The sequence below is a fragment of the Mixophyes fleayi genome, chromosome 4 (assembly GCF_038048845.1).
Source record: "Mixophyes fleayi isolate aMixFle1 chromosome 4, aMixFle1.hap1, whole genome shotgun sequence".
Taxonomy (NCBI): domain Eukaryota; kingdom Metazoa; phylum Chordata; class Amphibia; order Anura; family Limnodynastidae; genus Mixophyes; species Mixophyes fleayi.
In genome coordinates, this window is record NC_134405.1 from 271,701,351 (window position 1) to 271,845,529 (window position 144,179).

The following is a 144,179-nucleotide window of genomic DNA, read 5'->3' on the forward strand; positions in this document are numbered from 1 at the left end:
ACCAACAGAAGAGGACGAGAAGAAGAAAGACTGAAGGCAAGAAGACAAAAGAAGAGATGGAAAGAACCTTATAGAAAGGTAAGTAAATAACACTAAAAAAAACAACTAATTAATTTTGTATGTTTCATCTGGACAAATGTACATGAAAAACAGAACGAAAAATGTGTTATCGACTTCAGTTTAACACCTACCAATCATTATTTATGAGACTATTACTAATCTATGGACAATAATGCTGATAAAGGAAAATGTTTGCAGCGATGAATGTTGTTTTTTTTAGAAAATAAGAAATTACAGGATATTTTCCTGTGTGGCTTAAATCTCCATAGTGGCACTAACTGTAAACGGATGAAATATGGGCAGCTTTCCTCTAGTCAGGATCTACAGCAGAGATGTTATATTTAAGACTGTGTACACCTTTGGACCACCTGCCTCTTTTGTCACTCATAAAATATAATAGTAGAAATGTTACACTCTCTGCCATGTTTAGAAGTAGTAGTGTAGTAGACAGCCAACAAGCTAAAGATTACTTTTGCAAATGGACCTAAAATAATTTTATCCAAATCTCCTAAACTTCTAAAATTGTATATCGGTAGTCATGCCTCTAGCCACAATTGAGAAATCTACCGCTTCCCATTACACTGTGTTTTAAAAGGGGTTCTCTCCGTTGTTTCCTCCTCTCATTATTAATTTATGCCCTTTAATGAATGTGAAGGACAAAGAGAGGGGAACCAGAGGCGCTGGTTGTGGTATAAAGTTGTGGTATAAGGCCCAGGACACCTAGGATTTATGGAAGAGTCATAATAGTCTCCAAGGTCATGAATTCATCTTGATAAGTTAGACATACACTTTTGATGACCTCTGATAAATCTGGGGACCATGGGACCGTCCAGGAAGTGGCAATATGGCGGGTATCTCTGCTCAAAATATGTATAACAAGCTTGCATTGGTGTTTAACAATGTCCAGAGCAGAAGGAACTAGGAAAATACATTTTGGATTAAGTGGAAACAGGATCGACATTATGCTAAATATCAGTTTCTTATTTCCATCCATAGAGGCTGAATCATGGCGCAGCAAGAAGGTCCATGCTGTTTGCAATGGCTCCTACATATATTGGACTATAAGAGAGCATGTTGCAAAGCTTTACTGTCAGGATTCACTAGAATGAGTGGGATCCTTCTGTTCTAACTGAGATTGGTGGTACTACACCCACAGGTGTGGAATCTAAAAAAGTTGAAGGTTTTCAGCAGAGGTCCCGCAAGGGAATTTGGGTTTTTGCAGCTTCCACCCTGCAGGTAGCGGCCCTCTAGGGTAGTTCCCAGTGAGCAGTGATAGAGAACCGGATATAGAGACAAAGGTAGGCACAGTTAGCTACTAATGGGTAGGAGTGCTGAGCGATGCTCAGAGATAGTTCATATAGAGATAGGAAAGGTGGTCTGCAGGAGTTACCACTAAGTAAGTGGAGCCAATAAGCGATAGTCTGTGGTAGCACACTTAGAGAGAAGACAGCAGAGATTTCCAGTAGTTACCACTAACAAGTGGAGCAGGTAAAAGGTGATTTGCAGAAGCACAATTGGAGAGATGGTAGCGATGATCTGCAGTAGTTACCACTAAAGAGTGGAGCAGATAATAGTTGATTTGCAGCAGCACGCTTGGAGAGATGATAGCGACGATCTGCAGTAGTTATCACTAACGAGTGGAGCAGGTAATAGGTTATTTGCAGCAGAGTGCATGAGCTGCTGGGAGGAGCCTTATAAATGAGAGGCAACCAATGGATGAGCGGAGCAGGTGAGCACAGGTGAGATGATCACCCGTGCATGCACAGAACCGTTTGCCGACCAGACAGCCGGGGAAGAAAGCAGAGAATGAGGAATGAATAGATGCTCAGGTTACAGGGTGGCAGCCGAGGGCGTGTGGCGTGTGACATTTACTGGGACATAGTACCGGTAAAACAACACACAAGTCCAGTACAATGTACCTAGCTATGTCCAGCATATTATGGTGAAACAATATATACTTATGTTACAGTGCTATACTTGTGGCAAAAAAAATCACTACCTAGTGTCTACTATATGGCAAAATATTGAAATACTGTGCATACATTATGTCACGCACTATGTCACGTACCTAGACCAAAATGTATTTATCAGAGTGAAGTGGAGCATGGTGGCACTCAGGGCACTCCCCTCTGCCTACTATGCCCACTTGTCTGCTGGTACAAAAAAAAAGAAACATGTATGCAGTGTGGCGCCCTCCTCTCCCTCCCCTCCCTCCCCTCTGCTCCGTTCACACTGAATTTCGGGCTTGACATCATCACGTCCCGACACTCAGAGAGAGGAGTAGCACACCAACAGAAAAGGACGAGAAGAAGAAAAGACTGAAGATAAGAAGACAGAAGAACAGCAGGCATCAAGGTCATAGAAAGGAAAGTAAATAACGGAGAGGTCACAGTGGTGATGGAGGAGAGGACACAATGTGATAAGGGTGCACAGTGTGATGATGAAGTGCACAGTGGGATCAAAAGGGGGCACAGTGTGATGAAGGAAGGGGCACAGCCAAACTAATTATACAAAATAGTTAAATTATTATTCATATAGCAATTCATTTTTACTGTTTAATGTATTTATTTCTATTACTCTCTTTATTACAGTGTATTATATGATTTGTATTAAAATAAAAAGCATTATTGAAGAAACAAATAATTTATAAAAGAGAAGGGTGCAAATTTATTTTTTACAGGGGGCGCCCGACATACTAGCACTGGCCCTGCATATATAAAAAGTAAAGTTGGCTCTTTGCCGTATCTATGGGTATTTTTTGGCTCTTAGGCTCCAACTGGTAGGCCATCCCTGCTCTAAACCTAGTACCCTGTATTTCCAGGGCATGTCTTTTTCTATCATGTACCACCGTTGAGCACCAGCTTTTCGATCACTAATAACCTCTCCACACTGTATTTTCTCTCACAATTACCCAATGCCAACCAGCATTTCTCCCTCATATCACCACTGTGCACCAGCTCATGTCATCCCTGTGCACCATCTTTTCTAATGCATACAATGCTCTGCAAACAAGCTTCTCTTTCACATAAATTGTGATGATGATGACATGTGACCCTCTGCCCACCAGAATTCCACCAGAATTTCTTTCATATGTCCCCACCAAGTGCACCAACTTTCTTGTCATGTTACCCCCTGCACCTCTGCCCACATGATTTACTCACACATGCCCCATCCCATTAACCCTTTTTCTTACCTTTTTCCCCACCAGTGACTTCCAGCTGCACATGAACAGGAAGATTTGCAGCAGCCTCCTGAATTGCGTACCATATGACTGCTGCAGCCACATGAACTGGTGATGTCACAGTTACATCTGAAGGTACCTTAGCTGAAGGGGATCTAGCCTCTACCATTACATTAGTTTGTATGCCTGCAAGTTCAGATCTCACACACATAGCATGGATCTGATCAACAAGCCACTGCCAGGACAAATGTGGCATACCTATATCCTATCCCCTGTTCTTATCACATTGTGTGCAGCACTGAGCTGTGTTACATTGTCAGTAGATCAGTGATCTGCCTTCCTTACAAGTTAGTCAATAAACCATTACTCCAAGCACTTATGTTGTACTCCCATTCCCCATGATAATGCTGCCACATATGGAAGTCAATAAGATTGGCATATTTGTGAATGTGGTCAGTAGATGACTACAGGTACCTATCTGTATGTTCTCCCCATTTTTGCATGGGATCCTGTGGATGTTTCAGTGTCATGGATATATTAGATCATATATTAGCACTGAATGTCTTACCTACTGGTATTGGCGCTGCTAAGCTTGGAGGCACGGAGCCTAACATGCCTCCGGTCTTTGCCAGGGCTGCAAGAGGCGTGCAGGTCGCGCCCCTCCCAGAGTGCTACCAGCGAGGTGTTAGGTGAATTAATGTTGCCGTGCAGTCCGAGGTCAAACTGTGCGGGCAATACAGGTACCGAAGGAGCAAACAAGAGCAGAATCAGAAATTGAGGGGTCAATACCAGAAGATCAGAATAACCAGAGGGAGCTCTAAAAGGAGAGGCAGGCAGAACCGGGTCAGAATCCAGGAAAACAGGCAGAAGGCTAGTAAGCTGACAAGGGTGCTGGAGCATAGGAATGACCTAGATACTCTGGCACCCTAATGACATCAGAGTCTGGTTTAAATAGAATAAAGAGCTCTCTCATTTTTGGCAGTTGAAACAGCAGTCAGTACAGCGGACAGGAAGAGGCTGCTAAAGCCTCCGTTGCCTAGCTTGAGGATGCGCGAGTTGTGGCAGAGAAGACAGCGGCCCATGGCACCTACTGTGCATGTGGGGATGGTGCCTAACAGTCAGTATCCTTTTGTCGCATACCACAGCAACATTGGTTCAAACCCGGGCATACATAGTTATATCGTGTTTGCTCTCAAAGCCTATTTAATTTATATTTAATAATAAAATATAACCTTTTAAAACAACAAAATAACAAACATATAGCTAGATAGATAGATAGAAATAGATAGATTTAGATATATATAGATGCAAAAATAGATGTAAGTGGATGCACTCAAATATCTACCAAATTAAGTAACAAAAAGGTGCTGTGCATAGTCTATATAGTAAATTGCTTATCCTCAATTGTTCAAATAAAATGAACAGACCAGCACCAGCAAGCAAGAGTACAAAAATACAAAAGATAATAATCAAAGAAGAAAAATACATTACAAAGCATTTCCTGCCCAATGATCGTTTCAGTTCCCTTTACTGTCATCAGGGGCAATGGTTAGACACTACTACTATCCTTTTATACCATTCTGAGGAACCCAGAATCAGCTGTCCTAATTCGGTGGTAGTCATTTTAACAACTTACCACACACGGACACTACATACCCCGACCTAGGGCCTGATTCATTAAGGATCTTAAATGAAGAGGTATCTTATTTCAGTCTCCTGGACAAAACCATGTTACAATGGAAGGGGTGCAAACTAGATTTCTGTTTTGCAAATAAGTTAAATACTGACAGTTTTTTCATGTAGCACACAAATATCAACTTTACATTTCAGTGTACAAATAAGCTATCAAGTATTTGTGTGCTACATGAAAAAACTGTCAGTATTTAACTTATTTGCAAAACATAAATCTAGTTTGCACCCCTTCCATTGTAACATGGTTTTGTCCAGGAGACTGAAATAAGATACCTCTTCATTTAAGATCCTTAATGAATCAGGCCCCAAGTTATTCCGAAACTGCCATCCGCGACATGTTGATGTTGGCGACTGTTCAAAAAGCTATCATCTAACAATTTCTACACATTCAGTGTCCGGCGCACAGAATGACGTCATTTGTGAAGGCAACACTGTTTCTGGTGGTCTTAAGGGGGTGCTGTAAGTAGGAGTCTGCTGGAGAATGTGCAAGGATTAGTAAAATGCATTCTCCAGCAGACTCCTACTTAGAGCGTCCCCTTAAGACCACCAGTAATAGTGTCGCCATCACAAATTATGTCATTCTGTGTGCCGGACTCTGAATGTGCATAAATTGTTAGAAGACAGCTTTTTGAACAGTCGCCAACATCAACATGTCGCGGATGGCAGCTTCGGAATAACTAGGTCGGGGTAAGTAGTGTCCGTGTGTTACACACCGTTATTTAGTACCCCAACCTCCTATTTATATGCTTGTATGTTAGAACATTGACTAAAACACACTATAAACTGCATTATATTTTAATGCAAGTATCAAAAAGCAAATTGTAAACATATCAAACACAAAATCAACATAATGATAATAATATAGCAATACAAATAGTATAAACATAATCAGCTCACTGTACTGCTATTTAAAAAGACCTCCCCCAATCAAGAAATCTTTAGGAACTAGCAGATAATAATAGTAAATATCAGGAGACATCAGGTTCGAAAAGTGTCCTTATTAATGTTAAAAGGTATCAAATTAGTACATATTAAGTCCAGAATCTCCATTTGTTAGCTGCTGCTTGAAGGGAGATATTCATCATAGTGTGTATACAAGCACAGGCACTGGGCACGTCAGAGCTGTCAGACACAGGTGCAGCCATGATTAGGAGCACCACCAACTCTGTTATGCAGTCAAATTAAAACGTCCATTGTATGGTAGCAGTGGTGATCTAAAGAATAAAAAGGCACAGGAAAAAAAGGATATTATAGCAATCATAAATTATAAATCATCCCCATTAGACCCATATGTGTAATATATACGCGTACCAGATGTGAGACGATATAGAATTCATCAATCATATTATGCTGGACGTGTCAGTATAACATATCTTCTATCATTTCCAGCCATATGTAAACATAGAAGAAGTGAAAAAAAAACAAAGAATAGTGTAATACAATCAAAACACCAGTAAATACTCTATAGAACTCCACTGTGTATCAGCGTACCAAAGAGCAACAATAGATCAGCTTATCTGTAGTAAGTCCTTTTCAGACTCATCGCTTGTTGGTCCAGCGATTCGTCTTATGTAGACTTCACCCTCCTGATGAACTCTACATAAGACGAAAAGCATTGAGGACATCTATTAGGACTTACATCTCTATTGTGACCTCCATACCAGTGTTTACTGTACCTGAGACTTTGAACTTCTTAATGGCAACCATTCACAGACAACTATTGGAGTCCAGTAAGGAGAGATACAGATATGCTCATTGCTTTTTTTTAAATGTAAGTATAGATTGTATATGTCTAATACACAAGGTGTTTTATTAAATACTATGCTATATCGGATTGCTCCCTTTCTCCTTTTGTTTTTGAATGTAAGCTGGAAAAACCTGGACCAACAAGCGCTGAGTCTACCGCAAACCATGTCCCCGCCCCTCCCACAGTCCCATGCCCCCTCTCCTGCACCACAAGAAAGCTTTCTTCTTCTCCACCCCACAGTATTTTCCCAGAATCCCCTGCCCTCTGGCTCTTTAGTACATCAGAGCGTCTCACATCTCAGGCCAGCCTCCTCCAAAAATTTAAGAGCACCCCTCACCCCCCTCATGTCTATTAATACATGGTCACCAGCTAAAGCTAATCCACCCCCTGTTGGTGATTATTCATCTTCTTGACCCTTTCCAACAATGGCCTTCATTCCATCCCCATCCACAGCAGCATATTCCATCAATATGCAGTCTTAATACAGCCCCAGTGGTTCGCCCCTTACCCCCACCCAGGGGTCACCCTCATCATATTCCTAACTACCCCCCATAATACAGCTCATGGGAACTCCCTGGGGCACAGCTCATACTTTCTTCTACCTTTTTCTCCCCTGATCATTTGCTGGTGGTCCTCCCTGGTGGTCCGAGTTTCCTATTAGACATCATTTCAATGCCACCCTCCACAACAGAAGGGGCACAATCCATTACCCTCCCTCTTAGTACCTTGCCTTTTGGTGCTGCTGCTAAATTTTCTGCTTTTGTCAGCACCACACGCACCATACATCAGATTCAACAGGTCCTTCGTCTGCAAGGCCTCCGATTTTGAGTATGTCCCAGACATCGGGTCCAGTAGTTTCAGCTCCTCGATTAACTTTAGAGAATCCTGCCATTGAGGAAGCTATTGTGTCCACATTGGGTGAGCGAAAAAACTATTTTTCTTCACCTGTATACATACACAGCCCACCAAAAGACAACACTAGTGAAGGTTCGCCAGAGGATGAGCATGGGCTGTGGAAACTAATGCGAATACTCCATGAACACTTTAGCGGGTCAAAAACTCAGAATAAAAATAGCCAGCTGTCCAATCAGTCAACAGGCAGGAATGCAGGCTTTGTTAAATGTTCCAACACAGCCTTGCTTAGTGGTCTTCTCCCCAGTGATCATGATAGGATAAAGAAGGATTTCTATATTAACCTATTTGCATTGACAGAAGAGACAAGGAAGGATTTAGCGGCAGGTAAAGAAAAGGGAGGAATAGGTGAGGACGATTATAAATCCTTTCTCCTATGGGTATCAAGATTCTCCTCATTTGCGGTCACATACATAGAGTCACACCCAGAGGCGGTTTCTGTGTCTAGCTGTACCTCCAATTCATAACGGACATTTTCTTGAAGGACGGCTGGTCATATTGGCGCACACAACCCCAAAAGTCAGCAGCTCTAAGTTTCCGACACAGGGGAGGCAGAGTACTCCCCAAGACATGAGGAACAGATGTTTTGCCTACAATAGCGGGGGTGTACACCTAAGGGCCGAACTGCCACTACAAACACGTCTGCTCACAATGTCACGGTCTGCACTCGGTGAAGGATTGTTCACATCCCAATACCAGTGGTAACAAGGGCCACGGATGCCCCCCTTATACTTTTTAAAGTCTGCTCCCCTATTCATGTAGAAGAGCTGAATCGTTGGTTTAGGCTCTCTCCAAATGTGCAATTAGTGTCTTTTTTACGGGATGCCTTTCAGTTTCAATCTCCCTGTTAGCAGAAAGGTTCAGGCTCGCGCTGTACAGAATTTACATTCAGCACTCAAATTACCGGACGTTGTAGCTGAAAAATTGATCAAAGAAGTTAATTAAGGATGAATATTAAGTCCATTTCCCCTTCCTCCCATACCAGGGTTAGTGATTTCACCAGTAGGGGTAGTCCCTAAAAAACCCTAAAAAAGTGGCTAGGAAATATAGATTTATTCATAATTTGTCCCACCCATTCGGTAGTTCTGTAAATGACTCCATTGATCCCAGACATAACTCTATTCTCATATCAATCGTTTGATTTCAATATAGTGAAAGCTTTTGGGGGGCATATTGATTGCTAAATTGGACTTTGGATCGCTTTCCCTCTAGTTCCTCTGCATTCAGAGTCTTATTGATTCATTGGGTTTCGTCTGCCTGACGGGTATTACGTGGACATTTGTCTACCCAAGTTGTTCAGTCCGATGTTAATTTTAGAGAAGTTCAGCTACTTCCTGCACTGGTTCATATAGGCAGGAACGGGTCATGGAGGTATAGCTCATTACCTCAATGACTTCTTGTTCATAGGCTCCAGTGATTCTTCCATAAGTCAAGATGTTCTTAAGTCAGCTCAAAATCTTTTCGCTGTCCTGGGAGTCCAAATAGTACAGAATAAGACTGAAGGACCAACGACCTGTCTCTATTAGGCATCAAAATAGATTGCGTTGCTGGCAGTTCTCTCCTTCCTGTTGATAAGATAGTTAAACTCTGCACCTTGATAAATACAGCCCTGTCATCCCACAAGCTTCCCTTCTGTTGGTTACAGGCCTTGTTGGGTGGATCCAATTTTGCATGTCGAGTAATCCCCATGGGTCGAGTGTTCTGCAGGAAACTTCAGTTAACCACCGCAGCTCATACACGTCCACATAGCAGGGTACACTTATCAGACGAGATAAAAGGAGATTTAGCACTTTGGTCCACTTTCCTTGATTCTTTTAATGGCATCTGCATTTGGCCTTCAAGTCCCGTATTCAGTAAAATCCTGGATATGCATACAGATGCGTCGGGGTCCTGTGGTTTCAGCGCGTATTTTCAAGGGGCTTTGTGTGCGTCATGTTGACCCGAGTCCTGGTTCAATTCGTGTTTTTGTCAACAACTTGTTAGTCCTCGAGCTTTTTCCCACCATGATAGCAATAGATCTTTGGTCTCCCCTCCTTCAGGGCGGCGATATATGCTGGTGTGATAACTTAGGAGTGGTTCAGTGCATCAATAAACAGAGTGCATCCCCCCCACAAGCAATCCAGCAGCTTCGGCATCAAGTTCTTCAATGTTTAGAATATAATTTTCTCTTAAGGCCCTGCATGTACCAGGAGTGAACAAAGAAATTGCAGATTCCCTTTTACGACGTCAGTGGAGACGCTTCCGTGAACTTGCCCTTAAGGCACAAATCGCCAGTACTCTATGTCCGCCTTATGTTTGGCAGATCATCGATCCAGCATTTAAGGACTGGCAGAGTCTTCAATAGCCCCTCACACCAGGGGATCATATAAGTCAGCATGGCAGCAATGGGTCACCTTCTTGGAGGTCAGAAGGAGTGTGGAAATCAGTAACAGCGACGACCTGCTGGCGTTCATTTGGTCAAAATTTTAAAGAAGGTATCACTAATTCATCTGTAGCAGTCTTGTTAGCTAATATATCATTTATGGCTCTCCTGTTAGGTAAAAAAGATTTAACAAAATAACTTTTATTGATTAAAAAAGCACTTAGGGGGTGGAGTAAGTTGCAACCCTGTGAGGCGGACTTCAGATGTCCAGTGTCTTTAGCTATTTTGCGGCAGCTAATTCTATCGCTTCCACATATTGCGTATGATGAATATGAGACCCTGTTATTTGGCACCACATTCTCTCTAGCCTACTTTGGTGCCTTCTGCATCAGTGAGCTATTTGCATTACATAAAGTAAAACACAACTTTAAACAATGGTAAACAATAAAAATGAACAGCTAAACAAATACCAAGGTATCATCAGGCTTTAATAGAACTCCCACAGCAAAATAATCCCTTAACTGCCATACAGTTTACTGTTAATAACTGAGCTGGGCCAAATTGAAAAAGTCCTTTGGTCAAGTTGTAGCTTTAAAAGTAGTCCTGATGCAATTACTGGGGCAAGGAAGGTCCACCATTTTGATGAGAGAGGGGCGTTGCCCCAGTCAAGTAGCAAAAATCAATTCAATGAACCACTTCTATGCACAGTTCTCAAGGTACTATATAAGTCTCTGTAAAACTGCTTCTGCCCAAATTGAAGTTAGAATAGAAAAACCAACAGTGGTACACCAGCATGTTGAGCATATCTTAAATCCAGCCAAGCTGTATTTCCTATATTGGCATTAGGGATGTTAAGTTCTGGGCAAGTTGAGGATATCCTCACGCCAAGCTGCAGATTCCTATTCTATCATCATCATCATCAGTTATTTATATAGTGCCACTAATTCTACTGCACTGTACAGAGAACTCAATCACATCAGTCCTTGCCTCATTAGAGCTTACAGTCTAAATTCCCTAACATACACACACAGAGAGACAGACTAGGGTCAATTTTGATAGCAGCCAATTAACCTCCCAATATGTTTTTTGGAATGTGGGAGAAAACCGGAGCACCTGGAGGAAACCCACGCAAACACAGGGAGAACATACAAACTCATTGAACTCATGACCCCTGCTGTGAGGCAGAAGTGCTAGCCACTAGGCCACTGTACTGCCCTATATTATTGAAAATGGGCTCAAGCAAAGCTATATAATGATCAAGGTTATGCTCTCATTGACTAATGTTAATGACCTCTTAATAGTATAATGTATTTATATTAGCCCTTTGTAAAAAAAAATGTTTATTGGTTATAAGGTGTAGCAAAAACTATCACATAAGACATAAAAGGGATGCAAACGGTATTACAATAATAACAAAAAATAATGATAGCAATAATAATACTGTAAATAGTTTTTATTGAGGGAGAGATACCCTTGGTTATTGCAGCTCTTGTAAACCTTGGAGCACTCCCCCCCAAAATATCAAGCCAATGTATTGAAATTTACCGGCCAAGCTGTAGCCAAAGTTTATGGTCCTGATACAGATACCTGGGTAATGAAACACTTGGGTCTGTTGGATCTTTTGGGTCCGCCTTGTTCGTTGGTGGGGGGAGCTGTAAGAAAAAAATAAATGAATAAGACATACTCATGCGACAGCTGCGCCGGGTCCCTCATCTCTGCTCCATTCACACTGACTGTCGGGCATGACGTCATCAAGTCACGCCCGTCAGTCAGTGAGGAGCACCGCAGCCAGGACCAAGTATGAAGAAAGAAGAGAGAAGAGAAGACAGAAAAGAGAAGAAAGAAGCTGACATAAGGTAAGTAAAGAAACGGAGAGGCAAGGGGGGAAACAGAAAGGAGCAGTACTATAAAGAAGGGTGATAGAGGCACAGAGTAAAGATAATAGGGAGAGAGGCACAGAGGAAAGATAATGGGGGAGAGAGGCACAGAGGAAAGATAATGGGGGAGAGAGGCGCAGAGGAAAGATAATGGGGGAGAGAGGCTCGAGGAAAGATAATGGGGGAGAGAGGTGCTGAGGAAAGATAATGGGGGAGAGAGGCGCAGAGGAAAGATAATGGGGGAGAGAGGCGCAGAGGAAAGATAATGGGGGAGAGAGGCGCAGAGGAAAGATAATGGGGGGGAGAGGCGCAGAGGAAAGATAATGGGGGAGAGAGGCGCAGAGGAAAGAAAATTGGGGAGAGAGGCACAGAGGAAAGAAAATGGGGGAGAGAGGCGCATAGGAAAGAAAATGGGGGAGAGAGGCGCAGAGGAAAGAAAATGGGGGAGAGAGGCGCAGAGGAAAGAAAATGGGGGAGAGAGACGCAGAGGAAAGAAAATGGGGAGAGAGGCACAGAGGAAAAAAAAGGGGGAAAACCAGCACGAAGGGCGCAGTGTGAGCATAAGGGGGCACAGTGTAGTTGTGATGAAGGGGCACAGTATTGTGTGTGTGATGGCACAGGGGGCTTGTTGCAATGTATTGTGTGTGAGGTAGGTGGCGGCTAATTAATGGGCGCTATTTTGTTTGTAGGGTGATGGTGAGGCAATTTAATAGTGGGGACTATTAATTTAATATGGGGTGGTTTGGGGGCTATAGAATATGTGGGTGAGTTTGGGGAGAATGAGGTCTATTTATTAAATGTGACTATGAATTATTTAATGGCAGTGATGGCTGCGGGAAATAGGTATTGCTGTTTGAAGTTTGGGAATAGGTTTATTTATTAAATGTGAATACAATTATTTTAATGTTGGGGCTGGAGGAAGGCCTAATTATTAATCGTGGGTGCTATTGATTTAAAGCCAGGGCTGGCTGTAATTTTCTAAATGTAGCCATTTTTTTTTCCAAATAAGTCCTTCAACATTCCAGGATTCAGACAAGCCGCAACTAAAGAAACCAGCAGCCACAAGTGGAGAAAGTGAGGAGAACAGGTAGGAGAGAGCAGCACAGTGTGTGAAATGTTGTGATTCTAGTAGGGACAATGGCAATTTTTGTTGAGTGTTGTGCCCAATGTAAGGTGCAGGCCAAGACTGAACTCTTTGTGTACATACTGCATTCTTTGTATACTACACTGTGGTGCTAGATGTCCTGAAAGTCAGGAGTGCTTGGACATATGTGACGCTCCGGCGAATTTAGAGCCTAGTGATTTTGATGTTAGCCACGCCACAATGGTGCATTTACCACGCCCCCAAATGCCTGGCCACACCCACTAAAGATTTTGCATGCTAAACTATAAGGGGGGCCCCATGAATTTGTTGTACCGGGGCCCTGAATTCCTCTTGGCAGCCCTGATTAAGTGATATATATATTTTGGGGTAACCAGTTCCTAGGGGCCAAATCAATTGTGCTGAGAATAACGTAGCGTTAACAGTGTTACCGTTAATACGGTAAAACTGCACATAATTACCCTTAATATGGTAATTTCAATGGTGGAATTTTACTCGCAGCTCCCTGAGCTGCGAGATGAAATCCAGGCTAAAATTACCGTATTAATGGTAGTACTGTTAACGCCACGTTATTCTCGGCACAATTGAATTGGCCCCTTGAAACGCCAATGAGCGTATCGCTGTCCAGCTTTGTCAAGGCAAGCCGTTTCAAGGGGGTGAGCGGGGTTTTTAAATCCTTTCCAACCAATCATGAACCATATTGGTGATTAGGATCAGGTAAGCATAAGAATCGTTACTATTTCAACATCCTTAGTGTTAATAGACAGGTATGCGTCCCAATTCAAATGTATTCAAATGCATTCTAATAATTCCTATGGTTTAAGAAAAAAAGAAGAAAAGGAAAACCAGTTGTTTAAAACTTTATTATGTTTATTATTAAACTGTGTTACTTTAATACTTATTGATTAGAGTTAATACATGTTTATTATTATTTCCTCGGATCCTCGAGCAATCCAGCTCATCCGGACATATGGTAAGTATCCCTTTGAATTTGCTTTTCAGATTTGTTATCTTTCTTCTGTATATGATGAACAATATAATATTTATCTTTCAAGTGTACTGAGTAATATTCCACAACATTTTTTATTATTAAGGTACATTATCCAAATACTAATTATTAATATTCCACAGCATTTTTTATTATTAAAGTACATTATCCAAAATACTATTTATTGATGTTGTTGATTAATTTCAAATTTGTTAGAGGATATAGTAAAAACAGAAAAAAAGAGAAAAATAGAATTTTTTAGGGAGAATTATGTCAGAAAAAAGTTTTTCTTTATATTTTGTCCCAGTAATTAATCATCAGTCTGTCCTTTGAATTGTTATGACCTGAATTAATAAATTTTCCCATAAATGTCAATATGTATAAATATAGCAACAAGAGATTTTCTCGATCATATATATTGATGTGATTAGAAAATCCTCTTAATCGTATGTCCTATTGAAAACAGTAATAATAATATTAGGTGATTAAGACATTCTTGTAGGGACTAGTGATGGTAATTTTTAGCATATGTATAATTATAATGATAAGGTTGTGTTAAAGATAAAAACTATGGATAGAGTGATTGTATAAAAAAGGGAAAATGATATAAACGTGTTAAGAAGAAAAAGAAACATAAGTGTGAATATTTTATAAATACGTGAAAAATGAGAAGAATAATAAATATGATAACAAATTCTAATTAATATAGAGTGCTGGTGAAAAGAAATATTGACCAGCAAAATCTGTGTGCGTGATGTTAATGAAAATTATGATATTTGAAATATCAAGTGATAATGAAAAATGATATATAAACATTGAGTGTAGGTGTAAAAAAAGGAAGTAAATATACTGTTATAAAAAAGAAAGTACAGTGATAAAAAAGGTGAAAACAAAATACCGTGTAACGCTTCGGTCCCACAAATAGTACCTGTCTCGTTACCCACATTTCATTCATCTGGAAACTACCATGTTCCAGTGTCAGACAAACTTCATTAATTCAGCTACATTCAGTTCTGCACAAGTGCAAGTCTATTGCACTTCTGGAACTCCTGGAAATAGTTTGGGGTGTACTCAGCACCAGGCTATAAACCCCTTATGTGTCAATTGGTATATTTAATACCCAATATAACTCGGGGAGGTGCTCCAGTACTGTTTTGGAACATTAATACAAGAAAGAGGAAAGAAGGAATAGTACTGAAAGGAGCACTCTTTTATACAGATAATTAGATTATTATCGATTTTGTACGTTAAAATGAACAACCTTTATTAGGAAATTTAAAATGAATAAGCGAAATATTAAAATACGAGATTTGGTACAGATTGACCTGAATATTACATCAGTTAAAAGGTAGAGAACTACCACGTTGGCCTGATGCTATGTGTAATCCCTCTTTTTACTAATAGAGTGTAGTCATGAAATATAGTCACTAGGATTGATTATAAAAGGGGCTGTGGTGAACCTATTAATTAAATCCACCAGGAGGCAGGCTTGAGTCCGCCTCCTGAATAGAATTAGCTAGTCCACATATAACATTGTTACCACTCTCTAATCGTTATCACTGTTATAAGAAATGAGATACTGGTAAATCTTATGACTCGTGAGTCTGAAAAGTGTTCCCTGTCAGGGTATCACCAATCACTGATCATTGAGATAAAGCTGGTATACTATAAGTATAGTCTCTGGAGGTCCACTGATTATTATGCTCACCAGTTAATAGACCCCCTTAGTTCCTGACTAACTATATAGAGTGTTATGATTCACCCTGATTGATTCTGTCTGCTTTATCATAGCGTTGGAATACCTAGCTCAATACATCGTATACTAATGTCAGTGAATCGTGGACTGCTAAACCCTAAATCTCATTTCATGGATGTGAGAGAATATGATAATATATATCACCGCTGCTATTAGTTATTAAATAGTGAGGACATAGCAAACAGGCTCAGCGTGAACGCCAACGCGCGTTTCCCTTATGAGCTTTAACGAGGCAACCAGACTGACGGTTCCAATAGGCTTTATAAAGGGAAGAGCCCACCTACATTATGACGCTCGTGTATCAGCTTAGACTGGGAACTATGCATTCCCCGATATTTGCATGCGCTGATAGGTTATTGAACATCACATGACTCCGTCATGTGTTCGATGATGTAGTTTGTTGATATTATTGTTTCAAAAGGGGAGGCCTGTCATAAATCGAGCAGTGTAATTGGTCCCCTGCTGCATCGATGATAACAGAATTTTAGTGGTGTTCTGACATATTTTCATGGTAAGTATATATCTTTCACCTCACCAACAATATATAGAAAATAAATGCGCAGTAGTAAATAGAATGGGATTAATCATTCGTTAGTGCGCCACCTTCATATTGTTTCATTGAAAATAAAATTATTAATTCTGCGTTTTCCTATTAATTAAGATGACCTGATAATATTATATTGAAAATATAGGATTTCTGAGCGCTATTGAAACATCAGGTGTATATAATGGATGATATAGATCATAGCTCCCTTCTACAAAATTCACATGTTTTAACATATTTTATGGTAAAAATATATACCTTCCACCGCGGCAACCTTATATGAAAAGTAAATGCATATTAGTAACTGGAGGAATATTTGTCATTCATTAGTATGCCATTTTCATGTCATTTCAATAGGAATGTAATTAATAATTCTACGTTCACCCAATAATTATTAAGATGATTTAATGGTATTATAAATGTAGAAATTCTGACCAATATTATGCATCAGATGTATAAAATATTTACTATGGATCATGACTCCCTCTAAATAATTAGGGTAAATTGCATAATATATTATGGCAGTATCTGGTTGTGTATTCAATATATACAACTATATTCATTAATATGTACCTGAGCCCCTGTTATTAATGATCTTCGTTAGTATTAAACAACATTAATATTGGTCTTCAAAAGTTTTTTATATAACATGTATTGGCCTAAGACTAGGTGCTGACTCTTAATATCATTATGTAGTGTCTATTAGTGAATCTGTGAATCATCATTATACTGTGAGTTGTGTATTTGGATTATAGTTTACTGATTATAAAGGGAAATCATCTGTTATTCAGGTAACTTGATCCTAATTATTTTCTAGTGATGATGTAACAATAGTGATGGTAATGTAAGTGACTATAACTTTATTGAATAACTAAGACGTGATGTGATATTAATTAGTTAGGGTAAGCTCACAACGCTTACTTGTAAGTGAATATACATAAAATCTAAAATAACCATTGTGTTGGGTATTTTTTATAGTGTATCAATGACACTAATTGTCAGTCTAACTCCTAGTCGGCTAGGGTTCAATTAAGAGTTTTATACATTAATATTTAATATTGTGTATGTGTTAAACATAGAATCCCCTCCCCTTAGACCTAACGTAATTTGTTCCATCGCGTATGCTTTAAGATGTTTGGGATCATTATCATGATGGATTAAGAAATGCTTTGCCACTGTAGTCAGTGGTTTCATATTTGTTCTATCCCTGATAGCATTGCATATAATCCCAGCGTGTTCCAAGATTCTTTTCTTAAGCGGTCTGCTGGTCATTCCTATATAGTTGAGTTGGCAGGGGCAAGTTAAGCAATATATTGTATTAGGAGTGTTACAATTGAGAAACTGATCTATAACCCATTTTTGTTGGAATTTGTCTACATATTCCTTTGTTGGAATTGCATATTGACATGCTTTACAAATTCCACATCGGAAAAAGCCTTTAGGCCTAGTTGACAATTGTTTACAGGGTGACTGAAGTGAGCTATGCACTAGTTGATCCTTAAGATTTTTGGAACGTCTCCACGTGATTTGTACCCTGTCTTGTAGGGTTTGACTAAGGTCCTCATCTGTCATGAGGACATGCCAATGACTCTGAAAAATAGATAAAATATCCTTCCATTCTGTACAGTAGGTACCTATCATTCTGATGTCATCATTTTTATTTTTCTTCTTGTTGTTGGGAGAAGGATATAACAGAGATTCTCTGTTTCTCATCTTAACACCCTGTTCTGCTTGTCTAATGATATTTTTACTATAACCACGATCAAGGAATCTCTGTTTCACTTCTTTAGCTCGTTTTGTGAATGTTGTTTCATCCGAGCAGTTCCTTTTCACTCTTAATAGTTCCCCCTTTGGAACCCCTTTAATGACCGGGGGGAAATGTGAACTTGTAAAGTGAAGAAGACTGTTCGTGGCGATACGATACTCTGGACGTCCTAGTTAAATTAAATAATGTGTCAGTTAACAACTCTACGAAGTTGGCATCCCTGGATGTGGAATCTCTATATAGCAACATACCTCATCATCAAGGCATTAATGCTGTACCATACTTTCTCAATATGGAAAAAACAGAGTAGTATCAATGATTTCCTCATACAACTATTACAATTCATTTTGACCAAAAATTACTTTATATTTAAAGATAAATTCTTCCTACAAATACGCGGGACAGCTATGGGGACGGCATGCGCCCCCACGTACGCCAACCTCTTCCTAGGATGGTGGGAGAGGGAATATGTATTCAACTCTCAACATGAAAAATATACGAACCACATAAGCCTGTGGTTACGGTATATAGATGATGTGTTAGTACTATGGGATGATCAGGACTCATTATTCCATGAATTTGTAACAATATTAAACACCAATGACATAAACCTTAAGTTAACCTCTGAAATTAACGAAACCACGATTAATTTTCTGGATCTGACATTCACAAAAAGATGGAAGACTAAACACAGATATATATCGTAAAAAGACGGCCACGAACAGTCTTCTTCACTTTACAAGTTCACATTTCCCCCCGGTCATTAAAGGGGTTCCAAAGGGGGAACTTTTAAGAGTGAAAAGGAACTGCTCGGATGAAACAACATTCACAAAACGAGCTAAAGAAGTGAAACAGAGATTCCTTGATCGTGGTTATAGTAAAAATATCATTAGACAAGCAGAACAGGGTGTTAAGATGAGAAACAGAGAATCTCTGTTATATCCTTCTCCCAACAACAAGAAGAAAAATAAAAATGATGACATCAGAATGATAGGTACCTACTGTACAGAATGGAAGGATATTTTATCTATTTTTCAGAGTCATTGGCATGTCCTCATGACAGATGAGGACCTTAGTCAAACCCTACAAGACAGGGTACAAATCACGTGGAGACGTTCCAAAAATCTTAAGGATCAACTAGTGCATAGCTTACTTCAGTCACCCTGTAAACAATTGTCAACTAGGCCTAAAGGCTTTTTCCGATGTGGAATTTGTAAAGCATGTCAATATGCAATTCCAACAAAGGAATATGTAGACAAATTCCAACAAAAATGGGTTATAGATCAGTTTCTCAATTGTAACACTCCTAATACAATATATTGCTTATCTTGCCCCTGCTAACTCAACTATATAGGAATGACCAGCAGACCGCTTAAGAAAAGAATCTTGGAACACGCTGGGAATATACGCAATGCTATCAGGGATAGAACAAATATGAAACCACTGACTACAGTGGCAAAGCATTTCTTAATCCATCATGATAATGATCCCAAACATCTTAACGCATACGCGATGGAACAAATTACGTTAGGTCTAAGGGGAGGGGATATTAAAACTGAGCTTCTGAAACATGAGACCAAAAAAATCTTTTTAATGGGAAGTCTCACCCCTAATGGCCTTAATGATAACAGTAACTATATGGTGTTTTCTTAAATTATTAGGAGCAATTTTGGTCTTAATCAGATCAGTTTAGACCTATATATATCACTGACCACACGACAATATAGAATTCTATGTTTAACACATACACAATATTAAATATTAATGTATAAAACTCTTAATTGAACCCTAGCCGACTAGGAGTTAGATTGACAATTAGTGTCATTGATACACTATAAAAAATACCCAACACAATGGTTATTTTAGATTTTATGTATATTCACTTATAAGTAAGCGTTGTGAGCTTACCCTAACTAATTAATATCACATCACGTCTTAGTTATTCAATAAAGTTATAGTCACTTACATTACCATCACTATTGTTACATCATCATTAGAAAATAATTAGGATCAAGTTACCTGAATAACAGATGATTTCCCTTTATAATCAGTAAACTATAATCCAAATACACAACTCACAGTATAATGATGATTCACAGATTCACTAATAGACACTACATAATGATATTAAGAGTCAGCACCTAGTCTTAGGCCAATACATGTTATATAAAAAACTTTTGAAGACCAATATTAATGTTGTTTAATACTAACGAAGATCATTAATAACAGGGGCTCACTAACGAATGATTAATCCCATTCTATTTACTACTGCGCATTTATTTTCTATATATTGTTGGTGAGGTGAAAGATATATACTTACCATGAAAATATGTCAGAACACCACTAAAATTCTGTTATCATCGATGCAGCAGGGGACCACTTACACTGCTCGATTTATGACAGGCCTCCCCTTTTGAAACAATAATATCAACAAACTACATCATCGAACACATGACGGAGTCATGTGATGTTCAATAACCTATCAATGCATGCAAACATCGGGGAATGCATAGTTCCCAGTCTAAGCTGATACACGAGCGTCATAATGTAGGCGGGCTCTTCCCTTTTATAAAGCCTATTGGAACTGTCAGTCTGGTTGCCTCGTTAAAGCTCATAAGCGAAACGCGCGTTGGCGTTCACGCTGAGCCTGTTTGCTATGTCCTCACTATTTAATAACTAATAGCAGCGGTGATATATATTATCATATTCTCTCACATCCATGAAATGAGATTTAGGCTTTAGCAGTCCACGATTCACTGACATTAGTATGCGATGTATTGAGCTAGGTATTCCAACGCTATGATAAAGCAGACAGAATCAATCAGGGTGAATCATAACACTCTATATAGTTATTCAGGAACTAAGGGGGTCTATTAACTGGTGAGCATAATAATCAGTGGACCTCCAGAGACTATACTTATAGTATACCAGCTTTATCTCAATGATCAGTGATTGGTGATACCCTGACAGGGAACACTTTTCAGACTCATGAGTCATAAGATTTACCAGTATCTCATTTCTTATAACAGTGATAACGATTAGAGAGTGGTAACAATGTTATATGTGGACTAGCTAATTCTATTCAGGAGGCGGACTCAAGCCTGCCTCCTGGTGGATTTAATTAATAGGTTCACCACAGCCCCTTTTATAATCAATCCTAGTGACTATATTTCATGACTACACTCTATTAGTAAAAAGAGGGATTACACATAGCATCAGGCCAACGTAGTAGTTCTCTACCTTTTAACTGATGTAATATTCAGGTCAATCTGTACCAAATCTCGTATTTTAATATTTCGCTTATTCATTTTAAATTTACTAATAAAGGTTGTTCATTTTAACGTACAAAATCTATAATAATCTAATTATCTGTATAAAAGAGTGCTCCTTTCAGTACTATTCCTTCTTTCCTCCTTCTTGTATTAAACTTCTGGAACTCCCTCCTCTTGTCTTTGGCTGAGCATTCCTGGAGCACTATTTAAACCTCCTGGATTCACCTGTCTGATGCCTGTTCTTCAAGCTCACTTCCTGTAGCCTGTGGTTCTGGTTCCTGTTCTCCTTGTGGTTCTCCGCTATTCCTGCCTGATCTCTGTTCGTGGCCTGTGCTGAACCATCGCTGCTTACCATCTCCAGTGTACTTCATCGTGACAGCTCCGGTTCTCTCATCGCTACCAATCAGAGCCGCTACTACACCTGTGACTCATCAGCTGTTATTCCGAGTTGCCTCCGCTATTCCAGCCTGCTCTCTGTTTGTGGCCTGTGGTGAACCATAGCTACTCCAGTACCTATCTTACCATCTCCAGTGTACTTCATTATGACAGCTCCAATTCTCTCATCGCTACCACTCTGAGCCGCTATTCCTATTGTGACTCATCAGCTGTTATTCCGAGTTGCCTGCGCTATTCCAGCCTGCTCTCTGTTCATGGCCTGTGCTGAACCATCGCTGCTCCAGTACCTATCTTACCATCTCCAGTGTACTTCATTATGACAGCTCCAATTCTCTCATCGCTACCACTCTGAGCCGCTATTCCTATTGTGACTCATCAGCTGTTAATATGAGTTACCTCCGTTACTTCAGTCTGCTATCAGTCTCTGGCTGTATTGAACTATTGCTGTTCCAGTACTACTATTGCCATCTTCAGTGTACTTCATCGTGACAGCTCCAGTTCCCTCATCGCTACCACTCTGAGCTGTTATTCCTATTGTGACTCATCAGCAGTTAATACGAGTTGCCTCCGCTATTCAAGCCTGCTCTCTGTTTGTGGCCTGTGCTGAACCATCGCTGCTCCAGGACCTATCTTACCATCTCCAGTGCACTTCATCGTGACAGCTCCGGTTCCCTCATCGCTACCACTCTGAGCCGCTACGCTATTTCTATTGTGACTCATCAGCTGTTAATACGAGTTACCTCCGTTACTTCTGTTTGCTCTCAGTCTCCTGTTGTATTGAACTATTGTTGTTCCAGTACTGCTACTACCATCTCCAGTGTACTTAATTGTAACAGCCTCAGTTCTCTCATCGCTACCACTCAGAGCCGCTGCTACTATTGTGACTCATCAGCTGTTACTACAAGTTACCTCCGCTACTTCAGTCTGCTCTCAGTCTTCGGCTGTGTTGAACTATTGCTGCACCAGTACTGATATCACCATCTCAACTGTACTTCATCGTGACAGCTCCAGTTCTCTCACCTCCACCAAGATTTAACTTCAAGGATTTTCTAAAAAACATATGTGATTAATTGTTCAATTATAGAAATTAAGAGAAATGATTATTATTATTATTATTATTAAAGGCCTTTCGGAATGACAGAAATCATCATAAAGATAATTTTGGATTCCTTCTTTAGCAATTCCTTTTTCATATCTCCTTCTCTAATACCCATCTCTATTTTTTGTAATCCAAAAGCTTGCAAGTATTTAGGTTTTCCACAATGTTCTTTTAGGAAAATGGTTAGCTACTGTGGTGAGTACCTTGAATTTTCTGTGATTTTCTTCAGCATTGCTGATGCTGCCTGCATGTTCAACAACTCTCTGTTTCAGAGGCCAACTTGTTAATGCCTGCATATGTTATTCGACATGGACAAGTAAGACAGTATATTACTCCATGAGTATTGCAATTAATGAAGGATGTGGTTTTGTGTACTTTTCCATATCGATCTTCAAAACATTTCATTGATTTGATGTAATTGCAAGCCTTACATCTACCACATTGGTGGCATTCTGTCTTTTTTTGGTTAGTTTGCTTAGAAATAAAGTTGCTTTAACCAATTTGTCACCTACATTACATGATCTTCTCCAAGTCACTGGGATCCTTTTATCAGTAATCTCTGATAAATTTGAGTTAAGTTTCAAAATTTTTTTGTATTTTTTAAGATATGATCTACTTGTTTTCATTGTGTATTAAAAAGTACCTATAAATCTTATCTCTTGTTGCTGTTTATCATTAGAATACTTCTTGGGATATAGAGAAAGTTCTCTATTTGTATGTTTGGCTGATTGGTCTGACTTGTTCATTATTTTCTTACTGTAACCTCTTTTGGTTAAACTATCTTTCAGTTCATGGACTCTCATTTCATAGGTTTCTTCAGTAGAACAATTATGTCTTGTCCTCCAAATTTTGCACTTGGGAACACATTTAATTGTGAGAGGGAAGTAGGAACTACTAGCATGTAGTACACTTGTTTGTCGCACTCTTTTTTTTATGCATGTCAGTACATAATTCTCTATTGGGTGATATGGAAATAGTCAGTTCCAAAAAGGTCACTCTTGTGGAGTCAATTTTAAATAATAGTTTTAGATATAAATTATTATCATTAAGAATCTTAAGAAACTCCTCAAGAAGACTTTTTTCACCCTCCCAGATGATGAAGAGGTCGTCAATGTACCTTAGCCAAATTAGAATATTATTAGTATTCTTTTCATTCCGTGTTGAGAAAATGAATTTGTGCTCCCACCATCCGAGATATAAATTTGCGTATGTTGGTGCGCAGGCTGTCCTCATTGCCATCCCTCTTGTTTGCAGTAAGTATTTTTCAGCAAACAGAAAATAATTTTTGGTGAGGACAAATTCTAATAGTCGTATTAGGAAATCATTATGTTCAACATTGGTACCCTTGTTTAGAAAATATCTTACTGATTCCACACCTATGTTATGATGGATGCTGGTGTATAGGGACTCAAAGTCGCAAGTACACAGCCATGAGTTGTCTCCTAATTCAATGTTTTCTATTTTATTCAGTACATCCATAGTATCCGGGGTATATGATGGTAAAGTGGTAAAATAACTTCTCAGATGTTCATCTATATATATGCTCGCTTTCTTGGTAATGCTACCAATACCTGTCGCTATAGGTCTACCCAGCAGATCGTGTTCACTCCTGTGTATATTAGGCAAAATATATAGTGTAGGGATTCTGGGGTGTTCAATCCAAAGAAAATCTAAGTCCGTCTGATTCCTTGACTGTATGATTCCTGAATTAGTCTTTGATACTGTTTAAGGAAATTAGCAGTGTGATTAATAATTAGTCTTCTGTAACAATAATATAATTTAATTGCCTGTAAACTTCTTTTAAATATTTTTCAGTAGACCACAGCATTATGTTTCCTCCTTTATCGGAGAGTTTTAATAATGAAATTATCCCAACTTTGTATTTCTTTAGGAGCCTTATTTTCCTGAATAGTAACATTATGAGTGTGGGCACAGTGAGTTTGTTTTTGAAGAGTGTCCAATTCTTTTGATATCATATCAACGTAGGTTTTAATTTGTGAGCATCTTGCAATATTGGGAAAGATAGTTGATTTCTTCTGTATTTTGGATGATCTGAGGTTAGACTGATTCCTCCTAACTTGATTAATACCTTCAGATTCAAGTTCCTCCAAAATATTGATTACTTCTATTTCTTCTATGTTCAAAGAAAAATACCTATGTTGGAAAGCAGGAACACCAATTGCAATTTGTTCTTTTTCTTGATTTTTGAAAAATTTGTGTAAAAGTAACTTCCGGGTATGTAAATGGAGATCTTTTTCTAATCCAAAAAGGTCTAATCTTTGTGATGGCAAAAAGGATAAACATCTGGAAAGTATTTGCAAGGGCAAACAAAGTATTGGCATGCATAAAAAGGGGCATAGATGCAAGGGAAGACAGTGTAATTTTGCCACTGTATAAATCGTTGGTAAGACCTCATCTTGAATATGCAGTACAGTTCTGGGCACCACTCTATAAAAAAGATAATTTGGAACTAGAAAGGGTTCAGAGAAGGGCGACAAAATTGATAAAGGGTATGGAGTCATTAAGTTATGAGGAAAGGTTAGCCAGTTTAGGCATGTTTACTTTAGAAAAGAGGCGTCTAAGGGGAGATATGATTACTATGTACAAATACATTAGGGGTCAATACAGAGAGCTTTCATGGGAACTTTTTACCCCAAGGACCATACACAGGACACGTGGTCATCCCCTAAGGTTAGAGGAGAGGAAATTTCACAACCAGCAAAGGAAGGGGTTCTTTACAGTAAGGGCAGTCAAGATATGGAATTCATTGCCAGGGAAGGTTGTGATGGCAGATTCAATAGATATGTTTAAGAAAGGGTTAGACAAATTTTTAGCGGAAAGGTGTATCCAGGGATACGACCGTTAATTTAAAATAAAGGATAGTAGTGGATATAGGGTAAAAATTGGATTGCAATATTGAGTCTGGGGGGATTTTCCAAATTGAAACAGATTGGCGCTTGCTTACTCTGGATTAATTTCAAATATAAGTGCAGGATCGCAGGAGATCCAAAATAGGTTGAACTTGATGGACTGGTGTCTTTTTTCAACCTCATCAAATATGTTACTATATTACTATGTTACTATGAATAGTAAAGATTTTGATATCAGTTAAATTGATAACTCTTAAGGCGGAGTCTGATAATTCATTTAATGTCTAATTTTCCGACATTGTGTTAGTGGGTTGACCTCCCATTCTCTTATGTCTCTTTTTTTAAGACTTCTGCCCACTCCTTCTCATATTTTTGAAGTAAAATGTAGTTACTTTTCTAAAGTTCAGTCTCTCCCTAAAAAAACACGTTCAAATTGTGTGGTTCTTCTTCTGGGTGAGTGGCTGAAGTTGTCACTGTCTGATGTCTCAATTTCCAAAGAGGTATGGGAGACATATGTCCTACTTTCTTTTTGTTTGTTTTTGTAAGAATTCCATTTGAAGATCTCATTTAGAGCAAAATCTCTCTTGCCTCTGGCAAATTTATGCTTTTTTTTGTCAATGATGAATTTTTCCATTTCATCTATTTCCTAGGAAATAGAAATAGGAAAATAGATGAAATGGAAAAATTCATCATATTCTGGAAATGTTTTTTTAGATGTATGCAGCATGATGTAAATATAGAGTTGATGTGGGGAGCAAAGGATAGCTGAGAGTCAAGATTTACACCTAGGCATCGAGCTTGCAGGTTAGGATTTATGGTCATGTTGTCCACAGAAATAGTAAAGTCAGGCAGGAAGCTTCTATTGTTGGGTGGGAATATTATTCATTCTGTTTTGAAAGAAGAGTTTAAGTTGACGAGAGGACATCCAAGATGAAATTCCAGAAAGACAGTCAGTAGCGCAAGAAAACACAGATGGTAAGAGATCAGGAGAGGATAGATATATTTGTGTATCATCTGCATAGAGATGATACTGAAATCCAAAAGAGCTTATAAGTTTTCCAAGAGAAACGGTGTAGATAGAAAATAGCAGAGGTCCTAGGAGTGAGCCTTTTGGTACTCCTACTGATAAAGGAAGTGGAGCTGAGGTTGTTCTAGAGAAATTAACATTGAAAGAGTGTTCAGGTAGGATGAGACCCAGGATAGGACAGTGCCTTGAAGACCTACGAATTGTTGTGTTTGTATGAGGAGAGTGTGGTCAACATTTTCAAATGCAGCAGGGAGATCCAGGAGCATTAGAAGGGAGTACTGGCCTTTAGTTTTAGCTGTGATCAGATCATTGACAACCTTGATCAGCACAGTTTCTGTGGAGTTTTGAGAGCGAAAGCCTAATTGAAGAGGATCTAATAAGCTGTTTACAGAAAGGAAACGTGTGAGGCAAGTGTAGGCAATTCTCTCAAGAAGTTTGGAGGGGCATGGGAGGTGAGAGAGGGGGCAATAATTTGAGAGAGAGAGTTTGGGTCAAAATTTAGTTTTTTTTAGAATAGGAGTAATCACTGCGTGCTTGAATAGTGATGGAAAGATACCAGTAGAGCGAGATAGATTTACAGATTTTATTTAGAGGTGGAATGAGCACACGAGACAAGGACCTACCATTTTGTGAAGGTATGAGATCAGGAGGACAGAAGGTAGTGTAGAAAGATAAGAACAGAATAGAAACTTAATTTTTGAGATGAAATGAAGAGGGGGTGTCAGAGGATGCTGGGAAGAAATTGAGCTGATTGCTAGTCGAGGGAGATGGTACAATTTCAAGTCTGATCTTATCAATCTTGTTCTTGAAATAAGAAGCAAGATCGAGAAGAGATTTAAATGTGGTAAAAAATAGAAGCCTGAGCATAGATGAGAGATTGAAAGTATGCTTGTTTAGCAGTGTACAGAGCATTTCAATAGGAGTGGTAGATAGCAGTATATGCGCTGAAATAATTAGAGGTACAAGTTTTACGCCAGTGACTTTCAGCTTTACAAGAAAGTTTTTGTATATTTTATGTTACTTTAGTGTGCCACAGTTGACAATGAAGAGTATGAAGAGTCGCAGGAGCCACTGTTTAGGCCTCCACCCCTACGGCCACCCATACGGCCACCCTACTATTCTAGAATCTGATCCCCCTGCCTTTGTCCCTCCTGACCCAAAGGAAGCTGTTTTGGTTGGTTTGATTTAGGTGGTGCAGCCACCTAAATTAGGTGTGGTAGAGAAGGCAGTTGTTATGGATTTACTCTTCCTAGTCACTACTTCTAGTGTTGTTGTTTCAGTGGTTAATGAGGTATTCCCAGAAGATGAGGGTGAGTAGAAAGTCCTCCTTGATGATGGGGTAATACCTGTAGGTGGGGCTTCTTGGACAAGGACTACGGTAAGCAAGCAAAGAAAAAGTGATCTGGGTCCTACTTTATAACTCAAAATGGTAATTTCCAAGCGATTAGATTTGCCACCATTAATGTGGCGCCTATGTTGTCTGAGCATGCTCATTATGTGGCATTCAATTTTTTTAACACGCTTGAGGTTGACTTTTTATTTTTGCAGGAGACTAGGGTGGGATGGCTCGCGGATCTCCATAAAGCGAAGAGGGAGTGGAGGCGTGGCCCCTCATTCTGATCTCTTGTGGCTGAGCCGTAAGGTGGATTGGAGGTCCTTTTTACTGACATGATAGATCTCCAGCGAGTTATAGAACTACAAGTAGGTAGGTGTATGATCCTGGATGTCAACCTGAGGGGGTACAAACTGAAATTAATTAATATTTATGGTCCCCAGAATAGGTGGGACAGGCTGTATCTTTTTACAGCCTGGATGATTTTAACACTGTTACAGGCCCAAAGATAGGGGAGGCTCAAAGACTGTTCTGGGCTATGATTCCAATATTTTAGTTAGTATGGTTAGACAGGCGGGTCTGGTGGATGTGCACGTTCATCACTTCCCAGACCTCACGGTTTTAACTTTTTTTAGAGGTAGTTGTAGGTCTAGGATAGATAGAGTTTTCGTTAAGCAGAGTTCGACGACTTTGACGCCAGTGCTGAGGCCTGTGGAGTTCTCAGATCACATTTGCCTGTGTGTATCCTTGAATGCCTCAGAAATCCCTCAGATGGGTAGGGGCCTTTGGCGCTTGAATCCCGAGCTCCTTGAAAAAGAGGCGATCAGTCAGTCTTTTAGTGACATCTTTGTATCTCAAGAGTCACTTCTGGAGGCTGGATGGAGTAGGTCTGAGTGATGGGAGGTTTGAAAGAAGAGGACTAGGAGATTCTTTCTAGCGAGAAAGAACTTGGAAAAGAAACCTGGATTCTTGATCCCTGAGCAGGGAGACAGTGTCGAGATCTCCCGGTTGAAAGCTCAGATAAAGGAGATATAGTATGAACGGTTTGCTTACTTAGTTCTAGAGAGGGATTACAGGAAGTACCACTCACCTGATCCTTACCAGAGTTATAGGAAGTCGGTCAATGCTAAGGAGGTGAGGGGCTTGCGCGATGCTGGGGGTGCTCTTAGGAAGGATAAGAAGGGCATTCTCGGTGTTGTGCTGTCCTTTTACTCCACTCTTTTGTCTGAGAAGCCACTTATTAGAGAGAGGATGGATCAGTGTCTGAGGGAGACACCTGGACTGCAAGACTCTAGCAGTTCACTTAATGTGCTGGGTGATAAGATATTGTCAGACGAGGTCAGAGTGGCCATAGACAGCTTGTCTATGAAGAAAGCACCAGGACCAGATGGCTTGACCTCCGAGTTCTTTAAGACCTTTAAGGACCTTCTGACCCCCCCGGCTTGTGGAGGTGTTTAATGAGAACATGAATAGAGGCATTTTTCCTCCCTCCATGAGGCTGTCTGCCCTTATTTTGTTATCCAAAGGGAAGGACCCATCGTATATTGAGAATTAGCTTCCCATCTGGCCAGATTCTTTCTCTGTCTTTTCACTGTACCGTGAAGGGCTGTAGCAAATTTAGTGCTATCCTTGTGATCCGGGAAGCAATTGAACGCTGCCGTGCTGAGATGTCGGGGAAATACTTGCTAGCGCTGGAACACTCGAAGGCTTTTGACCAGGTAAATCATGAGTACCTGTGGGTTCACCTTCTGAGGTATGGGCTCCCAGTGCAGGTGGTTAATTTTCTTCAGACGATCTACAAACAGGCCGAGAGCTTTCCTTTTGTGAATGGTTGGGTGGCTCCGAATCGGGTGTAAGGCAAAGTTGCCCCCTGAGCTCGCTTTTGTATGTGTTTGCCATTGACCCCTTCACCTGGAGGCTAGATGGTGGCACTGCAGAGGGGGTGCGACTGGGCCTGGGTCGTCCGTTGAGAGTCGTGGCCTACACCAATGACATCACTGTTGTCTTGTTGAGTCCCATGGAGGCATTGGAGGTGGCAACTCTAATCCGTGGATACTTCAAGGCTAGTCGTTTGGGGGTAAACCAGGAGAAGAGCAAGGTTTTCTGGATGGGGTAGAAAGGCCAGCAGTGTGACCTTCTGGATACCTTCCTCCAGGCTTGCCAAGAGATCATATTAGTTGCCTTAAGCCCATTTTTAGCTTATTTTGTGGGGGCCCAAACAAACCAAGCACTTCAGCCACAAATCCGACACTCCTTATTGCTGAAGTACTTTATTTGTTAAAGTGTGCATGTCCTTTTAACCATCCAAAATAAGGGTGTGTGGGAGGGCCCAAGGACAATTCCATCTAAACCACTTTTCTTTTGTGAGACTGCTGTGTTGCATTGCTTTCTACATGTGCTACAAAGTACCAAGTGTTTTTGCCGTTGCTCTATCGATTATATTGCAGCAGCTACAAGAACAATTTAATTTATCCTGCCACCAACTGAAGTAAGAGGTGGTAACAAGGTGAAATTGCACCCTTTATATTCTTCAGAGGATGGAGGAGCAGCAAAAAGCAATCAGTCTTAGAGTTCATTGTTTTGTTAAACTATACCTGCTACTGCTCCTGTTTCTTTGTGAATTCATTAAACTTTTTTAACATATTTCCCAAGGACAATTCCATCTTGCACTGTTTGACATTTTGGCCTTGTTCTATCATCTCTTGTGTCAGTCAAAAATTCAGGTTTCAACAATATTATTAGGTTGCCAAGTTACATGGTGGACAGTATGATAAGTAGACTCTTCAAATGTAGACAATATTATTTTAGGACTAGGGATATGGTTAAGGACAGGTCTAGGGACAGGGATAGGAACAGGTCTAGGGATAGGGACAGGTCTATGAATAGGTTTAGGAACAGGTTTAGAGATAGGGACAGGGATAGGGATACGGACAGGTTTAGAGATAGCGACAGGGTTAGAGTTAGGGATAATACTGTCTACATTTGAATTGTCAACCTAACAAATACTGTCTTCATTTCAATTGATGTCCTAATAATACAGACAATGTCATTATATTGTCGACTTTATAACCTCGCCTATTCTGCTACCCATCAATCATATTATGTCAATCCAACATAAGGTTCCAATGGACAATACCATCTTGCACTACTTTTCTTTTCTGCCACTGCTGTGCGGAAATGTTTCCTAAATGTGATATGAACTGCCGTGTGTTTGTGCCGTTACTTAATCAACAGAGCAACCAGGCATCTCGCTGCTGTCTTATAGTTCATTAAAAGTACTGTTAGCTTACCTTCCTTGATTCCATTGTTGGCTTGTTTTTGGGGGGCCCAAACAAACCAAGCACTTCAACCACAAAAGTGGCACTCCTTGTCACTGAAGTGCTTGGTTTGTTAAAGTGTGCATGTCCTTTTTAAGATCCAACAGAATATCTAACACTTTTCTTTTCTGCCACTGCTGTGTGACAATGTTTCCTACATGTGCGATGAACTGCCATGTGTTTGTGTCTTTGCTCTAGCGATTAGTAACCAGCTGCAGTTTTTGGTCAAAAGTGTATGAAAATAATTTTGTGACCTGCGAGGTGTTCAAAATTGACTGTAAATGACTGTAAATCAGTGTTATTGAGGTTAATAATAATGTAGTTACAAAAAAAAGCAAATTATGTGATTTTAGCATATGTTAGCAATTTTTGTAAAAAATACAGATCCAAAACCAAAACCAAAAACATGAGGGTCAGTGAACATCTCTAGTTACAACAAGTCATGGCAGCATGAGGAGGAAAGTTGGAATTGCTAAGTTGCCTCATCTCTTTCTCCTCCATCGGAGAAGATTTAACAAACCACTTGCAAACTTTTTTTCTCATTTAAATTCTCACTATGTCCAATCTGTTCATCTGTATTGCAATGTTGGTGTACCCACACTATGCTAACTGCTTTCCATGTCTATCCACAATGCACCATCTTCCTCTCTGCACTCCATTCCCACCTCCTTTAATGCCCACTTCCCCATTCTCCCAGCCCAATATAATCTACTGCAACCTGCTCTATCGCCAATTTAACCCACCCTGCTGCCAGTTCGAATGTTTAGCCTTCTCTTCCTCTGCTCCCCATCTGGACTGCTAAACTTAATGTCGTTTAAGTTCCTTGTGTTTAGCACTATCCCCTCCCTCTAGAATGTAAACTCTCATCGGCAGCATCCTCTACTCTATGTCTCATGTCTGTCTAGTCTCTTCCTTACTTGTTTGTCCATGTCTGATGCTCTATTGTTTCTGTATGTAATGCACTTTGTTCTGTTAATTGCATCAATGGATCTGTTCTGTATCGATGTACTTGTTTACACTGCGGAATATGTGACAACATACAAATAAAGCATTATTATTATTATTATTATTATTATTATTAATAATAATAATAATAATAATAATAATAATAATAATAATATTAATAATAATAATAATAATAATTTATATTAATACCAACAACAACAATAATAATAATAACTATACAATTGCTTAAGAGCTAAAAGGATAAATGGAAAAATTGACCATTTTGCAGTTTGATATGGTGGCGGTGATAATTGGCTAAAATGGAGTTAATGCCAGAGAAATCAGTGCTTTAGACAGCTTTAATAAAGTGAAAACAAGCCTTTCTCTGGTAAAATAATACCCCATTTTCATGAGAGTTTAGGTTTTTCATCTAATAACAAACCGTTTTGCTCTTGTTGTAGTAAAGTACATAACATGTCAAGCAAACAGCAAAACATAAAGTAAAATAAGTGTCCTAAAGAGCAGGTCAGATGTACCAGTCATTTCTTTTCTTATTTAAAATTCTATATTTTTGCTATAAGAAATCTTTTTTGTTCAAAAACATGTAAGTTGTAGAAAGATTTTAGTAATACATTGGATTTACTTTGAGCACACAGTTATTCTTGCATCCAAAAGCAGGAATAAATTCTACTCCAAATTCTAAAAGTAAAGCCCCCCAAAACCACGTGTAATTATGTAAAGAAAGTCTGCATTGCCAAAGAGTATTACCATGGATAAGAAAGGATTTGTTTTCTTTACAGAAAGGTTCAATGAGTCCTCAATTTGTTCAGTAGCATCTGCTATTTTTCCCTATGGATTGCTTGCATATAGCCACAGATTGGAAAGGAATATGCATTCTGCTTTCTGAAAAGGTTCTCAGTTATCTACAAAACTTTATTGCAAGATCCTGTGACATCCCTGCAAATAACTGTCCAGGTTTTTAGCAGTTTACTAAATTTATTGTTTTCAACATCTTGTAGTCCATGGATCAAACTAAGGTTATGTCTGAAATGGAAATTATATGCTGTACTGCCTCCAAAATACACTTTGTAATGCAGTTTTCAGAAGTCAGTGTGATGTATTCTTGTAAGCAAATTATGTTCTTTTTTCAGACAAAAGATTAAGTTACTCCAGATCAAGAGAGCATTAATATTCTTGAACACAATATGTTTGTATTTAAAATGCTGAGAAGTGCAACATACAAAAGACAAAAAAAAAATCTCTAATAGTGTAGTTTCAAGGCATTTTTTTCACAGTTATGCATCTTGAAGCAAGAAAAATACGCAAGCTTTCAGAAAATGGCAACATTGACTCCAATGGCACAGCTACACAATCATGTCAGATTACTGCGTGTATCATGCAATGATATTTGTGTAAGCCTACAGCTAAGCTATAAAATAGAACCAACAGGAGTGCGCAATTGTTTCATATACTTTAAGAAGCACAACTCAATACAAAAAAAATTAACTAAAATTTTGTAACATCCACAAAAATCCACATGCAGGAATTAAAGGAGTTAATAGTAAATTTATGCAGTTATTATTTAAAAAAACCAGTTGATAAGTTCTTTATTATTATTACTTTATTATAAATACAAAAATTTAAAGGATGCCTAATCAAGTGATCAATATTAAAAACGGTTTAATGTCAAGAGCTGTTTCCCAATGAAAAGGCTATTTATTGATGCAATAATAGTAAAAACAAGATAAATCTATAGTATAAAATGTTTTTTTATCACACTGTGATATATATCTTGACCTATTCATTAAATCTGAATTGAAGCTTTGTTGGAATCATGAGGGAGGGAATTTTTTTACAGTGTGCAGGAGCAGGACAAACAGAGGCTATTGACAAAACTTGTAAACTACCAGATTGTTCTGAAAGTTTACACATCAAAACAATATGATATCTAAACTATCAGAGCACACACCAATGTGTGTGGCAGAGCACCCACATAGACTACCTGTAGAGTGTCTGTGATTCTTTTTTCTAAATGTATTTACATTTGATTACTGTTAATTAGCTTCTCAGAAATTATAATGTCAAAAATAAAATACAGTCTCTGAGCAATATATTAAAATAGATCAGTCAAGGATATATTACAATATTGTTATGTACATAAGATTTTCAGAGAGGCTGCTTTATTAATTATTTATCAAAAAAATTGTATAGAAAGTAAATGGTTTGTGGGCATCCAGCAAAAGATAAATTATGGTGGCACATTCTCATAGTTTGACATAGCAGAATAGTCTTAATAGGATATATATTCTGAAATTATTATTCTGCAAATTTATGACTTGTTTGCACTCTTACAGGGACATCAAAAGTCCATTTGCTATAGCTAAACCAAGTCCCAGTCTGGTCTGTGGGGAGATGCCTGAAGCTTCAACAGAAATGGTAATGCCATAAAAAACACGCCCCCCCCCCCCTCCATCAAAATTACTACAAGCCTACCTCAGATCTAAGAGTAGATTCCAGATTCTATAAGAGCATTTTCCACTCCATGACAGCACATGTCAGAAGTGGAGTGTCTGTGAAGTTTCTCTGTTTCATATTATTTTACTTTCTTAACCAGTTTCCTTGGATTTATTCTGATTAAGATTGAGGGAGATTGGGGGTGTGAACAGTCTTTTAATATTTTTCACCAGTCTTTTATTAATTGAAATTTTCAACCAATCAAAAAGCTCTGATTGGTATATAATAACAAATAGTGACACAGTGGCTAAGTGGTTAGCACTTCTGCCTCACAGCACTGCGGTCATGAGTTCAATTCCTGAACCATGGCCTTATCTTGGAGGAGTTTGTATGTTCTCCCCGTGTTTGCGTGGGTTTCCTCTGGGTGCTCCAGTTTCCTCTAACACTCCAAAAACATACTGGTAGGTTAATTGACTGCTAACAAATTGACCCTAGTCTGTATGTCTGTCTGTCTGTGTGTGTCCATCTCTGTCTGTCTGTCTGTGTGTGTGGGTGTGTTAGGGAATTTAGACTGTAAGCCCTGAAGGGGCAGGGACTGATGTGAGTGAGTTCTCTGTTCAGCGCTGCGGAATTAGTGGCACTATATAAATAAATGGTAATAATATAAGTGTATATATATATATATATATATATATATATATATATAAAACAGAGAAAAAACAAGCCTGCACTCAGTATATCTCAAATTATATATGGTACCAGCTGCTTGGCAATATAAATGCCCACATGTGTATACAAAGAAAAGTTGTTAGTGCTTATCCTCTACACTGCATATCTGTGTGTGTCTAGCAAAATGGAAACATACTTTTAACAAAACATTTAAGCCTGCATATATATATATATATATATATATATATATAGAAAACCCTAGTTACAAATTGTGAGAGGATGGACCGCCTATGCCACCCTTTCTGTTGTTGCTGGGAGCCGGCTGGCTTACTTTGCCACCGTTCCCTTTCGTTATCCCAAATGCGTCTTCTCACCACAGTAGGCAGGTCTTACAATTGCTGCCACCACCGGACTCCTTTACCGGCATCCAGAACTGGGTTTCTTCTTGATAACTAACTCTGCTAATGTACCCCATTACTGGTGTACTTGGGCTGGTAGTCCTGACCTCTTCCTATAAATCAGGGTTGCTGTGGGTGGATCCCCCCTGGCCTATCACAGTGGCCAGAGATGATGGGTAATGGGCAGAGTGGTAGTTTTGGGAAGCTGGGTCCAAAACTCAGACAGCCAGAAACGGATTTGATTTTGAGTCTAATCTGTAGGTCACAGGATTTTCAGCATGGAAGATGTTTTCAAAGAGGTCTTTGAAGCAAGTGATGTCTATATGCAGTCACACTGATTGAAGGTATCAGTGATCAGGTCAGATGGAGCCAGAAGAATAATTTTCAATACAAGACAGTACTTTTTACACAGAATTGAACACAACATCAAAGGGTAAGCCAGCCTTCTTGAGGTCTGAGCTATTTTTAGAATCAGGATGCAATTTGTTTACCCAAACATGAATTTACATGCAATGCAAAGCTAACAATATTTACAGTTATCTTTGAAATCTTAAAACTTGCTGTGATTTCCTGCATCTACAAGCAATCTAATTAAACCTTCCTGTGCATTCAGGTGCTGGACCCACACACATCAAAAGGTCTAATTGACATGAGATTAACATGGGTCCTTTCTTCAGATAGTTATAGAATACACAATTTCTCCACTTGAGAATTCCCAAAGAACATTACAAAACCCCAAACAAGTCATTTCCGTACCAATATACACAAAAGCCTTCCTCAACAAAGGTTTATTGTATCACATATATACCTTAAGAAATAATGCATATATATTTATTAAGGTTGCATCTAATGAATGACATTCCGCCATGTTAAATCTGTGGCAGGGGGTGCATGGTGTTTGAGGGTCTACATTTTAAAAAGTATTATAGCTATTGAGCTGAAATTTGGCATGTAAATGGAAAACTGCACACATGTGCCGCATGCCAAATTTCAGAAAAAAAGAATAAAAAATGACAAATTAGTAATAATCTAAATTTACAAATCTGGCCGTTTTTTTCCACTTCCTGTTTTGCAAAAGTCATTGGGCTAGATTTACTAAGCTGCGGGTTTGAAAAAGTGGGGATGTTGCCTATAGCAACCAATCAGATTCTAGCTTTCATTTATTTAGTACCTTCTACAAAATGACAGCTAAAATCTGATTGGTTGCTATAGGCAACATCCCCACTTTTTCAAACCCGCAGCATAGAAAATCTAGCCCATTGTCTTTCTGTTTTAATTTTGCAAGCATAACTCAGTGTACAGGAGGTTTTAAGACCTGTGGTCTGTTTTGTTAGAAAGCTATTAGGGCTGAGGAGTGCTTTAGAGGGTTCACAAGTTTTACAAAGTTACAGTTTTTTTACAATTTAGAAAAATATGCCCAATTTTAAAGATAGGGGATAATGTTGCACATGTCAAATAGAGGTGTGTGCAGGGCGTAATCAGAGTGGCTTCAAATACAAATATGGCTGACCCTCTCGCTAAGAAATTTCATTTTGTAAGCTTGAGCAATTAGCCATAATTGCCTGGTACGCGGGAGCTGGTTAGTGTTTTGGGACTGAGAGGGAGCACCCTGTAGTATTATTGGTCCTGGCTGTGTCCCGTTTAAACTTCCTGCCCCTCGGTGACGTGAGTTAATTTATTCACTGCACTGAGCTGGGGATGGGAAATTTAAAAGTGCTCTAAATATTCTGCACTGATCACTGTCATCCGCTCCCTCTCTCCTCTTCCTCATCCTACTCCAGTCATCCACTCCCCCTCTCCTCCTCTTCCTGCTGTCATCTGCTTCCCCTCTCCTCCTCTTGTCATCCGCTCCCCCTCTCCTTCTCCTGCTGTCATCCGCTCCCCCTCACCTCCTTCTCCCCCCACTGTCATACGCTCCCTCTCTCCTCCCCCTTCCACTGTCATCCGCTCCCCCTCTCCCCCTCCTCCCATTGTCATCCGCTCCCCCTCTCCTCCTCCTCCTGTTGTCTGCTTCCCCTCTCCACCCACTGTCATCCTCTCCCCCTCTCCTCCTCCTCCCGCTGCCATCCACTCCCCCTCTCCTCCTCCCACTGTCAAAAGTTTCCCCTCTCCTTGTCCAGCTGTCATCCATTCCTCTCTCCTCCTCTTCCTCCCACTGTCATCCACTCCTCCTCTCCTCCTCTTGTCATCCGCTCACTCTCTCCTCCTTCTCATCCTACTGTCATCTGCTCCACCTTTCCTCCTTCCTCCTCCTGTCATAAGCTCCCCCTCTCCTCCTCCTGCTGTCATCCGCACACCCTCTCCTCCTCCTGCTGTCATCCGCTCCCCTTCTCCTCCTCCTGCTGTCATCCGCTCCCCCTCTCCTCCTCTTGTCATCTACTCACTCTCTCCTCCTTCTCCTCCTACTGTCAACCGCTCCCCCTCTCCTTCTTCTCCTCCTACTGTCATCTGCTACCCCGCTTCTCTTTCCTCCTCCTGTCATAAGCTCCCCCTCTCCTCCTCCTGCTGTCATCCGCTCACCCTCTCCTCTTCCTGCTGTCACCCGCTCCCCCTCTCCTCCTCCCACTGTCATCCGCTCCCCTTCTCCTCCTCTTGTCATCCGCTCACTCTCTCCTCCTTCTCCTCCTACTGTCAACTGCTCCCCCTCTTCTCTTTCCTCCTCCTGTCATAAGCTCCCCCTCTCCTCCTCCTCCTGCTGTCATCCGCTCACCCTCTCCTCCTCCTCCTCCTGCTGTCATCCGTTCCCCCTCTCCTCCTCCTGCTGTCATCTGCTCTCCTGCTCCTCCTCTTCCCACTGTTATCCGCTCCTCCTCTCCTCCTCACGCTGTGCTCCGCACCCACTCTCCTCCTCCTGCTGTCATCTGCTCCCCCTCTCCTCCTCCTGTTGTCATCCGCTCCCCCTCGCCTCCTCCTCCCCCCACTGTCATCCGCTCCCTCTCTCCTCCCCCTTCCACTGTCATCTGCTCCCCCTCGCCTCTTCCTCCCCCCACTATCATCCGCTCCCTCTCTCCTCCCCCTCCCATTGTCATCCGCTCCCCCTCTCCTCCTCCTCCTGTCGTCAGCTCCCCCTCTCCACCCGCTGTCATCCTCTCCCCCTCTCCTCCTCCTCCCGCTGCCATCCACTCCCCCTCTCCTCCTCCCGCTGTCAAACGTTTCCCCTCTCCTTGTCCAGCTGTCATTCATTCCTCTCTCCTCCTCTTCCTTCCGCTGTCATCCACTCCTCCTCTCCTCCTCTTGTCATCCGCTCACTCTCTCCTCCTTCTCCTCCTACTGTCATCTGCTCCCCCTTTCCTCCTTCCTCCTCCTGTCATAAGCTCCCCCTCTCCTCCTCCTGCTGTCATCCGCACACCCTCTCCTCCTCCTGCTGTCATCCGCTCCCCTTCTCCTCCTCCCGCTGTCATCCGCTCCCCCTCTCCTCCTCTTGTCATCCGCTCACTCTCTCCTCCTTCTCCTCCTACTGTCAACCGCTCCCCCTCTCCTCCTTCTCCTCCTACAGTCATCTGCTACCCCGCTTCTCTTATCTCCTCCTGTCATAAGCTCACTCTCTCCTCCTCCTGCTGTCATCCGCTCACCCTCTCCTCTTCCTGCTGCCATCCGCTCCACCTCTCCTCCTCCTGCTGTCATCTGCTTCCCCTCTCCTCCTCCTACTCCTCTTGTCATCCGCTCCCCCTCTCCTCCTCCTGCTGTCATCCGCTCCCCCTCGCCTCCTTCTCCCCCCACTGTCATCCGCTCCCTCTCTCCTCCCCCTTCCACTGTCATCCGCTCCCCCTCTCCCCCTCCTCCCATTGTCATCCGCTCCCCCTCTCCTCCTCCTCCTGTCGTCCGCTCCCCCTCTCCACCCACTGTCATCCTCTCCCCCTCTCCTCCTCCTCCCGCTGCCATCCACTCCCCCTCTCCTCCTCCCACTGTCAAACGTTTCCCCTCTCCTTGTCCAGCTGTCATCCATTCCTCTCTCCTCCTCTTCCTCCCACTGTCATCCACTCCTCCTCTCCTCCTCTTGTCATCCGCTCACTCTCTCCTCCTTCTCCTCCTACTGTCATCTGCTCCACCTTTCCTCCTTCCTCCTCCTGTCATAAGCTCCCCCTCTCCTCCTCCTGCTGTCATCCGCACACCCTCTCCTCCTCCTGCTGTCATCCGATCCTCTTCTCCTCCTCCCGCTGTCATCCGCTCCCCCTCTCCTCCTCTTGTCATCTACTCACTCTCTCCTCCTTCTCCTCCTACTGTCAACCGCTCCCCCTCTCCTTCTTCTCCTCCTACTGTCATCTGCTACCCCGCTTCTCTTTCCTCCTCCTGTCATAAGCTCCCCCTCTCATCCTCCTGCTGTCATCCACTCACCCTCTCCTCTTCCTGCTGTCACCCGCTCCCCCTCTCCTCCTCCCACTGTCATCCGCTCCCCTTCTCCTCCTCTTGTCATCCGCTCACTCTCTCCTCCTTTTCCTCCTACTGTCAACTGCTCCCCCTCTTCTCTTTCCTCCTCCTGTCATAAGCTCCCCCTCTCCTCCTCCTCCTGCTGTCATCCACTCACCCTCTCCTCCTCCTCCTGCTGTCATCCGTTCCCCCTCTCCTCCTCCTGCTGTCATCTGCTCTCCTGCTCCTCCTCTTCCCACTGTTATCCGCTCCTCCTCTCCTCCTCACGCTGTCCTCCGCACCCACTCTCCTCCTCCTGCTGTCATCTGCTCCCCCTCTCCTCCTCCTGTTGTCATCCGCCCCCCCTCGCCTCCTCCTCCCCCTACTGTCATCCGCTCCCTCTCTCCTCCCCCTTCCACTGTCATCTGCTCCCCCTCGCTTCCTCCTCCCCCCACTATCATCCGCTCCCTCTCTCCTCCCCCTCCCATTGTCATCCGCTCCCCCTCTCCTCCTCCTCCTGTCGTCCGCTCCCCCTCTCCACCCGCTGTCATCCTCTCCCCCTCTCCTCCTTCTCCCGCTGCCATCCACTCCCCCTCTCCTCCTCCCGCTGTCAAACGTTTCCCCTCTCCTTGTCCAGCTGTCATTCATTCCTCTCTCCTCCTCTTCCTTCCGCTGTCATCCACTCCTCCTCTCCTCCTCTTGTCATCCACTCACTCTCTCCTCCTTCACCTCCTACTGTCATCTGCTCCACCTTTCCTCCTTCCTCCTCCTGTCATAAGCTCCCCCTCTCCTCCTCCTGCTGTCATCCGCACACCCTCTCCTCCTCCTGCTGTCATCCGCTCCCCTTCTCCTCCTCCCGCTGTCATCTGCTCCCCCTCTCCTCCTCTTGTCATCCGCTCACTCTCTCCTCCTTCTCCTCCTACTGTCAACTGCTCCCCCTCTTCTCTTTCCTCCTCCTGTCATAAGCTCCCCCTCTCCTCCTCCTCCTGCTGTCATCCACTCACCCTCTCCTCCTCCTCCTGCTGTCATCCGTTCCCCCTCTCCTCCTCCTGCTGTCATCTGCTCTCCTGCTCCTCCTCTTCCCACTTTTATCCGCTCCTCCTCTCCTCCTCACGCTGTCCTCTGCACCCACTCTCCTCCTCCTGCTGTCATCTGCTCCCCCTCTCCTCCTCCTGTTGTCATCCGCTCCCCCTCGCCTCCTCCTCCCCCCACTGTCATCCGCTCCCTCTCTCCTCCCCCTTCCACTGTCATCTGCTCCCCCTCGCTTCCTCCTCCCCCCACTATCATCCGCTCCCTCTCTCCTCCCCCTCCCCCTCCCATTGTCATCCGCTCCCCCTCTCCTCCTCCTCCTGTCGTCCGCTCCCCCTCTCCACCCGCTGTCATCCTCTCCCCCTCTCCTCCTTCTCCCGCTGCCATCCACTCCCCCTCTCCTCCTCCCGCTGTCAAACGTTTCCCCTCTCCTTGTCCAGCTGTCATTCATTCCTCTCTCCTCCTCTTCCTTCCGCTGTCATCCACTCCTCCTCTCCTCCTCTTGTCATCCACTCACTCTCTCCTCCTTCACCTCCTACTGTCATCTGCTCCCCCTTTCCTCCTTCCTCCTCCTGTCATAAGCTCCCCCTCTCCTCCTCCTGCTGTCATCCGCACACCCTCTCCTCCTCCTGCTGTCATCCGCTCCTCTTCTCCTCCTCCTGCTGTCATCCGCTCCCCCTCTCCTCCTCTTGTCAATTCGCTCACTCTCTCCTCCTTCTCCTCCTACTGTCAACCGCTCCCCCTCTCCTCCTTCTCCTCCTTCTCCTCCTACAGTCATCTGCTACCCCGCTTCTCTTTCCTCCTCCTGTCATAAGCTCACTCTCTCCTCCTCCTGCTGTCATCCGCTCACCCTCTCCTCTTCCTGCTGTCATCGGCTCCACCTCTCCTCCTCCTACTGTCATCTGCTTCCCCTCTCCTCCTCCTACTCCTCTTGTCATCCGCTCCCCCTCTCCTCCTCCTGCTGTCATCCGCTCCCCCTCGCCTCCTTCTCTCCCCACTGTCATCCGCTGCCTCTCTCCTCCGCCTTCCACTGTCATCCGCTCCCCCTCTCCCCCTCCTCCCATTGTCATCCGCTCCCCCTCTCCTCCTCCTCCTCCTGTCGTCCGCTCCCCCTCTCCACCCACTGTCATCCTCTCCCCCTCTCCTCCTCCTCCCACTGCCATCCACTCCCCCTCTCCTCCTCCCACTGTCAAATGTTTTTCCTCTCCTTGTCCAGCTGTCATCCATTCCTCTCTCCTCCTCTTCCTCCCACTGTCATCCACTCCTCCTCTCCTCCTCTTGTCATCCGCTCACTCTCTCCTCCTTCTCCTCCTACTGTCATCTGCTCCACCTTTCCTCCTTCCTCCTCCTGTCATAAGCTCCCCCTCTCCTCCTCCTGCTGTCATCCGCACACCCTCTCCTCCTCCTGCTGTCATCCGCTCCCCTTCTCCTCCTACCGCTGTCATCCGCTCCCCCTCTCCTCCTCTTGTCATCTGCTCACTCTCTCCTCCTTCTCCTCCTACTGTCAACCGCTCCCCCTCTCCGTCTTCTCCTCCTACTGTCATCTGCTACCCCGCTTCTCTTTCCTCCTCCTGTCATAAGCTCCCCCTCTCCTCCTCCTGCTGTTATCCGCTCACCCTCTCCTCTTCCTGCTGTCACCCGCTCCCCCTCTCCTCCTCCCACTGTCATCCGCTCCCCTTCTCCTCCTCTTGTCATCCGCTCACTCTCTCCTCCTTCTCCTCCTACTGTCAACCGCTCCCCCTCTTCTCTTTCCTCCTCCTGTCATAAGCTCCCCCTCTCCTCCTCCTCCTGCTGTCATCCGCTCACCCTCTCCTCCTCCTCCTGCTGTCATCCGTTCCCCCTCTCCTCCTCCTGCTGTCATCTGCTCTCCTGCTCCTCCTCTTCCCACTGTTATCCGCTCCTCCTCACGCTGTCCTCCGCACCCACTCTCCTCCTCCTGCTGTCATCTGCTCCCCCTCTCCTCCTCCTGCTGTCATCCGCTCCCCCTCGCCTCCTCCTCCCCCCACTGTCATCCGCTCCCTCTCTCCTCCCCCTCCCATTGTCATCCGCTCCCCCTCTCCTCCTCCTCCTGTCGTCCGCTCCCCCTCTCCACCCGCTGTCATCCTCTCCCCCTCTCCTCCTCCTCCCGCTGCCATCCACTCCCCCTCTCCTCCCGCTGTCAAACGTTTCCCCTCTCCTTCTCCAGCTGTCATTCATTCCTCTCTCCTCCTCTTCCTTCCGCTGTCATCCACTCCTCCTCTCCTCCTCTTGTCATCCGCTCACTCTCTCCTCCTTCTCCTCCTACTGTCATCTGTTCCCCCTTTCCTCCTTCCTCCTCCTGTCATAAGCTCCCCCTCTCCTCCTCCTGCTGTCATCCGCACACCCTCTTCTCCTCCTGCTGTCATCCGCTCCCCTTCTCCTCCTCCCGTTGTCATCCGCTCCCCCTCTCCTCCTCTTGTCATCCGCTCACTCTCTCCTCCTTCTCCTCCTACTGTCAACCACTCCCCCTCTCCTCCTTCTCCTCATTCTCCTCCTACAGTCATCTGCTACCCCGCTTCTCTTTCCTCCTCCTGTCATAAGCTCACTCTCTCCTCCTCCTGCTGTCATCCGCTCACCCTCTCCTCCTCCTGATGTCATCCTCTCCCCTTCTCCTCCTCCCGGTGTCATCCGCTCCCCCTCTCCTCCTCTTGTCATCTGCTCACTCTCTCCTCCTTCTCCTCCTACTGTCAACCTCTCCCCCTCTCCTTCTTCTCCTCCTACAGTCATCTGCTACCCCGCTTCTCTTTCCTCCTCCTGTCATAAGCTCCCCCTCTCCTCCTCCTGCTGTCATCCGCTCACCCTCTCCTCTTCCTGCTGTCAACCGCTCCCGCTCTTCTCTTTCCTCCTCCTGTCATAAGCTCCCCCTCTCCTTCTCCTGCTGTCATCCGCTCACCCTCTCCTCCTCCTCCTCCTGCTGTCATCTGTTCCCCCTCTCCTCCTCCTCCTGTCGTCCGCTCCCCCTCTCCACCCGCTGTCATCCTCTCCCCCTCTCCTCCTCCTCCCGCTGCCATCCACTCCCCCTCTCCTCCTCCCGCTGTCAAACGTTTCCCCTCTCCTTGTCCAGCTGTCATTCATTCCTCTCTCCTCCTCTTCCTTCCGCTGTCATCCACTCCTCCTCTCCTCCTCTTGTCATCCGCTCACTCTCTCCTCCTTCTCCTCCTACTGTCATCTGCTCCCCCTTTCCTCCTTCCTCCTCCTGTCATAAGCTCCCCCTCTCCTCCTCCTGCTGTCATCCACTCACTCTCTCCTCCTTCTCCTCCTACTGTCAACCGCTCCCCCTCTCCTCCTTCTCCTCCTTCTCCTCCTACAGTCATCTGCTACCCCGCTTCTCTTTCCTCCTCCTGTCATAAGCTCCCCCTCTCCTCCTCCTCCTGCTTTCAATCGCTCACCCTCTCCTCCTCCTCCTCCTGCTGTCATCCGTTCCCCCTCTCCTCCTCCTGCTGTCATCTGCTCTCCTGCTCCTCCTCTTCCCACTGTTATCCGCTCCTCCTCTCCTCCTCACGCTGTCCTCCGCACCTACTCTCCTCCTCCTGCTGTCATCTGCTCCCCCTCTCCTCCTCCTGCTGTCATCCGCTCCCCCTCGCCTCCTCCTCCCCCCACTGTCATCCGCTCCCTCTCTCCTCCCCCTTCCACTGTCATCTGCTCCCCCTCGCCTCCTCCTCCCCCCACTATCATCCGCTCCCTCTATCCTCCCCCTCCCATTGTCATCCGCTCCCCCTCTCCTCCTCCTCCTGTCGTCCGCTCCCCCTCTCCACCCGCTGTCATTCTCTCCCCCTCTCCTCCTCCTCCCGCTGCCATCCACTCCCCCTCTCCTCCTCCCGCTGTCAAACGTTTCCCCTCTCCTTGTCCAGCTGTCATTCATTCCTCTCTCCTCCTCTTCCTTCCGCTGTCATCCACTCCTCCTCTCCTCCTCTTGTCATCCGCTCACTCTCTCCTCCTTCTCCTCCTACTGTCATCTGCTCCCCCTTTCCTCCTTCCTCCTCCTGTCATAAGCTCCCCCTCTCCTCCTCCTGCTGTCATCCGCACACCCTCTTCTCCTCCTGCTGTCATCCGCTCCCCTTCTCATCCTCCCGCTGTCATCCGCTCCCCCTCTCCTCCTCTTGTCATCCGCTCACTCTCTCCTCCTTCTCCTCCTACTGTCAACCTCTCCCCCTCTCCTCCTTCTCCTCCTTCTCCTCCTTCTCCTCCTACAGTCATCTGCTACCCCGCTTCTCTTTCCTCCTCCTGTCATAAGCTCACTCTCTCCTCCTCCTGCTGTCATCCGCTCACCCTCTCCTCCTCCTGCTGTCATCCGCTCCCCTTCTCCTCCTCCCGCTGTCATCCGCTCCCCCTCTCCTCCTCTTGTCATCTGCTCACTCTCTCCTACTTCTCCTCCTACTGTCATCCGCTCCCCCTCTCCTTCTTCTCCTCCTACTGTCATCTGCTACCCCGCTTCTCTTTCCTCCTCCTGTCATAAGCTCCCCCTCTCCTCCTCCTGCTGTCATCCGCTCACCCTCTCCTCTTCCTGCTGTCAACCGCTCCCGCTCTTCTCTTTCCTCCTCTGTCATAAGCTCCCCCTCTCCTCCTCCTGCTGTCATCCGCCCACCCTCTCCTCCTCCTCCTCCTGCTGTCATTCGTTCCCCCTCTCCTCCTCCTGCTGTCATCTGCTCTCCTGCTCCTCCTCTTCCCACTGTTATCCGCTCCTCCTCTCCTCCTCACGCTGTCCTCCGCACCCACTCTCCTCCTCACGCTGTCCTCCGCACCCACTCTCCTCCTCCTGCTGTCATCTGCTCCCCCTCTCCTCCTCCTGCTGTCATCCGCTCCCCCTCGCCTCCTCCTCCCCCCACTGTCATCCGCTCCCTCTCTCCTCCCCCTTCCACTGTCATCCGCTCCCCCTCGCCTCCTCCTCCCCCCACTATCATCCGCTCCCTCTCTCCTCCCCCTCCCATTGTCATCCGCTCCCCCTCTCCTTCTCCTCCTGTCGTCCGCTCCCCCTCTCCACCTCCTGCTGTCATCCGCTCACCCTCTCCTCCTCCTCCTCCTGCTGTCATCCGTTCCCCCTCTCCTCCTCCTGCTGTCATCTGCTCTCCTGCTCCTCCTCTTCCCACTGTTATCCGCTCCTCCTCTCCTCCTCACGCTGTCCTCCGCACCCACTCTCCTCCTCCTGCTGTCATCTGCTCCCCCTCTCCTCCTCCTGCTGTCATCCGCTCCCCCTCGCCTCCTCCTCCCCCCACTGTCATCCGCTCCCTCTCTCCTCCCCCTTCCACTGTCATCCGCTCCCCCTCGCCTCCTCCTCCCCCCACTATCATCCGCTCCCTCTCTCCTCCCCCTCCCATTGTCATCCCCTCCCCCTCTCCTCCTCCTCCCTTTGTCATCCACTCCCACCCTCCTCCTCCCGCTGTCAACCACTCTTCCTCTCCTCCTCTTGTCATCCGCTCCAATCAAGTACCTGCTATCCTACCTGCTGGTCTCCTGAGCTCATGCTCCAACTAACACCTACAGATCCATCCCCGGTCTACGGAGCTGACGTTCCTTCAGCTGTTCCGGTAATCCAACTGTCCCTTTGTTGCCTGACTTCCCAGCAGGGTCTCGCTCAGTACTCTGGCAGGGGCCGCCACCTGCGAGCAGACGCAGCTAAGACCATACTGCTTTGCGGCGGTTCCTGGTGAACACTGTCAGCTCGTTAGACTCCGCACCCTGTTGGTGTAGCGCTAAACTGTGCAGATCCTAGGATTCGCATCGTAAAGACCAGCTATCGCTTGAGACCTTGACAGTAGGAACAGGCCAAACTTTTCTTTACCATGACGGATCCCAACGTGGAACCCTCGGCGAAAGACATGTTACAGCATTTGCTTAGCCGAGTGGAGCAACAGGATTCGATTCAGCGGCAGCTTCTACAAGGATTTCAAAGCCTCGCTGCTTGCCTTGATTCTTTCCAAGCACCTCCAGTTGTCCAGGCGGCAAGTCCTCCGGAACCTGTCGCACCTCTTCCCTTTAATTCTACTTTGTGCCTTCCAACTCCCTCTAAGTTCGACGGGGACCCCAAATTATGCTGAGGTTTCCTGAATCAATGTTCAACACAGTTTGAACTCCAGCCACAGAACTCTCCCACTCAGCGGTCCAAGGTGGCTTATCTCATATCACTCCTATCAGGCCAGGCTTTAGCCTGGGCTTCACCTCTTTGGGAACATGATGATCCTCTCCTGGCGGATAGTGATGCTTTCATAGCAGCGCTTCGTAGAATATTCAATGAACCAGGAAGAGTCACCTCAGCAGCATCTAGCATCCTCCGCCTTCATCAAAATTCCCGCTCGGTGGCTCAATACGTCATCCAATTTCAAACACTGTCATCTGAACTGCGCTGAAACAATGATGCTTTAGTGACTACCTTCTGGCAGGGTCTATCTGATAAAATCAAAGATGCCTTAGCCTCACAGGAATTACCCTATACACTTGAGGCTACGTTTTTGCTTTGCAACATGGTGGATCTTCATTTCCGCGAGAGGTCTTCTGAGAAGGATGCTTCACGGCATACTCCGACTAGACTTGCTCCTCACTTTTCCAATCCGGTGCCGGTGAATGAGCCCATGCAAATTGGGCGCTCTCGCCTGACCCCAGAGGAATGTGACAGGAGACTTAAGAACAAGCTGTGCCTATAATGCGCTGGTCCAGGACATCTCTTTAACTCCTGCTCCACGAGGCCAGGAAATGCCAGACCCTAACCTGCTCCGGAGAAGTCAGATTAGGGCTTTCCAAAACCTCTCCCTCCATTAAAACTCCCAATATCTGTTCCTTTCCTGTTACACTCTACGGGCCCTCGGGTCCCATTCTTACCTCTGCCCTCCTGGACTCAGGAGCAGCTGGGAATTTTATTTCCTTTTCTTTGGTGTCACAGGCTTCCATATCAACGGTGCCTTTGGAGATTCCTGTTTCCATCATAGCCATAGACGGGTCCCGAATTGCTAATGGTACTGTGGAACTTTATACCAAACCAATCATCTTGCAAGTTGGAGTACTTCATCGTGAAGAAATCACTTTCCATGTGCTTCCCTCTAACATGACTCCCATCATCTTGAGCCTACCCTGGCTCCAGCAGCACTCCCCCCAGATAAATTGGTCCACTTCTCAACTTCTCTCTAGGGGTCCTGTGTGCTTCCAGAAGTGTCTTACTCGAGTGCAACCTCTCCGAGCCATTTCTACTTTGCCTCAATCTACAACTCTTCATGAGCACTATCATTCCTTCCTGGCTGTATTTGATAAAGTTCGCTCTGAACATCTGCCACCCCATCGCTCATGGGACTGTCCCATTGAACTCCTGCCCGGGAAGATTCCTCCTTGAGGTTGAGTATACCCATTATTATTACCTGAGACCTCCTCTATGTCAAAGTATGTTAAGGAGAACCTTCTACTTGGTTTTATCAGACCTTCTTCATCCCCTGCCGGAGCAGGCTTCTTTTTTTGTGAAAAAAAAGACGGATCTTTGATGCCATGCATTAACTATCGCGGATTGAATGCTATAACAATAAAAAAACATTATCCCATCCCACTCATCACTGAGCTCTTCGATCGGATCAAGGGGGCTCGTGTCTTCACCAAACTAAACCTAAGGGTCACCTATAATCTTATTCGGATCAGAGCCGGAGACAAGTGGAAGGCGGCATTTAATACACGTGATGGTCATTGCGAATATCTGGTAATGCCATTTGGTCTATGCAACGCACCTGCTGTATTCCAAAGTTTCATTAATGTATTATTCAGAGATTTGCTCTATGTTTGTGTCGTTGTGTACTTAGACAATATTCTAATCTTCTCTCACATCCCATTGTCTCCACGTGGCAGAAGTCCTCTCCAGGCTATGTCAAAACCACTTGTTTTGTAAACTGGAGAAGTGCTCCTTCGAACTCGACCAAATACCATTATTAGGTTATATCGTATCCGGATCTAAACTACAAATGGACCCAGACAAGGGGAAGGCAATCTTGGAATTGCCCCTTCCATTGGGCTTGAAACCTATCCAGTGATTCCTTGGCTTCACCAATTATTACATGCGCTTCATTCGGGGCTACTCCACCATTGTAGCACCCATTGTGGCCCTTATACAGAAGGGTTCCAACCCTAAATCCTGACCATCAACCACTGTAGAGGCCTTCGACTTCCTCAAAAAAGCCTTTGCCTCAGCTCCTATTCTCAGGCAACCGAACTCCTCCTCCCCATTCTTTCTAGAGGTCGATGCTTCTAACGTGGGCATTGGAGCGGTGCTCTCTCAAAAATCTCCCCAAGGTCAATTCCACCCTTGTGCCTTCTATTCAAGGAAGTTCCTTCCAGCGGAGAAGAATTATGTCATAGGGGATAAGGAGTTGCTGGCAATCAAAGTGGCCCTGACGGAATGGCGGTATCTTCTTGAAGGTGCAAGACACCCGGTTAAAATCTTCACCGACCATAAAAATCTTCTATACCTCCAAACCGCACAATGCTTAAACCCCAGACAGGCACGCTGGTCCTTGTTCTTTTCCCGCTTTGAACTCTGTATTACCTTCAAGCCTGGGAATAGGAATAAAAGGGCTGACGCTCTCTCCTGTGCGTTTCCTGCGCACGTGCTCTCTGAGGACGAACCAACTTATCCTATCCTGGACCCTAAATGTCTGGTGTCTGCTACGCAGCTCAAGTCTCCTGTTTCTCCTTCTGGGAAAACCTTTGTACCTCCTAAACTCCAACACAAGCTCTTGAAACACTTCCATTCCACCATTTTCTCTGGTCACTCAGGCATCCCCAAACCACAGAATTAGTGTCCAGAAATTATGTGTGGCCCAGTCTACACTCTGATATCAAGTTCTTCATCTCTTCCTGTAGTACCTGTACACAAAGCAAGTCTTCACATCAACTTCCTGCCGGCCAACTGCTCCCTCTGCTGCTTCCTCAGGAACCCTGGACCTATATCAGTATGGACTTCATAACCGATCTTCCACCAAGCAAGAATTGTACATTCATATGTGTCGTGGTCGATCGCTTTTCGAAAATAGCCCACTTCATCCCACTTCCTGGTCTTCCCTCCTCTCCCATCTTAGCATCTCACTTTGTGAAGGAGACATTCCGTCTGCACACTGCCCACTCAAAATAGTTTCGGACCGAGGCATCCAATTTGTTTCCAGATTCTGGAGGTCCCTCTGCAAACTATTGGGAATAAAGTTGAACCTATCCTTGGCCTACCACCCACAATCCAATGGGCAGACTGAACGGGTGAACCAGGATTTAGAGACTTATCTCAGAATGTTCTCCTCTGCTAACCTGAACAATTGGGTAGATCTCCTACCGTGGGCTGAATTCTCTCACAATAACGCCTTTCATGAATCCACCTCTAAGTCTCCCTTTCTGGTGGTCTATGGGCACCACCCTTCTCTCCCTAAATTTACACCTCTCCCATCCACCCAGGTGCCTGCTGCAAACCTATTGTACCGCAACTTTCTCTCTATATGGACTCAAGTAAGATTATGTCTCAAAAAGTCCTCTAGAAGATATAAATTGGCTGCTGATAAGAGACGTCAGGTACTTCCCATCTTTAAAGTTGGAGATCGGGTGTGGCTCTCCACCAAAAATATGCGCCTCAAAGTCCCTTATATGAAGCTGGCTCCGCGGTTTATTGGTCCATATACCATCTCTCAAATCATCAATTCAGTTTGCTTCAGGTTACGCTTACCAACCTCTCTCCATATTGTCAATTCTTTCCATGTCTCTCTCTGTTGAAATCACTGAAGATCAATCGATTCTCTTCAACGTCCTCTTCTATCGTCCCTACAACACATCAAGAGGAGGAGTTTGAACTTAAACAAATTCTAGATTACAAGTATTGTAAAGGCGGCCTGAAATACCTGGTAGACTGGAAGGGCTTCGGTCCTGAGGAACGCTCCTGGGTTCGTGCTTCCGATGTTCACGCTCCTCGTCTGCTGGAGAAATTTCATAAAAATTTCCTACAAAACCCTGCAGTAGACATGCAGTGCCCATGTTTAAGGGGGGTTACTTTCACTCGCCAGGGTATCGGACAGCCCACCCGACCCCCGACAAACTAACCTCGCTCCGGCGCTCCGCTCGGTCCCGGGCGCCGCCATCTTGGATTCGGTCTGCGCATGCTCAGACCCGCGATTTATAAAACCTATGGCTGCCTCCTCGTTGGCCAGACAATTTTGGCTCTAAATACAAAAGGCACTTCCTCCATTCACTCAGTGCCTGTTCCTCAGTTGCCTTTGGGTACCTAGACGTAGCTACTCTGCATCTACTTTACTCATCTGCAAAGCTGACACTCTATTCAAGTACCTGCTACTCTACTCGTCTGCAAAGCTTATACTCCACTCAGGTACTGACTATTCTACTTTACTTGTCTGCAAAGCTGACACTCTATTCAAGTACCTGCTACTATACTCGTCTGCAAAGCTTATACTCCACTCAGGTACCGACTATTCTACTTTACTTGTCTGTAAAGCTGACACTCTATCCAAGTACCTCCTACTCTACTCGTCTGCAAAGCTGACACTCCTCTCAGGTACCGACTATTCTACTCTACTCGTCTGCAAAGCTGACACTCTATTCAAGTACCTGCTACTCTACTTGTCTACAAAGCTGACAGTCCACACAGTGTCCACAGAGCTTACGCTCCAATCAAGTACCTGCTATCCTACCTGTTGGTCTCCTGAGCTCACGCTCCAACTAATAACTACAGATCCATCCCCAGTCTACGGAGCTGACGTTCCTTCAGCTGTTCTGGTAATCCAACTGTCCCTTTGTCGCAGACTTCCCAGCAGGGTCTTGCTCAGTAGTCTGGCAGGGGCCGCGACCTGCGAGCAAACGCAGCTAAGACCATACTGCTTTGCGGCGGTTCCTGGTGAACACCGTCTGCTCTTTAGACTTCGCGCCCCGTTGGTGTAGCGCTAAACTGTGCACATCCTAGGATTCACATCGTAAAGACCTCGGGGTAAATGTATCAAAGTGAAAGTTTGCCAGCGTGTTTAAATAGCCGCAAATCGCGAGTTTTTTTTTAAAAAAAACTGAAATATATCAAGCTGCGATTTTGACAGTGAAGTTCAAAATCGCTGGTCATCTCTGGCGATTGAGTGCGATGTACACACTCCTGAGTTTAGCTAACTCTCCTGTGTTTGGCAAACTCTCCTGTGTTGTAGCAGTGAGTTGTAAACACATCACTGTTACACTGCCCCTGTCACCGGCAGCTGTAAAAACTGTAAAGAATAGATCAAAGTGAAAAAAAAAAGTGTGGGGTCCCCCCTCTATTCATGCTTAACCCTGGTGCTGCCTGACTAGTGCTGGTCCCGTGAAAATCAGGGAAAAAATTTGTGTGGGGTCCCCTCGATTTTCACTTTACCAGCACTAGGCAAACAAGCCAGGGTTGGCGGCACTATAGCAGTGGGACACACGGCAGGGGTCCCCCTGCCATAATGACTAACCAACCCTAGACTGTTCAGCGCTGGGCTGGATTCCCTAGGGAGTGGGGTCCGCTGAAATAAACGAGCGGAAAGAACCAGCCCAGTGCTGATAGCACTAGGGCTCTTCCTACTACCCCTGGGCTGTGGGTAGTAAGGTAATACGGCGATAAAGATTGAAAAAAATAAACAGACGCCATTTTGTTTTGTGGAACTACAAGTCCCAGCCAGCCAGGCTGCCAAAAATAGTGTGGCCATGCTGCTGCTTGTATAACTACAAACACCAGCATACCCACGGCAGCCAGGGCATGTTGGCACTTGGAGAACCACAAGTGCCAACATGCCCTGAAATCCCTGGCTTGCTGGGACCTGTAGTTCCACAAAAAAAATGTTAAATAAACAACAGCACCCTAGTAAACACCACAGACATTTATTAAAAATAAAAACCCACAATAAACACACTAACCACCCTCATTTAAACCACATCTATTTAATAAAATTAAAAACACCCCAAATACTCACCAAAGATGTCTTCTTTCTTCTTCAAAAGGTCCGTGCTTGCCCCAGTCCCATAATAATTATACTTCCAAAATGTCCAGGCTTACCCCAGTCCCATAATAATTATACTTCCAAAATGTCCAGGCTTGGATAATATCTTCTTCACCACCCGGAAGTGGCCCCTTGTTGATTGAAGTCTTCTTTGCTTCGGCCAGGAGGGCCCCATATTTGTACATCCCGACTTTTTAATCTTGATTGCAGAAAAATAAAAAAAGTGTGGACCCGACGCTAACACCTCCTACCTAGTAGGAGGTCCGGTACGCAATGAACTTACGTTCATTGCGTAAGCTCTAAATACTGTATTATGTGATTTATTTTTAATAAATGTGGTGTTTACTAGGGTGCCCCTGCTGCTTGTCCCCCTGCTATAGTGCCGCCAACCCTGGCTGGTTTGCCTAGTGCTGATAAAGTGAAAATCGGGGGGACCCCACGCAAAATTTTTCCCCGATTTTTACGGTACCAGCACTAGTCAGGCAGCACTAGGGTTAAGCATGAATAGAAGGGGGACCCCACACTTTTTGTTTTTTCAACTTTGATCTATTCTTTACAGTTTTAACATTGCCAGGGCAGTGTAACAGTGACGTGTTTGTACAACACGCTGCTATCAAGCAGCGTGTTGTATCTGGCGTGTTTTGATGCAAACTCTCCTGAGTTTGCTTACTCGCAGCTTCATACATTTGAGAGCTGTATAGCTGCAGTGGCAAACAGTCGGGAGTTTGATCTCTTGCGATTTTGCAAATAGCGATTTTGACAGAAGTGCAACTGGTGATTTTGCATGAAATCTCAGCTTCATACATCGGCGAGTTTCAACTCTCCCGAGAAAATCGCTGGAGTTGCAAAATCGGACCTTGATACATTTACCCCCTGCTATCGCTTGAGACCGTGACAATACATACATACTTGCTGCACTCCGCCACTGCCTGCCAGAATATAGATGCATACATGCTGCACCCCACCACTGTCTGCCAAAACATACATACATGCTGCACACCACCACTGCCTCCCACAACATACATACATACATACATACATACATGCTGCACGCCACTACTGCCTCCCACAACAAACATACTGCACGCCACCACTTCCTGACAACATAGATATTGCACATAACCCTTGCCTGCCAGAGCATAAATATATGCTGCGCCACACTGCCTGCCAGCTCATACATACAGGATGCACCACACCGCCTGCCAGCTCATACATACATGCTGCACCCCATCACTGCTTGTAAGAACAAACATACATGCATGTTGCATCCCATCACTGCCAGCTAGAATATACATAGATACATGATGCACAACTCACAGGCCTGACCAACCCATGTTTCTCCAGGTGCTTGGTCAGCAGATATCCAGCCGATAGATGGCAGGGCAGGCTGAGTCTTGTAGATTCACAACACTTGGAGAGTCTTGGGTTAGCCTGGAGTAGCACATAAAATATGGTTCTGGACATACAGGCTAGAATGTAAGAGAAAAGCTTGTGGGCATATGGGATGACACAAGGCAGAAAATTTGTTGGTTAGATATAGTAACATGTAACGAAATTCTGGTAAGAATGGGGTGCCATGTGAGAGAGACTGGTACATAGAAGGCGACGTGTTAAAAAAAGCTGGTGCAGTTGGCGGTGATATGTGGAGTATGTGGGAGAGAAAGACATGCGCTGGAAATAGAGGGCGCTAGGTTTAGAGAAAATTAGACTAAAAATTACTTTACTAGTGGAAAGGTGGGATAGACATCCAACAGATGTGGTAGAGGTCAGTATAATAGAGCAATTTAAACACTCTTGTTTATTAGTGATTCAAAATATAGTGGAGATTAGGTGGGCCAAGTGATTCTTATCTGCCGTTAAATTTTGTGTTTACGTTTCTGAATTTGATATCATAAATATTTTAACTTTACAAAAAACTATGAAATTCCATAGACAAAAAAACCTTACGGTTTAACATGTCCGATTAAGGTTTGTACACTTACACACCATCTAAAACATAAAAAAAACTATTGAAACTCTTTCCCTCAAACTCCAAAAAGCAGTGAAATTACGACGATTAAGGCAGAAGCCTTAATGAACGTGTTACTTGTGCAATACAGACATGGTATGCCATCACATCCTGTGGTTAGCTGCAGATTCAGTGCTATCATGGAGTGAGATTGCTGTCACTCACAAAATGGTGGAGCTGCTAATTCAAAGATGTGTGTGTTCACTGGAATACACACATAAAGTACTATTACATTTTCTTAGTTTAGCTTTATCATAGTTTACGGCCTGGGTGCCTTAGAAAGATACAATAAAGCAACTTCATAAAAAGAGGTTAAGCTAAATAAATATTGCTGAGTTATGCAAAATACATTTGTTCATGGGAAATTTGCCACTAGGTGGTGTTATCAAAGTGATATTTTATTTTACTGTCATAAAATCATGATACATATGCAACTGTTTGCAGAATGTGTTGTTTGAATACAAAATAAAAATTTAATGTTACTGTTAATATACATTTTGCTTAACAGCTAACACTAACATTGAATATATACCCAAATCAACATTTTACATTGCTTTGGTACTATTATTCTTTTTTTTAATACATATTCAACAGTTCTTTGACATATTAATGCACCGTGCAGGCTCTACTAAGGTGGATATAGTTTTGCTTACTTGTTAGAGGTTACCTGAGGACTAGATTTGGAAACCACTGATATAGATCTTAAATCTAATTTTGTCACTTTGGTGCAGAAAGATAAAATGATTTGCCCTATTTCACAAGAAGAGCTAACACAGAGGTTTGAACTGAATCTGTCAGCTTATTTTAAAGACATAAATAGAAAAAGCCTTATTTATACCTGGGGAAAAGTTTTATGTCGGATGTGACTTATTTAGTAGGATATATATAACATGACAAATCCCCAGTCACAGATGCATCCCAATTAAAGTTATTTTACTTTACGACCAAAATGTGCTGCAGTTCTGAGTATTTGCCTCTACCTGCAAGTTAGCTGACAGACAAATTTTTTACTGAAAATGTGATTGTCAGTTCTTGCAGATAGATAAATATTTTGTTTGTTCTGTATTTATTAATGCAATAATTTTTATATTATACTGATGATCTTTATTTATTAAATTATCTTAAAAATATGCTTTGCATGACACATCATGCAACCATTAATTATACTATTAGGACATTATATATTAGCCAAAAAGTCTTCTACAGTAATAAAAGTACAGTAAAAGCCTGCTTAAAACAGGACTTTTTCAGATGCTCTCTGCTATGAAAGTATTATTGTCTCACTCAAAATTGAGAGATGTAATCCTTACTTAAGGAACTGTAAGGAGACATGTAAATTACTCCTTATATAACCCTTTTAGTTAATTAAAGGGAGGCACTTGTGAGAAATTTTGCTAAGCTGACACCATCTTGTTGCCTTATAGCAATTTTGGTCTGTTATAGCTTAAATACAATTAGATGCACCTGTTTTGTAGGAGTAATTCATGATTTGCAAGGCTATGCTTATAATCTTGGACATACCAGACAGGAGATAAGCCAGCCTCCCCCCCCCCCTCCCCTGGGGAGGTCTAATGTGGATAATGAGAGACTGTATTAACATCTGTGTAAAGGGAACATGAGTGGTTAAAACATTTTGGGGTGTCGTTTTCTGTAATACGTGATTTTTGCTATATCGATAGGGACTTGTAACTAATAAAGCAGAGTTTATTTGTACACTCAAACCATGCAGTGTATTTAATTCTCTCCAGCTGATGAGCTCATAACTGATAATCTGACACTTACAGGTGAACAATCTGATATAGTTTCGACACTTGTTTTTACCCTCTGGCTTCTGCTAGTTTATATTCTTACCTGTTTTTGTACAGGTATGAACTGCTACAACTCTCATCCTATACTAATCTGAACCTCAGCTCACCTCATAACTTGTGATTCACATCTGTGCAACTGTGTTGTTTTAAAAGTATGTAATAGCTATTTGTTATCTATTATTATAGCCTGTGTTAGGCTTCTGATCAGTGAAGCATATTTTATAATGCCATTCTTGCCTTGCTCTTAACTAACCTGATTAAGACCAATACATTTTGTTTTTTTTAATCAGCTGACCAATTAGCACAGATGTAGCTAGATTATATTCAGCCCAACAATATCTTAGCATCCACGTATTAAAGTGGAAAAATAAGTGTTTGTCCGATGCAGTTTCCTAAAAGAAAAATATATACATTTTTTTAATAAAACATTAGTTTAAGATTGAATTACGCAGCGCAGCCAACATGTTATCTTGGAGTTTCAATATGGAACCCTCTACTGATAGTCAGCAAAGGGAAGTTTTTATACCATTTGAACAATGGAAAAAGTTCACAAATGCACATAAGGTCTTTCTATCTGGATGGATGAAAATGCCTTTTGTTGTTTTTGGTCCCTCAGACAATTGTGACATCTTGCTTTTTGGTCACTTAAAGCAGGTAACTCTTAAATAGAAATATTGCAATCAGTAAAGTCATATTTAGACTTAAATTAATACGAATTTCACAACAGATATGATAGTGACCTTTTCCACGATTATAAAACTATTACTCAACACTAATCTTATTATTAAGTTATTGAACATTGAACCCAGTCTGTGAATGCATGGCCGGACTGGGACTAAAAATTAGCCCTGGCTTTTAAAGTACATAGGCCCACCTCAGTTTCAGCAAGAAAGAAACTATGTTGTGGGTGTGTCCAACATGGGGCATTGATATATACTTTATAATAAAACATTAGATTTATCACGCCCTCCAAGCCACATCATGTCATTCCCCCAGGCACATTATGACACCCCCAGCCCACTGTACTTATCTATGCTTCTGGTGCTGCTGTCATCCATCAGGGTGGGGACTTCCTGTAGAGTGAGTAGGGAAGCTCTTAGTCTCATGAGATTACCAAATGTTGTGAGACTTAGATCTCCTCAGCTTGCTCTGCAGTCTGTGTCCTGTCCAGCTCCCTCCTGCTAACCAGAGCTGAATTAACGCTCATCGGACCCAGGATATTTAAGGAAGGGGGCCCCTATTATATAACATGGTTATCATTTTAGACAAATGTTAGACAAATACACAGGAAATACTGTGTGCACTACTGTTAGTTGCATGCAGCTCTGCCTTCACAAGCAGTACAGTGTAAAGCGAGACATACCTCCCAGCTGTGTTTTTAGTTGGACCAAATCTCACTAAGCGAGAAAATCACTCAAATTTGGGACTTCCCCACCAGATTTAGGACAGTTGGCAGACTGTCCTGGTCTCTCCTACCTGTCTGGTCACTTTCACCACCTGTGGTTGCTGGTGTTTATAGTTGCTGCTTGTCTGGATCCTGGAATGTTGAAGGCCCTATTTGGAAAAAAAAATGGGTACATGTAATTTAGAAAACTTAAACCAGCCCTGGTGTTTAATCAATGCAACCCATGTTTTATAATTAGGCCTCCCTCCAAACGCAACTTTAAAACACTAGCATTCAAATTTAATATAAATAGCTGGTGCTGCTGATGATGATGATAAATAATCCTATTTCCCTCTCCAAACAACCCCAGCAATAAATTAAATAGCATTTACATTTAATAAATATGCCTATTTCCTGCAACCATCACTACCATTAAATAATTCATATTCACATTTAATAAATAGACGTTTATTTTTCCCCAAAACAGCCCCACTTTCAATTAATAGACCCCCAAACCACCCCCGCATTAAATTAAAAGTCCAATCACTCCTTCTTAACTTGCTAGGCCCCAAAATTAAATTAAATTGACCCACATCACCCCACAAATAAAATAGCACCAATTAAATAATTAGCCCCAAGCTAAACTCCACCATTTAATTAATAGCCACCTCCCACATTATATTACCACTCTCCCCTTCCCTCATGCCTGAGTACATGCCCCCAATTGATATTAAGCCAATATAGAGCCCACAAATAATATTGTGCCATACAGATGTGCCCCCAAATCATATTATGCCACAATAATGCCCCAGTTCATATTATGCCACAACAGTGCCCAAAAATTATATTATGCCACAATAGTGCCCCCAAATAATATTATGCCACAGAGTGAACATATTAACACCGCTAAATTATATTTGTATAAACTATAAGTTTATATAAATATTCATTGGGAATAATTCTGGATTATACAGAAGAGCATACTAACTGCAATACTGCAATATGCAAGTATTTTAAAAGTCAGCTTGGAGCTCTATAACCTAATGGCTTGTGGTTACTTTTAGGTCATAGCATGTCCCCCACCTCTGTGTGTCATCCTTTCCCTTCTCCCCCCCTCCATTTTCTGTGTGGCAACAGAAAGGGACAGAGTGATGAAGGAGAGGGGGGGGCAGCGTGATGAAGAAGAGGGGGGGCACAGAGTGATGAAGAAGAGGGGGAACAGAGTGATGAAGAAGAGGGGGGCACAGAGTGATGAAGAGGAGAGGGGGAGGCACAGAGTGATAAAGAAGAGTGGAGAGGCACAGATTGATAAAGAAGAGGGGGGAAGGCAGAGAGTGATGAAGAAGAAAAGAAGAGGCTGAGACACAGAGTTATGAAGAAGAGGGGGGGAGGCACAGAGTAATAAAGAAGAGGGTCCCCAACATTCCAGGATCCAGACAAGCCGCAACTAAAGAAACCAGCAGCCACAGGTGGTGAAAGTGACAAGAACAGGTAGGATATTCTGTCAAATGTTCTGATTCTAGTGGGACAATCCTTATTTTTGGTGACTGTTCCGCCGAATCTTAGGGGCAGGTCAAGACTGTGTGCTCTTTATATACACGCTGCAATCTTTATATACTACACTATCCTTCGTGAGTTGACCACTCCCCATCAAGTGTCAGGTCTCGCCTTTATGATGGCTGGCCACACCCCCTCTGGTGGGCCCGTAGTGTTGCAGTCCCCCGGTGGGCCCTTCATGCCACAGTCCGACACTGCTTCCCCCTGTTTTAGTGTACTTTTCAGCTTCTTTTCTCCTCTAGTTTCTGCCTTCTTGTCCTGCCTGCTCCTCTGACAGCTGCCTTGCAGGACCCAGGTAGATTTGAATGTGTGGCACTACGTGCGACACATGTAATCAGGTGGCTGGTTCCTGGGGAGGAGCCAGCCACCTGGAAGCCTGTCACTGACAGGCTGTCAGTGTCAGTGCACTGACCTGCACTGACTGCCCGGGACCCAGCGCATCTGACCATTGGCCCTTCTGGCATTTGCCAGAAGTGCCAGACAGCCAGTCTTGCCCTGTGTGAATGTTAATCTTTAAAAACATCTGTTTCTCATACGTATTGCTGTGAATATAACAGTAAGCTGTGTTTATACTAAATATATGCACATATAGATTAGTTTCACAAGTTATAAAAAGGAAACTTTATTAACATTCAAAGTGTCTGGATGAAAGGTAATTTATCCAATATAGGAATCATATTGATTTATTAAAAATTACACTTTCACACATTCTAAGAGGAGATGTGGGGGTTCAACATGTTGAGGTTTCCTACACTAAATATTTTCTCTCACAAAAGAACAAGGGGATGCACAGTTAAACAACATAGTGAATGACTGCTAATATCTTATTTCACCTGCTGCAACCTGCCGCTGCACTTATATCACTGTCCTTGACTTGAAAATTGGTAATTATATCTTTGGTTTCCCTCCTTATTGCCTTGCTTTATGTTCACCAACCAGGTGCTCAACTCCTGCTCTTTCTAAGCCTAGATACACACTGGAAGTTTTTCAGCCAAGTATTGGGCCAATCATCTGATAAATGACCGCTCTGCCACATAGCGCGTTAGTGTGTTACAGGGCCAGGCGTGAAGTGGTAGCAAAGCAGAGGTGAGGAGATTATGGAAAGCAGAATTAGTAAGTGCAAGGGTAGAGGTCAGGCTAGGCACACACTGGAGAATTTTCCGACCAATATGTTATCTACAATGATTGTACCTACTACCGAAGGTCTGACCATTCAGGTGATTCATGTGTACACACTACACACGATTTACCTTCAGACCTGTGCTCTTCATCTGATCCTGTAGTCGTTTAGAGAATGACAACAAAATATGCTTTTAATTATTCCTGTCACACTGATTAACCTCCTTGTTATAGCTATCCACATGTCATAATAAATTTTGTTAGCTTCTGTGACTCTGAAACAAAATATTCAGTCTCAGAATGAATGAATGAATGAATTATTCCAAAAGTGGAGATGTTGCCTATAGCAACCAATCAGATTCTAGCTTTCATTTATTTAGTGCATTCTACAACATGACAGCTAGAATCTGATTGATGGCTATAGGCAACATCTCCACTTTATTTACTAAACCCGCAGTTTAGTAAATATACCCCCATGACTCTGTAAACTCTTTGGAGATCAGGATTGTGAGTTCATACACACTACATGATAGGAAGGTGATTGGAACAAGATTAATAAACAGTATCACCAACCAAATTAAACGACAATCAGCACTTTGGAATGACTGTAGTTCATCGTGTAAATATACACACTAACACGATATGTGGTTGTTTATCGAGTGATTGGAAATCGGCTAAAAAACCTCTAGGGCCTGATTCATTAAGGAACTTAAATTAAGAAGTTTCTTATTTAAGTCTTCTGGACAAAAGCATGTTACAATGCAAGGGGTGAAAATTAGTTTTCTGTTTTGCACAAATAAGCTATCAAGTATTTGTGTGCTATATGAAAAAACAGTATTTAACTTATGTGCAAAACATAATATTAATTTGCACCCCTTGCATTGTAACATGGTTTTGTCCAGGAGACTAAAATAAGAAGTTTCTTAAGTTAAGATTCTTAATGAATCAGGCCCCTAGTGGGTAACTAGCCTTGGCCTGTGATTTTACTGTGGATTTAACTATGAAAGGAAAATAGCTTACTTGCTGCTAATTGTCACATTGAGCCTTTTTATTTGAGAACTGTGGATTGTTTCTTTTTGTATTACTATGAACAAACATTTTCTATGGTTTCTTTCATGGAACTATTCCTGATATTAAGCAAAAATAAATTTTTCATCTTTTATTACAAAATGTTAAAAAAGTTAAATTTTTTTTTATATTTTAATGGTTTAAAAAGTAGTGTAAATTTGATCAACGTGTTCATATTGTTATACACGTCTTGTTGCTATCCAATAATGATTGTCGATTGCCATAATGTGGTTCCAAAGCACAATGTGATTTAATAGCTAAAAGTAGCAAAATAACAATCAGAAATAAATAAGTACAGCCATTACTTATCGCAGGCGACCTGGATCCAGTATATAGTCATTCAGGTCTGAAGGTCTAGACTAGGTCAAGAGACCCTGCTTAAATACAGTCAGTGAATACAGTAAAACAAAGCATATGATGTGGCTTACTTCTATAGATCCAGGCTTCAGGAGGGTCCAGTGTAATGCAGGTCACAGGCCAGTTCAAACGAAAATATCCAAAGGTGGGGATCTGCTCTCCAGCGGATGCACTCAGATCTTCCCACAAACAATCCAGTTTCAACTAGTCTATTTACATTACACAGACAGTCATCGCTAACTAGAGTATGCAATGTTGTGATCCCTTCGATGAATGAACCGGACAACTGCGGAAAATAGGGGATTAAAATGATATGTTTCCTGTAACCTGAACCTTTGATTTCACTAACATGTATATAACTTATAATATTAACCGTAAACATTGCTACATTTCTACATAAATAACTATGTGTTGCAACTACTTTTAGTGTGTACTAATTTCAAATGTGTATGTTCGTGTGAATGCATGTAAATGTGTAAAACCTGTTATTGCCAAGTGTTGCAGCTGTATACGCTTCTCCACGCCGTAGCGTGCTAATCGCATAATTTTCAGACAAACACGATCAAGTTGTTAGATTTTAATTGAAATGATTTTATCCAATTAGCTGACTTTGACAGCTACACCCTTTTATAGTGTAAGAAACTATCACCTAATCATATTCTCAATGTCAAGATTGTAATGTATTTCTTCACAGACCATGATTTCCGTATACCTCACCACCATTTCAGTCTCATTTTCAGTGTTTACCACAGTAGAATGCTTTCCACATTTCCACACAGTAGGAACACATCTGACACATAAGTCAATTACTAAGATGACACCAAGTATAAGGAGAAGGAGCTTACCTATGCTAGCAACCATTTCCTGTACCCACTCCCCTAGACCAGAGAACCATTTTACAGGGTTCAACCATGAAAACCATTGTGAGGACACCGGGGTTATAACCAAAGCTCTCTAGATACCCAGTCCTCTAGGTTCACAGGTCACACAGGTAAGGAGACAGGAAAGAAATAATAATCCCTTTTATTAAACAAAGTGCACACACTTAGTAATATACAACAGTGCTCCCCAAGGAGAAACTTGTTCCCTCACCAAATATATCAAGTGTCAGAAAATCACCAGTGCAAGTGAAAAATCCCCAACAAAGTCCTCAGCAGGTTACCTCCAAGCACAGAGTCCTAGCAGGCCCAAACTCCTGGTAATAAAATCCACAGCTGACAATCCAAGTGGGCCAGGGTTTCTGATCCTTAAGGTGATTCTGTGTATCTTGCTGATTCCAGCCACTCGGCCAACTCTCCACCAGCTTGGTGGGACCCTGGGTATTAGTCTCCCTACCGATGTAGGCTCACCAATTCCCCAGAATATGTGAGTGTCTCCCAATGGAGTGGTAACAGAATCAGTCCTAGAGGTACACTGTCCGATCTCTGTCAAGAAGCTCCTACCTTAAGCATTCCTTTATGGCCCTGCGAGAATACGGTTACTCTCAAACAGTCCAAGTCCTCGCTGTCTCAAGATTCTCCAACAACAACCCCCTCCCTCAGACAGCTCCTTTTTGTCCCTTCTCACAACACCTCTGATCCTGGCCAATTCCCTGGGTCAACCCCCCACTCATTGTCCTCTTGTGATTGGTGGTGTGAAGAGTTTGGGTGGTAACAGGGGTGGAAATAGTGCATGACATCAGTTGTCACCCCCCTGCGGTGATGGTGCCATTCAGACTGTGTTGCAGAGTTGCTAGAACAATAATTAGCAAACAGGGAGAACCCCCCTCCTGATTTTAGATAAGGTCCTGACCCACCTCTTTTTAACCTCTTCCACTACTTTTTGATGTCACAGGGTCCACAGCTGATTCACAGCTGTGAGCTGCCTCCCCCCTCCCTCTCTGGACACCACAACAATAACAGATCTGGCCACCGGGCGGCATTTAATAACAGAGTGGACCATGGTTGTTCTATTGGCCCACTGAGGACAGACCGGGTTCGCATGATATTCTCAATATAAGGCCCGGGTCTGTCACAACCATCCTGCCACCTTTTCTCCAATCTCATATAATGAAGAATTATGGTTCCTTCGAAATTCCCATTTCAGTAGCAGAATTTGATCCATCTTCCGGTCTATGACTACATCATCACTATTATTGGTGATGTACGTGCAACATTTGACACCAAACTGGGTGGCCAATGTTACACAATATCCACCAGTCATAGATGTTAGATAATTCAATACCAGTCTATGTTGCACCAACCCCTTTTTATAAGCTTGTAGCTCTCTTCCTGTATACCTGAAGGTGTCATCATATATCTGGGTGATATTGTCTATTAATTTAACTAGGTCCTGTATATATCTAAAATTCAGAGTCCCCCGAGCGATCCTAGTGGAATCTAATGCTACCATAATCTGGAAATCAGTGGTTTCACTAATCAATTTTGTAGCTATGGGTTCTTCACCAGGAATCATATTTCTTTTGCCATGATGTTCATACTGTGTGTGTATGTATGGTGGTGATGTAGTCTTATGAATACCAACCAAACCCTTAGAACTCGGAGCTAACAGGAATAAGCCTTTCTCCCAAAAACATATTACACATCGTCTGGGAGGACATAAGGTACAGTGCGATCACTGATAACATTGCACAATGTCTTGACAAAACTTCCTATACCCATTGTCTCCATCTGTTCAAGACAAGTTTCGGCATGGATTATATCCTGACAATAATTCTGAGGAACCCTCCCAACAAGAACTTTCTTATGTCTGTTGACGCGTCCTAGTCTATGATGCCCATCAACATTTCTGAATATTGGTGACATTGCAAGTCTCCCTCCAAAATGAGTGTGGTGAGCCATTGTCTGATCTGGAAGCTCAGTTTCCCAATTCTTCAGTCATTTTACATGTGAGATATTTAGACACAGTAAAGACCGGTCTAAGGAGTATTGGCAAAGCTTCAGACTAGGGGACCTAGTGTTATTGTACTTCCCTTCTATGGACCTCCCTCCCTTTAATTCGAGGACCTCAGAGATATTTAGTGGGAACGGCACTAGTCCTATGTTATGCTGTCCCTGAGGCACATGAGAGCACACCCAGCACTCAGTTTGGTTTAGGACCTTACCCACTAGGGAGTGATAATCCTCCAGAGGATGCCCGCCCATGTCCAGATTACTATTGGACTGGCATCGCTGCATGCATTTCTCTTCAACTAGGGAGTCACAGTACTTACAAATACAATATTCATCAGACAATAGCCCCTCACACTGTCTCCGTTCCAGAGCTAGCAGACCTTTCCATAACCCCTGGCCCAAGTTTGATAATGGGCTGCATTGTGAGTTCTATCAACCTTTCTTCCAACTCCATCTCATCAGTATTTCTACCAGATCCTGCCTCTGATCTTCCATTCCCCTTCACAAAAATAGGGTGTCCTATAAAAAATGAAAACAAGAGAAATACTGGAACAGAAGAAAAACAAAAATCGCCACCCCATTGCTGGGATGATAATCTGGGCAACGTCCTTGACTCAGGTTTACGAGTGACAGATCAGTGTCTTTGGTCTCAGCTTTATCTCGTACTTTCTCTGGGCTACTGACTTTCCTGCAGTGAGTGGAATGGACCCAAGTGTCTCTTTCTGCGACCTTCAGAGATGTGGTAATGGTCAGTAACACTTGGTACGGGCCTTCCCAATGGTCTGTTAAACAACCTGAGCATAAGAAATTGTGGATCATGACATATTCCCCAGGTTCAACATCATCACAGTTTGTTTCTGGCTTACCAGGTGACAGAATTTTTAGTTTTTGTTGTTTTAGCTGTCTGCTCATTTTTTGGAGATATTGCGCAATTACTTCATTGTTACACTTCAAGTTAGAGATGGGTGAGCTTGGTTCCACGAGATCCGAATCCATCTGAATTTAGCCTATCCAAATACTGAGCCGAGCCCGCTCGATACTATCCCGCCCATTCGGAATCGAAATCGAGGCAAAATGTCATTGTGACGTATTCGTGTTTCTGAGCTCGGTTCTCGCGACATTTGAAAAGCATAAATACCAACCTCCACAGCAATCCAACGCCATTTGGGAGAGAGCAGGGTTAGGTCACAGGCTATATCAGTGCAGGGACAGAGTAATAATTCTTAATAAAAAAAATTTAAACTTCTGGCACTCCAAGTGCTTTTGGGCTGTCCCTTATTCCCCATTCTTTTGCAGTAATTTTTCTGGCTCTCAAAAGTCATATTTGTCAGCAGTATAAAAATCAAATATTTAGCATTCCAAGTGCTTTTGGGGTGTCCCATATTCCCCAGTGTTTTACTGTAATTTTTCTGGCTTTCAAAAGTCATATTTGTCAGCAGTAGGTACAAAAACATTTGGCACTCCAAGTGCTTTTGGGGTGTCCCTTATTCCCCATTCTTTTGCAGTAATTTTTCTTGCTGTCAAAAGTCATATTTGTCAGCAGTATAAAAAACAAATATTTAGTACTCCAAGTGCTTTTGGGGTTTCCCATATTCCCCAGTGTTTTACTGTAATTTTTCTGGCTGTCAAAAGTCATATTTTTCAGCAGTAGGTACAAAAATATTTTGCACTCCAAGTGCTTTTGGGGTGTCCCATATTCCCCAGTGTTTTACAGTAATTTTTCTGGCTGTCAAAAGTCATATTTGTCAGCAGTTTAAAAAAAGGTATTTTGCACTCCAAGTGCTTTTGGGGTGTCCCATATTCCCCAGTGTTTTACTGTAATTTTTCTGGCTGTCAAAAGTAATATTTGTCAGCAGTATCTAAAACAATTTTTAGCACTACAAGTGCTTTTGGTGTGTCCCATATTCCCCAGTGTTTTACAGTAATTTTTCTGGCTGTCAAAAGTCATATTTGTCAGCAGTATAAAATACAGGTATTTAGTACTCCAAGTGCTTTTGGGGTGTCCCATATTCCCCAGTATTTTACTGTAATTTTCCTGGCTGTCAAAAATCATATTTTTCAGCAGTAGGTATAAAAATATTTTGAACTCCAAGTGCTTTTGGGGTGTCCCGTATTCCCCAGTGTTTTAAAGTAATTTTTCTGGCTGTCAAAAGTCATATTTGTCAGCAGTATCTAAAACAATTTTTAGCACTACAAGTGCTTTTGGTGTGTCCCATATTCCCCAGTGTTTTACTGTAATTTTTCTGGCTGTCAAAAGTAATATTTGTCAGCAGTATCTAAAACAATTTTTAGCACTACAAGTGCTTTTGGTGTGTCCCATATTTCCCAGTGTTTTACTGCAATTTTTCTGTCTGTCAAAAGTCATATTTGTCAGCAGTATCTAAAACTATTTTTAGCACTACAAGTGCTTTTGGGGTGTCCCATATTCCCTAGTGTTTTAGTGTAATTTTCCTGCTGTCAAAAGTCATATTTGTCAGCAGTATCTAAAACAATATTTAGCACTACAAGTGCTTTGGCCTCATTATAATGGATTCAAATCAGTCCACATATGAGCAGAATCAGCAGCCAGGTTCTGTCACTATTCCTGATGGTAGTGTTCCCAGTACGTCATCTGGGAAAGGCGATGTCAAACTACACAGTCTTTTGAAATCAGTCAAAAAAACACACACCAAATTTTTTTTTACCGTGTTGAAGCAAAAAAGAAGTGTAACCGAGGAGAAGCTAACTGCCGATAAAAAAAAATTGCCAACATGCCATTCTACCCACGCAGTGGCAAAGAGAGAATGAGGCCTTCGCCTTTCTCTATTAATGGCAGATCAAAAATGTTACCGAGCCTTCTTCTTGTATGGTCACTCGTGACCAAGCAAATAATTTGGAGTCTACAAGTAGTGCACAACTACTGTTACGCGTCAAAGCCGAGCTGCAAGATAACTGTAAGGCATTAGAGGATAATATATGCTCTGAATCAGAAATGACACCAATTCCTGTGGAGAGTCCATCCAACAGTGGTAAAAGCTGAAAGTTCTTCCAAAAAAATTACAAGCACTCCATCATCAGCTAGGACCCTCCGCTCACCGACATCCCGATGGCTACAAAATACACCCACTACACCATCCTCATCAATATCCTCAGTAGCGCTCGGAGTTAGCCCTGCATCCCACTTATTAAGGCTGGATGACTCCTGCACTATTATTGATTCCTCTGAAGAATGCATTAGTCCCACTGCCGCTGCTGTTGCTGTTGCTGGGGGTGAATCGTCAGCCCAGAGGAAGGCCAAGACAAAGAACAGTCCTACATTTCAACAAATAACTGTGAAACTATCATTTGCTAGGGGAAGCAAATATGACAGCAGTCACCCAGTCGCCAAGCGAATCACAGACACCATGGCTGCCATGTTAGTGTTAGCTAATATGCACAATAAATGCAGCTGGTTTTTCACAGTTAATTGAGGTTTTGTGTCCGTGTTACAGAATTCCATCGCAACACCATTTTTCCCATAAAGCTATTCCTCAACTATATCAAAAAGTGTTTACAAATGTAGAGATTGCACTGAAAAATGCCATTCTGCCCACTGTCCACTTAACCACAGATATGTGGACAAGTGAAAGTGGTCAAACCAAAGACTATATGACTGTGACAGCCCACTGGGATGGTCATTCACCTTCACCAGCAGGAACTGCAGAAGCATGTACACCACTATGTAACATTTGTCACAGGCAGGCCACTCTTTGTATCACCGGCTTCACTAACAGGCATACAGCTGACAATTTGTTACACAAACTGAGAGATGTGATTGATACATGGCTTATACCACTTGGACTCTCCCCAGGATATGTCATTTCTGATAACGTCAACAATATATTGCGAGCATTACAGCTGGGTGAATTCCATCGAGTAGGTTGTGTGTTGGAGAGCTCCTGCAAAGCCAAATTAGCTTCCATTTGATCCAGCAAGGATGGAGGATCCTGGGGGAGGCGAGGAGGAAACTCCCCAGGCTCCCAGGCCTAGTGCCTCCAGAAGGCCCAGCTTAGATTCAGTGTCTGGAGTGGGTTCCACTCCCAGTCAGCCTACTACCAACTTGGCTGGGAGTGTGGAATGCCCTAGCCTTATGAAATAAGCAGATCCCCAGACAGAATTCCCCTGTATGAAACTGAATGCAGGGATCCCGTGCGGCCAGTCTGTAACAAAATTTCCGCTATGCACCATGTCCCCAGTAAATCAACTGGAGGACAGTGAGTCAGAAGTACCTGTGCACATTACCATGGTAGCTTCAGCCAAGGCCGGACTGAACGAGGACTTACCTGCCCCAGTGATGAAACAACTGGGGGAGGATAATACTTGGGAGCACTTGGGAAACAGTGATCATAATATGGTCTCATTTGAAATTAGTTTCCAGAAACAACGGTATAAGGGATCAACTAGGACTTTAAACTTTAGAAAGGCAAATTTTAATATGCTAAAGGAGTCTATAAAGAGCATAGACTGGGACAAAGCCTTTAAAAGGAAAAAACACGGAAGAAATGTGGGCTGTCTTTAAAATGTTGTTGGAAACATACACGTATAAGTTCATTCCTATGGGAAATAAATGTAAAAGAATTAAGTCAAAACCAATGTGGCTAAATAAAAAGGTAAGGGAAGAAATGCAAAGGAAGAAGCGTGCATTTAAATTGTTTAAGTCTGAAGGGTCAGAGGAGTCCTTCCGTAGGTACAAGGAATGTAATAAAACATGCAAAAAGGAAATTAGATTGGCTAAATTAGAAAATGAAAGGCACGTTGCAAAAGAAAGTAAGACAAACTCCAAAAAGTTTTTTAAGTATATAAATGGCAAAAGGATTAAAAAAGATAATATAGGACTCCTAAGAAGTGAGATGGGCGAATTGATAAATGATACTAAGGAAAAAGCAGAGGTATTAAACACGTTCTTTTCTTCAGTATTTACCAGAAAGGAACAAATGGCAGGAGTAATACATAAAAATGGAAATGAAACCATGCCATTAATTAATACTTGGTTGTCAGAGGAAGAAGTCCAAAGGCGACTGAAGAATATTAAGATAAATAGAGCTCCAGGTCCAGATGGCATACAGCCAAGGGTCCTTATGGAGTTAAACTCGGAAATAGCTAGACCGCTATTCTTCATTTTCAGAGATTCAATTTCATCAGGCTCAGTACCAAGGGATTGGCGAATAGCAGATGTGGTGCCGTTGTTTAAAAAGGGGACGAGATCACAACCAGAGAATTATAGACCTGTAAGCCTGACATCAATAGTGGGGAAACTACTGGAAGGTATTTTAAGGGACAGTATTCAGGATTACTTGGTACGCAATAAAATTATTAGTGGGAATCAACATGGATTTGTGAGAGATAGGTCATGTCAAACTAATCTAATTAGTTTCTATGAGGAAGTTAGTGGGAACTTAGACCAGGGCAGGACAGTTGATGTGGTCTACTTAGATTTTGCAAAGGCCTTTGATACAGTGCCACACAAGAGGTTGGTTTACAAAATAAGGGAACTGGGTCTAGGAATCAAAATTAGTACTTGGATCGAAAACTGGTTAGGGAACAGGGAACAGAGAGTTGTGATAAATGGAACATTTCCTAATTGGTCAAAAGTCTTAAGTGGAGTACCTCAAGGTTCCGTGCTGGGACCACTTCTTTTTAATATATTTATTAATGACCTTGGTGATGGTTTAGAGCAGGGGTGTCCAACCTTTTAACTTCCCTGGGCCACATTGGAAGACGACGAGTTGGTTTGGGCCGCACATAAAATACACTAACACTAACGATAGCTGATCATCCAAAAAACCAAATTAATGGAGCTATGTGGATGGAGGTGAGCGACAGGAGACTACCAGAAAGTGGCTTACCTGGGAGTAAGGATGCTGGAATGAGGGCTGTCTGCCTTTAAGGATGCTGGAATGAGGGCTGTCTGTCTTTATCGATGCTGGAATGAGGACTGCGGTAATGAAGACCTGGAGTGAGAGAGGATCTCGGTTAAATAGGGAGCTATGTGCGGGCCGCGGGTTGGACAAGCCTGGTTTAGAGAGTAAAGTTTCTATTTTTGCAGATGACACTAAACTCTGTAAGGTAATAAAATCAGAGCAAGATGTAGCTTCTCTACAGAGGGACTTAAATAAACTGGAGGATTGGGCGGCCAAATGGAATATGAGATTTAACACAGATAAATGTAAGGTTATGCATTCAGGGATCAAAAACAAGAATGCAATCTATAAATTAAATGGAATTAATTTAGGAGAATCTATAATGGAAAAGGATTTGGGAGTGCTCGTAGACAGTAGACTTAGCAATAGTGCTCAATGTCAAGCAGCAGCTGCAAGGGCAAACAAAGTATTGGCATGCATAAAAAGGGGCATAGATGCAGTGTAATTTTGCCACTGTAAAAATCGTTGGTAAGACCTCATCTTGAATATGCAGTACAGTTCTGAGCACCACTCTATAAAAAAGATAATTTGGAACTAGAAAGGGTTCAGAGAAGGGCGACAAAATTGATAAAGGGTATGGAGTCATTAAGTTATGAGTAAAGGTTAGCCAGTTTAAGCATGTTTACTTTAGAAAAGAGGTGTCTAAGGGGAGATATGATTACTATGTACAAATACATTAGGGGTCAATACAGAGAGCTTTCATGGGAACTTTTTACCCCAAGGACCATACACAGGACACGTTATCATCCCCTAAGGGCAGAGGAGAGGAAATTTCACAACCAGAAAAGGAAGGGGTTCTTTACAGTAAGGGCAGTCAAGATATGGAATTCATTGCCAGGGAAAGTTGTGATGGCAGATTCAATAGATATATTTAAGAAAGGGTTAGACAAATTTTTAGCGGAAAGGTGTATCCAGGGATACGACCGTTAATTTAAAATGAAGGATAGTAGTGGATATAGGGTAAAAATAGAACTGCAATATTGAGTCTGGGGGAATTTTCACAATTGAAACAGATTGGTGGTTGCTTACTCTGGATTAATTTCAAATATAAGTGCAGGATCGCAGGAGATCCAAAATAGGTTGAACTTGATGGACTGGTGTCTTTTTTCAACCTCATCAACTATGTTACTATGTATGTGTTACTATGTTAGGCAACTTAGCCTCAGTGACGGTACAACTAGAGGCAAACGTGGCATGTGTGCCGGTGATACCAAACAAGGCATTCCCCGCAGATATGGGTGAGTCCCTAGTGGAGACACAACTGAGGGCCAACAAAAAAGGTATGAACATAGAAGACAGTGTGGCGGCCGTTAAAATGGGTGAGAAGGCCCAAAAGTAGGCAGCAGTTCCTGTGGTTAGCGGTGTGGTGGCTGGTATAGGAGAGGTGGATCTTGACGCAGGAGAAGTCGGCTTACCTCACTCTGATGAAGGGGAGACGGAGGAACCTGCCATAAAGGCACAGCTGGATCGGCTCTCTTTGGAAATTCCTAAATTGAAAAGACAAATCGCGGCATTGAAGAAGAAAAGTAACTGTGCGTTTAGTACAGAACGCGCTGTTATGCGCCTAGAAATTGAGATGAACGCTATCCTCCTAGATAAGGAAGAATCGATGCAGCTACTTACGATAAGCTACAGGAGATTGAGCAAGTGACCTGTTCGGGAATGGAGGTTTCTGCTAACATTGACAGCTCTGAGCGCTTGCCGGCAAACCTTCCCACAGACTAGTCTAACAGCGTACCTGATAATCACCTGTATAACAGCATAAGGCAGCAGGAGGGGGAGCCGCCGGTGAGGGAGCCCGTGGGGGCTGCAAGTGGTGCGGGGGCGCCGGTCAAGCTGAGGTTCCCGTGGTGGACTTGGAGTCTCCATCTCCCGCGTCACTTCCGGTTTTGGCCGATGGTTCCGGTGCGGGCCTCCTGAGGCAGGCAGTGGGATCTGATCCCATTGGCTCCCCTTTTCTGGAAACAGGTAATGGTGATAAATATTGAACTGATCCAAAGACCCGGTGATAAGCATTTTACCAAAACAAGCTGAAAGTAATATGTTGTCTTGTGATATACGCGAGTATAATGTGAACACTGCACCATTTCCATCAAAGGCTGGTAAAGTTACTTTTATACAGGGATCAGAGGCAGCCACCCCTAGCAGCTAAGTCCCTGGTCCTGTATACTCCCCGTATGTAGGCGCAGGCTGGCTCAACATGGGTTCTGAATTGGTGGTGTGTGCAGATAGTTCAATTGATGTTAGAAGGTCCCTAAGTCAGGTCTAGGTTAGAATCATTGACTCCATATTCGGGCCCTTGCAGATAACCGAAAGGGTGAAAAAAGCAGCTGTCTTAATAGACGAAGTAACTAGGAGAAGTGCGGAGTTGCCTGGCAATCCTGGTGTTTGGGATAGGCAGACTGGTTCCGGGGCTATGGGGAATCAATGGGGGAAGGGTCTTAGTGGGTCTATAATGGGTAATCAGGCTGAGGTGGTAAGAGATGGTCCTGTTTTGTCCAATGCTGGGCCTGTAGGTAATATAGGTGATGCTCAGGGCGGTTCGGTGCATTTAAACTCTGGGGTACAGGGCTCTGCTGAAAAATCTGTCCCGGGTACATCCTCCTATGCAAGCATTGTGTCTGGTACAGGCCAGAGGTTGGTGGACCCGCCTCCGGGGGGTCTGCTTCCTAGAGGTCAACCCCCTAAGCATAGGAATGTTGTGCAGCTTAAATTCATTGGTGACAATCCCCCAAACAGAGCTGACTTCTTTGAGGCGTTTCTAGACTCCTTTGGGTTCATGCCCTCGGATCTCTTTGCTTGCATCCACCCCATCGGAGCGTCTGAGTTTGACGTTAGCTTCATTTCATATCAGGGCTTGCAGGCATTCTGTAATCTTTAGGGTGGGTGTAGGGGACGAGATCCGTGGGTAAATTTCAGAGCCATAGCCATAACAAGGCAAGAAAGGGTTAAAGTTACAATCCTAGTCAGGAATGAGTCGATCCCTGTGGCTGATTTGGCCTTCTGGTTAAAACGGTATGCGGGTCTAGTGTCCTCACTGGTAAATGTACCAGACCCGAGCTATGGCATCTGGGGTGGTGGGTGGTCTGCCACGGTCGATCTGCGATGCACGGAGGCTGGCCTGACACACATACCATCGGCCGCCTTTCTCGGTAGAGACAGGATTCAATGTTTCTATCCAGGTCAGCCCAGGATGTGCCATCGCTGTAGGGACTTCAGCCACCTCAGCACCAACTGTCCGCACCAAAAGTGTGGGCATTGCAGGGACACTGGGCATGAGTCCCATTCATGTGGACAAATTAGATGCAACCTTTGTGGAACAATTGGGCACCCATTTAGCAAGTGTCCACATGCTTCCCACAACACAGAGATACCAGACGAGGATATGGTTCAAGCAGCCGTAAGGGTGGAAGGAGAGCAAGGGGGTAGGTCCTCCACAGAAGTTCCTAAGACGGTGCCCATTCCTGTTCCCGAGGTAGTTGCACAGTCTAATAACCCAGTAGAGTCCCCGGTGGTGCCCGTTTTAGACAATGTCTGGGAAAATCAGAGGAAGAAGGGCAAAAAGAAAACTAAAATAAACAGGGATAAAGACATTGTCCTGTCTAACAACTTTCAATGAGGAGGAAGTAGATGAGGGCGAGGTGGTCGGGACTGAGGGCGGGGATCTAGTCCTCAGGTTAAAAACAGATAGGAAGAGGAGAAAGCCCAGCGGTCTATCTCTCGGTGAGGCGGCAACCTATTGCAAACCTAGAGACAAATCAAGGATCCCTGGGGCCTTCCCTGCCCCTATCCCTTTTCCTCACCCTGTCCCGTCCCAGATTCCTGAACCTAACCTTACCATTGCCTATCCACCTGTCCCCACCCATGTTCCACCTTCCGGTTCTCCCCCTGCTCTCCCTTCTGATCCATATCCTATCCCGGGACCTAGTTCTTGAATGCAGCCCCTTGGTAGTCCCTCGGTCCTGTGTAAAGCTGAAGTCACTTTTGGGGAGGTGGCGGGTGGTGAAGTTAGGGAGGTTGTAGTTGGATCGGAGGAGGCTTCTCCCTCCGGGGAAGTGGTGGTTCTCCTGGAGGGGGAGGTTTTACCGGCCGGTATAGATTGTAAGCGATATGGTTCCTCCAATGAGGAGTCTGTTAAACCGGTGAAAAAGAAGTGAACTGATTCCTACCTTCTATAGCTCTGAGGGATGGCTTCCCAGCCCATTAGATTTCCCACTATCAATGTGACATCTATACTTTCCGAACGAGCTCATTATATGGCCTTTGATTTTTTCAGCACGGTTGAAGCTGATTTTTTATTTTTGCAGGAGACCAGATTGGGTCAGTTGGCTGACCTTCACAAAGCCAAGAGGGAGTGGAGGTGCGGGCCCTCCTACTGGTCTCTTGCGGCTGAGCTGTAAGGTGAGGTGGCGGTGCCTTTTACCGGCATGATAACCACCAGCGAGTCATAGAACTAGAGGTAGGTAGGTGCATGTTCCTGGATGTCAATCTGAGGGGGCACGACCTGAGGTTAATCAATGTCAATGGTCCCCAAACAAGGTGGGGTAGGAAGTGCCTTTTTGGTGAGATAAAGCCATACCTTTTTTTCAGCCCGGCAGAAAGTCTTTGGTGGTGACTTTAACACCGTCATTAGGACGAAAGACAGGGGAGGTTCAAGGACTTCTCTGGGCTATGACTCCTCTTTTCTAGTTAGCATGATTAGGCAGGCTGGTCTGGTAGATGCACATATTCACCATTTCCCAGACCACACAGGGTTCATCTACTTTAGAGGTAGTTGTAGGTCTAGGATAGATAGGTTTTTCGTTAAAGAGAGCTCAAAAACCTTAGCTCCGGAACTGAGGCCAGTAGAGTTCTCTGATTACGTTTACCTCTCTATGTCCTTGAATGCCTCGGAGACTCTTTGGAAGGGTAGGGGCCTCTGGCGCCTGAACTCGAAGCTCCTTGATGAGGAGGTGATAAGACAGTCCTTTAGGGACTTCTTTGAATCACAGGAAACTCTTTTGGATCCAGGTTGGAGTAGGTCCGAATGGTGAGAGATGCTGAAGAAGAGGACCCGGATCTTTTTCCGCGGCCTAGTAGCTAGAAATAGCTTGTTAAAAGAAAGTACCTACATGGCACTGAGAAGAAAACTTGGATTCTTGATTTCTGGCCAGGGGGATAGTGGGGAGATCCCCCGGGTGAAGGCTCAGATGAGAGAGATACAATATGACTGGTATGCTTCCTTGATTCCGGAGAGGGACTATGGGAAGTACCATTTGCCCGACCCCTTCCAGAGTTGTAGGAACTCGGTAGATATTAAGGAGGTGAGAGGTTTGCGCGATGCTGAGCGTGTTCTTAGGGAGGATAAGGAGGGCATCCTTGGTGTCGTGCGGTCTTTCTACTCCGATCTCTTATCGGAGAAGTCAATTGACAGAGAGAAGATGGATCGGTTTTTGAGGGAAACTCCTGGACTTGGAGATTTTAGCGGCCTGCTTGAGTCCTTGGGCGATGAAATAACGGTACACGAGGTCAGGATGGCGATAGATGGTTTATCTATCAAGAAAGCCCCAGGACCAGATGGCCTTTCATCTGAGTTCTTTAAAATCTTTGGGGACATCCTGGCCCCACGTCTCGTGGAGGTCTTTAATGAGAGCCTGGGCAGAGGTTTATTACCTCCCTCCATGAGGCTCTCTGCCCTTATCTTGTTGTCCAAGGGGAAAGATCAGTCATGTTTTGAGAACTGGCGCCCCATCGCTCTTCTCAATACTGACAGGAAGATTCTGGCAAAGGTACTTTTTAATAGAGTGATGCAGGTTTCCGGCCGGTTACTCTCTCCTTCTCAACACTGCACTGTGAAGGGTCGAAGTACTTTCAGTGCTGCCCTGGCGGTGCGGGAGGCCTTTAAGCGGTGCCGTGCGGAGAGGTGGGGGTGGCACCTTTTAGGATTAGATCAGTCGAAGGCCTTCGATAGGGTAAATCATGAGTACCTGTGGGCTCTGCTTCTGTGGTATGGTCTTCCGGTTCGGGTGGTGAATTGGCTCCAGACTATTTATAGGCAAGCCGAGAGCTTCCCTCTTGTGAATGGTTGGGTGGGTCCATCCGTTGAGGTCAGCTCTGGAGTAAGACAGAGTTGTCCCCTGAGCCCCCTTGTGTATGTGCTTGCCATAGATCCCTTCGTCAGAAGGGTTGGTGGCAGCTCATTGGGAGGAGTGCTGTTGGTCCGGAGAGTCTTTTGAAGGTAGTGGTCTACGCTGATGATGTTAATTTTGTTTTGTCGAGTTCCGCAGAAGCTGAGGAGGTAACAACTCTGGTCTGCGGGTATTCTGAGGCCAGTGACTCGTTAGTAAACCAGGAAAAGAGTAAAGTTTTCTGGATGGGGGAGGAGGATTGTGAATTTAACCTTCCAGACAAACTTCCGCGGGCTAGTGAGAAGATCAAAATTTTAGGGATTCATTTCAGCCCTGGCGATTATGCCAAGCAAAATTAAGAGTTAAGGCTGGAGGATGCTTCCCAGGAGGTAGAGAGCTGGAAGAGGTGGGGACACTCTCTCCGGGAAAGGGTGGACCTGGTCAAGACCTTCCTGATCCCGGTACTCCTGTATATCAGCTATGTATGCCTCTTGTCAGAGTCTTTATGGTCTAGGGTTTTTGCAGTTTTCTTCCAGTTACTTTGGGGGAATAGGCTGAACCTGGTCAAGCAGGCTGTGACCTACCGACTGAGGAAGGATGGTGGCCTGGGTATGATTAACCCAGTGCTCTTCTTTATGTCAACTTTTTTGAAGTTACACCTGAGTAGTCTCCTGCTCTCAGTTGGTAGGGGGCTTCAGGGTATGAGTGGATCCCTTCCTCAGTGCATGGTATGGGGGGGCGCTGTGAAAGGTTTCAGGGTCCGACATGGGTATCTCCCTACCTACGTTTCCTAGGGATTGAAGGTGACAAGGCTTTGGTGCCTGGGGGCGGGGAAATCGTGAGCTCTTTTAGAAGGGAGCTGGAGAAGAGAGTCCTGCACTCCCACTTCTGGGTTCCGCTGTCACTGAGGGACTGCCCAGGTGATGTGAGTTCGGTGGGGCTTTCCCTGATTAATTCAAGGAGAATCCCATTGAGCTTTGGGACATTGCCTGGCTCTCCTTTCACGGGAGACTTTACGTTAGAGGGAACCTCAAGTACAGAAATGCTGATGATCGTGGTTGCCCATGGGAGGAATGTCTGGTGGTGGAGGAGACTATGGACCATTTCTTGCTTCAGTGTCCCTTTAACATAAAGGTTTATAAAAGAGTTTCCAGGTTGCTGAGGATCCCCTGCCTTTCGGGGCTTAGTTACCATGAATGAGTTTGCGGGGCATTCAAGGCCAGGTGGAGGGTTTTTGATTTCTGCACCCTTCTTTTAGTCAGTCTAGTGATCAGATATTTCACGTGGAATGCACAGTGTCAAGTGTCCATCAGGCATAAAATCCTTCCCTGTGAAGAGATAATGGGTAACATTCTCCATGAGGTGTGGAAACTAAAGGGTATGGAGAGACGTTGGATGTCCAATGCCAACTGGCTCAGGCTGTGGCGGGGCCTGAGACCTCCTTAAGGAGGTCTAAGTCTGGCACTCTCTTTTCTAAATGGCCTTTCTCGCTGTCCTTTTACTCCCCTAGATTTTGAAAGCAAAGTATATTTTCAAGTATGGCTTACATGCACCCACAGCTTGTTTCTTTGTGGTGGTGTTTGTGTTAGTATGTTGAAATACGTTTGGAAATTAGTTTCGGTGTAGTGGTGGCACCCTCTTGTTTTATGTATTTTATCTTTTTGTATATTTATATTTAGGTTGATGGACTTTCCTGTGAGCAAATAGCCCCCCTTTCTTTGGTCTTTGAGTTTAAAACTGATATTTTAAGAGAAGAAGGTGCCACCCTTGTAGAGTTTTTGTAATAATGTGTTGCAAGATCAATCAATAAAAATATTTCCATCACATTCACTGTTTTGCTCACACCATCAACTTGGTGGTGCAGAGCTTCCTACGAAATAACCTTGAGGTGCAGGAGATGCTTTCGGTGGCCCGTAAGATTTCAGGCCAATTCAGGCATTCTGCCACGGCATGTAGGAGATTGCAGAAGCCCCAAGAGCAGTTTAACTTGCCCTGCCACCAACTTAAGCAAGAGGTGGTAACTAGGTGGAATTCCACCCTGTACATGCTTCAGAGGATGGAGGAATAGCGCAAAGCCATCCAAGCGTATTGCACAAGCTATGACATTGGGAAAGGAGGGGGGATGTATTTCACTCTTGCACAGTGGGTAATCCTTTCAGTGCTGTGCAAGGTGCTGAAACCATTTGAAGTTGAGATCTGGGCTGGTTTGAAGGATTTTTCAAAAAAGTCTGTGACCTTGCCCATAACTCCATCTTCAAGAGGTAATTGATATGGAAATGTCTGACAGTCCCTCTCCTTACTGGGAAGAAAAGCAGGCAATTTGGATACCCATGTACAAACTTGCTTTGCAACACTTAAGCTGCCCACCCTCCAGTGTGTACTATGAACGAGTGTTCAGCACAGCAGGGAACTTAGTCAGTGATCGCCGTAAAAGGTTACTTCCCAAAAATGTGGAGAAAATGATGTTTATAAATGTAACAATGTTGAGCTGTGTCCGTGGCGCTCCACTAAGATATGCTGCCCTGCTTGTATCAGAAAAAGTTCACCACAACTTTACAATAACATAGACATATATAGATCGATACATACATTAGGCGCTGTCTTCACACACACTAGGAAGAAGGATGTATATTTCATATAGGAACAATGTCCAAGTTGCAATAATCTAGAGTATGAAACATAATACACAGAAAAAAAATTTGATGGTGAAGTATGTTGGCAAAAGTGTGATCTTGATAAATCTTTAACACTCCTATATAAATATACGCCCGTGCCAGATATTGATGGTAAACATAACACCCGTGTTTTCACTCTGTGGAGGCCCCCTATAGGGTATGCGCTTACTCAATAGTAGAAATAGTCAGGCCCTCAGAGGATATAACGATGTTTCACTTGATCCAAATATTACTCTTAGCGATTTCCACTCAAAAATAAGAAGAATAAAAACAATCTGGTGCATTATCTTTTATAAACATCAAGTAAAATACAAATACATATTGCTCGTACCAGAAAGCGGATTAAATCTCGCATGCAACAACAAGGTGGATGTTTCCCTCACCCCAATCGATAACATCCATCCGTGTGTATGTCCGACAATCCTGGTAACTCAGCTGTTCAAAACCAACGCGTTTCAACCTATTGGCGGTCTTTTTCAAGGTGTAATAATCTGTGAGCCCAGTGTCCTATTTATTATCCGGACACACCTACTATTCAAAACGAGGCTTGGTTGTGTAGTTGAAAAGCGGAAGTTCCGGAATCCCATTTGTTAAAGCCCGATCTCCGTTACCATGGTCACGTGTATGTTTATGGTATTCTCCATTTCAATCGTACATCCATGCTGGAAACATATCAAGAACTCACAGACACGGAAGTCTTGTTATCCCTTTTCTCTTTACTTAGTCTCTGTTCCAATAGTGGTTTAATTGGTTTTGTTGGTAAAGATATTGTGGGCCATTTATCCAGATCGGAAATGAAATGGATTTTTAATGTAGACACATTGATCCCAAAAGGCCTAAATTCAGATTTTGAATTAAAGTGGTTTTTATGATAACGTTACATCATCATTGGGGTTGTTGTTTTCTAGAACATATGGAAGTTATTTCACCAACATATTTTATAGTGTTACAGTTGATGTTAGTTAACACTGTCAGTTTTTTAATGTATTTTAATGTATTTTTACATGCATGTATTTTTAAATTTTATTTTTTATTTTTTCATTTTCACTGTGAGCCATACAATTTGTTTCCCTCACGAATTTACCAACAAAACCAATTAAACCACTATTGGAACAGAGACTAAGTAAAGAGAAAAGGGATAACAAGACTTCCGTGTCTGTGAGTTCTTGATATGTTTCCAGCATGGATGTACGATTGGAATGGAGAATACCATAAACATACACGTGACCATGGTAACGGAGATCGGGCTTTAACAAATGGGATTCCGGAACTTCCGCTTTTCAACTACACAACCAAGCCTCGTTTTCAATAGTGAGTGTGTCCGGATAATAAATAGGACACTGGGCTCACAGATTATTACACCTTGAAAAAGACCGCCAATAGGTTGAAACGCGTTGGTTTTGAACAGCTGAGTTACCAGGATTGTCGGACATACACACGGATGGATGTTATCGATTGGGGTGAGGGAAACATCCACCTTGTTGTTGAATGCGAGATTTAATCCGCTTTCTGGTACGAGCAATATGTATTTGTATTTTACTTGATGTTTATAAAAGATAATGCACCAGATTGTTTTTATTCTTCTTATTTTTGAGTGGAAATCGCTAAGAGTAATATTTGGATCAAGTGAAACATCGTTATATCCTCTGAGGGCCTGACTATTTCTACTATTGAGTAAGCGCATACCCTATAGGGGGCCTCCACAGAGTGAAAACACGGGTGTTATGTTTACCATCAATATCTGGCGCGGGCGTATATTTATATAGGAGTGTTAAAGATTTATCAAGATCACACTTTTGCCAACATACTTCACCATCAAAAAAAATTTCTCTGTATTATGTTTCATACTCTAGATTATTGCAACTTGGACATTGTTCCTATATGTAATATACATCCTTCTTCCTAGTGTGTGGGAAGTAAAATGATGTTTATAAAAATGAACTACATCTTCCACGAGGAAGGCCTTCACCATCCTAGACATCCAAGCACTGACTGTTCTCTAATGGCGGATTCAAGTGGCGATGAATTGATAGTCTGTGATGATGAAGTACACACTGATAAGGGTGAGGATGAAGCTGAAGATGATGACGATAACATCTTTTTAAAACTTTCTATTTAATTGTAGGGTGCAATCTACCCCCAAAGAGGAAAGGGACTTGGGGCATTTCCATATCACGTACCATCTTGAAAGGCTGCTGTTTGGGCAATTTCTCCTTAAGGGTACAGTGTCATACACAGAGTTACCCCAAACTGTCTTTGTCCATTTCTCTTAATATTGTACAGTCTCTAACGGCTGAATTTTTTGGGTATTTTATACCAGTGGAGTGGGGCCTAGAGAGACAGAAAGCAAACTGGCTTTCTCCATTTCAATTAATATTGTACAGTCTATAACGGCTGATTTTTTGGTATTTTCTACAATTGGAGGGGGGCCTAGAGAGACAGAAACCAAACTGCCTTTGTCCATTTCTTTGTCCATTTCTTAACATATTTAAGTATAAGTGTCTGGTGTAATATACATCCAAAGACGATGGCTGCATTGCCAATATCCATAGATGGAGAGGAAGACAATCTGGTTTGTGTGTAGAATTAATGACGGCCTACCAGGAATTAAACTGTTTTTTTTTATAATTTATTAGCTTTATAACTACATTACTTATCCAAGAAACAGGTGGAGCACTAAATTTGCTTATTTTATGACCAAAAACATTGATTTTTGAACAAAATAGCAAAACAGAACCAAACAAAACCAAAACATGCAATGGCGGTTTGGCAAAACCAAAACAAAACCAAAACACAACGGTAATCCAGATCCAAAACAAAAACCAAAACCAAAACACGGGGATCAGTGAGCATCTCTACTTTAAGTCGCCTTGTGGACTTACGATCAAATGAGGTTGTCGGCCCATCTCAAATGGGGACAGATTAAGAGGAGGTCTGGGAGTGGTTCAGATGCTATGGAAGACTAGTGGCAAAGCTTCTGGCCACGCCAACCCAGTTTCAGCCATTATCTTTCTCAGATTGTTCTTAATGGTAGCGTTTACTCTTTCCACCTTAGCACTGGCTTGTGGTCGGTAAGGGGTGTGAAGTCTGCTACTGATTCCCATGAGCTTATACATGTTCTGGAAGATATCACCAGTAAAGTGGGTACCCCTATCACTTTCTTTGATTCTAGGGATACCGTATCTACACATAAATTCCTGAACAATTTTCTTTGCAGTGAACACAGCAGTATAAATTCATGCAAGGTGGTAATTGGATATAACACCAAAAGATCAGTTAAAATGCAAAAGCGCTCATCACCAGCACATAAATTAAATGAAATAAAATAAACTTTCAAAGTCCCACACAAAATAAAATAAAATAAGTCACTTGAAGAATATAATGTCCAAATTTGTTCACTCTTTTCTGTTAATGACTGATAGAAGTCCTCCAGATAGCACGTTCCCAATATAACGATGTCCTCAAAAAAAGGGAATACGCATATTGTAGTAAATTAAAACATGATGTCCTCACCCAGTGCCAATATTTTATAAATATAGAAAGCACCAAAATAGTGATGAAGTAAACACCCCTATAAAGGGAAAAAAGAAATAGGAAAATGCTCTTTCACCTCTATGATATAGCCATTTAAACGTGTATACACTTGCACGTAATAGCGGCGATCACGATCTCATGAAGAATCAAACACTAATTTCTGCAGGTGTATGTTCATGTCATCATCCCCTTTCTAGAGTTAATACTTCAACATAACTCAACCATGTATAATCAGGAAAGAAAAGGGGGATAACATAGTATATTACCCTTTATTACAAACATCTAATATAACAAGTAGCGTGATTCAAATATATAGCTTAACTATCGAACAGATTCGATATATACAATAGTGGCAAGGCCGCCTACCAGAGTCCAATAGAAAAAAGGCATTCAATACGTTTATTGTAGTCCTTTCCTGCTGCGGCGATGATCTCAAAAATGACACAGCATGGACTTCACGGAAGCGGTCTTGTACACCTTGCTTACACAACGCGTTTCGACCTTAGGATTGCTGGTCTTTCACAAGACTGATATTGCATATACCCTCAACGAGTCTTTTTTTATATCCTGCGTGGTTACAAGCATTCCATACGCCGATCGTTAATGATAGCAGATCGTCTCTCATTGCTAGCAAATTTGAATGAAAACAGGGCTTGGACCACATAGTTACAAGACATATGAAAGCGAGGTTAGAACCACATAATAACTTTGTTGTCCAGTTAACATGGACAACACTCAGTATAGTAACATTATCACATTCTCGTGTAACAAAGTGTCGAAGTCGTATAATTAGATGAACGAAAGTAGATTGGTTAATATTGTTTTGTTGTGCGATTGCTACACTTGGCATACTGTGATCGCACGGTAAAATACGCATGCACACACTCGCACTACAACATTTAGTTATTTATATATTTCATATTTAAAATGATTCCAATCCACAGTGATTTATGAGCAGATAGTATTTAGTTTATTATTAGTATATATATATATTATGATTATATGAACACTTTAGTGTTATTTATGGTTCAGGTTATAGGAAATGTGTCATGTCTGATATCATTTTAATCCCCTATTCATCAGCAGTTGTCCGGTTCTGTCGCCGTAAATATCGCACATTGCATACTCTAGTTAGTGATGTTAGGGAATAAATACTTAAAGTAATGCTAACTATAAAATGTTAATAGACTAGTTGAAACTGGAGCCTTGGCGGGAAAAGTCAGAGCACAACCCCTGGAGAGATGACCACCACCTTTGGATATTTTGGTTTGAACTGGCCTATGACCTGCAGCACTCTGGACCTTCCTGATACCTGGATCAATAGAAGCAAGCCACGTCATCTCCATTGTTGTCTCTGTAACACTGAGTGTATATAATATAGCTGTGCTCCCACTGGCTTCAGCCATTCTCTGACCGCAGTATTCTGGAGTGAAATACTATCCACTTGTACCCATGGGAGCGCAGCGAGCGCATGCAAGCGTGGTATGTATTTATCTCTTTTTGGTATTGGCTGTACTGTATTATAATCATGTATTGAATTGTTAAACTTTGCATCTGCTAAAATAAATTACTTTGTGCCTTACTTTAATAATTTGGGGGCTCTGAGTTGGTGGTTACGTTACCGGAAGGTATGCAATGCTTACGGATTTCTTTTCCTCAACAAAGGGTGGATTGACGCGTCACATACGGGAAAGAACGCAATGTGTTCAAAACCTGTTGTTCACTCTGTGTTGCGAAACCGAATGTCCGTTGTTGCGTAATCTGAAGGAACGCTAACTTGAATCTAGGGACAAGAAAGGAAATGTTTTTCTTTTTATTGTCATTTTGCGTTTTAAAAGGTATTGCATTGCATAGGGTATGTGTACTTCCTGCATAGTGTATGTGTACTTCCGGTATTATTGCCACGTGTTCAAACAATCATGTTCATAGTCTGCTATATATGTATAGTATAATCAATTGTTAAAACCTCTGAAAAGTTATTACCATTGTTTGGGAAATCTATTTTCTGTGCAGAAAACAAAAGGTTGTATGTGAATGGTATGCATAAAGCTAAGATCAGAATTTGCATACAGTTGAAAAGAGACAGACAAATAGGTGATTTACTATTGAAAAGACAGGAATATCGGTTGCTGCCTGACGAGGTGGTGTCACGAGTGAGGCATTTACACCTGCAAGTATTGGTACAACTACACAAGGAGGCACGGAGTCTAACACGCCGCTAGTATTCACCAGGGACCCCCACAAGGAAGTTTGGATTTTGCAGCGAATGACGTGCAGGTCGCGGCCCTCCCAGGTAGCTACTTGCGAGATGACGGAGATATTCGTGGTTGTACAGGCAGGGTCTGGAACCAAGTGGGCAATAAAGGTACAGATTCAGGAGACGAAGAGGAGTCAGCAGGCCGAGGTCAAACCGGAGAATACAAGGCAGGACAACAGGGAGATCCAAGAGAGAGGTCAGAGAGAGAGAGTCGGGTCGGTAACAGGAATCAAACAGGTAATGAAGGTATATATGGATATATCAGAGGAACGCTGGAGGCTAGATAACTAGTTGCTCTGGCACCCTAATGGTGTCAGAGCCAGGTATTTATAGGAAGTGTCTGCTCCTCATTGGTGGGCAGTGACAGGAAGCTCCAGAGCGCGTCCCGTTGCTACGGCGATGGGCGCGCATGCGCACCACGCCGCCGGGGGAAGCGTCCCCGTTGCTTAGCAATGGGGCGCACGGCCGGAAGCAGGCGCTCGTCCCTGCATAATGAGGAGGCGCAGGGATGGCGTCTGATAGTACCCCCCTCCTCACAATTGGGGAAAACATCGGGTCCAGGGCGTCACTTAAGGAAGGTGGCTAACAGGTTTGGGGCATGCAGATCTTCCTTAAAAACCCAAGATCTCTCCTCCGGTCCGAAGCCCCTCCAGTGTACCAGGTACTGATAACGTCCTTGGATCTTACGTTCAGCAAGGACTTGACTAACCTCATATTCATCGCCCATAGCAGTTGGAATGGCTTGAGGAACAGAAGTGGTATGATGAAATTTGTTGAGTACCAAAGGTTTAAGGAGGGAGATATGGAAGGTGTTGTGAATCTTCAGCGCAGGAGGGAGTTGGAGTCTGACAGGAACTGGATTAATTACTTGAGTCACCGAAAAAGATCCAATAAAGCGAGGTGCAAGTTTCATGGAGTGAACCCTTAGTTTCAGGTTCCGAGTGGACAACGACACTTTGTCCCCAACCTGGAGAACCGGCACCAGTCTTCTATGGTGGTCAGCGGAGGACTTATACTGACGTCCGGATCTTAGAAGATTCTGCTTCGTGGAAATCCATAGTTTAGCCATATCTTGAGTCATGGCATAGGCGGCAGGAACCTCGGAGGGTGGGTAGGAAAACGTGGGAAGAATAGGATAGATCCCATACACAGTGAAGAAGGGAGAATATCCAGAAGAAGAATGACTATGGTTGTTGTGTGCAAATTCGGCCCAAGGCAGCAGAAGACTCCAATTGGACTGGTTGTGTGAGGAAAAGCAACGTAGAAATAATTCTAAGTCTTGATTTACTCGCTCCGTCTGGCCATTGGTCTGTGTGTGATACCCAGAGGAGAATTTAAGACCAATACCTAGATCCTTGCAGAAGGCTCTCCAGAAGCGAGAAATAAACTGGACGCCACGGTCAGAGATTATTTCCTGAGGACAACCATGGAGGCGAAAGATCTCTTTAATAAAGATTTGTGCTAGCTTAGATGCAGTTGGAAGACCCTTTAGTGGAACGAAATGGGCCATCTTGGAAAATCTGTCCACAGTGACCCAAATAGTGTTGCAGCCATTGCTGGGTGGCAAATCAGTGATGAAGTCCATCGAGATGCTAGACCATGGAAGATCAGGAATTGGGAGAGGATGTAACAGTCCTGCGGGAAGTTGCCTAGGTACTTTATTCTGAGCACAAGTAGTGCATGAGGCTACGAACTCCCGAACATCTGTACGGACAGTGGGCCACCAGTAATGTCGAGAAAGCAGTGAGAGAGTCTTCTCTGTACCAGCATGACCAGCGAATTTTGAGGCATGTGCCCAACGGAGTGCCTTCAAGCGTAGGTGTGGCTCCAGGAAAGAACAACCTGCAGGAGGTGTACGAGTGATAGCCACAATACATGAAGGTTCTAAGACTGGTGGAGGTTCTACTGAGGGTGGAGTGTCAGAGATGTCAAAGGAACGAGAAAGAGCATCGGCCTTGGAATTCAGAGAACCGGCACGGTAGGTGAGTTTTAGATTAAACCGGGCAAAAAATGAGGACCATCTGGCTTGACAGGGATTTAGAAACCGGGCATCCCAAAGGTAGATGAGGTTCTTGTGATCGGTAAGAACAGTAACCGGGTAGAGAGCACCCTCCAGAAGATGACGCCATTCCTTTAGTGCAGACTTTACTGCAAGTAACTCTTTATCTCCAATGCCGTAGTTAGACTCAGAGGGAGAGAACCTCCTAGAGAAGAACCCACAGGGTAATAGTTTCCCAGAAATAGCCTCTTGCGACAGAACTGCCCCGACACCAACAGAAGAAGCATCAACTTCGACTAGGAATGGTCTGTTTTGATCAGGTTGAGCAAGCACAGAAGCAGAAGAGAAGGCTTTCTTAAGGACTTCAAAGGCGGTGACAGCCCCCGGAGACCAAACCTGGGGGTTAGCTGATTTTCTGGTCAGAGCGGTAATAGGCGCGATGATGGAGGAAAATTGTGGTATGAACTGCCGGTAATAGTTGGCGAAGCCAATAAATCTCTGAATAGCTTTCAGTCCCATAGGTCTAGGCCACTTGAGAATTGCGGATAACTTTACAGGATCCATCTGCAGACCAGCCCCCGATACTATGTAGCCCAGGAAGGGAATCTGTGGCATCTCAAAAACACATTTCTTGAGTTTGCAATAGAGCCTATTTGCTCGTAAACGAGAGAGGACCTCCCTTACATGACCACGATGACTGGCCAAGTCTGAGGAGAAGATTAAGATGTCGTCTAGGTAAGCAACTACAGAAACATAGAGGAGGTCTTGAAAACTTTCGTTAATAAAGGACTGAAAAACAGCAGGAGCGTAGCACAATCCGAAAGGCATCACTAGATACTCAAAGTGACCCTCTTTGGTGCAGAAAGCGGTCTTCCACTCGTCTCCAGAGCGTATACGAATGAGGTTATATGCCCCCCGCAGATCTAGTTTAGTGAAGATCTTTGATCCTGCGATCCTATCAAACAGTTCAGAGATGAGTGGCAACGGGTATCTGTTCTTAACGGTGATGGCATTCAGTCGCCGGTAATCAATACAAGGCCGTAAGGAGCCATATTTTTTCTTAACAAAGAAAAATCCCGCACCCGCGGGGGAAGTGGACTTCCTAATGAATCCACGCTGTAGATTCTCAGATATATAAGTAGCCATAGCAGAGTTCTCGGGAAGAGATAATGGGTAGATTCTGCCTTTAGGGAGAGGTTTATCTGGTAATAATTCAATGGAGCAATCCCAGGGACTGTGAGGAGGTAGAGCCTCGGCAGCGGCCTTGCAGAATACATCTTGGTAGGAGAGATATGCAGATGGTAGTTCAATCTGAGGTGATGTCAAGCGACAAGGAAGAGAGCAGTGGCCAGGTTTCAGGCCAGAGAGGCAGGACTTGAAACATTGTGGGCCCCAAGAGGTAACCATTGCATGATTCCAATCAAATTGGGGTGAGTGAAGCTTGAGCCAAGGTAATCCTAGAATGACTGTATTAACAGAGCGAGGTCAGAGAGAGAGAGCCGGGTCGGTAACAGGAATCAAGCCGGTAATGAAGGTATATATGGATATATCACAGGAACGCTGGAGGCTAGATAACTAGTTGCTCTGGCACCCTAATGGTGTCAGAGCCAGGTATTTATAGGAAGTGTCTGCTCCTCATTGGTGGGCAGTGATTCAGCGGTCAGTCGTGCTGACCGCCAACAGGAAGTTCCAGAACGTGTCCCGTTGCTATGGTGACGAGCGCGCATGCGCACCACGCCGCCGGGAGAAGCGTCCCCGTTGCTTAGCAACGGGGCGCACGGCCGGAAGAAGGCGCTCGTCCCTGCATAATGAGGCGGCGCAGGGACGGCGTCTGATAGATGGACTGTACGGCCGAGGTTGTGTTTGAAATGAGAACACTATTTAGGTAGTATGTGGTATTTTGAGTAGCATACGGTATTGTTATAAGTAATATACGGTATTTTAAGCAGTATATGGTGTGGTTTTGAGTAGTATGTGGTATTTTGAGTAGCAAACGGTGTTGTTATAAGTAATATACGGTATTTTAAGCAGTATTTGGTGTGGTTTTATGGTAGTATGTGGTATTTAGAGTAGCATATGGTGTATTGAAGAAGTACTTGATTTGAATAAGTAGTATACAAGGTATACGGTGAAAACAGGTCTCTAAACATATGTTAGAAATGGTTGATGAGGTTAAGAAAGGGCCGATTGGTTTTGTGCGGTTTCTTATGTTTAAGAAATATGGTGCGTACGCAACGGCATATTGCGACAAGTGGGTCAAGATGACCAAGGATTGTGAGAGACCTTTTCCAAAGGTCGGTAGTTTCAATTCAGAGGTGTTGAATAATGTTACAGATAAAGTACAGTTGATTAAACCAACATAAGTGAGAAATAAACATAATGATTGCTTAAAATTGTGGCAAATGGAAGGCAACACGTGGCAGAGCAGCGAGTGCACAACGGAAGTAGGAGTGGCGAAAAGTGCGCGCACAATGGAAGTGAGCATTGAGAAACGTGGCGAACTGAGCGCACGTCCGTCCTAGCAGCCAAATGCGATTGAGGTGATAAGTACAGCCAATACCAAAAATGTTAAGAATGTAACCAGTAACTTGTATCCTATAATTTACGTTAAAGATAAGGTATCAAGAGAAGATGGTGAACCCACCGTCATTTCGGCCACTGCCCATGCTAGTAACTTGCAAGAGACACCACCTGGACAAGGAAAGGGAATGGTTCCACCAGCAGCGGCAGCAGCTGCAATTGGTGAGAATAATGTAGAGATTAATAGAAAGGGGGACATCCATTATACTCCAACAGCAATTCCAGCAACTAGTTCAGAATGTAGTGATTTAGGAGGTTTGCATCCTGTCCGCACAATAGCAGTTTGTCGAAGTCAGCAAATTGGATAAAGTAATTTCAATTAAAATCGAGCAAACTTGGTTGTCTTTGTCTGAAAAGATGCGTAGAGCACGCTACGGCGTGGAAGGGCGTGCCCAGCCGCAACACGTGGCAACAACAGAATTTACGCTTTTAAATACATTCGCACAAAAACGCACATTTGTAAAATAGTACACATTAATCGTAGTTGCAACACATAGTTATTTATGTCGAAATATAGTAGTGTTTATGTGTAATATTATAAGTTATATGAATATTAGTGATACATATGGTTCAGGTTAAAAGAAATGTGTCATGTCTAATATCATATTAATCCCCTTTACATCAGCAGCTGTTCGTTGCATTCGGCGAAGAGATCGCACATTACATACTCTAGTTATTGATGTTAGGGAATAAACCTTTAATATGAATTTAACTGTCAAATGCTAATGGACTGATTGTAATTGGAGTGTGGCGGGAAGAACAGAACAGTTTGGCGGGAAGAACAGAGCTCATCCCCTGGAGAGACCCCCACATAGACTAGAAGACTCACACCTGCCCGCGCATATTACAGCAGCAAATGCTGCGCTGGAAAGCAATAGTCAGCACTAGGGGTAAGGTCATACCTGTAGTCTACAGCCAGTGAGGTTAACTGAGAGTGTGAGAGAAGAACCAACAATGATAGTTGACATAGCTGGTAGGAAGCAAACTTTTCTTGTAGATACAGGGGCGGCCAGATCTGTGATAACCTCTCCTTTTAATCTACAGGTGACCAGTAAAACTATTCAAGCTATGGGGGTAACGGGAGGAGTGTTACATTATCCTCTAACTAAACCCGCTGAAGTTACTATCGGGCCCCTGCATAATAAGCATTTGTTTCTCTTAGCTGCGGCGGCTCCTACTAACTTGCTAGGGAGAGACTTGTTATGTAAAATGAGATGTGTCATATACTGTACTTCAGATGGTGTGTTCTTAGACAAACCAGAGAAGGTTGCGCATGAGGTACAGGATATATTGGACACCCCTCAAAGGTTAATGTTACACTCTACTGTTATAGAACATCAGTCCATCTTAAGTAAAGGGGATGTTGCTGGAAATACCAGACTCACTATGGACCAGAGATGGACAGGACACTGGACAAATAGCAAATGTAGCCCCTGTCATGGTAAGTCTAAAAAGTGGTAGGATAGCTCCAAAAATCCCACAGTATCCATTAAAACCGGAGGTGGAATTGGGTGTATATACTGTTATTGGGAGGCTGTTGCAACAAGGGATTTTACTTCGTACATCCAGCACAGCAAATAGTCCCATTTTCCCTGTGAATAAGAGTGGGGGGAGGGGCTATAGATTAGTCCAGGACTTAAGGGGATCTAATAAAGTTGTTGAGAGCCAATTCCCCGTAGTGTCGAAACCAGCTGTCACCCTCATGCAGATTCCACCGTCTGCTAGTCATTTTACTGTCATTGACCTATGTTTTGCTTTCTTCTCAGTCCTTCTTCACCCTGACTGCCAATACCTTTTTGCATTCTCCTACTGGGGAGTGCAATACACATGGACCAGACTTCCCCAGGGGTTCATTGACAGCCCCAGTATTTTCTCCAAAGCCTTACATGACTGTTTGCAACCCTTTCAACCCCGCAATGGGTCTGTTCTAATTAAATATGTGGACGATTTGTTGCTGTGCTTTGATTCTTTTATGTCATGTTTACATGATACTAAATTGTTGTTGCTCCATCTCTCACAAACAGGGCACAAGGTGGCAAAGGATAAATTACAGCCATGGCAGACTAAGGTCAAATATTAAGGACACTGCCTCACCAAGGGGCTAAGACACCTGACAACCGACAGGATTGAGGCTATACAACACACGACTCTGCCGCAGAGCCAGAAGCAGATTCATACCTTCCTGGGGATGTGTGGATACTGTAGATCCTGGTTTTTCTATTCTGGCTTTACCATTGCAGGAACTAGTCTCTTTCTCAAAACCAGAACGTGTGGTACACACAGAAGAGTCAGAGCAAGCGTTTTTTAATCATAAAGATAGTCTGATTAGAGCACCTGCATTGGGATTACCTGATTATGAAAAGCCTTTTAAGCTGTACTGTATGGAAGCTGATGGTTGTGCAGCAGGTGTCCGCACCATCCCACATCTCTCCTACAGACGGACCTTTTCAGGTAATACAAATTGACTATATCCAATTACCACCGTGCAGGAATCTAAAGTATGTGTTAGTATGTATTAATGTGTTTTCCGGTTGGGTAATAGCATATCCAGCAGCCACTAATACTGCTGTGTTCACTGCAAAGAAAATTGTACAAGATTTTGTGTGTAGGTTCGGTATCCCTAGAATCATTGAAAGTGATAGGGGTACCCACTTTAATGGCGATATCTTCCAAAATATGTGTAAACTCATGGGAATCAGTAGCAGACTTCACACCCCTTACCGACCACAAGCCAGTGGTAAGGTGGAAAAAATAAATGGTACTATTAAGAACAAGCTTGGTAAGGTAATGGCTGAAACTGGGTTGGCGTGGCCTGAAGCTTTGCCACTAGTCCTCCATAGCATCTGAACCACTCCTAGACCTCCTCTTAATCTGTCCCACTTTGAGATACTGTTCGGCCGACAACCTCATTTGGTCGTGAGTCCGCAAGATGACTTAAAGTGTAATAATGAAGTGACTGTGCATTATCTTATAAAAATGAGCAGACAGCTGAAACAACAACAACAATAACTCAAAATGCTGTCACCTGGTATGCCAGAAACGAACTCTCATGATGTTGAACCTGGGGACTATGTTATGATCCGCAATTTCTTACGTTCAGGTTGTTTAACAGACCGTTGGGAAGGCCCATACCAAGTGCTGCTGACCAGTACCACATCACTGAAGGTTGCAGAGAGAGATACTTGGGTCCATTCCACCCACTGCAGGAGAGTCAGTAACCCGGAGAAGGTTCAAGATAAAACTGAGACCGACGACACAGATCTGTCACTCGTAAATCTGTTCCGGGAGACCTAAAGCCTGCAGTCAAGACACCTGAACCAGAGACGTTGCATCAGAACTATCTTTCCAGCGATGGAGTGGCGGTTTTTGTTTTTCTTTTGTTCCAGGATTTTCCTTGTTTTTACCTTTCTAGGACATTCTATTTTGTGAAGGAGGATGGAGGACAGAGAAAGGTTCTGGCAGTGATGCGGATGAAATGAAGATCGAGGAAAAATTAATAGAATACCTAGAGTAGCCCATTATCAAGCTTGGTCCAGGGGTTATGAAAAGCTCTGCTAGCTCAGGAACTCGGAGACAGTGTGAGGGGCTATTGTCTGATGAGTATTGTATCTGCAAGTTCTGTGACTCCCTAGTTGAAGAGAGATGCATCCAGCGATGCCAGTCCACCGGTAATCTGAATGTGGGCGGGCATCCTCTGGAGGATTATCACTCCTTGGTGGGTAAGGTCCTAAACCAAACCGAGTGCTGGGTGTGCTCTCACGTGCCGCAGGGGCAGCATAACATAGAACTAGTGCCATTCCCTTTAAACATCTCCGAAGTACTCGAATTGAGGGGTGGGAGGCCCATGGAGGGGAGGTACAATAACACTAGGTCCTCTAGTCTAACGCTTCGACAATACTCTGTAGACAGATCTTTGCTGTGCCTAAATATCTCTCATGCAAAGCGTCTGGAGAATTGGGAAGCTGACCCATCAGATCAGACAACTGCTCACCACGCTCATTTTAGAGGGAGACTTACAAGGTCACCAATAGGCAGGAATGTTGATGGAAGTCACAAATTAGGGCGTATAACCAAACTTAAGAAAGTATTCATTGGAAAAGTCTCTATAGATAATTGTAAGAATGTCATCCATGCTGAAACGTGTCTTGAGCAAATGGAGACACTAGGCTTGGGTAGTTTTATCAAAACTCTGTGTGATATAATTAATGGGCATACTGTTCCTTATGTTCTCCCTGATGATGTGTACTTTGTTTGTGGGAGAAAAGCTTATTCCTGGGTGACTCCGAGTTCCAAGGGTTTGTGTTTCTTAGCTAAACTGGTTACTTAAATCATGACTATTACTCATGAGGAAATGGTTGGTATTCACAAGACTACATCATCACCATACATACACACACAGTATGAACACCGTGGCAAGAGAAATATGATTCCTGGGGAGGAACCCATAGCTACAAAATTGATTAGTGAAACCGCTGGGTTTCAAGTTATGGTTGCTCTAGATCTCACCAGGACTGCTCGGGGAACGTTAAACTTTAAATATATTCAAGACCTAGCTAAATTAATAGACAATATCACTGAAATGTATGATGACACTTTCAGGTATACTGGAAGGGAGCTACAAGCGTACAAGAAGGAGATGGTGCAACATAGGTTAGTACTGAATAATGTCAACTCTATTACTGGTGGATACTGTGTGACGTTGGCCACCCAGTTTGGTGTCAAATGTTGCACGTACATCACCAATAATAAAGATGAACCCAAAGAGGTTATAGACCGGAAGATGAATGAAATTCTGCAACTGAAATGGGAATTTCGAAGGAACCATAATTCTTCATATATGAGGTCGGGGAAAAGGTGGCAGGTTGGTTCTCGTGGTTGAACCTTAAGAAATGGTTCTCTGGTCTGGTGGAGTGGGTACAGGAAATGGTTGCTAGTGTAGGTAAGCTCCTTCTCCTTATACTGGGTGTCATCTTAGCAATTGGTTTATGTGTCAAATGTGTTCTTACTATGTTGAAGTGTGGAAAACAGTCTTCTGGGAGTAACACTGAGAAAGAGACTGAAAGGGTGGTGAGAGATTTCGAGATCATGGTCTGTGAAGATGTATTGTATAATCCTGAACTTGAAACGGTGATTAGGTGATAGTTTATTACACTATCAAAGGGTGGAGCTGTCGAAGTCAGCAAATTGGATAAAGTCATTTCAATTAAAATCGAGCAAACTTGGTTGTCTTTGTCTGAAAAGATGCGTAGAGCACGCTAAGGTGTGGAAGGGCGTGCCCAACCGCAACACGTGGCAACAACAGAATTTACGCTTTTACATACATTCGCACAAACACGCACATTTGTAAAATAGTACACATTAATCGTAGTTGCAACGCATAGTTATTTATGTCTAAATATAGTAGTGTTTATGTGTAATATTATAAGTTATATGCATATTAGTGATACATATGGTTCAGGTTAAAAGAAATGTGTCATGTCTAATATCATATTAATCCCCTTCACATCAGCAGCTGTTCGGTGCATTCGGCGAAGAGATCGCACATTGCCTACTCTAGTTATTGATGTTAGGGTATAAACCTTTAATATGATATTAACTGTCAAATGCTAATGGACTGATTGTAATTGGAGTGTGGCGGTAAGAACAGAGCAGTTTGGCGGGAAGAACAGAGCTCACCCCCTGGAGAGACCCCCACCTTTGGATTCCTTAGATTGAATCAGCCTATGATGTGTAACCCTCTGGACCCTCCTGATGCCTGGACCAATAGAAGCAAGCTATACCATCTGCATTGTTTCACTGTATCTCTGTTTGCATATAAGCAGTAGCTCTCATGTAGTGTTCAGTCACCTTGACCACAGACTTCAGGACTGAAAGTCTGTTCACTGGATCCAGAGTGCCTGCGATAAGTAACGGCTGTACTTACTATTATTTCGCTTGAATTATTCTGCTACTTTTTGAGAATAAATATTTGTGCGTTGGAAACACAAATCGAGATTCGACAATCGTTATTGGATAGCGACAAAACGCTCATAAAAAGTTCCCAATGGGAAGGCAGACAGAGATGGCGTAGTTCCCATAAGACATGTAGAACTGCATTGTCCATGGACTAGATCTGAACTGCGTGCAATTATGTCTGAATTCCCAGACCCTAGAAAAGATTTAGCCAAGTGTCAGAAATTTGTTAGAGATTTAGGTTATGCACATGAGCCAACTAATAAAGATTGGCGAGTGGTATTTAGGGCTTGTCTGCCTCCCGGTACTGATACACAAAAGTTTATTAAGGATTGCATGTTGGAGGAAGAGAAGTCCTTAACAGATGATGATAATCAGGAAAATATTAAACGTATAATTTCTCAGTTGGCCATAAACTTCCTATGGTAGTGGACTGGAGTAAAATTTTCACTATCAAAGAACAGCATAGTGAAAATGCAGTGGACTATTTTTCTAGAGCTCTGATAGTGATGGCCAAATACACTGGGTTATCAGACATAAAGAATGATGTACACTACAGGGAGGTAGCTGTTTCAGTCTTAATGGATGGCCTCAGAGAAAATTTGAAAACAAGGGTGCAAACTTCATTACCGAACTGGAGAGGGATCACTGTAGATGCTCTCAAGGAGTCAGCTATAGAACATGATAAGAATATAAATAAACAGAAAGAGACACTAAGTGATAGGTTAATTATGGTGAGTATCCAAGCACTAGAGGGACTGCACACACAACCACAGCATAATAACACCTGGTTTAAGGAAAAGAAACAATGAGGAAGTGTTTTAGATGCACTAAAATGGGACACCAAGCAAAGGACTGTACAATGACAAGAGCGGAAGCAAAGAGACTTGGGCCATCTAAAGGGGAATCACACAGACACCCGCAGAGACGGCGCACACAAGTCTCAGAGGCTTCTCAACAGTTGCCTGCGCACCTCATAGCAGCCAATGCCTTGTGGGAGAACTATAGCCAACCCTAGAGGTTAGGTCAGACCTGTAGTCCTACAACCAGGTGGGGTAAATGTTAATCTGTGGTAAGTATCAGTGTGCAGGTTTAGAAAGAAACTGATTTAAAAGTATATTTTGTTGTTATTGCTTGTTTGTTTTATGTTTACTTTCCTGATCGCTGACCGATGGTAAAGAATGAAAATGTTTGTTTGCTTTGCTGTTTAAAGATAACTATCTTGTCTTTTCTTCTTACAGATAAGGATAGACGAAAGAAATATAGACTTAGTGCTTAAGGGAGTGGGATAGAGAAATAGAAAAATTACTCTTGAAAGACAAATTAACAATGGATCATTGGAACACTCTTTGTTTTAGGCTTCAGTGACTCATGATAATTTGTTTGGCTGAGAATCATCATCCAAAAATGAAGTATGTACATACTTTGCTCCAAAATATCGTTTTATGTATTTCAGATAAGTATGAGTCACTAAGAGTTAATTTTTCATTTCTCTATCATAAGTTAGGAAGTTAGTTGCAAAGGTATGTAGTTATGGTGATAACGAGTTCTTAATGAACAAAATGACGGATGACACTGGATTGCACGGTTCCAAGTATGGGGAGGGATCATAGTTTAGCGCATAGCTAAGGGGATTAGTGGAATGAATACAGCCATTTCCCCATAGTGTCCAATCCAGCTGTCATGTTTGCTGTAAAATCTCCCTTTCTGCATTTCTATTTGGTTCCAAACCCTTGTATTCAAATCTTTGTATTCCTATTTTACGTTGCTCTCCTATTTTCTCATTCTTTACATCTATGCTAGTATCTCTCTCTCTTCTCTTGTATAGAGATACAAAAAAAAGATGTAGACACAGTCTCAGTAATGGGGCAAAGACATTATTGACATAAGATGAACTCAGGGATATACACACTAGATTGACATGAGTTACAGAAACAGTTAGGGGTTTGGTGTTATGTGTATAGAAGCTGCTAATGTTAAGCAGAAAGTTTTTTTGTTGTGGAAATACTATTCATGTTTTACAGATTGCATATCTGTTTTTGTTTTTTTTGTTTTTATGTTTCGTGCCTCCTGTACAAAAATGTGCCTTTATATGTAAGCACAAAGGGTGGGGACAGGAGATTGATGGAGGTTAGACATACAGATATGCATCTTTGTGTAGAACATTGGAGTAGGATTTTTGCCACAAGATACGATATAATGTGAAACCCTAGAAAATGTAGAATTTCCGTGTTTATATTTTTTCACTGTTAGACAGACATGTACTGGATACTGTTATATTTGAAGAAAGTCGTATAGAGATAGACCCCTTTGCCATTCTCACTTTGTCAAGTAGCTGAATATGGGGTACTGAAAATGGCATGTGAGTTGGCAGAGGGAAAACCGATTTATATACATTGGTCTTCAGCATTTTTCTAGTCTAGGTGGCGACATTGAGGTGACTGAGAAATCCTTTATAGCAATACCAGCACATGAGTAGGACACTACATAGAGGACTTTACACAGTGACACAGTTACGAACTGAAGTAGCTGCTAGAAAAATCCACACTTACACACATGACTATACATGGCTGCCACACCAGGGCGAACATAGCTGTCAAATAGACAGCAGGGTTTTATGTGACAGCTGACAAATTTATGTTTTGTTTTGTTTTTTTCGTTGTATTGTTTCAAAATGTGAACACACACACACACATATGCACACATACACATATTAGTTAATATATGAAGATTTGGGTTAACTGAAGAATTTCTCCAGGTGAAACAAATCCACGTCATCCAATTACCACCTTGTAGGATCCTCAAGTATACACTGGTGTACCAATGAAATATGTCTGGGTAGAGGTGTATTGAAATGTGTCTAATGTATTACTGTATCATACTCAAAGCTTTTGTTATTCAATGTGATAGTCCTAGAGTTATAATAGGTGATAGGGGTATTCACGTTATTGATAATAAATGTATAATGTATGAGTAGTGGTAACAAATTACATACTTTTGATTAGCCACAAACCAGTGTGAACATAAAGTAACGGTACTAGTTAAAACAAATTGAATAGTATGAGGGTTGAAACTTGATTGAAGGGGCTGATAGCTTTAGCCACTAGTCTTCCACACTATCAAGATCACTCCTGGCCTGCCTCTTAACCTGTTGACTTTTGAAATGTTCTTGACCCCTTTTGGGATGAGTTTGTAACTGAGAAACTAGTTTAGACCTCGAGAGGAAAGGTAAACAGTGAGACAGCAACCGTTAACGTTCAAAACACTGTTTCCTGAAAAGTTACACTAACTGTCAGGATGTTGGACCGGGAGAGTAAGTTATGGAACAGTAAATTTCCTAGGCTCAGGTTATTTGACAGACAGGTACCAGGTGTAGGCTACCAGCATCACGACTTCAAGGGTAGCAGAGACACACTGGTGCCCACTTCACCCACTGCAGAGGGGCCAACACTCTAAGAAGGGTCCAAGTGCACTCATGAATCTGTTCTGGGAGGCCTCAAATGCAGTTAGTAGCACCTGAGCCAAAGGCTAAGACAGTTGTCCAGCATGAAGTTGTAGTTTTCCTGTTCTGTGTTTCTCTCATCACATTCTCTTTTCAGGACGGTCAATTCTTTTGATTATTGACCAGTGACAGAGGCTGGTTCAGGTAATGATATTGAGGAATTGGGGATAAAGGAGAAGTTAGTAACACAATCGGTCCAGCCAATTACTCTATTCAATTCAGGGGTAGAGGAAAATTTGGAAACCTTGGAGCTTGGAGAAAGTGCGAGGGGCTATTGTCTGAGTGGTATTACGTCCGTAAATACATTCGACCCCATAGTTGAAGAGAGGTACATCCAGTGATGCCAGTCCTTTAATATTCGGACTTGAGCAGGCATCCTTGAGAATGATTATCATTTTTGGGTGGGTAAGGTTGTAGACCAAACTAAGTGTTGAATGTGCTCTCACGTGCCTCAGTGGTTATATCGAGTAGGACTAGTTCTGTTTCCACTAAATATTCCTGAGGTACCCGAATTATGGGTGGGAGGTCACTAGGGAAAAAATACAACACGTAGCTCCCTTAGTCTGGAGTCTCCCAATATTTGGCAAGCCGATCACTCTTTCATGTACAAAGAAACTTGAGTATTGGGAGACTGGGAATAACGAGCAGACAATAGCCTGCCCCACAAATGTTGAAGAAAGGATATGTTAATATTATTGGAATGTATATTGTAAACTCTGGTTTATGATGTTATTGGTGAACATGAAATGTTTAAATGTTGTTTGAGCTTAAAGACATGCGTTGGTCGGACGAAACTTTATGACGTAAAACAACTGTAGTAAAGTATTCTGTATTGATGATACATGTTCTATTGTACCCTGTACCATGCCAAATAATGTATTACATGTTCTATTGTACCTTTGAAGGGCATACAAAAAGGTTATCCCCAAACTCCAGAGGTATACGGTCTATAGTAAAAGAAGAAATTGTTTTGAGGATTAAGACTCTCTCTTATGATAACTCGTTTAGATCTACAGACAGCGTGGTCATACACCAAGGGGGACTTGCATTACAGAGCAATGAAACGTGGTACTGAGATCCTGCATATAAAATCTTTAAGGTGATAGTTTATTATACTATCAAAGGGTGGAACTGTCGAAGTCATATATTTGGATGAACGAAAGTATATTGGTTAATATTGTTTTGTCGTACGATTGCACTCAGTATGCCACGCTACATGTGGCATACTGCGATCGCACGGTAAAATACGCACGCACACACTCGCAATACAACATTTAGTTATTTATATATTTCATATTTATAATTATTCGAATCCACAGTGATTTGTGAGCAGATAGTATTTAGTTTATTATTAGTATATATATATTATGATTATATGTACACTTTAGTGTTATTTATGGTTCAGGTTATAGGAAATGTGTCATGTCTGATATCATTTTAACCCCCTATTCATCAGCAGTTGTCCGGTTCTTTCGCCGTAAAGATCGCACATTGCATACTCTAGTTAGTGACGTTAGGGAATAAATACTTAAAGTAATGCTGACTATAAAATGCTAATAGACTAGTTGAAACTGGAGCCTTGGCGGGAAAAGTCAGAGCACAACCCCTGGAGAGATGACCCCCACCTTTGGATATTTTGGTTTGAACTGGCCTATGACCTGCAGCACTCTGGACCTTCCTGATACCTGGACCAATAGAAGCAAGCCACGTCAACTCCATTGTTGTCTCTGTAACACTGAGTGTATATAATATAGCTGTGCTCCCACTGGCTTCAGCCTTTCTCTGACCACAGTATTCTGGAGTGAAATACTGTTCACTGGTACCTGTGGGAGCGCGGTATGCATTTATCTCTTTTTTGTATTGGCTGTACTGTATTATAATCATGTATTGAATTGTTAAACTTTGCATCTGCTAAAATAAATTACTTTGTGCCTTGGAAACACAACACAATCGCTTGGGCAATGCTTATTTGAAAACGATAGAATTACTTTAATAAAAGGCTATATCAAAATTACCACAAAAATAAAACAATAATAAATAAAATATCCAAAGCTAAAATATAACTCATCATATAATTCAAATAACAAAATAGTATTAAAGAATTAAAATACAGGATAATCCTGTTTCACATGATATAATGTATATATGTGTCCTCCTATATCAATTTAAAAAACACTTAAATTCAAACTAAGTTTAAACCCTCTGGGGATAAAGTATGCAGTTTGTGTATCTACTTCATTTCAGCCTTTGCTAACCTTACAGGGACATCATCTTTTCTCCTATTGGGTTCTACACATTTAATACCCCAAAAATGTTATATACATAATCCAAACATTTATGAACCAATTTAAAATATGCCGGAATAGAGTAGGTATCAATACCCTTTTTAATATTCCTGATATGTTCGGATAGTCTAATCTTAAGGGGTCTGGATGTTCTGCCCACATAGAAAAGGCCACAAGTGCATTCAATTAAATTAACCACGTTTTTTGTATGACACGTAATAAAATGATTAATTTTATAATCCTGATCCCCTACTTGAAAATTACTGTATTTGCTACAATTCTTCCTGCAGGTGCAGCATGCTGTACATGAGCCACATCTATAGAAACCCTTGATGTTAATTGTGCCCTTTCTATTAATATCGGGGAGTACACTCCTTACTAATTTATCCTTCAAAGATGGAGCTTAACTATACACAATTGTGGGTTTATCACACAATACTTTTCTCAATACTGGATTCTTCATAAGTATATGCCAATGTTTTTTAACAGTATTTTCTAGTTGTTTATGGTGACAATTGAATTGGGAAAAGAACGCCCAATTATAGCGGTCTTTTTTCTGAGTATTTACACCATCCGTATTTCTGTTTTTACTAATTAAATTACTTCTTTCTAAAGATGCAACTCTTGCTTCAGATTTTTCAATATTTTCTTTATTATATCCTTTCTGTAGAAATTGTTCTTTCCTATCCACCAATTGCTTTTTATATACCTGATTATCGGAACAATTTCTTTTTAATCTTCTAAATTGGCTGTACGGAATACCGTTAAGCTAATTTTTGTGATGTTCACTTTCTGCTTGGATATAAGAGTTGGAATCTGTAGGTTTGAAATAAGTCTTGGTACAAAAGATACCTCTTTCTACATACAAAGTGAGATCTAAAAAGTCTAAACTTGTCTTACTAATGTTGAAGGTTAACTTGAAATTGTACAGATTATCATTTAAATGTACACAAAAAGCATGCAAAAGTTCTCTTTGGCCCTGCCATATACACACAATGTCATCTATATACCTGTGTCATGTCACCAGGTTTGCCCTCATCGTGACGTCTTCGGGGCTCGGTTCTCGCGATACTTAAAAATTATAAATACCTGCCTCCACATCAATCCATCGCCATTTGACAGAGGGAGAGAGCAGGGTGTAGTCACAGGTTGATTAGAGCAGGGACAGAGAATACAATGCTGATTCCAATTCTGATAACAATTGATAGAAAAGAGAGGAGGATAGAGGAGTCTTTTTTTTTTTCAATATTTGGCACTACAAGTGCTTTGGGGTGTCCCCCATTCTTTTGAATTAATATTTCTGGCTGTCAACAGTCCTGTTTGTCAGCAATCTTAAAAATATTTTTTAGCACTCCCAAGTGCTTTTGGGGTGTCCCCCATTCTTTTGCACTCATATTTTTGGCTGTCAAAAGTACTAACTGTCAGCAAATTTAAAATATAATATTTAGCACTCCCAAGTGCTTTTGGAGTGTCCCCATTCTTTTGCATTAATATTTCTGGTTGTCAAAAGTACTATCTGTCAGCAGATTTAAAATATAATATTTAGCACTCCCAAGTGCTTTTCAGGTGTCCCCCATTGTTTTGCATTAATATTTCTGGCTGTAAAAATTACTATTTTTCAGCAGTCTAAGAAAATAATATTTAGCACTCCCAAGTGCTTTTGGGGTGTCCCCCATTATTTTGCATTAATATTTCTGGCTGTCAAAAGTACTATCTGTCAGCAGACTTAAAATATAATATTTATCACTCCAAGTGCTTTTGGGGTGTTCCCCATTCTTTTGCATTAATATTTCTGGCTATCAAAAGTACTATCTGGGCCTGAGTCATTAAGGCAAAAAAGGAGTAAATGTTCTCTGGGACAAACCATGATACAACTTAAGGGGTGCAAATTAGTTTAATGTTTTGCACATAAGTTAAATACTGGCAGTTTTTTCATGTAGCACACAAATAGTTGATAGCTTTATTATTACACTGAAATTTAAAGTTGATCTAGGACATGCCCTACCCCAACTATAAATCTCTCCCCACATTTTAAATTTAGCTCCCCTCCAATGGAACATGGTTTTGCCTAGGTGCAAATGTTACTCCTTTTTTATGCTTTGCTCTCCTTAATGACTCAGGCCCTCTGTCAGCAGACTTAAAATATAATATTTAGCACTCCAAGGGCTAAATTTACTAAGCTGCAGGTTTGAAAAAGTGGGGATGTTGCCTATAGCAACCAATCAGATTCTAGATTTCATTTATTTAGTACATTCTACAAAATGACAGCTAAAATCTGATTGGTTGCTATAGGCAACATCCCCACTTTTTCAAACCCTGCAGCTTAGTAAATCTAGCCCCAAGTGCTTTTGGGGTGTCCCCCATTCTTTTGCATTAATATATCTGGCTGTCAAAAGTCATATTTGTCAGCAGTATCTAAAACAATTTATAGCATTACAAGTGTGTTGGGCTCATAATAGATTATAAGCAGTCCACATATGAGCAAAATCAGCAACCAGGTTATGTCAGCAGTCCTGATGGTAGTGTTCCCAGCACGTCATCTGGAAAAGGCGATGTCAAACTGCACATTCTTTTGAAAGCAGTCAAAAAAACACACACCCAAAAAAAATTTACTGTGTTGAAGCGCAAAAGAAGTGTAACTGAGGAAAAGTTAAGTGCCGATAAAAAAAAAATTGCCAACTTGCCATTCTATACACGCAGTGGCAAAGAGAGAATGAGGCCTTCACCTTTGTCCACTAGTGGCAGATCTAAAAATGTTACCCAGCCTACAAGTGGTGCACAACTACTGTTATGCGTCAAAGCCAAGCTGCAAGATAACAGTAAGGCATTAGAGGATAATGTTTGCTCTGATCCACAAATGACACCAATCCCTGTGGAGAGTCCATCCAACAGTGGGATGTCTAATCGTGAGCATTCTGTTAATGTACCCATAAAGAGGGACCCTTTCAGCAGTTCTACTGATGTGTGCCTGAACAGCCTGAGTGTAGCCGGTGATACACAAATTGAGGATGCCACTTTGGAAATAGAAGAGGATGAGGGGGAGATTTGTGGAGGTGACGAGGGCGCTAATGAGGATGTTGATGAGGATGAGGTTGTTTGTGTCAGTCCTGCACCAGTGGCAGCAGTTCTGACACGTGACAAGAAAAAGGCCATTGTCATGCCAGGCCATAAAACCAAAAAATCCACTTCTTATGTGTGGAATTATTTCTACCCCAATCCAGACATTAATTGTATAGCCATATGTAGTGTATGTCAATCCACAGTCAGTCGAGGGAGGGACCTTAACCATCTTGGGACCTCGTCTATATTACGCCATTTGACGAAAGTTCATGGCAAAGTGTTGGGAAAAGCTGAAAGTTCTTTAAAAAAATTACAAGCACTCCATCATCAGCTAGGACCCTCCGCTCACCGACATCCCGACGGCTACAAAATACACCCACTACACCATCCTCATCAATATCCACAGTAGCGCTCGGAGTTAGCCCTGCATCCCACTTATTGAGGCTGGATGACTCCTGCACTATTATTGATTCCTCTGAAGAAAGCGTTAGTCCCACTGCTGCTGCTGCTGCTGTTGCTGCTGCTGGGGTTGAATCGTCAGCCCAGAGAAAAGCCAAGAAAAAGAGCAGTCATACATTTCAACAATTAACTGTGAAACAATCATTTGCTAGGGGAAGCAAATATGACAGCAGTCACCCAGTCGCCAAGCGAATCACAGACGACGCCATGGCTGCCATGTTAGTGTTAGATCTGCGTCCAATATCCACAATAAACGCAGCTGGTTTTTCACAGTTAATTGAAGTTTTGTGTCCGCGTTACAGAATTCCACCGCAACACCATTTTTCCCGTAAAGCTATTCCACAACTATACCAAAAAGTGTAGAGATTGCACTGAAAAATGCCATTCTGCCCACTGTCCACTTAACCACAGATATGTGGACAAGTGGAAGTGGTCAAACCAAAGACTATATGACTGTGACAGCCCACTGGGTTGGTCATTCACCTTCACCAGCAGGAACAGCAACAGCATGTACACCACTACATAACATTTGTCACAGGCAGGCCACTCTTTGTATCACCGGCTTCACTAACAGGCATACAGCTGACAATTTGTTACGCAAACTAAGAGATGTGATTGATAGATGGCTTATACCACTTGGACTATCCCCTGGATATGTCATTTCTGATAACGCCAACAATATAGTGCGAGCATTACAGCTGGGTGATTTCCAACACATTCCCTGTTTTGCTCACACCATCAACTACGAAATAACCGTGAGGTGCGGGAGATGCTTTTGGTGGCCCGTAAGATTTCAGGCCATTTCAGGCATTCGGCCACAGCATGGAGGAGATTGCAGCAGCTCCAAGAGCAATTTAACTTGCCCTGTCACCAACTTAAGAAGGAGGTGGTAACTAGGTGGCATTCCACCCTGTACATGCTGCAGAGGATGGAGGAACAGCGCAAAGCCATCCAAGCGTATTGAGCAAGCCATGACATTGGGAAAGGAGGGGGCATGTATTTCAGTCTTGCACAGTGGGGAATCCTTTCAGTGCTGTGCAAGGTGCTGAAACCATTTGAAGTTGTGACGTGTGAAGTGAGTGGAGACTCTGCTAGTTTGAGCCAAGTCATTCCTTTAATTAGACTATTGGAAAAGCAGCTTGAGAAACTGAGGGAGGAGATGAAAGCAAGCAATTCCGCAAAGTATGTTGGCCTTGTCGATCAAGTACATAATTTGCTTCACAATGATCCTCGAGTTATTAAGATCTTGAACTCGGGATCAGTACGTTTTGGCCACTGTGCTCGATCCAAGGTTTAAGACCTACATTGAGTCTTTGCTTCAAAATGAACGAGATGTGAACTTTTGCAAGGAGCTATTGCTCAGCAAGTTGTCTGCTGAACTGGGCCTTGGCTTGACGACATGTCCTCCTTTAGTTTCTCAAGCAGCTGCTGCTCGTTAAAAATTGAATTTTCCCAAAAAAAGCAGGGAAGACGCAGAGGGCAGACCAGAACAGTTTAACATCTGGGCTGGTTTGAAGGATTTTTCCTAAAAATGTGTGACCTTGCCCATAAATCCATCCAATATGAGTATTAACATGCAAAGGATGGTGGAGGATTACTTTCAAGAGGTAATTAATATGTAAATGTCAGACAGTCCCTTCCTTACTGGGAAGAAAAGCAGGCCATTTGGAAACCCATGTACAAACCTGCTTTGCAATACTTAAGCTGCCCACCCTCCAGTGTATACTCTCAACGAGTGTTCAGCACAGCAGGGAACTTCAGTGATCGCCGTAGAAGCTTACTTCCCAAAAATGTGGAGAAAATGATGTTTATAAAAATGAACTACATCTTCCACGAGGAAGGCCTTCACCATCCAAGACATCCAAGCACTGACTGTTCTCTAATGGCGGATTCAAGCGGCGATGAATTGCTAGTCTGTGATGATGACGTACACACTGATGAGGGTGAGGATGAAGCTGAAGATGATGACGATAACATCTTTTTAAATCTTTCTATGTAAGTGTAGGGTGTAATCTACCCCCAAAGAGGAAAGGAACTTGGGGCATTTCCCTATCACGTACCATCTTGAAAGGCTGCTGTTTGGGCAATTTCTCCTTAAGGGTAGAGTGTCATACACAGAATGACCCCAAACTGTCTTTGTCCATTTCTCTTAATATTGTACAGTCTATAACGGCTGAATTTTTGGGTATTTTATACAAGTGGAGGGGGGCCTAGAGAGACAGAAACCAAACTGGCTTTGTCCATTTCAATTAAAATTGTACAGTCTATAACGGCTGAATTTTTTGGTATTTTATATAAGTGGAGGGGGGCCTAGAGAGACAGAAACCAAACTGGCTTTCTCCATTTCCATTAATATTGTACAGTCTATAACGGCTGAATTTTTTTGTATTTTATACAAGTGGAGGGGGGCCGATAGAGACAGAAATCAAACTGCCTTTGTCCATTACTATTAATATTGTACAGTCTATAACGGCTGAATTTTTTTGTATTTTATACAAGTGGAGGGGGGCCTAGAGAGACAGAAACCAAACTGCCTTTGTCCATTTCTTTACATATTTAAGTAGAAGTGTAGGGTGTAATATATATCCAAAGACGATGGCTGCATTGCCAATATTCATAGATGGAGAGGAAGACAATCTGGTTTGTGTGTAGAATTACAGCTGAGATTCTTGGTTATATAATTATTATTTTCTTTTGCTCTTCATTTTGTTCCCTGTAAATCTGAATCAAGAATTTTCAGAACATTGTGTTGGGTTAAGCCCCCCGGGCCGGTAGCTACATGTAGTAATAGCAACAAGCAATCACCATTGGAATTGGATTAACTGTATTTTTGATAATTTATTAGCTTTACAATTACATCACTTATCCTAGAAACAGGTGGAGCACTAAATTTGGTTATTTTAGGCCCAAAAACATTGATTTTTAATCAAAATAGCAAAACAAAACCAAACAAAACCAAAACCAGTACACGCAAGGGCGGTTTTGCAAAACCAAAACCAAAACTAAAACACAAAGGTAATCCAGATCCAACACCGAAAACAAAACCAAAACATGGGGGTCAGTGAGCATCTCTAATTAAAATAGAAGTAGTTGTTATACAGGATGAGCTCAATACTTTCCCAAATAAGATTCTGTAAAGATGAAGAATATTCACTACAATTCAGGGCTTCTCTAACAGCTTTTATACCCATTTGATGGTTAATTATGGTATAAAGTGAACTCACGTCTGCTGTCACCAAGATATAATTTTACTCCCAATGTATATCCGATAATTTTTTCAATACATCTCCTGTATCCCTCAAATATGATTTATTGGTAATGACTATAGGTTGCAGATAATAGTCTACAAATTCTGAAAAATTACTTGTTATGGATCCAACTCCCGCCACAATTGGCCTCCCCGGTGGATTCTCAACATTTTTATGTATTTTTGGGAGAATGTAAATAGTGGGGGTAGTAGGGTTCTCGATTTGTAAATAATCAGCGTTTTCTTTATTAATGGTACCGTTTCCTATATGTTTATCCATTATCACTTTGATCTTACTTCTGATTTGATTTATGGGATCTCCCCTAACCATTTTATAGGTTTAACCATCCATTAATTGATGATATATTTCTTGCTCGTATTTTTGTCGGTCCATAATAACCACGCTCCCCCCATTATCTGCTGGTTTCACAACAATATTATGATCATTTTGTAAATTATCCACCGACTTTCTTACCCTTAATTTTAAATTCCATTTTGCAGGTTTGTTGTTAATTAAATCAATGTCATCATGGACCAATTTAGAAAGACTTTCTAAAAATGTCCCTTAATATGGGTAGGATGAAAGGTGGATTTTTTCTTAAAGGGTTTATATTCATATGTAGTTTGAGCTGGTTCTAATTTTTCTATTGGATTCTCTGTTACAGATGTCAATCTCTCTCCCTCCTTCATAAGAAAAAATTTCTTTAGGGTTAATTTTCTGTCAAATTTGTGGACATCCACAAAAGTGTCAAAATGGTCAATCCTATTAGTGGGGGCAAAATTTAACCCCCTTTCTAGCACTGATAATTCATCTTCAGTAAATTTCTTAGAGCTTAAATTATAAATTTTCACTTTACTTTTCACCTCATCATTTAATTCCTTATTTGGATCACCTTTAAGATCCATATCCTCTCCAGAAGTGTGGGCACAGGGATGAAGAGGGAGGTGGGACCAGGGGGGCGGTAGATGACAGTGACGTGGGGTGGCAAGACTTAGCAAGAGAGAGGATATGAGGGGCAAAGGAGAGAGAGGAGTCCAGGGTGACGCAGAGGCAGCGAAGTTGAGAGACAGGGCAAATAGAGGAGTTGAGAGCGGTGATAGAAAGGTCGGAAGGGGAGGGGGAGTGAGTGGGGGGAAAGACAATAAGTTCGGTTTTAGTGAGATTAAGTTTGAGGAATCTAGAGGACATCCAGGATGAGATGGCACCTCATATCCTCTCTCTTGCTAAGTCTTGCTGCCCCACGTCACTGTCATCTACCGCCCCCCTGGTCCCACCTCCCTCTTCATCTACAACTTCGCCGCCTGGTTTCCTCACCACCTTTCCTCTGACCTCCCCTCCATCATCCTCGGCGACTTTAACTTCCCTATCGACAACCCCACTGACCCTGCATCCATTAAACTGCTCACCCTCTTCTCCTCCTTTGGCCTCACACAATGGACCTCCTCCTCTACCCACTGCCTTGGTCACTCCCTCGACCTAGTCTTCTCCTACCTCTGTAATCTCTCTGACTTCTCCATCTCTCCGTTTCCTCTATCCGACCACCACCTTCTCTCTTTCTCTCTCTCTTCCTCTCTCACTCCCCTCCCCATGCCCACTCCTGCTCACTCCAGGCGAAACCTTGACGCCCTCGATCCTGCTACTCTGTCCTCTACTTTCGACACTCTCCTTTCTCCCCTCTCCTCCCAGGCCTACCCCAACCTGGCGGTCTCCTTCTACAACCACACCCTCACCTCTGCTCTTGGTGCCATCTCCCTGACCCACTCTGTCAAACCCCGTTGCTCCAAACCCCAACCTTGGCACTCCAAATTCAACGGCTTCCTCCAAAAATGCTCCCGTACAGCTGATCGACACTGGAGAAAATCCCGCTCCCTGGCTGATTTTCTCCACTTCAAGTTCATCCTCTCTTCCTATAGCTCCGCTCTCTCTCTCGCCAAACAATCTTTCTTTAAATCCCTCTTATCTCATCCCAGTCCTCCAACCCCCGACGCCTCTTCGCCACCTTCAAAACCCTCCTGTCCCCCCCGCCCCTCCTCTCCCCTCCTCCCTGACCACCACTGACTTTGCCTCCTTCTTCTCCTCTAAAATCGAGGCCATCCGTCTCGAAATCTCCTCCTCCCCTCCCCCACCCACCCTTCCTCTCCCACCCTCCCTTCCTCCCTCTCCCTCTAGCCACCACTCCCTCATCTCCTTTCGCCCCACTATGGGAGAAGAAGTCCACTCTCTCATTTCATCCTCTCCTCCGTCTTCCTGTCCCCTGGACCCCATCCCCTCCCACCTCCTTCGCTCCCTTTCCCCCGCCACCTGCTCCCACTTTGCCCAGCTCTTCAACCTCTCCCTCTCCACCGGCATCTTCCCCTCCTCCTTCAAACACGCTCTTGTATCCCCCATTTTTAATAAACCTAATCTCGACCCCACCTCTCTCCAACTATCATCCCATCTCTCTTCTCCCCTTTGCCTCCAACATACTTGAGAGGCTCGTCTGCAGCCGCCTCTCCACCTACCTCTCTGATCACTCCCTCCTCGATCCTCTCCAATCTGACTTCCGCCCCCTCCACTCCACTGAAACTGCCCTGGCCATAGTCACCAACGATCTCCTCTCTGCCAAAGCTAGGGGCCACTTCTCCCTTGTCATTCTCTTGGATCTCTCAGCGGATTTCGACACCGTTGACCACCCGCTTTTGCTCCACACCCTTCAATCCTTTGGCCTCTGCGGCTCTGCCCTGTCCTGGCTCACCTCTTACCTTGCTGACTGTACCTTCTCCGTCACCACCTCTGGATCTATCTCCCCCCCTCCTGCCTTCCAGTAGGGGTCCCCCAAGGCTCTGTTCTTGGACCCCTACTGTTCTCTCTTTACACCTCTTCCCTGGGTGAACTCATCAGCTCCTTTGATCTCAAGTACCACCTTTATGCGGATGACACCCAACTCTACCTTTCCTCTCCCGATCTCTCTCCCTACCTCCTCTCCAGGGTGTCCGCCTGCCTCTCCGCCATCTCCTCCTGGATGTCCTCTAGATTCCTCAAACTTAATCTCACTAAAACCGAACTTATTGTCTTCCCCCCACTCACTCCCCCTCCCCTTCCGACCTTTCTATCACCGCTCTCAACTCCTCTATTTCCCCTGTCTCTCAACTTTGCTGCCTCGACGTCACCCTGGACTCCTCTCTCTCCTTTGCCCCTCATATCCTCTCTCTTGCTAAGTCTTGCCGCTTCCAGCTGTGCATCATCGCACGCATTCGGCCCTTCATCTCCCAAGATGCCACTAAAGCTCTTGTCCACTCTCTTATTATCTCCCGCTTGGACTACTGTAACCTCCTCCTTACTGGCCTCCCCCGCTCTCATCTCGCTCCCCTTCACTCCGTAATCAATGCTGCCGCTCGGATCATTTTCCTTTCTCGCCACTCCTCTTCTGTCTCCCCCCTCTATCAATCCCTCCACTGGCTCCCCATCCCCTACAGAATCGTGTTCAAGCTCCTCACTCTTACTTCCAACTCCACTGCTCCCTACATCTCCAACCTAATCTCTATTCACACTCCATCCCGCCCTCTGCGTTCAGCTAACGACCGCCGCCTCTCTTCCCCCCTGATTACCTCCTCCCATGCTCGCATCCAAGACTTCTCCCGCGCTGCCCCCCTCCACTGGAACCAGCTCCCCCGCTCCATCAGAGCTTCCCCCAACTTGTCCAGCTTCAAACGGGCCTTCAAAACCCACCTCTTCCTTAAAGCCCTCCAGTCCCCCACCTAATTGACCTAGTTGACCTAATTGACCTCCTCCCAGTCTCACCTACCCCCCTCCCATTTCTGTCCCCCTCTTACCTCCCTCCTTTTCATTCTCCTCTCCCCCCTCTCTGTCTCTGCCTCCGTTCTCCCCATTCCCTCCTCCCACCATTGCGTCTCTGTCCGTCCTACCCTCCCCTTAGATTGTATGCTCCTTCGAGCAGGGCCTCCTCTCCTTCTGTTCTCCACCACCTTAACTCTGCTCTCCAGCTCCATGTCTCTTCCGTGAGGTCCTCCTGCCCTTCTACCCCCCTCTCTACACCGCTGGGGGCTTTCACCACTCATCTAGCTGTACATTGAGCTTCTGAGTTACTGTGCTTTTTGTTAACTGTACCGTGCTGTCTCTCCCTGTATCGTGTTTCTGTTTGTCCCTGTACGGCGCTACGGATACCTAGTGGCGCCCTATAAAAAAAAAATAATAATACATTTTTTTTAATAATAAATTAATAATAATTATGAGTTATTAAATTAATTTCTTCCTTTCTTTGAGTTCTTTTCAATAATTTAAGTTTCACATATTTATTCTGTTTATCACTAGCTCTTTTACCCCTCTTACATTTTTTATTAGATTTATCTGCTATTTTCTACTTTGTGGGAAACGATTCCATGGAAAAAAAGGAGAATTCATTGAAGAATGTTGAATAGGGTCATATCGATTGGAACATGGCAGCTCCCACTCTACCTTTCTACTGTTCCCATCTCCATTTCCTTTTTTTCTCCTGGTAATTCTCTGCCACCTATATGCATTAGGAGTGAAATTCTCATTTCTACTACTGTGTCTATTACGATGGACCTCTCCATATTCTCGTGATGGTATATCATTGTATTCATTAGGAGAAATCGACATACGTCTTTTATATCTTTCAGATTTAATATGACCATGGTCATCCCTCCTCTGATTATAGGCTTCTTCCCTACTATTATCAAAGTTATTAAAAGACTCAAAATGTCTTGATTGGGGGACTTTTTTGGGGGACTTTTTCTCCCCATTCACAAGTTTTCTACCCCTATAATACTTTCGCTTCTTATTTAATTAGTAAGAACAGAAATACGGATGGTGTAATTACTCAGAAAAATGACAGAGCTCTAGAGAAATAATCAGCTGCCGTTTCACTCTCCTTTTGCTTAATGGTGAAAATCTTGCTCCAATTCACCACTACTGGAAAAGAGATAGCCAAATGTGATTTTCTTGATATTCTTTTGATTATCCTCATCTGTTAAGGTTTTGTCTCCCTCCAACAAACAATCTTTAATACATTTTTGTATGTCAGTATTGGGAGGAAGACATGCCCTCAACACCACTTATTGGTTGGTTCGTGCGCATATCCTAAATCTTTAACAAACTTCTGACATCTGGCCAACTCTTTTCTAGGATCTGGGAAATCAGTCATAATTGAACGTAGTTCCGATCTAGTCCAAGGACAATGCATTGAAACATGTTTTACAGGAATTATACCATCCTTGTCTGCTTTCCCATTAGGAACTGCTATTGTGCGGACAGGATAAGCACCAACCGGTTCACTACATTCAGGATTAATCACAGGAATTGCTGTTTCAGTACCATGGATGTTCTCCCTCCTAGTGGTTACCCCACTACTCTCACTTATCTCAGCCGCTGCCCCTGCTGATGGGACTGCTCCCTTTCCATACATGCGTTGTAATTCTAACATCTTAATAGCATGGGCAATGGCTGAAATCATGCTGGGTTCATCTTCTTCCTCAGAAACACTTGTTTTAAATTGACTCAAAACAGGATATAACTTGTTAATTTCATTTTTATCTTTTTTGGTAATGGCTGTACTTATGCCCACTACCGCATAAGGCGACGGGGGCGTGTTTGCACTCAGCTCTCCCCACAACTCAACCGCCATTTCCGCTGTGCGCGTGCTTTCTGCCACACCTACTTCTGCTGTGCACACGCTGCTTTGCCACGTATACCTTTCCATTTGCCACAATTTCAAACAATCATCATGTTCAATTCTTACTTTTGTTGATTTAATCAACCGTACTTTATCTCTAGCATTGTTCAATACCTCTGAATTTAAACTACCGATCTTTGGGAAAGGTTTCACACAATCTTTGGTCATCATGACCCATTTGTCGCAATATGCTGGTGCGTATGCACCATATTTCTTAAACATAAGAAACCTCACCGAACCAATCGGCCTGTCACTCACCGGACCGTGAGTGCCTCTGCGCTGGTGCGTGGTTCTCCAGCCTTCCTGCCGGCACCTGTCCTGAGCCGCGGCCATCCGCCATCTTGATGGACTGCGCATGCGCAGCACCCAAGAACTCTTATGACCTTTGCTTTTAATCTAATTGGAGGATCAGGCACCTCTCGCTATTTAAGGCACCTGTGCTCATTACATCGTTGCCTGATCTTGAGTCTCATTCCCTGTGAGTCTCTGAAGGTGGATCCTGTGTCCTGCTTCGTGTTTTCAGTTCCCTGCTGATTACCTGCTCTACTCATCGGTTGTTCCCATACCCGCTACTGACTCCTGTGTCCTGCTCATGTCTTCAGCTTTCTGCTGATTATCTGCTTTACTCATCGGTGGTTCCCATACCCGCTACTGACTCCTGTGTCCTGCTCGTGTCTTCAGCTTCCTGCTGATTATCTGCTCTACTCATCGGTGGATCTCATACCCGCTACTGACTTCTGTATCCTGCTCGTGTCCTCAGCTGTCTGTTAGATTACCTGCTCTGCTCACCTGCGGTTCCCATACCCGCTTCAGTCGTTCAGCGCTCCTGCTGTGCCTGCATATCCTCGTGGACAAGCTTCTCTACTCATCAGCGGTATGCTTACTTGCTATTGACTTTCAACTGTTACCTTGCATATCCGCTTAGGACAAGCCTCCCTATTCAGCAGCAGTATCCATACCCGCTATAGACTATTAGCTATAACGCTGCATATCTGTTTGGAGCAAGTCCTCTGTACTCATTCATACAATTATTGACTCTATTCATTCCTCCACTTATCCTCACCTGGACAAGTCCTCACCTCCTCGCAGTGGTACAACTTGCTGTCCGCAGACCACTGACGCCTCCTCTACCTACCTGCACCTGGACAAGTCTTCTCATCACAGCAGTGGTACAACTTGCTGAACGCAGACCACTGACTTCCCGCTACCTACCTGCACCTGGACAAGTCTTTCCTTCACAGCAGTGGTACAACTTGCTGAGCACAGACCACTGACTCTCCCATTACCTTCCTTCACCTGCTCACGTCCACCCGGCTCTCCGTGGTTGAAACCTACCTTCCACTATAGCTGCAAGTCGCTGACTTATCTACCAGTATAGCTGCAAGTCACTAAATCATTTACCAGTATAGCGGCAAGTCACTGACTATCATCAGTTCCTTTGGCATTCTCTCTCCATCTGCTGTTATATACGTTCCACTATTCACCCTGCTGCCAGAGGACCGCTGTGCAAACTCCGCCCCTCTGGTAAGCATAGTCACCTGGTGAATCCTGGGCAGAACTCCTAGTGCCCGTGACACGGCCCTTCTTTATGCATAACATCGACCATATCTAACGTATGCTTAGCACCAATGTTGAACTAGAAATCTCTAAGCGGACCACAGGGATATCAGCTTTTCGATACCCTATCTCTCCAGCAAATACTTTCAACACTCCGCCACACGCACTCTACCACTAGAGATATTTAACAGCCGTGGACGAATTGCTCAAGCTGCGTCCATTCACTTCTTCTCATACCAAACGAGGAACCCCTAACACAGAAATATCAATGTGAACCACAGGGATATCAGCTCCTCGATACCCTGCCTCTCCAGCAAATCTGTTGAGTTTATTTCTGAACTGGTCGCATCAGAGTTACCCACCTTACCAGCGTAATTCCTTCAGCTGCTCTCCCAAGTCACAATCACGGCTTTACCGTGCGGTCCGATCGCACCACTTAAAGATACTAATTATCAGTAAGCGCTGCAATTACTATTTGGGCGCGCTTGCGAAAACTTCCCTTGTTTTCACCACCAGTATACCTGCCTCGTATACCGATCACCAGTTGTGCAACCTGCCTCGTCAGACAGCAACCGATACTCTATACAACAATAAATCAAACCTTGGAGTATCTAAGTTACAAATTCACACAATATACACCTTTTTGGCGCAGAAAATAAACTTCCCAAACAATAGTAATAACTTTTCAGAGACTTTAACAAGTGATAATACTATACATATATAATAGACTATCAAAACAATTGTTTAAACACGTGGCAACAACACCGGAAGTACACATACAAAATGCAGCAATACATACGCTATGCAAAGCAATACATTTAAAATGCAAAACGACAATAAAAATAAACAGTTTTCTTTCTTGTCCCTAGATTCAAGTTAGCGCTCCTTAAACTATGCAAAAATGGACATTCGGTTTCACAACACAGAATGATAAACAGGTTTATGAACACATTGCGTTCTTACCCGTATATGACACGTCTCCACCCTTTGTTGAGGTATCAAAATCTATAGGCCTTGCGTATCACCCGGTAGCGTAACTTCCGCCGTGAGCCCCCAAATTGTTATGCACGTCTTGTTGCTATTCAATAATGATTGTCGTAATGTGGTTCCAAAGCACAATGTGATTTTTTAGCCAAAAGCAGCAGAATAACAATCAAAATAAAATAAGTACAGCCGTTACTTATTGCAGGCGCCCTGGATCCAGTGTACTGTGATTCAGGTCTGAAGGCTGTGGTCAAGTAGACTGTCCACTAGGTCAAGAGCCCCTGCTTATATACAGTCAGTGAATACAGTAAAACAATGCAGATGATGTGGCTTGTTTCTATAGGTCCAGGCTTCAAAATGAAAATATCCAAAGGTGGGGGTCAGCTCTCCAGGGGATGCACTCCGATTTTCCTGCCAAGAATCCAGTTTAAACTAGTCTATTTACATTACACAGACAATTTAATTTTAAACATTTATACCCTATCATTGCTAACTAGAGTATGCAATGTGCGATCCCTTCGGTGAATGAACCAGACAACTGCAGAGAAATAGGGGATTAAAATGATACTAAACATGATATGTTTCCTGTAACCTGAACCTTTGATTTTACTAACATGTATATAACTTATAATATTAACCATAAACAATGATACATTTCAACATAAATAACTATGTGTTGCAACTACTATTAGTGTGTGCTAATTTCAAATGTGTAGGTTCGTGTGAATGCATGCTAATGTGTAAAACCCGTTATTGCCAGGTGTTGCAGCTGTATACGCTTCTCCACACCGTAGCGTTCTATACGCATAATTTTCAAACAAAGACGATCAAGTTGTTAGATATTAATTGAAATGATTTTTTCCAATTAGCTGACTTCAACAATATGTTTCAAGTTATTATTAAAAACATGTTTCAAGTTATTATTAATAACAATATTGCCTTTTCAGCTTGACCTTCGTAGACTGATTTGGTCACTATGAAATGCTAAAACTTATAGCAGATTAAACTTTGCTGAAATATTTCACACACACTTATGGAGGGTTTGACAAAATGCAATTATTGGCTAGGTCAACTGGGAGCCATACACATTAATGTAGTATGTGGAAAAAAAGAGTGGCGGCATTTGGTCAGGGACAGGGACACCAACATATCGGTCTCTATCAGGTTTTTAAAATAGATGAGCTTTATTCAGTTTCAGCAATACAGAGAAAAATCAACCAGTTGCAAGAAACCACAGTGCTAGCCTCCATGCAGTGTAATGGGAAACTAAGTTACTTACCAATTTTGCTCTAAATGACAAAATATAATGTTCATATTCATTGTACTGTTGAAATCTCTCACTGTGGTAATTCAGTAACAAATCAGTGTAGTTCCAGCTATCCAGGAACAGGACACCCCCTGTTTCCAATTGGCCACTGTAGCAATCATGGTTTTCTATAATACGGGACTCTCCTGAATTCAGCTCTCAGAGAACAGACCTCCTAAATGTTTCTAACTTGTCCCAGGTCTGCCACCTTAATGCCATATCACAGCTCCTCACTTTGCTGTCTCCTGATTTCCCTAATGAGCTATCCTACACCCTTTCAGTGTTGTAGGGGAGTATCCCAAACACCAGGGTGTGGACATGTTGCAAACAAGCACAACCAAATATACTATTAACAAACAATAGATATATAAAATAAGAAAATCATTTTTTATTTACAAGCTACTCCAAAGTTATTTAAAGTGTTATAATGAATTAGTTATAAGTCTGATATTTTTGCAGCAGACTGTGAAAAATAATTCTGCTCCTACTTTCAATAAGCCTCGATGGAAAGGAGCATAGTGAAAGTGAAAAATGTCACTTTAATATCCTGCCTGTTTGAACTTTAAGATCAACCCCTTCATTCATTTTTTTTTTTCATTTTTTTCCTCCTAAAATAAAGCGAATTTATTATTATTATAATTATTATAACTATTATTATTGCTATTAATAACTTAAATCATGAGATTGAGGGAACATCGAGGCTGTCTTTATGTCATGTGTCACTATGGTACTCTTTAATGTTTTTTTATTACATTAGTAAAAATATGCTTTCTTTTATAACACGCACTTGGAAGATGAGATCCCATTGGAAGAATAGACCAAGGCACATACTCTGCCATCTCCCATGTAAAAAATAACTTTATTTTTAAGATAAAAGTAAGGCATGAAAATTACAAGGGAAAAATGAAAATTTTGAAATAAATGAATGAGTTATTTAGCAAACTGGAATTTGAAGAAACATTTTTAATCTTTCTGCCATGTGCATTACCACGTGGAATCACTGTCCCTCTAAAGTAGGAGCAGAGTGATTTAATAGGGGCTGCTCCAAGAATGTAAGCCTGCACCACTGGATGTGGACAAATAGTGCACTATTTGCACATATTGGGCCTGAGTCATTAAGGCACGCTTACTGAGCGCATCGTGTAGTTATTCTCAACGGAACATAAATCGGCTCTGCGTACTCCCGGAGTCAGCAAGGAACAGATCTCAAGATACATGTGGTGTTGACTATGGGTGTATAGTAGGTTCACTCTGCTGTACTAGACCAGACACTGCAGGATGCATACAATACGTATGTGGAATATGAAATCTCAAAAGAACGCACAGAAAAAATAAATATCAATTAATGTTACCTGTCAATCATATAGTCATTTATGATTAGAAATGTAAATTTTATATAAAAAAATTCCATATAATTTTTTTTTTTCGTTGGAATACATTAGGGTTAGGCTGTCTTATGTCTGTTGTACATAAAATACATTTTTACAGTAGCTCTTGCTTGCAGGCACATGCTATAGCATGCATACAAAACTGACTCAGGACTTAGACTAGCCCCTTAGCTGGTGCAAGAGATAAGGCAGAAAAACAAGAAACTTTCACACACGCAGAGGTTCATTCCAATGTGGCTGCATTGGCTTGAGTCTGGAACGCCCACATTGTGCATCGAGTACAGGCACACGTCCCTTTCTCGCCCCGTTTACTCCCCGAAATCGTAGACCATCATAACTGTCATTTGCGTTGGCATACGCAGCGGACTTGCTTTCGTTGACGGCCAAGTGTCCTCGTTCTGGGCATGCACAGAAGAGAATTGCGTACGATATGCGGAAAAAATAGAGATGCGGTCCTTAGAGGGGGTGGGGGTAATTGCACTTATGGCTTGGACCAAGAAACTGTAGCTAAATTATTGCACAGAATCTAGCCATTCCCATATCCTGATGTTGAACTGTTGAACGAGTAATGTGCAAGTTTCAAATAAGAAAAATACTTGTTTATTATTATATAAACTTTATGCTTCTTTTTTATATTAGTGTTCATGTCCTCTGAAATGCAGAAACACTATTTTAAGGACAGCTTCAGGGATATAAAAGATTAAGTGAATATGGAAAAGATAGCATTGTGCATACGAGTACTACAAATATATCACGTCAGTTCTGCCAGTGGGTTCCCAGCCAAAATAATGAAACTAAGATAAAGCAGGTAAGGAATAGCGATATAAATTTCCCCTCACCCATGGCTTTAGTCCTTTGCTAGTTGATTTCCTATGAATCCCTTGTGCGATCAAGAAAGAAAACTTTATAAAGTATTTTTCTTAAGATATTTAGTTTATTTTAGCTACATACAATACTTTGTTCTTAAAAGTCAGGATATAACTCTTAGAACCATTTATACAGCCTATGTTCATGCAGCACATACTTTGATCTTAAGACCTTTTGGATATAATTATCAGTTTTGGTTATGGGATGTTAATATATTATCTTATTCAGCAGGCTTATTTGCCTACATAAATCAATTATTTGTTATATAGTTAATCTCTAATATACAGTATATTAACATTAAAAGACCACTAAACCTAAACATGTACTTAAATAAGAAAATAGATAGAAGCAAAACAGTTTGATTTGGTTGAGATTTTGCCATATTGTATATTTTATTAATTATGTAAAAAATAACAATACTCTCAAAACTTCTAAATGACTTTTCTTTATTTAAAATAAGAAGGGGAAAGTGCAATAATTTGTGCAATACCCACAGATTTTTTTCTTAATCTGAAAGGCAGCGGAGAAGGTGAAGATGACAAGGCTGGACACTGTTTATTGGAGATCGTAAGTGCATATCTTTTGCTAAAACTTCCCTCCAGCTGTCACCATAATGGATTGATGATCTAAGACCTGTCAATATTACGGTGATACTTCTGGAGGTATCAATATTATGCCACAACATTATATTCACTGACTTATTATGCTGATGTAGAATATATTCCTTGGATTTAAATTGGTTCAATATACTTACCAACTTATTTGAGGTCCAGTACACAGAGTTGCTACTATTATCAGCATTGATTGCTATTTCATTCTTATATAATCATTGTATGTATTTTATGTGTTATTTGCATACATGTATGGTAAAGTTTTTAGACAGTTTAAATACAAATTGTTTTTGCGATCCTCGTGGATTAGGCATTTGATTACTTTTTCTACATTCATCCCCTTTCCCTTCATTTAAAATGAAGTTCGAAGACAAAAAACAAGATATTAACGATTTTTCAATAATTATGGTTTTGTTTCTATTATTGTTTGATTTTATTGCTATTTTATTATGTAATTAAGACAAAAACACAGTGATATCATCTACACTTCTTCGCATTTCAAAATAAATATGTCAAGAGCAATTAAACTTCTTATTTTTCTTAAAAATATGTATGTGTATTAAAATATGTAACCCCCTTATAGGTAAATGTGATGTGGTAATTACTTTTTATATACTATTTCTTGATGTACACAGGAGTATAATTAAGAATATAAAAGTATTATTAAAAAATCTTTCAATACCTTAAATTTCACAGACATGTGCTATGGGCCTGATTCATAAAGGAGAGTAAATGCTGATACATTACGTATTTTGCATTAAATTGTACTGCACGTTCCCAGAAATGGACTATATGCCAGTGAAAGCAGGTACATTTAATTAATCTTCAAATGCAATGGACACTTCCTACAGCCTATGATTTCATGGGCAGAATGGGGGAAGGAAGGGGTGTATATGGAAAGATGCCAGTAGAGAGCGAGAAATTACAGATTTTAGTTAGAGGCGAAATGAGCACAGGAGACAGGGATCTACCAATTTGAGATGGAATAGTATCAAGAAGACAGGAAGTAGAGTAGGAAGATAAGCAGAGAGCAGAAATGTCCTCTTCATTTGTGTGGTCAAATGAAGAGAGTGTGTCTGAGGGTAGTGGGAAGGAATTGAGCTGAAATGTGTTAAAAATGCGTTTGGGGTTAGATGCCTGAGCATAGATAAGAGATTGAAAGTATGTTTGTTTTGCAGTGTCCAGAGCATTTCGATAGGAGCGGTAGATAGAAGTATATGTGAAGAAGTCATTAGAGGTGAGAGATTTAAACCAGTGACTTTCTGCTTCACGGGAACGTTTTTGAAGATTTTGCGTTGCTGTAGTGTGCCATGGTTGACATCGAAGTTGACGTGTAGTATGTAGTGTTGCTGGAGCCACTTGATCAAGGGCCATTGCTGAGGTTTGGTGAAAATGAGGTACTGCCATCTAAGGGGAGGAGAATGTAGAGATAGGGAAGAGAAGGTGTTGGAGAGAGGTGGAAAATTGTTGAAGATTAATAGAATTCTGAGGAGGCTTGGTAGAGTTAGACAGTAGAGACGTTAGAGCAGTGGGGGTGAGTGTGTAGCTGATAAAGTGATGATCTGAGAGGGGGAAGGGTGTATTAAGGAAATTAGAAACTGAGCATAGTCTAGAGAAAACAAGATCAAGGCAGTGGCCATCATGATGAGTACATGATTCAATCCACTTGGAGAGGTCAAGTGAGGAGGTTAGAGAGAGTAGTTTGGAAGCAGCTTTGCAAGGTAGGTTATCAATGGGGATGTTGAAATCACCCAGGATGAGGGTGGGGATGTCTGAAGATAAGAAGTGAGGGAGCCATGCAGAGAAATCCTCAATAAATTGTTGGTGTGCTCTAGGGGGACGATAGATCACCGCAACATGTAGAGAGAATGGATTAAAAATGCAAATAGCATGTACTTTAAAAGATGTGAATGTGAGTAATGGGACATTTGGTAGAACTGTAAACAGCTTTGACAGCAGTGCTGCAGATGAGGCAGTGTCTAATTGCATGAGCCATGTTTCTGTTAATGCCAGAAGGTTGAGGTTTTTTGAGAGGAAGCGTTCATGTATGGAGGTAAGTTTGTTACAAACAGCATGCATTCCAAAAGGCACATTTAAAGGACTTTGGAAGAGAAGGGTAACATGTGATGTGTTTGAGGTTTGCTACAGAGCGATAGTGCAGTGAGGAGTGTGGGGTGGACCTGGATTAGGTGATATATCACCAGCTAATAGAAGCAGAATGAGAGAAAGATAGGTAAAGGGATTGTAAGATGTGTGACGTTTTATTTTCTGGCGACAGGTGGAGGCTGTGCTTGTTAGAGGTAATAAATATAATAAATAAAAGGACAACAGTTCATGGGTGTTAACTAGAGGTGATTGGAGTAATGAAGATGCAATGTGGACAAATGTTTGTGTTGGTGGAGGGGTGAAAAATGATACAGTCCTAAAGAAAATGCCATGAAAAGAGACCAAGAAAAGCAATTTGTTAAACATTGTGATTAAAGAGTAAAAGCCAAAAAGTTAGGGATTTTAAAGAATTACCACTTTGCAGTGTTCCGTGTAGATAGGCTAGTAAAGCAGAAACAGGCTGTGGCAGATGTAGCTTATTCCTGGAAGTAATCAAATGTAGTCCAATGTTTGTGGAACTGTGCTTTCTAACTGTGCATTTTCATACACTTTGTGAGCAAACCCACCTAGTGTAGAAAACACACACATACGTCTCACCCCACATACGTCACCCTATAGACTGAAGCTAAAATGTAGTCCGGCTAATATAGGAATACACTACAGCTGTGCTAATTGGTCAGATAATCAAAGAAAAATAAACATTTGTCAAATAGGCTAGAGGAGGCCAGATACCTATCATAAATTAGGCATCAATAAAAGCCTAGGCCAACCTAAGTTTAAACAGATAACACATTTCTATAACATGCTTTTAAACACACAGTTGCAGGGATGAGATACACAGATTAATGTTTAGATTAGCAGAAGCATGGATGGACATACCTGGAGATGAAAAGAGAAGAGAAGGGTGATGGTTAGCTGCTGATTTGCTGTGTTGTCTAACTGTGCATTTTCATGCACTTTGTGAGAAAACCCACTTAGTGCAGAAAACACACACATACGTCTCACCCCACATACGTCACCCCATAGACACTCCTATTCTAAAAAATCAAGATTCTGACTCAAACTCTCTCTCAAATTACCATCCGATATCTCAGCTCTCGTGCCTCTCCAAGCTCCTAGAGAGATTTGCCTACACTCGACTCACACGCTTCCTTTCTGCAAACAACCTGTTGGATCCTCTTCAGTCTGGCTTTCGTTCTCAATACTCCACAGAGACTGCGTTGACTAATGTGGTCAATGATCTGATCACTGCCAAAACTAAACGCCATTACTCTCTCCTAATTCTCCTGGATCTCTTTGACACCGTTGACTACTCTCTTCTCATACAAACGCTGCAATCCCTAGGTCTTCAAGACACTGTTCTATCCTGGTTCTCATATTACCTTTCTAATCGCTCTTTCACTGTTAATTTCTCTGGGGCCACCTCTGCTCCGCTTCTTTTATCAGTTGGAGTACCGCAAGGCTCAGTGCTAGATCCTCTGCTGTCCTCAAACTATACTGCTTCTGTTGGAAATCTAATAAGTTCATTTGGCTTTCAATATCATCTCTATGCGGATGATACCCAAAATTATCTATCCTCTCCTGAACTCTCGACATCTGTGTTGTCCCGTGTAACTGACTGTCTTTCTGCCATTTCATCTTGGATGTCCTCTCGCCAACTCAAACTTAGCATTTCTAAAATAGAGTTAATAATATTTCCACCCACCAACAAGAGCATACCTGACATTTCTATTTCTGTTGATAACATGACCATAAATCCCACCCACAAGCTCGCTGCCTAGGTGTAATCTTCGACTCACACCTATCCTTTGTTCCCCACATTGACTTTATATCTAAATCATGTTATATACATCTAAAAAACATTTCCAGAATTCGTACATATCTCACACAAGACATTGCAAAAACCTTAATTCATGCACTTATCATCTCCCGCATTGAGTATTGCAATTCTCTCCTTACTGGTCTTCCTCAAAACAGACTCAAACAACTACTATCTATTTTGCACTCAGCGGTAAAATTGATTTTCTTTGCAAATCATTACATCGTTATTCCTCTGCGTAATCACTTTTTATGTCTCTACAATGGTTGCCTGTTTTCTACAGAATGCAATATAAAATACTTTTACTAATCTACAATGCCATCAATAAAGCTGCACCAACATACATCTCCTCTCTTGTCTCAAAATATCTCCCAACTCGGCAACTCCGTTCTGCACAAGATCTGCGTCTCTCATCCACCCTCATTACATCCTCCCATTCCTGGTTACAGGACATTTTTTGGGCTGAACCCACTTTATGGAATTCTCTCCCTCGCACAATAAGACTCTCCTCTGGTCTACAAACTTTCAAGTGTTCTCTGAAAACCCACCTCTTCAGACAAGCTTATAATATTCCTCAACCACCCTCTTAACCTCACTACATTACCCTATTACTATACTTTACACAATTTCACACAAGACATCTACCCCCTGACCAACATTGCTATTTGACAGGATGATTTAGCTTATGAGTCACTTTTACCTTTGCAGTCTGGCTGGACCGAAATGCAAAATGTCATGACTTAACCTCATTTATCAAACTCCCATTGTTTCATAGATTGTAAGCTTGCGAGCAGGGCCTTCTCACCTCTTTGTCTGTTTTACCTAGTTTGTTTATTAGTTTACTGTGTTTGTCCCCAATTGTAAAGTGCTACGGAATATGTTGGCGCTATATAATTAAATGATGATGATGATGGTGTATGCACGTAGGCAATGTGCAGTAACAGTGTGTCAAGATCAAGCACATGTAGATGCGCCCAATTCAAGCTTGGGCAGCTCTAAGGTACATGGTTTTCAGTTATAGGGCAGTTGTAAGTATCGAGTGATAGTGATTACGGTCATATATGCATGCTAGAATATGTTTACAATCGGGATCAGCTGTAACAATGAATTTATGTACAGTAGACATTTATAACATCCTGATAAATGTATTTCATGGGGGGGGGATTAAATAAAAAACTGTTTTTTCATTAATAACTATATTATTAACAGGTGACAATAACAAATAACTTTTCTGTGTGTTCAACTGGGACTTTATATAGCACATGTGTGTTGTTCGAACCCTGAAGTATTTTGTGTCTGTCTTAAAATGGCAAGTGTGCTTTAAGTAGAGCATACCTACAAAATATCTTCTATTTATATTGCACCTCATGAGTTCCACAGCACATACAGAGGGTAAACAACAAGACAGTACATGGTATAACAGTACAAGTTACACTACAACTCTCAACACAGCTACTGGGATGCAAGGGTTATATTCAGTGCAGGCTGAAACTTATTTTCATTAGCGTAGGTGAAATTAACAGGATTAGAGCCACTGAATGAGGTGCAAAGACAATGGAGGAGTGGAGTCAATGGGCAGAGAACCCAAGGGAGAGGTGCATAGTGTAGCTGGTGAGCTAAAGTCATCGGTAATGAGAACAGGAGAGAACAGGGTCCTGCTCATTAGACCTTACAATCTAATGGGAAAGGGGCAGATAACAGGTTGACACATGGAGGTTAGCCAATGTAAGGAGATCTGAGGGCAAGAAGCAAGAGTGAGAAAGGTGGAAGATGTGAGGTATACTACATGGTAAAATAGCTAAGTGGAGGCCTGGTAGGCCTTTCTAAACAGGTGGGTTTTCAATGACCGTCTGTATCTATACAGGCTATGGGATAGTCTGATAGAACTAGGGAGACAGTTCCAGTGGTGGGGGGCAGAAATCTTGGATAAGAGAGTGAGATGTGTTTACCAGAGGAGAAGAAAGGAGAATGTTATTGGCCATCCAGAGAGGATGTGAGGGAGAATGTTTGGAGATGTAGTTAGCTGTGGAGTTGGAGAGGGCCTTGCACGTGAGCATGATGAGTTTGAAGAGGATTCTGTAAGGGGAGGGGAGCGAGTGTTATGTTTGAGTTAGAGAGAGAGGGGAGGCAGTTAGAAAGAGCGAGAGGGAAGGCAGATGGAGATCAGCGAGATAGGAAAATAAGTCTAGTTGCAGTAATAACTATAGATACAGGAGGAACGAGATGGGAGCATGGGAGGCCAGTAAGAAGAAGGATGCAGTAGTCGAAACAAGAATTGATCATTGAGTGGATAAGAAATTTGATGACATCCTGGGAGAGGAGGTTCTGATACAGGTGATGTTGCAGAGCCGGAACTGACAAGGTTTAGCAAGAGATTCAATGTGAGGGGCAAAGGAGAGGGAGGAGTTAAGAATGATATTCATTCAATGCAGTTGGTGAACAGAGAAGATAGTGGTTTGTCATAGAGCGGTTGGGAGGGCAGAAGACTGTTAATGGAGGGAAAAGAATGAGTTCGGTTTTGGTCATGTTAAGTTTGAGAAAGCATAAGGAGATCCAAGAGGAGTTGTCAGAGCATCAACTGGACACCCAAGAGAGGAGGGAAGGGTAGATATCAGGAGATGAAAGTTAGAGTTGAGTTTTGTCAGCATAGGGGTGGTACTGAAGGCCAAATAAACTTTACTACCACTCAAGGACAGAACCCTGTGGAACTCCTATGGTAAGGATTGATAGAGGAGGAGAAAACAGAGGTAGAAAAAGAGATGGAGCAGGCAAGGTAGGAAGTGAACCACAGAAGGATGGTATCAGAAAGGCTTATGGTGTGAAATGTGTGGAGTTGGAGAGGGTGATACACAGTGTCAAAAGCCGCAGAGATGTACAGGAGGATAAGCAGTTTCTGTGGAATGGAGGGGGTGGAAGCAAGATTGGAGAGGATCAAGGAGGGAGTTGTCAGAGCGGTAGATCCGGAGACGGTTGTAGACAAGCTGTCAAGCAATTTGGAGGCAAAGGAGAGAGGAGAAATGTGGTGGTAGTAAGAGAGATATGGGGTCAAAACTGATTTTTTTAAGAATGGTTGAGACAAAAGAAAGTTTATAGGATGAGGGAAAGATTCCAGTGTAGAGAGAAACACTGAAGATGTAGGTTCATGTCTCCATTAAGCATTTTTATTGTCATTTTCAGTAGATGACTTCACTACAATTCGTAGATTTTTAAATAAAGACTGCAATATGCATTAAAAATATCTGCTTAATATCACATTCATTTCAATGATAATCAGTTGAGTAAGACCCTGCATATTTGACTTACAGAATGTATCAAGTCAAATAAATATATATATATATATATATATATATATATATATATATATATATATATATATTTATAAATATATATATATATATATATATATATATATATATATATATATATATATTGTAGTATAGTCAGAGGGATAGGTACTCTCTCCTTGGGGAAGATGCGATGAACAGCAGCAGTAAACCACACAAGTCCAGAGGTTTCAGTTTAACAGCCACAGCCAGTTTATTCACCAGCTTGTAAACAAAACAAAATCCATCTGGCTTCTAGCTAATACATTTTAGCAAGACCCTCTCTCAGAGCTACAACATATTATTGCTCACTGCAGCAGAGTGTCTCAGGAAGCAACTCACCTCCTCCCCAGGTCTGAGACACTGATTGCCTATTGTTGCTGCTTTTTCACAGGCACCTCACAGGTGCAACTCTTGATCAGTATCTTTTGAGACTGGCAGACCAGAAGACCCAAACTGGGCCTTAAGTATGGAGACCCTCAACGATTACTATACATAGTCCAGCTCTCTGTCCAGATCAGCCAGCTATCCCAGCGTTGATCTTCCTGAACAATGAAACAAGCAGGGTTTTATACCTGACACTCCTCCCACAGGCCTAGCTTGATGGACAGGTGACACACCCACCTTCTCTTTAAAAGGAAACGCCCATCCCTGGCTCTGTTTAGACTGTCAGACCCACCCTGTCTGTTTGCTGAGAGAAAGCAGCTTTTAAATCATGTAGGTAAACCAATTTTAAACTACACTTATGTTTTTACCTGGTTTAATCTCCACCTAGGTACATAACTGTGCCAATGTTTTACTCTACTTCCCTGCTTTCTCTGTATATTGCCAGCTAAATGCCTCCTTTTGTTACTATATATATATATATATATATATATATATATATATATATATATATATATATATATATATGTCGTGAACAAAGAGAACTTACAGTTATTTATAAGGGCTAAATCATAACTGCAGGGTAAATATGTTATAGCAAATGAATCCATTGATAAGTTTAGCTAAAATGTAAAATGTGAAGAAGGAGAGTCTGTTGTAAATGTATTTGATGGCTTTGCACATCCCAGTGTGAGAAGATAACCATGTCACCTGTAGCAGCTTCAAAGAGCTCTTGCTGTTAATCTTGGACTCCTAAATAGACTTTGTGGCAGCCCAAATCAGCATTTTGCAGGCTTATACAGGTATATATATAAATATGAGCTTCAAAGGAAAAATGCCTTCATAGTTCATATTTTGGGAAATTCCGGGTGTCACTTCATACTGAGGAGCAGAAATCACACCAGGGTTGTGAATGACAGGTATGGATGGTATCCGTGAACAGCTAAAAATCACATATATTTGGAAAAGGTATGTCACATTGTCAAAATTCCATCATGTTTGGTATTTAAATGTGCAGGATATTATGACCGGTTTATTGAAGGGAAAGTTATGTCCCTGGGATTTATCTGAGAAAAGCTAAGACAGGTGAAAATTTAGGAATACTTTTGAAAAAGCCTTAGGTGACACTCAAGGGACATTTCCGCCCCCACATTAGCATTCAAACTGCCCTTGTAAATGCCATCCCATTTGAGTTTGCTTATAAACCTGTGTTTTGAAGGGACAAGGTGTCAGACTTTTTGGGGAAATCAAGTCACATTGATAAGATGTCCATCTTCATAGCTAAATCCCCATTGCACAAATTATGCAACTCGAGTAAGTGCTATTCTGAATGTAACCCTTTTTATTTTAAACTGTTTTGCTTGTTATGTCAATCTATTATTTGCTATTCATTATTGATTTTTCTGTATGCCCTGTACTTTTGTATATTAAATCTATAATTTAATATGTTGTGTCCTTGATACTCTAATGAATCCATTAGCCTGTTGTCACTCACCAGACTGTGAGTGCTTCTTCCCGTATATTTAGGAACCGTGGCCTTCCACCATCCTGAGGGTCTGCGCATGTGCAGCCCTTTCAAACCTTCAGTACATGTTCCTTTTAGTTAATTGGCTGATCAGGCAACACTCCCTATTTAAAGCACCTGTGGTCAATACCTCGTTGCCTGATCTTGGAGTCTCATTCCCCATGAGCCTCTGAAGGTGTTCCTGTGTTTGCTTGTGTATTCAGCCCAGCTGATTCCTGTGGTTTCCAGACCACTTCAACTCTCCTGTGGTTTCCAGACCACTTCAACTCTCCTGTGGTTTCCATACCACTTCAACTCTCCTGTGTTTCATCGTGACTGCACCAGCTGATTCCTATCCGCTGCCTCCGTGCACTACAGTTACCAGTTCACTTCAACTCTCCTGTGTTTCATCGTGACTGCACTAGCTGATTCCTATCCGCTGCCTCCGTGCACTACAGTTACCAGCTCACTTCAACTCTCCTGTGTTTCATCGTGACTGCACTAGCTGATTCCTATCCGCTGCCTCCGTGCACTACAGTTACCAGCTCACTTCAACTCACCCGTGTTTCATCGTGACTGCACCAGCTGATTCCTATCCGCTGCCTCCGTGCACTACAGTTACCAGCTTACTTCAACTCTCCCGTTTTTCATCGAGACTGCACCAGCTGATTCCTATCCGCTGCCTCCGTGCTCAACAGTTCCAGCTCACCTCAACTCTCCCGTGTTTCATCGTGACTGCACCAGCTGATTCCTATCCGCTACCTCCGTGTATCTGCAGTGTCCTGCTTATCGCTACCCTCCAGTACTCCTCGTGTCTGCAGCCAGCTGATCCGCTCTCCGTGCTTCTACAGTGTTCCTGCCTGTGTCGACTCGCCTGTCTGCATTGGATCAACGCTCCGCTGCTGTCTTCTCTGCCATACCACTTCTACTCTTCAGTGATCTCAAGGTGTCCAGTTCTATATACTACTGCTTCCTGAGTATTGTTTCCATCGTTGCTGGTCTACCTACCTGTGCGCTGCACCTACTTGGTTACCGCTTCCATTTTCCTGGGACTTCGTATCCTGCCGGCCTCCTGCCGCTCAGGTATCCCTGCACTCCTTTCTGACAACCTGCTCTTCTGAACCACGGTATGCATACTTATCATTGACTGTGCTCGTGTATTGCATACCTTGCTGGACTGAGTTGTTCTTCTCTGGAGTTGCCTATCCACTGAGACTATTGCCATCATTTGACTGTGTTACCTTGTAGTCTGGATAGTTCCTGTGACTTTGTATATTTGGGCAGTGCTGCTCAGTTATTACTATTTTGTGCATATCATCGTGGGATCAAGTTCAGTGTGCCCGTGTATACTCTGCATTACATTTATCTCCCCGTGCTCCTCCTCACATATATATTTCAGTGGTACAACTTGCTAGAGGCAGACCACTGATTCCTGTTTCCTGTGTCACCTGTTTTCAGTATCCTTCCATATAGCAGTGGTACAACTTGCTAACGCAGACCACTGACTTCCCGGATACCTCCACCTGGATTCCGTTCCCTCACCTAGACAGCGGTACAACTTGCTAACGCAGACCGCTGACTCTCATCACCTCCTCGTTACTTCTGGACATTCCTCCTCACTATAGCAGTGGTACAACTTGCTATCCGCACACCACTGACTACCCTCACATTTCCTTGTCCATTCAGTTCCTCGTGTACTATTACCTATATATTACCAGTGCTGCTAGTCATAGACTTTCCACGAGCATTCTCTACCATCTGCTGTCTCCTGTTCCGTGATCACCCCGCTACCAGAGTACCATATTACCACCTATACTGCTCTGGTAAGTCCATCACCTGGTGATCCCTGGGTAAAGACTCCTAGTGCCCATGACAGTAAGATCAGGCCATGACAGACCCAGATTCGGAACCTACAGCTAAAGAGATGCTGCAGCATCTGGTTACCCGTGTGGAGCAACAGGATGCTCGCCAACAGCTGCTACTACAATGTTACCAGGCGTTAGCCTCCCAAGGAACATCTGGCCAGAATATCACAGCTAATGTTGAAGCTCCTGTGCTTTCCTCCGTTTCCCCAGTGCCATCCCAGGTGTCTACGGCTTCCACGCTTCACCTGCCTACTCCGTCAAAGTATGATGGAGACCCCAAAACTTGTAGGGGTTTTCTCAACCAATGCTCAGTTCATTTTGAGCTCCAACCTCAAAATTTTTCTACTCATCGTTCCAGAGTGGCCTATCTTATTTCATTGTTTTCTGGACAAGCTCTGGCATGGGCTTCCCCTCTGTGGGAGAGGAACGATCCAGTATTACAGGATAGTGCCAAATTTATTTCTATGTTTCGAAGTGTATTCGATGAACCAGGTCGTGTAATCTCCAGCATTCTCCGTTTACGTCAGGGTTCTCGTACAGTAGGCCAGTACGTCATTCAATTTAGGATATTAGCCTCTGAACTTCAGTGGAACACTGAAGCGTTAATTGCCGCCTTCTGGCAGGGGCTCTCCGACAAAATTAAAGATGCACTGACTACCCAAGAGCTACCTACGTCATTAGAAGATTTGATTTCCCTCTGCCATCGTGTAGATATGAGGTTTCGTGAAAGGGAATCTGAAAAAACAACTTCAGTTAAAGCACCTCTTCGCTCAACCTCTCAACTTCGTCCAGCTTCACCTTCTGTGATTCCCATGGAGATAGGACGTTCCAAATTAACTTCTGAGGAGAGGAACCGAAGAGTAAAGAATAGACTTTGTATCTATTGTGCTGATTCCACACATATGCTCAATTCATGCCCTAAGAAATCGGGAAATGCCAGGCCCTAACTAGTTCTGGAGAGGTGAAGTTAGGGTCCCTGGAGTCCTCTCCATGTTCTACGAAATTAAAAGTCTGCGCTTTTGATGTTATGATTTCTTTTGCTACCAAATCCTTTGAGTCCCAAGCACTTATTGATTCTGGAGCAGAAATTTCATTTCTAAATCCCTAGTGAATCAATGGTCCCTACCAGTGATTACTCTTAAGACACCGATTACTGTGACTGCTATCGATGGATCACGTCTTACCAATGGTCTCATCACCCAGAGTACGTCTCCAGTAACGCTTCAGATTGGTGTTCTACACCAAGAAGAAATTTCGTTTTTAATTCTTCCTGTTACTACAAGTCCGATTGTTTTAGGCCTTCCATGGCTTCAATGTCATTTTCCCCAGATTGACTGGCGCACTCCTCAAGTTACGTCTTGGGGAGCTGAATGTCATCATCGTTGTCTCTCCCAAGTCATTCCTCTTAAAATACAGCAATCTTCCATTTCACCTTCCTCACCGGGACTTCCTCCTCAGTATGCTTCATTTGCCGATGTATTTGATAAAACTCAGTATGAACGTCTTCCTCCTCATCGTTCATGGGATTGTCCGATCGATCTTCTACCTGGCAAGACTCCTCCTAGGGGTCGTGTGTATCCACTTTCTTTACCTGAAACTCAAGCTACAGCTGAATACATCCAAGAGAATCTCCAGCGAGGATTCATTCGACCTTCCACTTCTCCCGCTGGAGCCGGGTTCTTCTTTGTAAAAAAGAAGGATGGATCACTACGCCCCTGCAAAGATTTTCGTGGACTTAACGCAATTACTATTAAAAATCGGTATCCCATTCCTCTGATTACTGAGTTATTTGATCGCATTAAGGGAGCTCGGATCTTTACCAAGTTGGATCTTCGTGGTGCCTATAATTTAATTAGAATCCGGTCCGGTGACGAATGGAAGACAGCTTTCAACACCAGAGATGGGCATTATGAATATTTAGTAATGCCTATTGGGTTATGTAATGCCCCCGCTGTTTTCCAGGGCTTCATTAATGAGATCTTTCGGGACTTGTTATATGTATGTGTCGTTGTCTACCTGGACGACATATTGATTTTTTCACAGAACCTGCCGTCTCATCACCAACATGTGGCAGAAGTTCTTTCCAGACTCCGGAGAAATTCATTATTCTGCAAACTAGAAAAATGTTCATTCGAGTTGCCCCAGATTCCATTTTTGGGTTATATTGTCTCCGGAGTTGGCCTGCAAATGGATCCAGAAAAGGTGAATGCTGTGTTACATTGGCCTCAGCCAACTACTCTTCGTGCCATTCAGCGTTTTTTAGGTTTTGCCAATTACTATAGACGCTTCATTCAAGACTTCTCTTCAATTACATCTCCTATCGTGGCCCTGACTCGTAAAGGGGCCAATACTAAGCAATGGTCATCTGACGCTCTCCAAGCCTTTCAATTTCTTAAAGAGTCCTTCTCCTCTGCTCCCATTCTTCGACAGCCTGATGTGACGCTTCCCTTCTTCCTAGAAGTAGATGCCTCTAATGTTGGCTTAGGAGCCATTCTCTCCCAAAGATCGGAGCAACAAAAATTCCATCCTTGTGCCTTTTACTCTCGGGGTCTCATGCCTGCGGAGAAGAATTACACCATCGGGGACAAGGAGTTGCTGGCTATTAAAGTAGCATTAGAGGAGTGGAGATACTTGTTGGAGGGAGCTCGTCATCCTGTGACAATTTTCACGGATCATAAGAACTTGTCATATCTGCAGTCTGCCCAATGTTTGAATCCTCGTCAAGCAAGATGGTCTCTTTTCTTTTCTCGTTTTGAATTAATCATAACCTTCAAACCAGCTGCAAAGAACAAGAAAGCTGACGCTCTATCCCGAGCCTTTGTGACGTCCTCTGAGGTTGAAGAGGTTTCCAACCACTCTATACTAGACCCCAAATGTATTTCGCTGGCAGCTTCTTCCACTAAAGTGCTACCATTTGGGAAGACCCTCGTGCCTCCTACTCTTAGGAGAAAAATCCTTTCGTGGTTCCACTCTTCTCGTTTTTCTGGACACTTTGGTGAACGCAAGACTTCTGAGATTCTCTCTCGAAGTTACTGGTGGCCTTCTATGAGGAGAGATGTCAAAGAGTTTGTAGCCGCTTGTGAATTGTGTTCTCAGTTTAAGACCTCCCGCAGAACTCCAGCGGGTTTGCTTCAACCACTACCCATTCTGTCCAAGCCCTGGACCCATATTAGTATGGACTTTGTTACTGATCTTCCTCCTAGTAAAAACTGTAATACTATTTGGGTAGTGGTGGACAGATTTTCGAAGATGGCTCATTTCGTCCCTTTGTCTGGTTTGCCTTCCTCTTCTACTCTGGCTGAGCATTTCGTCAAAGAAATCTTTCGTATTCATGGATGTCCGTCTGAGATTGTGTCAGATAGAGGAGTACAATTTGTTTCCAGATTCTGGCGGGCCCTTTGTAAGACCTTGGGCATACGATTAGCACTCTCATCTTCCTACCATCCTCAATCAAACGGACAAACTGAAAAGGTCAATCAAGATCTTGAGACCTTTATAAGGATGTTCTCATCAGCCAATCAAGACAACTGGGTAGAATTGCTTCCTTGGGCTGAATTCGCTCATAACAACATGTACCATGAGTCATCTTCCAAAACTCCATTCTTTGTGGTTTACGGTCACCATCCGTCTTTTCCGGAATTTCCTGCCCTCCCTCCCACCCAAGTTCCTGCTGTAGAGACTGTTTGTCAGACCTTCAAAAATATTTGGTCCCAGGTCAAAACCTGTTTAAAGAAGACATCTGCCAAATATAAGTCTTTTGCAGATAAAAAGAGGCGGGCTATTCCACCACTGAAAATTGGAGATCGTGTCTGGTTATCCACCAAAAATATTCGTTTGAAGGTCCCATCTATGAAATTCGCTCCCCGTTTTATTGGTCCATATAGGATCATTCAAGTGATAAATCCAGTTTGTTTCAAACTTCTACTTCCTAAGAACCTTCGTATTTCCAACGCCTTCCATGTGTCCTTGCTCAAACCTCTCATCATCAACCGTTTCTCGGTCCCTCCTTCAGCACCTCAGCCAGTTCAAGTTCATCAGGAGGAGGACTTTGAGATTACTCATATATTGGATGCAAAAATTTCGCGAGGAGTTCTTCGTTTCCTCGTTCATTGGAAGGGCTTTGGTCCTGAGGAGCGTTCATGGATCAAAGCTGAAGATCTCAACGCTCCAGCTCTTCTTAAGAAGTTTTATTCCAAATATCCGGACAAGCCCGGTTCCAGGTGTTCTGTGCCCACCTTTAAAAGGGGGGGTACTGTCACTCACCAGACTGTGAGTGCTTCTTCCCGTATGTTTAGGAACCGTGGCCGTCCACCATCCTGAGGGTCTGCGCATGTGCAGCCCTTTCAAACCTTCAGTACAAGTTCCTTTTAGTTAATTGGCTGATCAGGCAACACTCCCTATTTAAAGCACCTGTGGTCAATACCTCGTTGCCTGATCTTGGAGTCTCATTCCCCATGAGCCTCTGAAGGTGTTCCTGTGTTTCCTCGTGTATTCAGCCCAGCTGATTCTTGTGGTTTCCAGACAACTTCAACTCTCCTGTGGTTTCCAGACCACTTCAACTCTCCTGTGGTTTCCAGACCACTTCAACTCTCCTGTGTTTCATCGTGACTGCACCAGCTGATTCCTATCCGCTGCCTCCGTGCACTACAGTTACCAGTTCACTTCAACTCTCCTGTGTTTCATCGTGACTGCACTAGCTGATTCCTATCCGCTGCCTCCGTGCACTACAGTTACCAGCTCACTTCAACTCTCCTGTGTTTCATCGTGACTGCACTAGCTGATTCCTATCCGCTGCCTCCGTGCACTACAGTTACCAGCTCACTTCAACTCACCCGTGTTTCATCGTGACTGCACCAGCTGATTCCTATCCGCTGCCTCCGTGCACTACAGTTACCAGCTTATTTCAACTCTCCCGTGTTTCATCGAGACTGCACCAGCTGATTCCTATCTGCTGCCTCCGTGCTCAACAGTTCCAGCTCACCTCAACTCTCCCGTGTTTCATCGTGACTGCACCTGCTGATTCCTATCCGCTACCTCCGTGTATCTGCAGTGTCCTGCTTATCGCTACCCTCCAGTACTCCTCGTGTCTGCAGCCAGCTGATCCGCTCTCCGTGCTTCTACAGTGTTCCTGCCTGTGTCGACTCGCCTGTCTGCATTGGATCAGCGCTCCGCTGCTGTCTTCTCTGCCATACCACTTCTACTCTTCAGTGATCTCCAGGTGTCCAGTTTTATATACTACTGCTTCCTGAGTATTGTTTCCATCGTTGCTGGTCTACCTACCTGTGCGCTGCACCTACTTGGTTACCGCTTCCATTTTCCTGGGACTTTGTATCCTGCCAGCCTCCTGCCGCTCAGGTATCCCTGCACTCCTTTCTGACAGCCTGCTCTTCTGAACCACGGTATGCATACTTATAATTGACTGTGCTCGTGTATTGCATACCTTGCTGGACTGAGTTGTTCTTCTCTGGAGTTGCCTATCCACTGAGACTATTGCCATCATTTGACTGTGTTACCTTGTAGTCTGGATAGTTCCTGTGACTTTGTATATTTGGGCAGTGCTGCTCAGTTATTACTATTTTGTGCATATCATCGTGGGATCAAGTTCAGTGTGCCCGTGTATACTCTGCATTACATTTATCTCCCCGTGCTCCTCCTCACATATATATTTCAGTGGTACAACTTGCTAGAGGCAGACCACTGATTCCTGTTTCCTGTGTCACCTGTTTTCAGTATCCTTCCATATAGCAGTGGTACAACTTGCTAACGCAGACCGCTGACTCTCATCACCTCCTCGTTACTTCTGGACATTCCTCCTCACTATAGCAGTGGTACAACTTGCTATCCGCACACCACTGACTACCCTCACATTTCCTTGTCCATTCAGTTCCTCGTGTACTATTACCTATATATTACCAGTGCTGCTAGTCATAGACTTTCCACGAGCATTCTCTACCATCTGCTGTCTCCTGTTCCGTGATCACCCTGCTACCAGAGTACCATATTACCACCTATACTGCTCTGGTAAGTCCATCACCTGATGATCCCTGGGTAAAGACTCCTAGTGCCCGTGACACCTGTTAAGAAGAGAGCTCGACCATGTTAACCCTTGGAATGCCAGTGTGTGATTTGTTGATAGATTTGATTAACAAGCTGTGTGTGCTTGCATTTACATTTGTGTAACAGTCTGGAGGTAACCCTTTGCTTGCTGGTGTGGGTCTTGCTAGTCTGTGGATAGCTAGAAGCCTGTGTGCCAGTGTGGGACAGTATATTGGGGTCCTATTGCCCGTATTCAATAGGTGGTGGCAAACCTGAAATGTGTGAGGTGCGAGTGCTGTTTGGGGGTAATTCAGTAGGTCTATAACCTGTGTGATAGGTAGAGAGAGACTGCGGGTTGGAATTGTGTGACCTTTGTGTTTCTACTCTTTCCAGAAAGAGTAGAAACATAAGTTATTAAAACCAAAGAGAAAATAATCATGAGAGATAAACAGAACTATGATACTAAGAATATTAAACAGTGGAAAAGAAACACTGCACAGTACACCAATAGGCACATCTCATACCCCGAAAGTGCGATACCAACTGGAAAACAGTTCAACATGGGCACAAGAGACCACGTTCTAGTCCACAAACTAGAACATACCCTCCCACAGAGCAATTACCACTTAGAAATAGATTTATGATGCTGGATAGAGTACACGCCAGCGATAGTGATGATTTTTTGTCCCCGGTCCGAATGCTACACGAAAGAGGCATGTAAGAGAGAATATAAAAATAGTCTCACCAATGAAACGTAGATACACATAAGAAGGGGAAAACAAAGGGGCATCCAGAAAACTAAGGAGAAAATAAACCATATTGATAATGATACGTTAAAAGAAAATGGTATTTTTAACCTGTCTAAATACCAACTAAATACATCAGAATTCTCATTACTTAGTAAGGGCCTCTCATTTGCCCCCACTAAAAAACCAAACAAGTTTCAAATGTTCATAGATATTAATAAGTTCACTAGAAAGTTAACGTTCAAAAGACACTTCGCTAGAAAAGAAGCATCTATAATCACCAACTATGAGAGTACATCAAAATCAGGACTACTTACCTACCTCCAAATTTTATCCACTAGAATCCAGAAGCAGTCACATAGACTTGTTTCAGGAACTAGTAGTCAAGGACTTATGTCAGACTAATTATACCACTCCCAAAAGTTCCAATTTACCTAAACAAGAACTGGTAGCTATGGAAACCTTAACAAACAATAAAGAAATAATCATTAAACAAGCAGATAAAGGTGGCGGAGTAGTACTACTAGATAGATCAGCCTATATTGAGGAAGCTGAGAGACTTTTAAATGATGAGACATCTTATATTGAACTACAGAAGGATCCAACTATTGATTTTATATCCACTTTGAAAGACACTCTTTTAAAAGGTCTGCGTAAACAAATATTGACTAAGGACGAGTATCATTTCCTTCTTGTTTTAAACCCTATTATCCCTATCTTTTATTATCTCCCAAAAATCCATTGTCGCTGGTATAGACTCTTTAACATCCCACTCGTCCGAATATGTTAACATATTCCTTAGTAAATATGTAACCAGACTAGAGTCTTATTTAAAAGATACAACCAGTGTGCTACATATTTTTGAAGATTTTTAAATGGAACTCAAACTATACATGGCTCCCTATTGATGTGCAATCCCTCTACACAGCAATTGAGCACACAAAAGGCATCAGTGCATGCAGAGAATTTTTAGACCCTGACCCTGAACTGTCTTCAGACCATAATGATTTTATATGTGAATTAATTAATTTTATTCTCACGCACAACTATTTTAAATTTTTAGATGTTTTTTACCTCCAGGTGTGCGGGACTGCGATGGGGACAATTTTTGCTCCGAGTTTCGCTAATCTTTTAATGGAAAGTTGGGAACAAGCCTACATTTATAATCCTAACCCCTACTAATGGTTTGGGAAGGAGATGATGAATCTATCAATTCATTTTTAGCATACATTAGTAACAATGACTACAATCTGAAATTCACTGCAAATCGAAGCAAAAGTAGTATTGAATTCCTGGACCTAGTCCTAACAGGATCTGACAACAAAGTGGACCTCCAGAATTTTATTAAGACAGTTGATACGAACAGCTACCTGCATTTTAAAAGTGGCCATGTAAAAAAGTGGAAATCGAATATTCCCTTTTCACAGTTCTCCAGAATTAAGCGAAACTGTAGCAATAAACTTCAGTGTAAATAACAGCTTTCTCTCTACTCAAAACGGTTTCAGAATAGAGGCTATCCAGAGTAACTACTATCAGAAGATTTAGCCAAAACTGAAGGGGTGGCAAGATCCAAATTAATGCAGTATAAAAATAGAGAGACTAAGACGGGGTATGTTCCATTTATTACAAACTATAATGCCTGTGAACACAGGATCAGGTCCATACTATCCAAGCACTGGGAGGTTCTATGGATGGACCCCACACTAGCCAGCATTTTACCTACTAGACCAGACATAGTCTTTCGTAAGAGTATAAACCTTGAGGACACTTTGGCCCCTAGCATGATACCAGAGAGCAGCCTTAATGTCAGGAAAACCTTTCTGGAAATTAAAGAATTCAATAAACATAACCATTGCAATGTGTGCAAGTATACTAACCCTGACAGGAAGGTGTTCTACAATTACAACAACAGTCTGAAATATAATATTAAACAACTTATGAACTGTCAGACTACTTCCGTCATATATCTGCTTGAATGTACCTGCGGTCTAAAATATATAGGTAAAACTAAGAGACCATTAAAAATACGTATCCAGGAGCACATCCGCAATATCAAGAATAAGATTGAGTCACATTCAGTTTCCAAACATTTTATTAGTGCACATAATTCTGACCCCAACCACCTCACATTCAAAGGGATAGAGAATGTTCGCCTGGGTCCAAGGGACGGGGACATCCAAACTAAACTGTCTAGACGAGAAATGTGTTGGATATTTTAACTTGGTACCTTGGCCCCTGCTGGTCTAAATGAGGGTTACGAGTTTGCACCATTTTTGTGACTACTATGTTTAATGTTTCTTGTCTCTCACGATGCTTATATTCTTTTAGGCTGTGTAAATATTCTTATTTTTATCTTTATAATTATGTATATATTTTAATCCCAACTGGCTACACCATGCTATATTATTAGATGTGGCCACACCATACATGGTTTTATTGGAGATTATTTTTGTACTGTTTAATCATGTAACATTTTGTATGGATGTGCATGTCAAATTGTATACAATATCGATGTATGAAGGTGTAACATTACCTTTAAGATTACCAAGCTTATTTTAACCTTTTAATGATGTCACTTTGGTAAAAGTATTTTAACATATATATAATACAAGTTAACCCGTGCATGATACTCATGCATTCTAGTCAAATCAAGCTACTTAAGGTGTTAAAAAGGTTCTTGTCATGCATTTGGGCCTAGCCCAGGCCTTCACAGGGGAAGAGCGTTACTTCTCGACGCAAGCGCCCTTTTTTAACGTGGTTAAAATGAAAAATATTTGTTTCCTGGGGCGATGTTAGGATGGGGCGATTTAGGCCCCGCCCCCTTTCCGACTTTTGAGGCTGCTGGGGGCTGCACAGTGTTTGCAGGTCCGCTCGGCAGTGACAGGCAGGGACAGTGTGCTGCCCGGCTGCTCTGATTGTGTTTAAAACACAATCAGAGCAGCCGGGCAGCACACTGTCACTGCCAAACGGACCTGCACATACTGTGCAGCCGTCGGCAGCAAACCCCTGCTAGGGGGGGGCGATTGCCCCGATCGCACCCCCCTGGATCCGCCACTGTACACATGTGTGTTCATGAGGTAAAATTACCTCACGAAAATGAGTTTGACCCCTTAACTCGTCAATAATGTCAGTATACCAAATTTCAGCCCTTTTTGAGGTTTTTTTTCCACACACACTAAGAATTTAGTAGGTCAGTTAACCCGTGCATGATACTCATGCATTCTAGTCAAATCAAGCTACTTAAGGTGTTAAAAACTATCCACTGTCACCCCCGGCAACCACCAACCACTCCCAACTGTCACTTCTACTTCAAGAAATATATAGGTCAGTGTATAACTCTGCCCAGCAGGTGGCACTGCAGCTTGTTGGTTTTTTTTTCCACACACACCACTAGCCATTTATATAGTAGATATTATTGTTTTGACATCTTACTGCTATTATTCTCAATGCATTTCTAAGTGGTATCTATTGTTCTAATATATCTATAAGTGATCCCTAATAAGAGTTTAACTATGTCCCTTACCAAAAATGGCTGCTACAATATTGCAGACATGCCTGTATTTAGACTTGCCCTAAAACAAGATGGCCGACGGCAACTTGACGTTTTTATACTTATTCTAACAGTCCTGGTGACAGGCATATGTTCTTTTATGCCCCTAGGTGCCCAATCAAGCGAGTTTGTACAATGAAAAGGGGAAACTTACTCCCACATCTGCTGCTAAATTCGCAACTCGGCCGCGTATGCGCAGTAACAAGTGTGCACTGCGCATGCGCAAAATGGCCGACGGCAAATCGCCGTTTTCAACCCCATTCATCCTTGATGATGGGCATGCATCTCTCCGTGCTTTTATGTGCCCATCTAAGCACAAGTGCGCATAATAAGAAAGGGACACCCTCTAATATTAGCTGTGAAATCGCGGCCATCCATTCCGGCTGCCGGAATGGATGGCTTAGTGCATTCCACTCCCGGAATTGTGTGCTGAGTGCATTCCCCCTCCATTCCGGCAGCCAGAATGCAGTGATAAGTGCATTCCCCATCCATTCCGGCTGCCGGAATGGTGTGCTGAGTGCATTCCCCATCAATTCCGGCTGCCGGAATGGATGGCTGAGTGCATTCCCAATCTATTCTGGCTGCCAGAATGGATGGCTGAGTGCATTCACCATCCATCCTGGCTGCCGGAATGGATGGCTGAGTGCTTTCCACTCGCGGAATGGAGTGCTGAGTGCATTCCCCATATATTCTGTCTGCCGGAATGTTGTGCTGAGGGCATTCCTCATCCAATCCGTCTGCCGACATGTTGTGCTGTGTACATCCCCCATCCATTCCGGCTGCCGGAATGGTGTGCTGAGTGCATTCCCCATCCATTCTGTCTGCCGGAATGGATGGCTGAGTGCTTTCACCATCCATTCCGTCTGCCGGAATGTTGTGCTGAGTGCATTCCCCATCCATTCCGGCTGCCGGAATGGTGTGCTAAGTGCAATTCCCATCCATTTCGGCTGCCGGAATGGATGGCGGAGTGCATTCCCCATCAATTCCGACAGCCGGAATGGAGTGCTGAGTGCATTCCCATTCCATTCTTGCTGCCGGAATGGGTGGCTGAGTGCATTCACCATCCATTCCAGCCAGAATGGATGGCTGAGTGCATTTCACTCGCGGAATGGAGTGCTGAGTGCATTCCCCATCCATTCCGTCTGCTGGAATGGAGTGCTGAGTGCACTCCATATCCTTTCCGGAAGCCGGATTCGATTTTTCGGTGAATTCCCCATCCAATCAGGCAGCCGGAATGGATGGCTGGGTTCATTTCACTACCGGAATGGATGGGGAATGCACTCAGCACTCCATTCCGGCAGCTAGAATGGATGGGGAATGCACTCAGCACACCATTCTGGCAGCCGGAATGGATGGGGAATTCACCGAAAAATCGATTCCGGCTTCCGGAAAGGATATGAAGTGCACTCAGCACTCCATTCCTGCCTACATGAAGTCAGTTATAACAGATAGCACAGTCGTGCCCTTATTTTAAGGTTCCATGTAAAAAACGACATTCTGTGATTGGAAATCTGTTAGAGGGGGGGCCTGGTGTTTGA